The 107,314-nt window shown below is 39.8% G+C and overlaps 9 protein-coding genes across 12 annotated transcripts; 6 read left to right on the plus strand and 3 right to left on the minus strand.

The window, feature by feature from the left end:
- The first annotated feature begins 1,508 nt into the window (after nucleotides 1-1,508).
- fbln5 (fibulin 5) lies at nucleotides 1,509-13,015 on the plus strand. Its single transcript, XM_026939522.3, has 11 exons — nucleotides 1,509-1,866; nucleotides 2,152-2,206; nucleotides 2,653-2,701; nucleotides 2,950-3,249; nucleotides 8,124-8,246; nucleotides 8,631-8,747; nucleotides 9,446-9,562; nucleotides 9,845-9,967; nucleotides 10,984-11,110; nucleotides 11,205-11,400; nucleotides 12,238-13,015. The coding sequence occupies exons 2-11, from the start codon at nucleotides 2,153-2,155 to the stop codon at nucleotides 12,397-12,399; spliced, it is 1,368 nt and encodes a 455-aa protein (XP_026795323.1). The 5' UTR covers nucleotides 1,509-1,866; nucleotide 2,152; the 3' UTR covers nucleotides 12,400-13,015.
- A 630-nt stretch (nucleotides 13,016-13,645) lies between these two features.
- On the plus strand, nucleotides 13,646-29,510 carry LOC113541887 (tandem C2 domains nuclear protein). The gene is made up of 11 exons (XM_026939070.3): nucleotides 13,646-14,014; nucleotides 15,054-15,248; nucleotides 16,540-16,698; nucleotides 17,865-17,938; nucleotides 20,569-20,644; nucleotides 21,023-21,129; nucleotides 22,569-22,685; nucleotides 23,077-23,268; nucleotides 24,401-24,515; nucleotides 25,013-25,212; nucleotides 26,210-29,510. Exons 1-11 carry the CDS (start codon nucleotides 13,945-13,947, stop codon nucleotides 26,318-26,320), a joined length of 1,416 nt encoding a protein of 471 aa, XP_026794871.3. The 5' UTR covers nucleotides 13,646-13,944; the 3' UTR covers nucleotides 26,321-29,510.
- Nucleotides 29,511-33,463: 3,953 nt separating this feature from the next.
- On the plus strand, nucleotides 33,464-41,804 carry plek2 (pleckstrin 2). The gene is made up of 9 exons (XM_026939220.3): nucleotides 33,464-33,536; nucleotides 34,350-34,514; nucleotides 35,423-35,613; nucleotides 36,414-36,505; nucleotides 37,274-37,461; nucleotides 37,599-37,700; nucleotides 37,920-38,003; nucleotides 39,055-39,133; nucleotides 39,398-41,804. Exons 1-9 carry the CDS (start codon nucleotides 33,486-33,488, stop codon nucleotides 39,523-39,525), a joined length of 1,080 nt encoding a protein of 359 aa, XP_026795021.1. The 5' UTR covers nucleotides 33,464-33,485; the 3' UTR covers nucleotides 39,526-41,804.
- A 641-nt stretch (nucleotides 41,805-42,445) lies between these two features.
- On the minus strand, nucleotides 42,446-47,479 carry si:ch211-10a23.2 (Galectin-related protein A-like). Of its 2 annotated transcripts, none has more exons than XM_053232988.1 (4): nucleotides 47,399-47,479; nucleotides 44,952-45,040; nucleotides 44,251-44,440; nucleotides 42,446-43,450 (listed from the first exon to the last, which is right to left on the minus strand). In XM_053232988.1, the coding sequence occupies exons 1-4, from the start codon at nucleotides 47,450-47,452 to the stop codon at nucleotides 43,307-43,309; spliced, it is 477 nt and encodes a 158-aa protein (XP_053088963.1). In that variant the 5' UTR covers nucleotides 47,453-47,479; the 3' UTR covers nucleotides 42,446-43,306. The 2 variants fall into 2 exon arrangements, with proteins under 2 accessions (XP_053088963.1, XP_026794978.1); XM_026939177.3 differs by lacking the exon at nucleotides 47,399-47,479 and adding an exon at nucleotides 46,256-46,417.
- A 1,053-nt stretch (nucleotides 47,480-48,532) lies between these two features.
- zfyve26 (zinc finger, FYVE domain containing 26) lies at nucleotides 48,533-71,965 on the plus strand. 3 transcript variants are annotated; one of them, XM_053232379.1, is made up of 42 exons: nucleotides 48,536-48,616; nucleotides 49,331-49,415; nucleotides 49,532-49,789; nucleotides 49,953-50,028; nucleotides 50,117-50,200; nucleotides 50,686-51,142; nucleotides 51,504-51,628; nucleotides 52,068-52,232; nucleotides 52,950-53,032; nucleotides 53,437-53,570; nucleotides 54,118-54,285; nucleotides 54,634-55,146; nucleotides 55,713-55,880; nucleotides 56,329-56,480; nucleotides 56,634-56,877; nucleotides 56,977-57,240; nucleotides 58,058-58,177; nucleotides 58,364-58,534; nucleotides 58,891-59,127; nucleotides 59,243-59,348; nucleotides 59,832-60,685; nucleotides 61,582-61,778; nucleotides 62,040-62,144; nucleotides 62,288-62,410; nucleotides 62,537-62,704; nucleotides 63,022-63,271; nucleotides 63,443-63,535; nucleotides 63,808-63,989; nucleotides 64,156-64,289; nucleotides 64,439-64,467; nucleotides 64,698-64,834; nucleotides 65,183-65,403; nucleotides 65,521-65,668; nucleotides 65,820-66,029; nucleotides 66,523-66,738; nucleotides 67,263-67,460; nucleotides 67,754-67,971; nucleotides 68,111-68,273; nucleotides 68,523-68,582; nucleotides 68,740-68,922; nucleotides 69,246-69,296; nucleotides 69,424-71,965. In XM_053232379.1, exons 3-42 carry the CDS (start codon nucleotides 49,599-49,601, stop codon nucleotides 69,628-69,630), a joined length of 7,605 nt encoding a protein of 2,534 aa, XP_053088354.1. In that variant the 5' UTR covers nucleotides 48,536-48,616; nucleotides 49,331-49,415; nucleotides 49,532-49,598; the 3' UTR covers nucleotides 69,631-71,965. The 3 variants fall into 3 exon arrangements, with proteins under 3 accessions (XP_053088355.1, XP_053088354.1, XP_053088356.1); XM_053232381.1 differs by having other exon boundaries at nucleotides 64,701-64,834; XM_053232380.1 differs by lacking the exon at nucleotides 49,331-49,415 and having other exon boundaries at nucleotides 48,533-48,616.
- A 598-nt stretch (nucleotides 71,966-72,563) lies between these two features.
- On the minus strand, nucleotides 72,564-79,596 carry rdh12 (retinol dehydrogenase 12). Its single transcript, XM_026939096.3, has 7 exons — nucleotides 79,160-79,596; nucleotides 76,781-76,899; nucleotides 75,840-75,995; nucleotides 75,220-75,324; nucleotides 74,814-75,023; nucleotides 74,237-74,426; nucleotides 72,564-73,856 (listed from the first exon to the last, which is right to left on the minus strand). Exons 1-7 carry the CDS (start codon nucleotides 79,243-79,245, stop codon nucleotides 73,754-73,756), a joined length of 969 nt encoding a protein of 322 aa, XP_026794897.1. The 5' UTR covers nucleotides 79,246-79,596; the 3' UTR covers nucleotides 72,564-73,753.
- Nucleotides 79,597-80,214: 618 nt separating this feature from the next.
- Nucleotides 80,215-87,136, plus strand: vti1b (vesicle transport through interaction with t-SNAREs 1B). The gene is made up of 6 exons (XM_026939145.3): nucleotides 80,215-80,475; nucleotides 81,370-81,428; nucleotides 82,756-82,950; nucleotides 84,124-84,297; nucleotides 86,310-86,371; nucleotides 86,627-87,136. The coding sequence occupies exons 1-6, from the start codon at nucleotides 80,379-80,381 to the stop codon at nucleotides 86,718-86,720; spliced, it is 681 nt and encodes a 226-aa protein (XP_026794946.1). The 5' UTR covers nucleotides 80,215-80,378; the 3' UTR covers nucleotides 86,721-87,136.
- A 1,329-nt stretch (nucleotides 87,137-88,465) lies between these two features.
- arg2 (arginase 2) lies at nucleotides 88,466-98,695 on the minus strand. The gene is made up of 8 exons (XM_026939383.3): nucleotides 98,285-98,695; nucleotides 98,116-98,188; nucleotides 93,920-94,094; nucleotides 92,528-92,687; nucleotides 92,103-92,197; nucleotides 90,737-90,841; nucleotides 89,802-89,938; nucleotides 88,466-89,113 (listed from the first exon to the last, which is right to left on the minus strand). Exons 1-8 carry the CDS (start codon nucleotides 98,399-98,401, stop codon nucleotides 88,959-88,961), a joined length of 1,017 nt encoding a protein of 338 aa, XP_026795184.1. The 5' UTR covers nucleotides 98,402-98,695; the 3' UTR covers nucleotides 88,466-88,958.
- Nucleotides 98,696-102,017: 3,322 nt separating this feature from the next.
- On the plus strand, nucleotides 102,018-104,248 carry kcnf1b (potassium voltage-gated channel, subfamily F, member 1b). Its single transcript, XM_026939382.3, has one exon. The coding sequence runs from the start codon at nucleotides 102,186-102,188 to the stop codon at nucleotides 103,584-103,586; it is 1,401 nt and encodes a 466-aa protein (XP_026795183.1). The 5' UTR covers nucleotides 102,018-102,185; the 3' UTR covers nucleotides 103,587-104,248.
- The last annotated feature ends 3,066 nt before the right edge of the window (nucleotides 104,249-107,314 follow it).

The following is a 107,314-nucleotide window of genomic DNA, read 5'->3' on the forward strand; positions in this document are numbered from 1 at the left end:
TAATAATAATAATAAACTTTATTTATAGAGGACCTTTCATACATCTAAAATGGAGCTTAAAGAGCTTTAAGTCAAACATTCAAGTAAAAAATAAAATAGTAAAATAGGCACATAATTAACAATTCAATATTATTAACCTATCATATTAAACTAAATATTAAACAATTAAATAAATAATAGCAGTGACAGAAAGAATAAAATTAATTGTATTATAGAATATAAAAATAAAACAGCTCAGATGTTGACAGATTTTTCCTAACATTCTGATTAAATTACATTCCAGGAGTAACGGCAAAAAGCGTCTCATAACTCGAGTGGGATCTCAGCGTTCACCTCAAAGATCCGATTCAAAGAGTCGGCTCCTTCTAAACGACCCATCACTAGTTGAAAGGTTACAACTTTAACCCTTGCCTGTTTGCTCTACATGATGAAGTTCCAGGCTGTGGAGTTTCTGAGATCAGTATGAAAATAAAATGTTCATTCTTCGTGTGATATTTAAAGCCTGTCTTAAGTGTCTGGAACAGGCGAGAGCACATCTGGTTCTAGGTACGAGCTGTAACTGGAGAACCCAGACTGCAGCCTCGTCTCACTTCTGCTAAAGTGCAGAAATTAATGCCACTTCAGTGTGACATCCTAGTCTTCAATAACAGCAGACCATTCTCTTTCAAAGAAAGAAAAGAGAAAAAAAAAGAGAGGCTGGTGAGGGAACGACTGTTTATAGCTGCTATAACGTAAGTGAGAACAGGAGCTAACTTGTCTAATGGACGTTCCACAACAATAAATATAACTACAAATGGATAAACGTATAATGCGTTGTTCTTTAATAAATAATATAATTGTAATTGTTGGCAAACTGCTCTGGTAGAAGAGGAGTAAAACACGTACTGTTATTTTTTATTCTATAAATATCCATATTTCTGAGATGTACACCCAGCTTCAGTGTCTCACTGGCTGCTTTTTTTTTTCTTTTTTCTGTGTTGGCCGGCGCTTTTGTTCCAAGGAGGAGGGGCAGTCTGCGTGTGATGGAAGCCAGCTGGGAGGGAAATCTGGGCCAAAACTATTGAACACCATTACAAGATGTGCATGTACACCATGCATGTGTATATACAGTATTTATATCTACATATACAAATAATGAGGTTTCCTAAATTCTTCTTAAATGTAGTGGTTCTAGTTTTCTAAAGAGGTCCCTGGAATCTTTGCTGTTGTAAGATTAAATGGGTTAAATATAGAGGATTTAAGGATTTAAGGCTTCTCCCAGAGGGACAAACCAGAGAAGCTTGTAGGGGCTCTGCTCTTTGCTCCTCAGTGTTTTAGCCATCAGACACCCGTCTCAGTTTTCTAGCTTTTTGGTGCTGCGAGTCTGTGCGAGTGGGCGTGGTTTAGAAGGAGGCGTAGGCCTGCAAATTTAGTGTCTATTGGTCAGCTGGAAAAAAAGACAAAACTCCAAGAAAAAACGCACAATAAACTGATAAGCTTGTGTCATTCCTAAAAGTAATATTTTAAACACTGGTATTCTTTTTTGTAATGTAGAAAGATCTCTGTAGCTGTGTTTATTTGTCACTAGTAAGAGCGCAATTCCGCAGGATCCTCCTCTTTACTAGTGCCCGCGGTGCGCGTAACCCAAACCAGGTGCTGCAAGTTGGCGCATTTTGCGCATTCAGGCCCGACAGCACTAAACCAGAGCGGGGTGTGTGTGTGTGTGTGTGAGAGAGAGAGAGAAAGAGAGAAAGAGAGGGAGAGAGGTCCTCACTTTTTCCCTGCTGGGAGCGCAGTCCTGTCTGTCTGTGGCGAGTGGGGACCAACCGCACCGACACTCACACACACATTCGGAGGACGTGGCTGGAGCTCCGACAAAACCGAGAGGTTAGTTTTGCTGCTTTTGGAGCCTTTTTCAAAACGGCAAATGTTTTATTTTGATTCCATGAATGTGTATCAGTTCCATTTAAATTTGTAAACGAGTTATTTAGGGCTTTACACTATAAATGACACTTTAGTATGACTACTATTACTTTTGTGCGCATTTGTATTTCTGAGTTTTTACTCCTCCTGCCTGCGAGGGAGTCTTTCTATAAGTCTGTACATTTCACTATTTACCTGATAGCCTCCTCACTGTAAGAGATTATGTCTATGTTATGTGTTTTTTTACAGAATGCTAGCAGCTTTGGTATTTTTGCTGTGCTGCTTCCAGTCTGGGAAGAGTCAGGTAAACCTTCTCCATTTCCTCTGTTTGCTTTTCGTGAAAACAATACTATAATCACACAGTCAAATCTTAGGAGTTTCTTTACTGCTTTGTGGATTGTTTCTGGACTAAAATTCAGAATACTTGGAGTTTTCTCTCTGTGCCAAAATTCCAAACTGCTTCAACTTTGTCTCGCTTGGCTGAATTTGGCACAGCGACCTTTCCTCAAACAGTCCTATGCATTACTGCTCATCGTTTATATCACAAATAAGCCATAAAGTATACTTCATTTATACAGGTCCAGTTCTGTCACAGCAGACTGTATGCTGAGAAAACAACTTGCTCAATCCAATATTTTCTCACTAATGGGCTAAAAAATTAAAAGAAACACCCACGACACATTTTGCAATTTCAGCTCTGTAAAAATATTTGCATGATTGTGGTTGACTCATGTTGTTTGCTGTCCACAGAGGTGCACCGAGGGGTTCACATTCGATATTCGCTCCAGGCAATGCATCGGTTAGTAGGTCAAAGATTATAACTCAGTGTTTCCCAATCTGTTTCCTGGAGTCCCCCTGAGCTGCATGTTTTAAAGGCTATGTGTCATACTGTTTTCCTGTTCTAGCATACTCCAGCATTTCAGGCTCGTAAGGTGTGCTGAATCAGGGAAGACACTATAAAAGTGCAGAATAAGGGGAGAACCAGGACAAGCTTGTGCTTATTTAATGTGATTCAACCAATTGAGTAGTGTGTTGTGACGTCTGCAGATGTGGACGAGTGCCGCACGATGCCTGGTGCATGCCGCGGTGACATGCGGTGTGTAAATCAGAACGGAGGTTACCTCTGCATCCCCCAGAGCCTTTATTCACAGCCGTATGCCAGAGCCGAGTCTCCGTCCTACACCGAGCCGCTGTACCCTGACACATCAGTGGGGTTTCCTGAGCAGTTTTCTCCTCCTATCAGCCCCGGTGCTGGGTCCGCTCCTGGTCCGAGTTATCCCATAGTGGGCCGTTCCTCTGCCCCCTGCATCCTCGGCTACACGCTCGGAGAGGATGGCAGCTGTATTGGTAAGTAGGCCTTTCTTTTGCCCTTCGAAACAGTTTAAGGCAGTTATCAGATGTCTAAGTTCAGGATTCACGCAACAAAGTCTCCTGTGTTGAATTAAGTGTGTTGGATGAATTTATATAGTGCATAGAAACTTTATTTAATCCACTGTATTCTTGCACAGGGAGTTTTTCCTTAACCACTTATCTACCACAGTATTGAATTAGCTCATACTGTGTTCTGTTATCTAGTATAGAATCATTATACAGAGGAGATTCAGCTCATACATTGCTCACTCGCCTGCTGTAGTGATGAAAGAAAAGGCTTTGGGCTAGTGCAATGGTCTAAGCATTTTTTATTTGTCTGGTTAATAAACAGAGCTCTTCTTGAAGCGAGTACCTGTTAATCTTCATCCTTCTGTTTTTTTAAATACTGCACATTTTGCTGTGTAGGTTCATAACGAGGACTTTGTCAGGACTCTGTGTCACTCTAAGTGTTTAGTAGTAATAATATTTGTTAACTTGGTAGCACTTTCCATTAAGGTCTATTAACTAACATTATTTACATCGTTGATTTGAGTAGCGATAATCAAATAAATCACTTTTATATTGATTGATTTGTTTAATCACCAATCATGCGTAAAATTCCATCAATTAACTATCAGAGATGTATTAATCGGTGTTGTGGACTTGAGTCACATGATTCACATTTGCTGAATTGCAACTCACCTTTTTTTTCATCTGTTTATGTGAGCATCTATTTGTGGTAGTTGTCACTATAGAAACGTTAGCATATCAGAACGAGTGCACTACTGTCAGAGCTGCTGTTATAGAAAATAATTCAACACCTTCTGACCAATCAGAATCCAGAATTCACCAGCGCTGTGGTATAAATAGTGGTAAATAGAGAACCATAATGTAGTGTTAGTGTTAACACTTTTAATGTGGGATTCTGAAGTAATAACAGACTGAGCCATCTTTGAAGCTTGATCAAACTCTACGAGTGACTTTTGAACCTGCTCAGAGACACGCTTTTAATGCTTCGTCTGTACCTGTGTGCATTGATGAGGTGGTGTCTGATCCTCCTCACTCCGCATTTTGATAAAGCGGTGCTGCAGTAATTGTAAGTTACTGCAGATGTGGGAATGCGGCTTAGACGTCTCTCGGGGTTGGATGAGGCCATGCTGCGGTGTTTATTTAGTTCTCGCAGTGTTTTAGTGGCTCGTGTGTTTCTTGGGGTCGCAGACAGAGCAGATGCGATGAAACGCTGAGCTGTAATTAACTCATATCTGTGGGTCTGTCCTGAGGCAAAGTCTTCAACTTAAAGACTTTAGCAGAGACTGAATTCCACAGAACTCTCTGGAAGTCTGATCTATATCTGTAACTAAAAGCTGTATATCAGTTGGCAGTTTAAAATGAAGACCTGTCGTGATGTGAAAGGAGAGATTTACAGAGTAGCTACATGTTCCTTTTTGACTAATAATTTTTTTCTTTCACTCTGTGGGAGAATTAAAATGTTACTTCATGCTTTATGGCTTGGTATTGAAATAGACCTCCTTGCTAATCTCACAGCTCAATACACACAATTAGGGAATTAAAAGGAAAGGTTTTATCTCACAAACATTTAAGGTGTATTTTTACATCGTCTACAGATTACTTGGCATAGTCATGCCAGTCTCAAATGTGTTCTCAATTTGTCTGCTTTAGTCCTTTAGGGTCACTTTTAGCCACAGAGAAAAAAAAAACCCTCTGCATTCCCCTGAAATCACTGTAATCAGTGGAAAAAGCCACCAGATATTCAGAGTTGTTTGAGTTTTGACACAGATAATCACCTCTTTGGGGCATTAAGAAAATCTCAACCATGATAGGAGGATATTTAGTCCTTGTTTATGTAAGCCTCGAAAGATCCCACACTCAGACCTGTGGTATTTCAGCATCTGGTTGCGCCTGCCAGTGATGAGGTCACAAGATGTTGAATGAGAGTTCCCATTGGCAGAAGTCGTGCTGTTATGGCAGAGATGGAGTAAAAGATGCTGTTACGGGCCAAAAATGTACCCAGGCTGCAGGCTTGACCTCACTCATCTAACAATCATAGCCTTGTATGTACTGTAGGTGTGCATAAATGGAAAAACAGCCATTATGCTGCTAGTAACGCTCATTTGTGGTAGGCAGAAACACAAGAACACATCAGTTACAGCCTTCGTAAACGTTTAATACAACGTTTAATACAACACAGATATCTAGAAGTGACCAAATATTAAAGCAACCTTACTTGACAATGAGCAAAATCTGGTTAATGACTGACACTAATGATTTCGCTAACTAGCACATAGACATTAAATATTGTAAAATTACAATGATAGTGAAAACAAGGCAAAACTATCGGAAATGTCAACATTTCTCTCAGATACATTGTTAATTTATACAATGAAAAGTCTCCATACCACTGAAATTCCACTGTAATTGCACCTAGCATCAACCGCTAACCACATGGTCCATGGGTTTAGCCAGATTGTGAAACATTAACATTGTGTACACTGACACAGCAAATCTACTTCCAGTGTAGTGAATACGACAAAAGTGAGTTGTTTATGCTGAATTTTCTCAACCACAAACCTCAATTGAATGTAGCAAGAGTCTGTCTTTGCCACATTTTGCCTCACATCTGTTGGTAATGAGGTGCGAGTGGAGCTCAGTAGGTAATTTCACGTTTCATTACCTCCTTTCATGTCCAAGTGTCGTGAATATGAATGTAGAGTTTCTTTATGGTGCAGATGTCATTCATTCATGGTATGAATTCCTTATATACTGATTCCTTCTTTTCCATTTCATCCATTATCCACTGGGTTCTTCCCTAATCCACTATCCATTAGAGGATTCTTCTCCTGTTATCCACTTGTTTATCTCATTATCTACTGGATTCTTTCTTCAGTCTATTTCTATTAGCTCATTTGGCTGATGCTTTTATCTAAAGCCACTTACAATTGGGAAAGGATACAACTAAGGGTCAACCATGGCAACTTGGTGGTGGTGGGATCTGAGCTGAGAACCTGTTGCTCTGTAGCTTAAAAAGCTGTGGCTCAGTGATTAAGGCTTTCTTTTAAATCCACTCTTTTCTAGTCCACTAGTTTCCCCCCATAATCCAGTCACCACTACTTTTATCCACTGGTTTTCTTCCTTTCCGTCAGATTCTCCCCTTTTCTACTGACCTTCCCCTTTATATATAATTATATATATCTGTATATGTAGGCTTCTTTCTATAGTCACTGGACTCTCCCCCTATTAACAAACACCACCACCAACACACTGGTTCTACTTTTATCCACTCATTTCACTCCATATCTCATATTTAGATTGGCTTGGCTGGCACTAAGAGTTATTCTCAGATTCTGGATCTGTTCTAAGAAAACATGTTATGTTTACCTCATTAATGGATAAATTAGACCCATCTATATAATATGTGTCTACTCTTATCCAAACATGGCACAATGACTCTTGCTGTCTTCTAAACTATGTCCTATTAAAATTGTACAATCTAGCTTGAGTATTACTATCTCTAAACATTTCGTATGTGTTGCTTGATTGAATAGACCCTTATGATTGAGAAACCAGTGAAGATTGCCTTGTTGTTTAACAAATTCTGTACATTTTTCCTTTAACCGCTAATCTTTTTTTAAAAATTTTATTATAATCTAAGCAAAATAAGTTATGTCTGGAGAGAGATATGATTGTTTTAGTCTTTGGCATGAAACGTCTGTGTGTTTACTTGTATTGCCATAAATAGTAATGCGCTGTCCCATAGTTCAAAGCCAACAACTATATATTCCACAATCACCTCTTTTAGATCTAGACAAGGTCCTAATCTGCGTAAAGAAATTTGGCTCCCGTTCACTTATCTGTCCCCCCAGGTCTGCCTCCTTTTGACTTCCCACTTTGGCAGAATGACTTTGTCCAAATAAGGACATAAGAAATGGACGTCTTCTTCAACACAAGTCCCCCCCTCCCCATGGCACACATGCAGCCCACATGCTGAGCCCAGCATCTTCTAAACCTGACTTGCTCTTAAGTGCTAGCAGGTGCTGGAACGCAGTCTGACGTCCTGGCACCAGAACCAGGCCTCTCTACCCCGTCCGTTATCAACCACCACCAGTGCCTGAATAAACAGCAGAAACAATCTGGCATTAACACTCACCCATCTTTAGATTTCTTTTTTAAATAAGTGACTTCACTGTCTGGGAACCAAATATGTAGTTTCAGGTTATTTCAGGGGTTTGTGATGCCCACATAAGGAAATATGTCAGAGCGCATAGACTCCCTTTCCAATTTGTGGAGCTTATGAAAACCTGCTGCGTTACTTTAAGATATATTAATCCATGGGAACTTGATATAGACACAGTGAAGGATGTGGCCTGAGTGTTGCTACATTGATGTACATACCCTTTCCTTTCACAGAAACCTCCTTTAACTGTAAAATAGATTTCACATAGTGTGAATTTGGATTTTGAACATCATGCAAATGTTCCAAAATTAGTCTAACAAGTTAATTGCATACAAAAATATTTTGGTTATTTGTTGATGCCATAGCACTTTTTAATCCTGAACTTTCCACTGACAGAACACATTAGGTCCAAGTAGACATTATTAGAGTTATTGATTTCTACCACTGTAACAAAAACAACCCTGGCTATGCTTCACAGAAACCTGCAGGTCCTTGGACCTCACTTTGACAACCACAGTGTTAAGCTATGCCTGTGTTCCCATATACTTTCTTTTCTAGCCATTACAATAGCAATGTCAAGTTACCAAATTTCCTTGTGCCTGGATGAGAACAGATCCCATGCTGTTAAATGTTTATAATTAACCTTGTCCCTGTTCTTCTCTTTTTGTTTCTTTTCCAGATATTGATGAGTGTGAGGCACGGTCCCATCAATGTAATCCCACACAGGTGTGTATAAACACAGCAGGGGGTTACTCCTGCTCCTGCACCGAGGGTTACTGGCTGGTGGCTGGACAGTGCCAGGGTGAGTACCTGAGCCTGGACACTTAACTTCACCAGATCATTGTGGAGGTATTTCTGTTTCTGCAGCAGTTTCTAAGAAGGACGTGTGCACTTCTGAAAAAACCCAAATGGACCTTGCTCTGTGGATTAGTGCCCAGATTTCTGTTTGTTTGAAGTCTCATTCTTCATCTGGTGAACATTTACACCATGCAGTCGCATAGCTAAACAAATAAAGATTTCCTAACAAACTAAACAAAGAAAATAGCATTTCCTAGAAAAAAGTTCAAGATTTCATAACAAATCTTAAATGTTTTAGATTTGATTAACTCTGCCTTTATGATATATGACATCACATCTGCATTTCATGTGTCTGTATTCTCTGCTCTTCCTCTTATTAAAAACTCAGATATTGACGAATGCCGCTACGGTTACTGCCAGCAGCTCTGTGCTAACCTGCCAGGCTCTTATTCCTGCTCTTGCAACCCGGGATTCAACCTGAATACTGACAGTAGAACCTGTGAAGGTACATGCATTCTCTCTCTCTCTCTCTCTCTCTCACACACACATATACAGAGTCTTTTATTACTATTTTTGTGGGATATTTCCATTGCCTTGTGTACTTCTGTAGCTAAATAATGCTATGCCTAACCTAAACCCCTAACCTAAACCTAAACCCTAACCTAAACGCCAAGAACCATAAACTCAACTAACCCTAACCTCAACCTCAGAAACCTTAACTTTTACCTCAGAAACCTTAACGTTTACCTCAATAACTAATGTTTACCTCAGTAACCTTAATTTTTATCTCAGTAACCATAACATTTACCTCAGTAAGTTTAACTTTTACCTCAGTAACCTTAACTTTTACCTTAGTAACCTTAACATTTACATAAGCAGCCCTAATCTTTGCCTCAGTAACACTAACTTTTTCCTTAGTAATCTAAACCCTTATCTCAGTAACCCTAACCTTTACCTGATTAACCTTAACCTTTACCTCAGGAACCTTAACTTTACCTCAGTAAGCTTAACTTTTACCTCCGAAACTTTAACTTTTATCTCAGTAACTCACCTCAGTAACTATAATCTTTCCATCAGTAACCCTAGGCCTGACCTTAACTTAAATGCCCGAAATGTTCATATGAACATCTGGCCGTGAACTTGATTATGTTGATCTTAAATAATATCAGGATTAGAACTAAAATGAACATTCTGTGTCTGCAGATGTAGACGAGTGTGGGACTAACCCCTGCACTCACGGATGTCTGAACTCATATGGCTCATTCATGTGCAGCTGTGACGAAGGCTTCGAGCTCGCCTCCGACGGAACTACCTGCATCGGTGAACAGAGGAGGAAGCGGTGAAAAGCAGGGCAAAGGAAGCGAAAGGAAAAGAGGAGAAGAGATAAAAAACAAGAGGATGAGAGATAAATGAAGAGATGAGGAGAGATAAATAATGAGAGAGAGATGAAAAGATTCGAAGGGGAAGAACAGGAGCAGGAGAGATGGCTTAGACTTTTAGAGAGAGTTAGAGAAGGAAAGCAATTAAGTGGATAAAATTATAAAATGTGTGTGAGTGTCTGTGTGTGAGTGTGTTTCTCATGTTTTCTCCTCTGTTTGTCAGATGTGGATGAATGCAGTTTCTCAGACTTTCTGTGTCAGCACACGTGTATAAACACTCCGGGCTCATTCGCGTGCACGTGTCCGCCCGGTTACTACGTCTTTGAGGATGGCCGGAGCTGTGAAGGTTAGGCACACGTTTACCACATGCAATAAAAACGACAGTTTGCTCACATTTTCGCAGTTTTTAGACCTGTATGATGAAGTTTGTCCTAACATTGAAATTTTCTGAATCAGTTATAAAAGTTCTTTGACCAATTGGAAATATTTATTTATGAAGTCGACAAAATTGGTAGATGTAGATCAAAAATTGCTAAATTAATATGCTAGTATAATATAGCACTTTATTTGGACCAAATTCTATCTAAATATATGTCCCTATTGGGCAAGGATTGCATTCACCCTGTTGAACTTTTCCACATTGTGTAGACTTACATCCTGGAACTGGAATGGACTTAACTGGGATTTTATGTCATGAATGTACACAAAATAGCCCATAATATTGCTGTAGGGGAGCAAAATCAATAAAGTCTACAAAATGTTTTTACATTAAAAAAAAGTAAATTGCATATAAATATTTACCCCCTTATTTAAATGGAGTTGACCTTTTATAAAAGTGTCATGTGATCTCAGTATAAATACGGCAACCAAGAGTTTGTTAGAGAACATAACTATATAACCCTCATGAAGACCATGGAGCTATCAAAACAAATCCAGAACGAAGCTCTGGAAAAATATCGATCAGTGTTTGGTTCTAAAAATATTCCAAACTTTGAGCGACATTAAATCTATTTTAATTATTAAAAACATGGAAGTAATATGCCACAACCACCACTGTCCACCAAAACTCTGTGACCGGTTAAAGATGGGATTAGACAAGGAAGCAACCAAGAGGCCAAGGGTAACACTCAACGTGATGCTACCGCCACCATGCTTCACTTTGCAGATGGTGTCCTCAGGGTGATTAGTTTAGTGGAATGGGAGGTGAATACTTATCTGTTAACAAATAATTTTGATATTTGTTGTTTATATTCTGTTATATTTAGTTTATGACGATGATGATGTTGATGATGATGATTATGAATTATGATGCGTGTTGACCTCGCTGACCCCTAACTAACTGTTGTGTGTTTGATTTCGAAGACCTCAATGAATGTGAGTCTGGTAACAACACGTGTACAACAGCACAAGTGTGTTTCAATTTCCAGGGAGGGTACACATGCCTGAACCCCCTCATATGTGAACCACCATACATAGAGCTCAGTGACAAGTGAGTCACACAGTGTTTAAATCCACTTCATAATCATTACATTGTTCCTGTTAAATTAAAATAAAATCACCCCATGTCTGTCTGTCTCTCTCAGTCAGTGTATGTGTTCGGCAGAGAACCCCGCCTGTCGAGACAGGCCCTTCACTATTCTGTACCGCCACATGGACCTGTCCTCTGGACGCAGTGTCCCTGCTGATATTTTTCAGATGCAGGCCACCACGCGCTACCCCGGGGCTTTCTACATCTTCCAGATCAAATCTGGCAACGAGGGCCGTGAGTTCTACATGCGGGTGAGTGGAACTTGAGGTTAAGTGACAACTCACCAAATCTACAGGGAAATGAAGTAATAAATGTGGAGGAGGTACACACAAAGCAGAAGTCTTTCATCGGCTGAGAAAGCACGAGGAAAGAGCAAAGTCTTGGCTATCTCTGAATACCAATATTCTTTCTATACGATGAATATTAAATGCTGATTATCTCTGTAAATGTTGACCCTGATTTTCAAATAACATGCACATAAATCAGAACATATATCATGTATCACAGAAATTTTGATATGAAACCTTTGTGCATACAGCGGGTGTACACAACTAGCTAATTAATTTAACTTGCTAAATAACCAAACCTTAGTAGATAATATACCAAATGTAAAGAACCAAAAATCTGTTTTTACTTGGTAGGCAAATGGAGACAGCTCAAGATGTTGTCTCATCAACAGACAACATCATACTATGAAAAAAAAAAAACCAGGAAAGAAGAAGGATCTCATGGAGTTTGAGTTTTTCTTGGAAATGTGCTTGAGTAATCTTACAAAATAGTACTTGAGTACAGTAATAAAGTACAGTTACTCAGGTATTTTACACTCCTGCATATAGTATAATTACATACATGTATCTGGTGCAGAAGACCTGCTGAAGTCCGTAGTGCTGCTGTTATGAATACACCTCTTGTAGCAGTGTTGTGTTTCCAGTAGAGGGCGCTCAAAGCTTATTACAGTAGCAGCTCAGCTTTTCTTCCTCATTTGTCAAACCTGGTTTGTCTCTGGCAATGGTGTAGATGACATTTTCAGAAGCTCCAGGCATGAGTGATGATTGCTTTGTATTTAACTCTCTCTTTCTTTCCCACAGCAAACCAGCAACGTCAGCGCTACTCTGGTCCTGGCTCGCCCGATCAGAGGACCAAGGACAGTCGTCCTGGACCTGGAAATGGTCACAGTCAACAATGTCATCAACTTCCGAGGCAGTTCCATCATCCGCCTCACAATATTCGTCTCTGAACACCCTTTCTGAGACTGTAAACATGACCTCTGACCTTTCACCATTCCATCATGGACTTCCTGTGACCACATTACCCATCAGGCAGCTGTGTTTGTTCATGTCGGTTAATGTTTTGCCGTTTTTGACTGTTTTACGATTATGACCACCCTTTTAGATAATTTTTTATTCTGTAATGGGACTGACATGTCATGCCAGAGAGGTGTTTTATAAATTCTGCATCTTGGTAAAGGAAGTTAATAAAAAAAGCTGCCTCTGTATTGATCACTTTCACTCTCATGGATCCAGTCAGAAGGATATTTATGGCTTTTTCCTTGTTCATGTGGTTCTTTATGTCTTTCTTTCTCTTTGGGGATCATTTCCAGAAATAACACAAACTGCTCAAACTGTTTCCTCATTCTTAAGCAAGTTTTTGGGTTTTGTTTTTCTTTTCTGCGACAGCAGCAGTCTCTAAACCTTAAACAAACTGTGAAAGCAAACTTACATGAAACATCCATAAAGTTTGTGTTTATTTCAGCTCTCTGTCATGTCATGTGTCCCCTGGATTACCTGTTGTCTTTCAGTTTTTTATTTGTCGGTGTAAAAAGAGAGCCTGGTCAGGTGAATAAAGATAAACATGATGACCTGAAAACATGTGGGATTTAATGTGATTTAATCAGACTGTAACTAATCCAGAGTCCTAAACTGAAATCAGACCCTGAACTGTAACTGATGAATAATAGCGTACTTACGCACACATCATTTACAATGCCAAGTTCACTCTCCTGAGAAGAGGAGTTCGGTTCCTTTCTTATTAATGCTTTTAGAGAGGTTTCCCTTCCACTGCCTCCTCTAGCTCACTCATTGAGTGTCTGGATTTCTTTAAAGCTGTTTTTAGACCAATTTTGTTAAAAAAAAAAAAAAAAAAAAAAAAAAAAAAAAAAAGCTATAGAAATAATTTGAAACAGATTTTTAAAGATCAAACTGCTGTAAATTTCTAGACATAATATATAAATATATATAATTTTGATTTAATTTAAAAAAAATATAAAATTCGTGTAATCAAGCTCACATCATTTTTACAATTTTAAAGATTGACTTTTTGTGCTACTTTATATATATATATATAGATAGATAGATAGATAGATAAATAAAAAAGTTCACAAAGCTTCTGTCTGTGCGTGTGTGTGAGAGAGAGAGATGATGATGATGATGATGATGATGATATAGATGATATAGAGGGCCATTAGGACCCGGAGGACTCCCGGCAGCGCGCATTTCCCGTTCCACCTGTTGAAAGTGCGCGTCCAACGTGCGCGCGCTCCACAGCACGACGCGATCAGCAGCGCGCGCGGTGAAACAATGCGCGTTCCCCGCTCCTTTAAACCTCATGAACTCTCAGTTTTTACACAAATATGGCAAAAAGCGACGCTAGAGGAGATACTAATTCAGAAAAAGTTAGCTAACTAACCCTTTCTCAGTCGCGACGCTTGGTGTGAGGAAGGTGTGAGGAGTTCCAGCGACGCTGCAGAGGTTTTCAGGTTTGAAAAACATCCTGTGGATTATAATAAAGTCTTCATTATGGCCATGGAATGTATCAAAAACTGCTGCAAGATTTTTCTGCTGAAGGAGAAAGAACCAGAGCCTCAAAGTAAGTTAGAAAACTTAGCTCTCTTATTCCATTCTAATAATAATAATAATAATAATAATAATAATAATAATCATGTGTTTTGCATATAACAAGTTATCCTAAATCACATCAATAAAAGAATCTATTAGGTATACTATAATGCATTAATTATAAATCTAAGTATGTTTAAAGAAGATTCATCTAATTAATGTCATAATTATTAATAGCCCAGGTTAAACATATTTTTAGTCTGATTTTGAACACACTTTTCTTCAACAAAGATGTTGGCAAATCACATAAGAGGCTGTGTACAAAGGCAGAAACAAAGCAGGGCCTGAAACCAAACCCTGTGGGACCCCATACTGCATTTTTTAGCTTCTGAAGAATCTCTTCTGGAACAAACAACTGGTAGTGGGCTTTCAAGTAGAGATCTAAACCAGCCATGTACTCGTTTGTCCATGACAGCTGGCTTTTTTAAGCATATCTGTTAAAATATCCGGGTCAGTAGTGTTAAATTATGAGCAAAAAAACCTGAAACATATCCAGAATTTCACGCGGACGATGAGGGATTAGCCACTTAGTTATATTGTACATGATATTGTAGTTTTACTTTTTATCATGTGCTCTTGGGTTGTGTTGCCTGTGTGTTTGTGTTTTGTATATTTTGTGACTTATAATGTTACAAGCCCCACTGCAAGCATTTCATTGTGCATATGTCTTGACATAATGCGCAAGTGATATATAAACCTCGACTTGACATGATTTGTGTAGTCTAATGCTAACATATAACATGCAATGTTTTTATTACTACTTAAAAAAGAACATTTGGTCGACAACTTTCTCCAACATTATAGATAGGAAAGTTGTGTTGAAGATTAGACTGTAATTTCAGAGGTTCCTAATTGAATTGTACAAGGCTGCTTATTACAGGAAGACCTAAATTGAAGGTTTATGTGGTAATTCAGTACCGTTTGAGTTTAATTAACCCTGCAGTGATGCATCCAACACTGTAGATACAGTGTTCTTTCAGTGGTGTAAGTGATGTGTGTGTCCTGTGCAGTCATTACAGTTCGACCCTTTGCATCGGTGCCAGAAGCCAAAGTTCAGAAAAGTGCGTTGGGTGTCTCAGAGGATTATCTTCTCTCCAAATTGCCTCCTGATGGCAAAGAAATACCCTTTGTACTCCCTTCGTTCAGATCCTCCTACATACAGCCACAAGGGATGCAGTACTCCAGCTACCAGGCCGGACTACACGGTGAGTTCAGCAGACCTTCCTTAGCAGTCATCTAAATTAAAAACTCTTGAAACTTGTTTAAATTCTCTAAGTGGAATTAATATGAGTGAAGAAGTGTAAAAATCTTCATCTTACGTCCTTTTACGAAAGAGCTAGAGCTGACAGAAAGATAGAAAGACTTAGTGTTTAACATGTGACAGGTGAGTGTTCTTGTGTCATAAACTACAAGAGCCAATCAGGTTCAAGTATGCAAATGCAGGACATCACCAGGCAATGGAAAGGAGGTCTGGGATTACAATTTGCATATTCAGGAATCTAGACTTATTGATGAAGGTAAAGGGGTAAAAGACTTTCTGTTGTCTCTTTTCTGTCGTTTCAGTGGTTAAGCTGTAATGTTAGGTTTTCCAGCATCTTCAGGACAGACGAGTTTATGCTTTGCCATTTCTCAGTATCATGACAAGACACATTTTTTTGTCTTATTGACTTAAGAGGGAGAAAAAACTGAGCCTGGCGAGGGAACGACTGTTTATAGCTGCGTTAACATAAGTGAGAACAGGAACTAATTTGCTTCATTGACATTCCACTATAAACTATAAACAGATAAAAAGTATGATGTGTCATAATTGGCAAATTGCTGTGGTATAAGGGGAATAAAACACTTCGGGATGTGCTGTTATATAAACTTGAGGGTGGTAACAGTAACTCAGCTTCATCACAATGCCCCGTCGATGTTTAATTGCCCCGTCAATGATTAAATGAAACAACACCTCCCCAAATGTTTCATTCCTTACTTATCAAACAGAAGGAGAAGGTGATGTAACAAGTAGTCATAAGCGTCCAGAGTCCAGAAACTGAGAACAGATGATCAAACACAGCTGCCTTATGGGTAATACAATAACAGGAAGTTCATGGCTGTGTTCCAGCGTTTGTCGCTTTTGTCTTCATCCTTTAACTCAGGGAATCACCAGAACATTCTTATGAACTGTTCCAGTATTTTCCAGTATTTTATTGGCATGGCCGATATTTGTTAGATAAAGCCGTGGAAGCTTGAGGGAACAATTCAACATCACTGTAGACCTCAGGAAGGGAACTTTCCCAGAAGGCACTGTGTTTTATTTTTAAAAACACTGAAAAACAGGAGCAGTAAAATATTTCATACATCAAAAATTTCATGTGGTAATATTCATATTAGGTTTTACCTTAACCCAACCTTTGGTATTTGTTTAGATGAAAAAGAAAAATCCTCAGCTAAATGCAACTTGTGCAAAATTGTGCAGTTTCATTATTCATACGTGTGACTATACTGGAACAGGTTCAGCAAGAGCCACATATGCAGAGAGGAAGGCAGAGCTATCTTCTGCGGGTCAATTCACATATGACCCCACTTACCCCTTTAACCCGGGTCATGTGATCAGCGACATATCCCCGAGAACCATGAGACGACCCCTGCTGAGAGGCGGACACACATTGGGTGGGTCATCTGCAGTGTTGTTTATGTTTATAAAACTCATCATCTTACATATAGAAATTTTTTATAATGTTATCATAAACATATATACACTTATCATTTTATAACGTTATCATACACATATATTTTTTTGCAAAATTCTCATTTTATGTGTATGGATATAATAACTAATAATATAATAACTAATATTATAAGCTCACATGCATAAAGCATGACTGAGTTCAAAACAAAATGGAAACCTTGTTAGGACTGAAGATTTTTTGTGCTTTTTGGCATCATGCACCTATTTTACAGCAGTTTGACCCTCTTTTTTAAAATAATTGTTGTATAATTTAATATTTTATGAGCAATTATTTATTTATTTTATATAATTTTTGTTTTACTTTTAATGTTTTTTTTTCTGAGCTGAAATTAATTAATTATTCTTATTTTGTATTGATCATTTGTTTATTTTATGGTTCATTTGTAATTATTTTTAGAATTAATTATTCATTAATTCTTCTTTGAATTTCTGTCGAATTTCTGAAATTATACTGTAATTTTTTTTGTACTGCACTTTGAACTGCGTGGTTCGTGTAGCATATCCAGCTGGACACACATGAACATAGTGAGTCATTCTGATTAATTCTTCAGAGAACAGGTTTTGGGCAGGATCATTTTATGATGCCAGTAAAGTAAATAAGCATCGACTCCACTGAGAAATTATTTATTATTCCCATATGGAGTATTTTATCTTTCATCACTTTATTGCTGTCCGTAAAGAATCTTTTTTCCTGTGTTGGAGATGGTGTAAATATTAGGTTTCCGCATGGCATGTTTCTGAACACCACACTCTGCAAATATTTACCCTTCTTTATTTCCTTCAGTCTATATGGACATTCCTTGACATGTACACTGGCAGGGCTTCGCTCTGAACCTCAAACCTTAAACCTGTTGTTGTACTCCTGTGTATGTGTTGCACTGATTCTGTAGCGATTTGGTCGTGTTTAAACAGAATCTCAAACGACAGTGTGTGAAAAGTAGGGGAGGGATCCTGTGTAACTGTAACAGCATGCTGAAACTATCACAGCATGATATAAACATTTATCTCTAATTAATTATAGTTAATTATTGTTTCATGATCTAATACACAGCTGTACGATGAAACTTTAGCTTCGTTTCTCTCTCAGCCTTCGACCAGGGCGTACAGCAGAGACTCAGCACCTCCATGTTGGATCTGTCGGGTCCTCACGGCCACATTCAGGTGCGTTCACCATGACACACACGCCTGTACACCTCCACCTGTTTAAATCAGCTTACACAAGCTTTAATGAGGAAATGTATTGATGCATAAAGGCTTTAGAAAGGTCACAGTCATGTTTATGACATAAAATCCTGCATGAGTGCTTAGTTTTAGGAACAACATTCATTCTTCCAAAGGCTTTATTGGTAATTTTATAATTATTTATTATTCAAATGCAATTTTTATTTTATTTGGAGGCTAGCTTTATAGTGATTTCATAAAACAGTAATAAGCACTGAATGACATTTATACAATAATGTACAAGATATAGAAATATATGGCATAATATATTTTGTAAACATAATTCTTTAAACTACATAGCCTTTTATTGACATAAGAGAATATAGTGACTTCATAAGGCACTCATAAGCACTGAATAACAATTACAATTTATAATTTATCATTTAAAGAACATGAATGGCTATGAATGTCTTATTCCAGCATTCCCAATATGGTCCCAAAATGTTGTTCTCATAAATCTCTGGTAAAGTGTTAGCTTTGACTCAACTTATAATTATGTTATAACACATTATTACATAGTAATATCAAGCTCTTCAGCCATATAAGCCGCTTCTCAAACTAAAGTATCACTACATTTAGGACTTGTAACACAGTTGTTAAATGGTGTTCACTGATCATAAAAACTCTTTTTCAAATAGTTATTAAACATTTATGAGTGTGTTATGAAGTTCCTATTCTCTTGTCTCAGTACAAAGCTATTTATAAAACCTCTCATATCACCTTGCAGTTATAGAAGTAAGCTTTTCATGTGTACTTGTGCTTTTTTTGCTTAAATATAATTCAGTTGGTATACACTAACTATCGGAGTGTAATACAGCTATATGTAGCTGTCATAATGCACACGGAGAGTCGGCCATTTTCTGTTCCTCTCTCTGTTTGGCTCTGGTTCGATTTGTTCTTGGACAGACCGAGATTCCACAAATAGAACATGTTTACTCATGATATTAAAAAGTGTATTTAAATCTGCAAGTTTAGCTGGGAGCGTTATGAACGCAGAGTAAATCACACTGACGTCACGTGACTATCACAAAGCCAGGTGCACTGGGCGAGGTCTCGCTTCTCGCCTGAGATATTTAAATAATATTGAGTCAGCTTTTCAACAAGTCATTAGCAAGAGCGGATATTTGATATTTGATATATGATATCTGGGATTGCATTAAAGTCTATATGCAGCATCTACGTAGATGGAAGGTGGAATGTGGTTGGGATTCCAGTATGAGCTCTACAGCAAACTCCAGTCCTTTCATGATGAAAGGAAAACACTTTTAGAGGATCGTGTTCTCATCTAGTAGTTTTGGGGTTTGAAGTTTACTTCCTTAGATTAACGGTATCTTGGAGCTATGAGGCTGGTGTAGCGAAGAAGTAATAGAAACACAGAGTTTGGTGTCACTCCACACCACCATCAGACTCAAGGAGGAGGCGTGGCCTGAAATTTGAAGGCGGAGTTATACCGCTATATTAGAAATGATTTGGATAATAATGTAACTTGAGTATAGCATAGTTTGATTTGTTCCTGAGGGAAACACTTGTCGTTTGAGGCGAGTGTGTGATGATATAATCATGCAGTTTGAACAATGTTGAACTCTTTTTGGACACGTGGAATAGTTTGCAGTTTAACTTGCTGCTTCATGACTGGTGTTTTTTATTCCAATCTTGTACACAACCACTCATGTACTCCAGCTCTCGTGTTTAGCTGTCTGTCCATGTGTATCTGGAAGGTCACTATAGATCACTGTATACTAGTACAGCTGTATTTTGATGTAGATATATGGACCAGAGAGACATCACAGTGCATTAAACCTTGTTTATCTCAAAACCAATTCAAAAATCTAACCAAGTAAGTGTCAATAATTGTGCAGATTTGTGATGTCACTCTTGGCTACTGACTTACTTTCATATAGAATGCTTTATTTAAAAAATAATTTTTGAAAGGATCTATTAATTTTTGGATTTATCTATTATTTAATTTTATGGATTGTATTATTTTAGACGTGCCTATAGAAGTGTGAAGAAGTGTTAAATGTAGATGTTCCAGCCACATTGCCCAAGATTGTTTCATTTGGGTGAAAACTAATGACTCGGTTCATCTATCACTAAATCTCTTAAAGCATGGTGAAATGATGAACACTGAGAACAAAAAAAAATCTTTAATGACTTCCAACAGGCAAAACAGGGCCATATTTCTTTGACAGTAATTTTGTGTAATTCACATGTAAGTAATGATCTTATATAACTGCAGCTTAGCCGGCAAACATTATCTTACATGTCAAGTAGTACCTAGTCAGGACACCTTAACTTCTAATGATGATTCATCAATCTTCATCAGCTCTTCAGCTTCGTCATATCTGAGTAAGGAGATACAAAACCCTGTCACTGGTGTACCTCTTTGGTACCTTTTGGACCGTAGAACTGATTTAAAATACAGAATTGGAAGTTAAGGACCAAGTGAGGTTACTGCTTTTAGATGTTTCGCTGATTCTGAAATTTTTACAGCATTAGTCCTGCTATAAACATGTGTAGGATGAGATCTGTAGGTCAGTCGTGTGTGTGTGTGTGTGTGTGTGTTACAGCGCTATGACTCAGTGACCAGTGTCCCGAGCAGCACATCCTCCATTCGGGATTCCTTTGGGAGCAGCCGTAGCATAGGTAACTATTCATGAAGGAAAAACTCGAACTGCAAATAAGCATTATATCATTATATCTAAAGAGCAAAGTGTGTTAACCTGAAGCCACTTTAAACCCTGAGTGACTCTCTGTTAAAATTCCCTGTGTGTGTGTGTGTGTGTGTGTGTGAAGTGAAGCTTTTTATCATTCAGAATATTGAAGTTTTTCCATTAGATCTAATTATTGTTATTAATTCAAATAATTTTTTACTGTATGCTTTCGTTTTTTTTACTGAATTTTTAAAACTATTTTTTGTAAACTTTTTATATTTTATATATCAGGAAACATGGATGATTTTATGATCGTGCTATTTTTCACCATCTGACAGTCAGAAATATAGACTTGGATGTTATTTTTTAGAATCCAGCACAGTGTCCAGTGATGACCGAGAGCGGGATTTGGGGAAGGTGTGTGTGCGCGTGAGCTACCAGGAAGCAGTGGAGCAGGTGTGGATCACGCTGGTGCAGGTAGGATTACAGCCGAGCGCCGAAGAGCCACCGCGTCTCTCTCACACACACACACACACACACACACACACTGAGTCTTTGTGTCCGCTCTCGTCCTCCTCAATACACCCTCTGTCCCACACACACCATCACACACAATCGCCACTTTCAGCTTTTCCTTTCTTTGACCTTTCTCTCTTTCTCCTGTTTCCATAACTTACCTTTCTCTCTCTCTCTCTCTCTCTCTCTCTCTCTCTGTCATTTCTCCTTCTCTCTTCACCACATTTTTCTTGATGATTTTGTTTCTCACCCATTTTTTTCCTACGTTTGTAACATTATCTTGCTTTTACACTTTATTTCTCTTATTGCTGCCTTTGCTCCTTTTCTCTCTCTCTCTCTTTTAATGACTATTTCTTTTCTTGTCACTTTTATTTTCTCTCTCTGGAGCTCTCTCTTATATTCTGCTATTTTCTCTTTTCTTCTTTACTTTATCATTTTTCTCACTTTTATTCCTTATTTTAGTTTATTTTATTTCTTTTTTTTTTACTTTGTTTTGCTTCTCCTTGTTCTGCCTCTGTCTTTTTCATGACTTTTCTTTCTCTTCCTACATAAACATCTTTTTATTTTCTCTCTACTTTCCTTTTTTTTTTTTAAATGCTCATGCTCTCCCCCCACCCAACCGCCCCCTCTCTCTTTCACATTTTTCTGTCTTTTACTGGCACCATTTTTCCATTTTCTTTTTAATCTCCCATGGTTCTTTTTCATTTTCATCTTTTCTTTTTCCTTTTCACACATACATTCTTCATATTGCTTTTTTCTTTGTGCTTCCTCATTTCTGTCTTTTGACAGATTTTTTCTCTGTCACATATCTGTCTTTTTCGTGACCCCTTTTCCTTTGCTCTCTCTCATTTTTCCTCACCTCTATAACACTTTTCTTGCTCTACATGTCTATAGTTCCATATTTTTCACTCTTCAGTAACATTTTTAAAAAATTTTATCACTCATTTGTCTGTTTCTTTGATTTCTTTTCTCTCATTATTTTCTCTGACTTATAATTTCATGTTGTTTCTCATTTTGTTTCTTTCTCTCCCTTTTTATCCTCTTTCCTTTCACCAGTCCTTTCCAAAATACTGAAGCAAAACTAGTAATGATGATTTATGAATTAATTATTTATTTTAAAAAAACCTTTAAGGAACAAACCTGGATAAGAGTGTTTAAAAAGTGTTTGTCTTGTAGATGACTGATAAAACTCAGGTTAGTGATTTGAGTAGCTGTATTAATAATTTTTATTAGTAATTATTCATATCTGAATCTGTGTCATATCAGTTAGATCTTTGAAGAGCTTTTTTCAGGCTCACTGTGATACCGGACCCTAATCATGAATGCAATCTTTCTCTCTCTCTCTCTCTCTCTCTCTCTCTCTCTCTCTCTCTCTGTGTGTGTGTGTGTGTGTGTGTCAGTGTAAGGATCTGTGTGTATTCTCGGACGGTGGTGAGCAACAGAGGGTTGGCTTTAAAGGGGTCATCACCATGGCAAAGCCTGTGCAGTTTAAGACTTCAGTAAAAGAAGCGACATCAGTGAGAAAAAAGTCCTTCTGTTACACTCTACACACACACACACATACACACACACACACACACACACACACCCTGCCCCTATAACACACAGCAAACACCCCTAGAAACACTCCACTCCACTTTCCTGTAGTCAGTATGTAAGGAATAGTTACTGTTACTGTTACCACCCAGAAGTTGATTATTTTCCAGTAACACATGTCCTGGAGTGTTTTATTTCTCTTGTATCACAGGAATAAATTTGAAAGTGTCTCTTAGCCAGTGCTACATTTGTGTTTGCAAACAAAGCACCTGACTGGACAAGATCAAGTACTGATAAAATGATGGATTTGTCTAATATCAACACAAGCACACACTCCATACCATGTGCGTATTCTCTCTGTCTCTGTTTCAGGACGTGGTGTTTATGGAGACGTTCGTATTCACTCTAAACCTGGAGCAGCTGCACGGTTGTGCACTGGTGCTGCGACTGCAGACACACACCCCTCGCAAGCGCACGCAGGGCCAGTGTGTGTTATCTCTCCGGACGCTCGCATCGCAGGAGACTGAGCACTGGCTGGACCTGAGTCCACCATGCAAGACACACGTGAGTCCAAGCTAATCACGCCATTCTCATCCCTCACGTATTCTCATCTACTAACAGTGGCGTATGTTACACACGTTCCTCACACGTTCAGAAGAACTTTAGAGCTCCTAAACGTCCTCCACTTCAGTATGATTCTTTTTATCCACTTTAATGCCTTTTCAAAGAAATGTCTTTCTTCCACACTGAGACAAAACTCATTGTTTATATCATTTAAAATTCACAACAATTCTTCATGACCATACCTGATGTATGCAGAAAGTTTAGACATTTTCTCTGTTAACATGCTTACACAAAATGATTAGGAAACTTTTCATTAAACCTGAGCTTGGCTGTTAAATAAGCTAGCTACATTACAAGAAGGGCTTGTCGTTGGAGTCTCTTAGGTAAGCATAAATACCACGCAATGTAAAAGCACTATAAGAGAAGGTATTAATTATAGATACCTCTACACTGGGGTATGGATGGATATCATTGGGATTCTAATCTCCACTAGTATTGTGCCTTAAAAATGACTCAAATTGTTTTTTTAATTTGAAGAAAATAGCAGGAATGATCACCTTCATGGAAGAAGAAGAAAAGGCAAAAAAGTTGGAATTAGCACTGAGGAAAGTGTTAATGATGACACACTTTCAGCTTGTAGATTTAGAGATTACGTTTCTCTTCTATATTCAACAATAGCCACTTTCCATATTTTTATTTTTATTAATTTTTTTTATTTATTTATTAATTAGTTTGTTTATTTAAGTCTAAGGTCCGCTTTGTACCCATGGAGATGTGGTGCAGTTCTGATGTCATGACAGTTCTTTAAGAGGACACTGGATGGATGTTAGTTGTGATCGGTTCACACATATTTCATTTTAATAACAGTTTATAACATCTACGTGTGCTATTTAAATACATAAGTAAAAATTACTACGTTGATAAAAACTTGAGCCCCAGTTTGAGAACTTTTCTACAAGACTTGCAAATCAGTTTTAACAAAACCATTTGCTGCATCAGTAAAATTATTCAGGAACGACTATGAGCATAAATAATGAGAGCAGGAAAGCAGAGCGTTCATTATATTGCCAGTGTAGAGCTTGTGAGCGTTTTGTTGTTTAAACTGTGTGTAACACTGACTCTGTTTGTGTAGGTTTGTCACGCTGAGCTCCAGTTATCCACCTGCTTCCAGCCGGTCAACAGCCGAATCCAACTCCAGATCCTCACCGCTCAGAACCTACCATCATCATCCTCACTCCTCACACAGAGTGAGTCACATCTCTAAACAGGTCTATGATAGGGTTTGTTTAGATCTCCTCAAAGCCTTTCTCCACAGCGCTGCTGAATTGTCAAGAAGGTGATGATTCATTTCTATAACAGCAGCTTGTTTCACGGACTGTCCACAACATTTAATCTACCTGTAAATAAAAGTTAGAACGTGTCACTCTTGAATTATGAGTAAACTGTAATGATGGGCAAATTGCTGTGGTATAAGAGGAATAAAATAATTGTGGCATGCTGTTATTGGAAAATAATCATCTTCAGGGTAGTAACAGTAACTCTGCTTCATCCCACTGCTTCAGTTTAAAACTCCTTTAGCCAGCTTGTTATATAGAGAACACCATGTTTGTGCTTAGCCCCGCCTCCTCATTTGATTGACATGATCACTTTACAGAGTGTGATTATATTTTATTTTCTACAGCTTTGCATGATTAAGTGAACTTAGTGCATGCTGTTTATATATCATTTAACATCACCTCTTCAGGTTTCTTTGTGAAAGTCGAGATGTACAGCGACGGACGCTTTATAATGAAGAGGAAGACGAAGCTGGTGAAGCCGTCCGGAGGGCAGGTGCAGTGGGCGGAGTCAGTGCTCCTGCCAATCACCAGTCAGGACTTCAGCATCCAGCTGTCAGTCAGACTCTACAGCCGTGGATCTATACGCAGGAAGTACCTGCTCGGACAGGTGGGTGTGTGGACCAGTACACACATAACAAATGTGTGAATTTTACTCAGTCTTGGAGCAGGAAGGATTGTGATTGGTCACAATGGAGCGAGGAGGCGGGATTCTTTTTTCCCTAGTGAATAAAACACATTGGATTGTGGCGTTATAGTAAAGTAATGAGCGATATTGTGTGAGTGTGATGAAGCAGAGTGCCCCCAAAGTTGATTATTTTCCTATAGCAGCACATCCCGGAGTGATTTATTCCACAGCAAATTGGCATTTTATTTTATTAATTAAAGTATAACAGATCATACTGTTTATCTATTTATATTATTATATATATCTGTGAAACAAGTTAGTTCCTGATCTCACTGACGTTATAGAAGCTATAAACAGTCGTTCCCTTACCAGCCTCTCTTTTTAACCTCTCTTGAAGTTACAGGACAAAAACACACAGCTTGTCAAGTTACTGAGAAATTACAAAGTGTAAACTCCAGTTTTAAAGTTACAGAGCACTGACACTGGAGACTCCTTCCATGAATGTTAAATAAACATCTCCTTAAAGAAAACTTCACCTTAATGATTAGCCTTTTTTTTTTTTTTTTGCTAAATAACAGAACATGTTTGTAATACCAAGATAGCTAAGTTATGATGGAGACTGATTGATTTATAAATCTGAGTCACTCTCATTTTTACCATCATAGCTCTGTTTATATTTAAATATCTGGAGTCTTAGTTGCATCACACACACACAGACACACACACACACATTAGCATTCAGGTTATCATATATCAATGCACAGTTCAGGTCAGTCTGAATGAAGTTGAACATTTACAGGCTTGTCATTGAGACGTGAGCCCGCGTTAAACACCTGTACGTGAGCACCATGTAGCAACATCACAGCATAGCGTGAAAGTGTGCGTTCCTTCTGTTCATACATGTGTGTAAAAACCAAGTGTAAAATTTTATTGCATAAAAAAATCAAACACGCTGATGTGTGTACTTTCGTGTGTGCAGGTCGTCCTGGGTTTCGACAGCTCCTCACCGGAGGCTGTGGAGCAGTGGACCGACTCCATCACACACCCAGAGAAAGTGGTTACGGCATGGCACAGACTGAGCCACTCCTGAGAAAGAGAGAGACCAGACGGAAAGACAAACAGGTGGACTGGGTGTGCACCAGACACCGGACACGGGACTGGAGCAGTGAAAACACACACACACACACACACACACACACACACACATATTTATACACTGGGTCTCGTTTATCAAACTGGGTGTGTACAAATTTATGCACAGGAGCATTTACACAGGAAATCTGGCTTTAATGAAAATCCACTTATTTGGGAAAAATGTTTGTCTCCTACATTTGTTCCTAAAATTCCATATAAGGATTCTCACTGATGTAAACCACGAATGACTGGTTACAAACCGTATCTCTGGCGATGAGTTACTGCGATTTTATTATGGATTATTGAGTTTAAATCGCTTATTTATTTCAATTACACGCTAATTTAACGAACATTTTGTGAAACTAAGTCATTTCATATTAATCCAAGTAACCTAAAACAAATCCATAAATTAAGGCAAATATGATGAGACATTAAATTGTGATAAAAGTAATGGCACCCTATAAAAGGAGGAAGTGTTAGAGTTAATGAGTGTCTTTGCTAGCTGACGTGCTGCAGTGGCTGAGCTGCATTACTGGAAGATTTAACCGTTTATTCACCAATTTGTCATTTTCAGCTCTCTTTGCATTTTATTGAGTTTGGTGGGCGTGACTAAATGTAAATGTGCCACGAACATGCTTGGTAATTTACGGCTGATTGACATTTATTAACATACACATGTGAGTACGAAGACAATTAGTGAAACTTTTGTAAATCTGGAGGCTGAAAATATTTACACAGAATTTTACTGAAAGATTGATAACCTGCTGCTCTTTATATATACAGTACATGCTGTATGTATGTCATGTCTTTATCTGAGTTTTCAAATATACTTATGTTAACGACATGTACATTGTTCTCTGTCTAGAAGTATTTAAACAACGGCTGTATAGATTTACAGAGTAAAGTATTATCATGAATATTTACATGATGCTGTCAGACGTCTCTGTACGGTGTTTATTATTAACATTAGTGAATGAGTTTCTCTCTCTCTTTTCCCTCATGCCTCTGTTCATTTTAGTTAAAGAGGAAAGTGTGGCCTGAGTGCCTATGAGTCCTAATAAAGTGGGTGTGGCCTCAGTGTATGTCAAGTTTATAATTGGCTGCTCTGCTTTTGATGATCCAGAGACACCTGTCACTTGTCTGACTGTTCTTATGAAGGAGGTGTAGCTTTTGTTCTTTCATTTACATGTCAGTCTCAATGGATATGTGTGGCTTTTGTGTCTGGCAGTCCTAATGGTGGAAGCGTGGCCTCTATGTCTGGGAGACCTAATGGAGGAGGCGTGGCTTCTGTGCTTGTCAGTTACACTTAAAGAGATGTGGTTCATCTGCTTTCAGTCCTGGTGAAGGAGGCGTGTCTTCTGCATCTGTCAGCCTTAGTGAAAAGGCTTCCCGCTTCTCTAATTAATACTTTTTAAAATTCCAAACAGCTGGTTATTTTTTTGCAGAAAACTGAATCACACACTAATTTGTGATGTTGAAACATATCTCAAACTTTATTGTGTTGGCTGTTTACTTCCTTTGTACATCACATTGTCTCAGTGGGAGCGAGAGATCTAGCACAGTCCTAGATTAAAATCGTACATATCTCTTTCCTGCTGTTAATGATGCTGTCGATTACGGATTAGATTTTAACGGGTTAATGATGTGGGACTGCAGCTTTCTTAGAGACAGAACTGTAATTTAACGTTACCTAAGCTTCACAGAAAGCGTCCTCAAAATCCAAAGCCCTTGTTTCTGGGTCACAGGCGGCTGACACACAACTTTTATTTTTTGAAGGTAAATAGATCGAGTTTCGAGAAAATTCAATCCTTCAATCTGTCCTGCTGTACAGAGAAAGAGAGAGAGAAAGTGTGTGAGAAAGAAGGACAAAGAAATACTTGTTTGTTAGCATGAAGTGTTCATCTTTCCTGTAATGTCTGTAACAAAAATGTGTGTTTGTTCCTGAAACTAACTTTAAATGACCATTTCATTGTGCACATGTACACACTAACATCGCGTTTACGTAGAGCAGTAGATAGTCGTTATGTCTTTAATGGTATATAACTGACATTTTAGTGTATGTTTAGATTTTATAGCTTCTCAATATATAAAAGATTGATTTCTTTCTTTTTTTGCAACCTGACATCACATCTACTAAAGCTGGGTCAGAAATAAATGTGAAATTATACATATTATTTTAATATGTATATTTTTTTAGAAATTGTTGTATTGATGTGTGTAATCAGTGGGAAGTGATAGATCTTCTGTAACATATAGAGCAAAAATAGTATACTATGTTATATCTGTTGTTATAATGCTATACAATGTTATAATTAGTTGTCTGTTGTCATCTGCTCATTTTAAAATGCTTTACTACTAAAGTAAAATCTGCTCAGTTGTGGTTCTATGGATATATCATTACACTGATGGCTAGGATAGAGGGGTGCCAATACTTTGCACAGATCGCAGTGATCCTTGGGCTGTTATCCAGCAAAGATTTAATACTAAAGTTCCATTTGTAGTTTTATACGTTTAACTATTATTTTTCACTTGAGTATTATTTTTCAATACTCTTTACAAACTGTGTGTGTGTGTGTGTGTGTATATATACACACATATCAGTAGTGTGTGTAGGTGTGTTTTGCATGCTGAAGTGGATTGCTAGTGTGTGTCTGCATCCGGGAAGCTTTTTTTTTTTTTTTTTAAATTGACATCATCATTTACGCAAAGGCTGTTTAAACAGAGTTAATGGTTACTGCTAAAGACACACCTCTCTCTCTCTCTCTCTCTCTCTCTCACACACACACACACACACACACACACACATTCTTAGTTTGGGATTCCAAATACAACATTATCTACAGATAATCATTGTGTGTAAAAATACTTTCAGTGGAAAGGTGTGAAAATATTTAAGGATCATTAATCAGCTACATTTTGGAGGTTCCTGATTTGCTAAAGGTTTTGTGTGTGTGTGTGTGTGTGTGTGTGTGTAAAAATGTGCAAATTTGAGAACAAACACAAAGAAAGTACGGATTTGCTAACAGGATTTATGGAGAATTGTGTCTTTCACATGTACAATAACATGTCTAGTTTGTTTATTTGCTTTACTGAGTGTACATTTTGTGATGTTTCTACCTAGAAGTCATAAAAAAACCCAAAAAACAGGGTGGAGTCAATGCAAATTGATTAACTGAGTCTTTTACAGCCTGAAAGTTACTTCAGGAACAGTGTGTGTGTGTGTGTGTGTGTGTGTGTGTGTGTGAACTGAAGATTTAAAGTTCTCAAATTTGTGTCTAGAAACTCTGGGAGCTTTTTCAGAATGTCTACACAAGACTTTGCTTTTGCTTGTCCTATAACACGCGCGTGCACACACACACACACACACACACAGCCTAACACAGCTGTGACCAATGAGGATAAAAGTGTGTGTGTGTGTGTGTTTGTGTGTGTCCAAAATTACTTCTAATTAAAAGAGGATCAGTGTCGTGTCCTGGTTCACCACCTTATATGCAGGATCTGAATTCCACACCCAGGACAACACACACACACACACACACACACACACACACACACACACACAGAATAGCAGTGGGAATCAGTCCACCTTATAAACGGCCTGTGGTTTTAACCCACGAGTATTTACTACGTGTGTTATATATTTATCTTTAAAGCCGCTACAAGCGCATGAAGCCAGTGTGAATTTTATAACTGGTTTTTGTCGCCCTCCAGCGGCGCTTATAAACAACTACAGCGCTTTTTTTTCCATCCTTAAGTCGTAACCTCATACTGTTTGCATGAAAATGTATTTAAAAATCATTAGTATTTATTAAACTAATAAAATAAAAATAATATAATAATAAAATATAATATAGTATAAGTATATTATTAGGTACAATAAATATATAACAAATAAAAAAATAAAGTTAATAACAAATAAGTTAATAGGTTGACAAGGAAAATTGACCAGAAGTAAGAAGCAAAACAAAAGAGATTTTAAAAACCTAAAATTATTTAATTAAGTATTTCTTTTTGATGAGTTTTTGAGTAATTTGAGTATTGTCGACACTGAGATGAGTGCATGTGTTTTATGTTTATGATTTAATACCGCTATATGACGCTGAATACAGTGTGAATTTTATAGCAGTTCTTTGTCTCCCTCTAGCGGTGCTTATTACAACTACAGCGCGGTCACTGTGTTTATATCGCCGCTAGAGGGCGACATTACACCATTATTTTTTAAGGACAGCGTAGACCATAGAGCTGATTTTCTTTCCCACTCTAATGTTGTAATGTTTTAAGAAAAAGAGTCATGTTATTAATATGAAAAGAAGAATAATTTTATTTTGTAGTGAAAACTTAGAAACGAGCATTAAAGGTCTGTGGTTTGTGGTAGAGACTTATTTAATATACATTTCAAATAAACTATACCTTAGTGAAGTGAAATAAATTCAAATACCAATATTTTCCTTTGTAAAAAAAAAAAATAATAAAATTACAATTTCTATTTAAAGCAAGAATTTATCAAGCATGAAACTTCACCTTAGGTAAAACATCAGTTAGGCCTGTTTATGGACTGCATCGCTGTTTCCCATCACTGTATTTTTTATATTTATAGAATATTTAGAATGTAGAACATTTTTCCTAATGTTTGTTTAAATAGACTAATTAGTAACCATAGTGTTTTTTGGTTTTGCAACATCTCCCTGAACAGTCATTTACAACTGTAAGGTAAAAAGGCTCGACTGAAGTGACTCAGGTTGCGACACCGCCATTAGGCCGTCTGTGACTCAGTGTTTTTTATTATGACTCACAAAAACATAGTGACTTGTCTGTCTGTCTGTCTGTCTGTCTGAGAAAGTGCTTCATTTTCTCTTCAGTCTGGTCACCTGAGCACTGATGACTCTTTGGTTAAGGTTTTGAGTTACTAACCAGAATGTAATGAGTTTAAATCCCAGTGTTTTTCTCACTAAATCAATAAATATCCATTAAAAGTATCTTAAATGTATTTGTTTGGTTGAATGTGGTGTCTAAAGTACTTGTGACAAATAACAAAGTGATACTCAGGATTAAATAAAGGTCTTCATTGTGATTTATACCTCATCCTCAGATTACGCATTTTGTTCCTAATTTGCATTGTTTTGGCTTTCTGTGCTGTTTTTTTTTTTTTTTTTTTTAACGTTTTACACAATTGTACTGTTTTTTAAATGCAGTGTAAAACCCTTTATGTGTCACATAAACAACTGTTTCAATCAAAGTAGCGCTAGCTGGGGATTACTCTTTGCTAACTAGCAAAGCCAGTTAAGTTTAATTAAATAGCCAGTTGGCATCAACTATAGAAGCTGGCTAAGTAGCAATGTGTATAGGCGGTAGCTAGCTAGTTTTTATTTTCATTTTCATTTTTATGACATGACAAAGTTGATCACAGTTTAACTTAAGGAATTTAAATTAAACTATGAATAGGAGTGAGTTACGATGGTGTGTTTCTTTTTTCCCAACCAGAAAATATTTTCAATGCTTATTTATATTTTTTACCCAAAATAGAACTGTGTGAAGCATGAGAGAGACACATGAAACGTGAGAGAGACACCCGAAATGTGAGAGAGACACGTGAAGCCTGAGAGAAATACATGAAGTGCGAGAGACATGTGGAGCTTGAGAGAGACACGTGAAGTGCGAGAGAGAGAGACATGTGGAGCTTGAGAGAGACACGTGAAGTGCGAGAGAGAGAGAGACATGTGGAGCTTGAGAGAGACACGTGAAGCATGAAAGAGACACGTGAAGCGTGAGAGAGACATGTGAAGCATGAGAGAGACACATGAAGCGTGAGAGAGACATGTGACGCCTGAGAGAGACATGTGGAGCTTGAGAAAGACACACATGAAACATGAGAGAGACACGTGAAGCGTGAGAGAGACACATGAAGCTTGAGAGAGACATGTGACGCCTGAGAGAAATACATGAAGTGCGAGAGACATGTGAAGCGTGAGAGAGACATGTGACTCCTGAGAGAGACACATGAAGTGCGAGAGAGAGAGACATGTGGAGCTTGAGAGAGACACATGAAGCATGAGAGAGACACGTGAAGCGTGAGAGAGACACATGAAGCGTGAGAGAGACATGTGACGCCTGAGAGAGACATGTGGAGCTTGAGAAAGACACACACGAAACATGAGAGAGACGCCTGAGAGAAATACATGAAGTGCGAGAGACATGTGAAGCGTGAGAGAGACATGTGAAGCATGAGAGAGACACATGAAGCGTGAGAGAGACATGTGACGCCTGAGAGAAATACATGAAGTGCGAGAGACATGTGAAGCGTGAGAGAGAGACATGTGGAGCTTGAGAGAGACACGTGAAGTGTGAGAGAGACACATGAAGCGTGAGCGACATTACTAGCTGAACACGTCTGAAGGAGATGCTAGCAGTCCTATTCTTTTTACATGAGCAAAACAACTCTCATAATGTTTCTCAACTTTTTTCAACAATTTATTATTTGGACTCGTTACACTGTTTATAAACAAAATAGCTTTCAATGGACAGCTGTTAAAGAAAAATCACCTAAATGTCACGTGGGAAATATGTGATCCTGTGAAAAACACATGAAGGTGCATTTCAACATAATGCCCTGAAATTGTGAATGTGAATGGGACAAAAGAATTATTGATGGGGGGAAAAATTAAACCACATGTCCTACATGTGTAAAAAATGCTATGTGAAAATAAAACCCATGCACTACCTGTGAAGCGTCTGAATCCCGTGTGTGTAAATTTCACACCTGAATCAGCTGATTATTCACTTGTGAGGTTCAGGTGAAATATGTGTATCTGTAAGACTGCTTTTACAGCAATTACGAGTCATTTAACAAGTCACAAAAAGAAATGAGTTTTTTTTATGAAGCTAAAAGAAAAGAAAAGAAGAGTAAAGAGTATGCTGATTTTGATTTTGACCTGCTCCACCCTGCAGATCCTTCACTCCTTTAGGAATGCACTTCCGACGCTCCTGCCCTTCTGTTTGCACTTCTCCATACCTGGAAGTTGTTTCTGTGCCCTGAGGTGTGCAGGGTGTGGTGGAGTGATGACGCAGTACGCTCCTGGCTATAAAAACTCAACAGTTTGTCAGAACAGCAGAAATCAGCAGCCATGGACACGCAGAACACCTCTGTTCTTAAAGAAGGCTTTTTGGTTAAGAGGGTAAGTCATGCTTTTTGTATAGGAATGATGTGGAACAGGCATTTCACAGGAGAGCTTGATCCTTTTCTTCTCCCTGTAGTGAGTATTTTAGTGTGTTTACTGCATTCTGAGCTTAAGCAGGATTAAAATGTAAAGGAATAAAAGAATAAAACACTGTGTGTGGTGCTGGTATAGGAAAACAATTCGTGACAGGGTGGTGTGATGAAGCAGAATTACTGCCATTGTCAAGTTTATTCCTCTTATACTACAGCAGTTTGCCTTCAGTAACAATTGTTCTACTTGTTAAATAATGACACAAGGTAGTTTTATCTGTTGTTATTGTCTGTTAACAAGTTATTTCCTCTTCTCACTTACATTATAGCAGCTATAAACACTCACCAGCCTCTCTTTTTTCCTCTCTGTTGAACGCAATAAGACCAAAAAACTGCATCCTGTCATGTTACCGAGAAACTGCAAAGAAGCGAAAACTCCTCTGTCCTGAAGATATCAGAAAAGTTACAGCTCTACCTCTGTCTGTTACAAAGCGCTGACACTGGAGACTCCTTCCATAAATATGTTAAATGAATGTCTCCTTATGAAACAAAAACCCTTCACCGTATTAACGATTATACATGATTACACTCTGTTAAGTCCCTGTGAATGAGCCGTTACAATAGAAATGATTACAGCACATTAATATATACCTGTGATTTGTAGCTGCACTACTGCTGTTGCAGTCAATGAATCGACACCTTCTGACCAATCAGAATCCAGAATTCACCAGCGCTGTGATATTAAATCATTTAACATCCCTCTCTTCATCTTTCTCATCAGGGTCACGTGGTTCACAACTGGAAGGTTCGGTGGTTCGTCCTGAAAGCCGAGCAGCTGCTTTACTACAGGTATGAGGGGGGAAAACGGGACTCGTGCCACCGAGGGAGCATCCCGTTACACGGCTGTGAGATCACCTGTCCTTACCTGGAATATGAAAACAGACCGGTAAGACAAAGCAACATAACCTATAGGCTGCTGTAAATGATTGTGTAACCAGGGTATTTTACTGTTAAATACATTTAACACTCAATCCTTGAGATAAAACATGGCACTCAGATTTTTTTTTACACCCAGTGAATGGCACTATTTGGAAAACTCCAAGATTCTTAACTCATTTTTCAACACATGCATACAGGAGATGAATGAAATACATGAAGGTTTAAGAATTATAATGCATAATCTGTAATTTAGTTTTTATTATATAATCTAGGCTTTATATTGGCTGTGTCTCTGTGATTTGTTCCATCTACAGTAGTTCACAGCTGCAGGCTGGTAACGTTCCTCTTAGCCAATAAATAGTTGTAGTAGATGTGCTGTGTAATTCAGTATTCTGCTCGGGCTTGTCAGGAACACAGTGTGTCTTTTGTGTTTATTCCTCGGGCACCACAGTAACCAGTGTTTTTTCGTATCCGAGCTTGTCGTGGCTTGTGTTCAGTAGTTATGCGCTCTGACCCCAACTTCCTAACAAGCTGATATGTGAAGAAAAGAATTTCACTGTGCTGTAATGTATATGTGACAAATAAAGGCTTCTTCTAAAGAGTCAGTCCGTGGACAGGGACACACATGGAGACATCACAAAACATTCATTTAAACATATATAAAAAAAGAAGATGTTACAAAATTTTATACTACAGTCCTGTGCTGCTAAATTCTCTAATCTGATTGGTCAGATGGTGTTGATTTAAATACCTCACAAACTTGTTTCAGTCTAAAAATAAACAATGTTTTTAAAAACGTGTCGGTTTTTAACAAAAGAAATAGTATAATAGTTGATACGGTGAAGATGTTTATTGATGTTTATGTAAGGAGTCTCCAGTGTCAGTGCTTCCGTAACAGATATGTTTGTCTCCTAGCTGGTCCTGAGACTGAAGACCAACACTACGGAGGAGTACTTCCTGGAAGCGTGTTCTCGGGAGGAGCGAGACGAGTGGGCCGCAGAGATCGGTGCAGCTGTGAGGAGACTCGGCCCAGGCGATGCTAAAGATCCTTCTCCAGCTGTGCGTAAAGCTTCACGATCGCTGCAACTCCACAGCGTAAACCTCAGGTGAGGCGGGTTTCAATCTGGTCCAGTCAGCGTTTGTCCATCATCTGTGTGATATAATACACAACTACACAATATTTTCAGCTCGCACATTAATCATTAATTTATATTATTATTATTATTATTATTATTATTATTATTATATAATGGGTTAAATTCTGGATTCTGATTGGTCAGAAGGTTTTCTATGATGTCATCTCTGACAGTAGTGCAGCTGCAAATCACATGCAATTATTCAAATACTTTATCGTTTCTATAGTAACAGCTCATTCATTTATAGAAGGAGTCTCCAGTGTCAGTGCTTTGTAACAGTCAGGGAGAAAGTGTTAACTTTCTGACAACTTCATGACAGACGAGTTTACACTTCGCTGTTTCTCAGTAACATGACAAGCTGCATGCTGTTTATAGCTGCTGTAACGTAAGTGAGAACAGGAACTAACTTGTTTCGGGAACTAAATGTAACTTTAAATGGACAAAAATTATGACGTCCTTCTTTAATAAATAAGATCTTATAATTATTGTAGTATAAGAGGACTAAAACACTTGGGGATGTGATATTATAGGAAAAATGATCAACTTCAGGGTGGGAACAATAACTTTGCTGATTATTTTCCTACAAAAGCACATCCCCAAGTGTTTTCATTCTTAATTAACACATTTATAGCGATTTTCAGAAACCTAATTATCAGTCATGTTAACCATTAGGGGTGTCTTTCTTTATTTTATTATTTCATATTTATGTTTGTAATTTAAGTTTTCGATCCTGAAGTGTGTGTGTGTGTGTGTGTGTGTGTGTGTATCAGTCAGGTGGTGGACTCCATGTATGACGTTCACAGCGGCATTAAGATGAACAGCCATGTGGAGCAGGGCAGCACCTACATCAACTGCTTCTCAGGTCTGTATCCTTACAACATATCGTATACACACACACACACACACGCACACACACGCACACACGCACACACACACGAATATGAAGTTGTGTGCAAAAGTTTGCATCGTGTTACTTTCAAATAATGAAACCATGAAGACATTTAATACATTCCGTTTTATAGACATAAAGTAACATATAGTTAAAACTGCATGTTATTAATAGTCATTAATACTATTGGATATTAATAATGAACAAATTGAAATGATTGATAGAAACTTCAGAATGTGACATAATTATGGACTTTCTTCAGGTTTGCTGCTCTTTGTTTTATTTTTAGTTGCTTTTTTTCCTCTCACTCTGTGCCATGTCATCTTTGCTCATCTCTTTGGATCCATTTCTTACATTTCTGATTAATGGTTTACTTAAACATTGATCTTTTTCTCTCCAGATTTGTGAAAGATCAATATTTCCTGGTTAAGGGCGTGCGAGTTTCCTGGCTCCTGCTGATTCTTAAAATAGTTTTGCTTGAGATTTTAAGGTTGTTTCAGATGTAGTTTCTTATTTTCTAATTAAAAAAAAAAAAGCCAAGGGGGATGCAAACTTTTGCACTCAACTATATATCAGCACACTCCTAATAGAAATGATATATTTTATATTTTCTCTCTTTTGTCTCTTGTAATTCTGTTTGAAGTGTAAGGTGTAATATAATAAAGGTATTATACTGTATTTGTGAAATACTAATGGTTTTATGGTGTGTGTGTGTGTGTGTGTGTGTGTGTGTGTGTGTAGGCTCGGCAGTGGTGGACTGGTTGGTGTTCACTCAGCTGGCTCTGACTCGGGTGGAGGCCGTGACTCTGGCGTCGGCTCTGCTCGACGAAGGCTGTGTGAGAGCTGTTGGAGTTAAGAGCGTAGCCGCCGTGAGGAACGCCGCTCTCGGAGAACAGTTCCTCGACGATTCTACGGCGCTCTACAGCTTCGTACGTTTTTCTGCTCCTGTCATAATGTTACTGATCATTGTTTTATCAGGAATGAGCAGGTGTGAGGAGCCAGTGCTGTTTTTTATTAACTATAAATATGTGTGTGTGTGTGTGTGTGTGTGTGTGTGTGGCATCAGGCTGATAGCTTTAAGAAGCGGGGGAGTGTAAAGTCGGAGAAGTCCATATCTGCAGTGGAGCTGAGTGGAAGAGTGCAGAAGAGAGGTTACCTGGTCAAACAGGTGAGTAAAACAGACACAGAAATATAGTCATTAAATTAGTCTTGAGGTTCTAAATCAGACCTTCGTCATCATCATCATCATCATCATCATCATCATCAAATCTTCTAGGTTAGAACTCCATCGGAAGTATGACTTAGATCCTGTATAACACGGATGGAGAGAACATCATGTGTGTCTGTCTCTCACTTATGAATGTGTGTGTGTGTGTGTGTGTCTCAGGGACACAATGTTAAGAACTGGAAGGTGCGACTCTTCGTGCTGAGGTCGGAGCCAGGTTTCTTGCACTACTACGACCCGAGCAAGGTGAGAGCGATGACGTCAAATACATTTCTGCATTCAGAGGCAAAACCGTTCATCAATCCTATCTGATTGGATATTTAAGCTACAGCTACAGTGATTGATAACAGTAATATCAAAATAGAGAAATTTTTCTTTAAATTGTCATATCTTAAATCGCTGCTGTCAGTTCAAATCAGTAGAAATAGAAATGCTAACTTTAATAAGGTTTTTAACAAAATAACGAAAGCAAAACAGTCGGTTATTAAGTTCACATACACAGACCTTTAAGAGTACAAACGTCCTTAATTTCATAAAGGTGATGATAGTAATTAGATCGATAGATGTTATTGGTTAACATTTAACAATTTTTTTCTTCCAAAGATAGTGAAAAACAAGGCCAGGAGGCCAGGTTTATATTAACATGTTGGTTCTATAGCAACAGCTCCTTCACAGGGCCTCGTACAGCAGACGTTCCACATAAACAGAATAAAAACATGTAATTATTGATGTGATGATGTTTTCTGTAAAAATAACATTTATGGAAGGAGTCTCCAGTGTCAGCACTTTGTAACAGTCAGAGGTAAAGCTGTAACTTTAAGTTTTCCGACATCTTCAGGACAGAGGAGTTTACACTTTTTGCAGTTTCTTGTTGTGTTTTTTTTTCTTAATAATTTCAAGAGAGAGAAAAAAAGAGATGCTGATGAAAGAACGAATGTTTATAGATGCTATAACGTAAGTGGTAACTTGTTTTGTCGACGTTCCACGACATTAAATGTAACTATACACAGATAAAAAGTGAGACGTTCTTAAAAAATAAATAAAATACATGGTTTTTATTTATAAAATACAAATTGCTGTTGTATAAGAGGAATAAAACACTTCAGAATAACTTCAAACTAAATATTTAGAAATGAAAATGACATGATAGAATAATTAAATCCATTTTGGAAGATATTTTATATGGGTTTTTTTCCCTAACTCTGGCAAAATAACAGTTTGAGTTTTGTTGCTATGCTGCTGTTGCTCTTGGTTGTGTACTGACTTGTCTACTTCCTGTGATGACCTCGTTCCTCAGGATGACATCACTCCAGCCGGCGGGTTCTCTTTACGCGGCTGTCTGGTCTCTTCTCTGGATGACAATGGCGTACCCTCAGGTGTGTGTGCGTGTGTGTGTGTGTGTGTGTGTGTGTGGGTGGGTTAACATAATTACAGGTAGATTATCAGTCAACAATATTACATAGATATATATTAAAGGATGGCCAGATATAATATCATTACAGCACAACAGTAATGTTTTGCAGTGCTGTAATTTTTTTCTGCGTGTTCAGACAGGTTAGACGTGTAATAGAGTGTTTGTTCCAGGTAGCTGAGAGTTTACTGCTGTGTTTAAACGCCGCTGTGTGTTTCGTCATGTGCAGGCGTGAAAGGTAAAGTCCAGGGGAACCTGTTTAAGATCATCACTCAGACGGACAGACATTACTTCATCCAGGCTCCCACACACCAGGAGAAGATGGAATGGATCAGCGCCATCAAGCAGCAAACATAAAGGCGTGATTAGCCTCAAAAACAGCTGACGTCATGGTGCGGTTAAGCATTTCACACCTAGATTATGTCCTGCATGATCATGGTGGTGTTTGTAGCATTGAGTATTACAAACTCCAATATTCAGCATGAATTCAAAACCATTAGCTTCCAGAGGTAAAAGAGGTGGATGAAAATGCTAAACATTATTTAAAAAAGACAAAATTTATTTAATGTTTAAAATGGACTTTATCTACAAAACCCAATAAGCTCTGCACCAGTTTAAACAGCTCCATGCTGATGGGCTTGGCTCGTTTATCTGCAGCTCTAAACAGCATCTTTTTCACTCAAAGAATTGAGAACCCAAAGAATCAAGCAACTCTAAGAAGCCACATTTCAGGTTCTCAGCATTTGGATTCTGGACCTTCATGTACCTGGTGAGCAGGAATTGCTCTGAAGACCACGATGAAGCTCATCCTGCTGGCAGGACATTAAATTCATAACGTTCACGTCCCTTTTACAGTCAAACGTTTTAGTGACTGGATGTGAAATTCACTACAGACTGCCATCAGCTGTTTCTTTAACTTATTCTCACTCTAAGCACTTTTTTGTCTTCTGCAAATCTCCTTGAATGTTTGCTGTATGTACAGCAATAATAATACGTGCTTTATACCAAGCAAAACCTTGTTAAATTAAATATTTTTATCAGCTTTTATACAGAACATTTATAACCAGGCATGTGCTGATATTATTGTGTCATATCACACTGTACTATATTGTAATGATACTGTATTAAATTTAAATACAAAAAATAAAGCACTAAACTTACAAATTAGTGCACACTATAAATACATGAACAAATACTAATACAAATACTGAAATTCATCTCTGTCGATAGTCTTTTAAAGCATGTACATTAATAATATCTGTTGAAAAGTATGGTGTGTATAAATACAGTGCAGTATGTAGATATGAAACCTGTTATCAGCACATGCCCATGTATATTTTTATCTTATTGAATCATGTAAAATAAAGTGTATTTATTGTCTAATAGAGATACAGTGAGTAGCCTGGTCCTTTTCAGTGATGTGTTTCCTGAAGAGTAGCGAGGGATGAAAGTGTTAATGTTCATCATGAAAGTGATGGGGTGAAAAACTAAAGATAAAATGAGAGGAAAAAAAATCAAGAAAGAAAGAAATCAAAAATGCATTTTATAATAAAAGAAACAATTGAGATTTATATAAAAATAATTTAAAAAAATAAAGAGAAAAATAAAAACTGTTAAGAGAAAAGAAAAAAAAATAAACATAATGTTTCCTGAGTGAATTCTGTGCTCTTAAGGAGTTGAAAATAATATTTCTAAAAACTCCCAAAAACATACAAGTGTTTAGATTCATGGTTTGAAATGAAAAAAAAAATAAATAAATAAAATAAAATAAAACAAGAAGTTAAGGGAAAGAAACAATGAAAAAAAGAAAGCATTTGGGGAAACAAATATAGAAAGAAAAAAAAAATGAAATACACTTTGTTCCACATCACAACGTGCTTTCATGGAAGAAGTAAAGAAAGAAAGAAAGAAAGAAAGACAGGACAAAAAAGAGATCGAGGAGTGTGCGTGTGTGTGTATTTCCATAACACACCACTTGTTGAAATCATCCAGAAAAAGCATTTTAAATAAAATTTGTAGATCACTGCAGAAAATAACATTAAAAGCAAATGTGATAGAAGAAAAAGAAAGTAAGGTTGAGTTTAAAGCGAAGCTGCTGATTGGTCGGCTCAGTGTGACATCACCAGTGGCAGCTGGAATTCATATTTACATACAGTCCGTTAGTGTATTTTAATAAAAACAACTCAAGCTTCAATCTTTATTACTTTGAAAGGAATGAAGTTTATAAAATTAATATTTCCAAAACAAGCTCCTTGTTAAATTTGTTTTAAAAAGCAGTTTTCAGATAAAAATTGCAGAAGCAGAAGTGTAGAAGAATAACAGTAACACACTAACACTCTTCTTCGAAGAAGTGTGATAAAAATAATTTTTTAAAATATTAATTGTATTAATAATGAAGCACATCAGTGACGTAACTTCATACATATTTGTCATATCACTTCTCTGAAGACCGTTCCTCTAGTGACAGTGATACAGCTCATGAGCAGTAACACAACAACATCTCAGCCATGTGCAAAAAGACTTTTATTGTTTTCATACTGAATCTAATTCAAAGGCATCTTGACAGACATGATTTTTTAAATTTTTTTTTGCTTCTTGATCAGACATGTCGATTTCTTGGGCTGTTCATTCGTCATATTAATGCAAACACACAGAAATGATCAGGCGAACTCTAATGCAGCATATATGAACTTCTGAGTGTGTGTTAAAAGTGTGTATTGTAGGCCAGTGTGTGAGACACACACACACTACCCTGTTCTATAGCACCATGTAAGGTATTGCATCAGAAATCTCTCAGAGAGCTTTCTGAAGTCATTCAGGTTGTATTTTTACTGCCTCTATAAGACAGCGTAGCCACACACACTCACACACTTGTCAAGGCACTTCTGTTGGAATACGAAAGAGCCAAAGGTCAAGGTCAAGGCTGTAGCAGGTAGTAGTACATGTCACAGATTTTTCTTTGCCTCCTTTGAAGTAGCAGTTTGTAAATATGTTAAAAAAAGATGTATTATTTAATTAAAAGCGTGCTCATTTAGCCGAATGTAGTCAGGGTTAATGATAATGAATCACAAATATTCAGCTCCTGGTTCGCATCACTGAAACAACGTCCACATGGATATTTCTGAAAACAACACATTCTCTGCGCTTGGGCCTCCGTCTGTACAAGAGCAGCATTTTAGCTCAGGGTTAAAACTTTCAGGAAATGCTGTAGAGGGTTAATAGTGATATCATGATGTGAACTTGCACGTAATGGTTGCTGTTTTGCTGTTTTGTGTTGGGTATGTGCCAAGACTCTTTACTAGCCTTACTTTATTCTCACTCTATTGCATCACTGTTTGTTTTCTAACACGTCAGTCCTTTGTTTTTAGCCTATATATTGCACAATATACAGTACGCATGACATTATGTAAGGAATAGTACAGTACGCTGTGTGCAGTTAGAGGAAAATACGTAACAACACGATGGTGTAATGCGGCCCGGCACGACGCTCGTTACACCACAGCAATATCCCAATGATTACTGTTTTATTTATTAACAAATGATGTGTCATTCTTTTTATTACACATTATAGTTGTGGAACATCTGTGAAACAAGTTAGTTCCAGTTTTCACTTACGCTATATCTGCTATAAACAACTGTTCCCTTGCTGATACTGGAGACTCCTTCCATAAATGTTAAATAAATGTCTCCTTACAGAAATTTTCACCACATCAATGATTACGATTACACATATTCGAGAATTCGATAGTGCTGTGGTAGAAAACGCATTACTGCCACCTACTGGCCTGGCATGCTCACGTAAGCCCTTTACATTCCGGTGTGGATTGGAGAGAGATACCTGAAAAAATTGTGGCCTTTTTTTTTAAACAGAGGAGAAAAATGTGCTTCCAGAAATATCCATACGTGTGTGCATGAGGTCTGAGTGTTACACAGGAATATAAATCACATTTGACTGTAGCTTTGGAATATTTTTCATTCGTCATTAAAATCCGTGTGTATTTTTCCTGGCTCAGTGGTCAGTGAGTCACAGGTCACTAAAGGAGGGACATTTACTTAAAAGAACTTGGTGCATCAATGGTTTGCAATTATTGTATGAGTGTCTGTGTGGGTGTTTTTTTGGATGGCAACTCTTGTGTTTTCATGCGACTTTGGTGAGCTGCAGGTCTCCACCCACGCGTAGGGAAGTGAGGGACGCCAGCGGGGTCACTCTGTGTGTGAATCCACACAACGGCTGACCATCCACCAGGATCCGGAACTGCTGGTGCTCACACACGATCTCCATCTGAGAGAGAGAGAGAGAGAGAGAGAGAGAGAGAGATCAATCTTACACCAAAGCACTGTTGTATTCTGGATCCTGATTGGTCAGAAGGTGTTGATTAGTTTTCTGTAACAGCAGCTCTGACAGTAGTGCAGCTGCACTCGTTCTAATACGTTATTGTTTCTTTAGTAACAGCTCATTCACAGGGACTTGTACTATGCTCCACAAAAGAAAAAAATGTGTGTAATCGTTGATATTTGTTGAGGAGACGGTTGTTTAACATTTATGGAAGGAGTCTCCAGTGTCAGAGGTAAAACTGTAACTTTAAGTTTTTCAACAGACGCGTTGCAGTTTTTAGATAACATGACAAAATGTGATTTTTGGTTCTAATTCTTATTTGGTTCTTATTATTGGTATTTATTATAACTTCAAGAGAGAAAAAAGAGCTGGTGGTGAGGGAACGATTGTTTATAGCTTCTATAACAATAGTGAGAACAGGAACTAATTTGTGTTGTGGAGGTTCTAAACACTAAATGTAACTATAAATGGATTTAAAAAAGAAAAATCATACAAAAGTCATACAAAAGAAAAATTATAATGGTTGGTATAAGAGTAATAAAACATGTCAGGGCATGCTGTAATAGGAAAATAAACCAGTTCAGGATGGTAAGAGTAACTCAGCTTCATGATGCCACCTCATCGTTGATTATTTTCATATAATAACTCCCCTCCGAGTGTTTTTATTTCTTTACTTATCACCATTGCCCGTATCGTTAGTATTAACCCAGACACTAAGTTCAGTATCACCTGAGACAAAACCTTACTTTAAAAGACTCTCCAGCAGCAAAAGGGAAGAAAGAGATTATGTTTTCCGATGTTCCCCACTTCCCATTGACTCGGGAATTGCGGATCACGGCCTTTTCCGTGAACTTGACCGTCAGCTGCAACCCCACGTCACCCTCCTGCTCCTCGTCACCTTCTCCTCGTGGTGGGCAGGACAACGTCACCATCATACTGCACAGAGTCAAGCAGTGTGTCAGAAAAATACACCCTATTCACTGATTACTTCCCACTGTGATGGGAATTTTGCTATTTTGTATACATGTCTATGGCAAAAGTATTCATTTCCCAGCAGAAACTTTAAAATAATCTAGAATAAATGAACTGTCACCAATTCTAGGCATCACTCTTTAGTGAAAAATGAGCAGTGCATTCATTTCCCAAATAAGGCCAAAGCAGCGGAGTATCTCTTTTAACATCTGGCAGAACAAAATCTTCATGGGATCTGGTTTTTTTTCCTTCCCACGCTGGCACTAGCACCGTGAATGGGAATTACAGAAAGAGCGACACACATGCACTCTTGTCCAGATGGTCCATGTGGACAAACAGCACTGATTGTGTGTGAAGTCGTTATTTCCCACAGCTGGTATTTGTCCTGTGATGTGCTGTGGATCTTTATTTAAAGGATGACACAGGTGTGTATGTGTGTGTGTGAGTGTGTGTGTGTGTGTGTGAGACATTGTACTTTTTTGGCTGTTTGTGAATGATGCCCATCACTACGATTCTCATAGCAGGACGCAGACCTCCTTTAATCTGTCCAATGTAATCCTCCTCCTGCACACAGAAACACGGATGACAAAGAAACCCAGACATTTTACACCAGCAATCAACTGATATTCAATAACCGAGACAACTAGAAAAAAACTAGAAACAACTAAGAAGTAAAGCGATTAGAAGACCAACAGTGGAAAATAAAATTTTGTATATACACAGAACAGGTGAAAAAGTTTGTGACCTTCGCTCTCAGGGTTGCCAGATTCAGTTTGACAGTTTCATTCTTAGTCATGTATAAACTATAAAGCTGCCAAGATGTTTAGACTTCAAGAATCCAACCAAGTAACAAAAGATGATGATTTTTACACTCAACCAGCAGATAAAGCGTGTCTCATGCCCATAACTGAATAAGCAAAATAACAGAACCAGAAACCAACAGCCAAAAATAAAAGCCTAGACAAGAAATGAGCAGATAATGAAAAGCAAAATAACTAAAAAAACAACAATAAAGAAATCTTCGAATAAAAAAGAAACCACTGATCATTAAGCAGCTGGCTGTGTTGAATATTGCATGTTCTTCCTGTGTTCACATGGTTTTTGTCTGGGTTTGGGGTAAACGAGTGAATGTGTGTGTGTGTGTGTGTGTGTGTGTGTGTGTGTGTGTATGTGGTGTCCTGAGATGGACTGGCATCCGATCCAGGGTGTATTCCTCATTCCTCATGCACAGTGTTCCCGGGATAAAGTGCTTACCATAAACCAATAACAGATCATTTATAGCACAAAACAATCCAAGGAATAACTGATAGCTGCTAATAATTAATATTCATAATCAGGAATAAACACTTAACAAATCAACAGTAAAGATAAAATTTAGTAGCAAAAGACAGTGAACAATAATGAATAATATTCTAATAACCAACAATGGAAAACCAGCAATAAAAAGCAATATCTAATAACCTGCTGTGAATAATGGATAAAGAATCAGGAATAAACAAACAAACAAACAAACAGCAACCACAACGCTAATAATCAGTAATGTACAGTACATCAATAAACCAAACACTGGATCAATGATTTTTAAACACTGAATAAAAGATTGTAAAAAAGAAATGTATTTCTGAGTGACCCAGTGAAAGTGCAGTAATGCAGCGGTGCTATTCTGTGTGTGTGTGTGTGTGTGTGTGTGTGTGTGTTAATAAAGCAATTTGTTCACGCGCACTGAAACGTGTGGAATTGACCACAGCACAGAGATAATGATGAATTAAACAGACTTACACTCCGCAGTGTTGTTGTGTCCGCCATATTCCCTTTCTGTCCAAACCTCTCGGTTATTACAGTAATTTTTATTATTATTATTATTATTATTATGAGCGTTTAAACCCCGCCTAGGCCGCCTCGCGCCTCGGATACCGTCTCACCGGCCCACCCGCGTTCCCATGGAAACCGTCTCCCTGGAAACGCGACGACCGGCTACCGTAGTGACGACACGCTGCAGATTCCAAAATGGCTGCATGTCGCTATGCGCGTTTCATGTTTCAAGCGTAAACAATGCAGGATGTGTGTGTGTGTGTGTGTGTGTGTGTGTGTGTGTGTGTTTATAAGTCCAGTAGGCTGCTCCAGTTGCTCGGAATGTGTTAGAATAATTAATGACAGTCTTATCATAATAAAAAAAAGTATTATTATTATTATTAGTGGTAGTAGTAGTAATAGTAGCAGTAGTAGTATGACTACTACTGCTATTGTTGCTGTTATTATTATTATTATTAGTAGTAGTAGTAGTAGTAATAATATTAATATTACTTCTACTACTACTACTACTATTGTTACTGTTATTGTTATTATTATTATTATTATTATTACTGTTAGTAGCAGTAGTAATAGTATTAATATTACTTCTACTACTACTATTGTTACTGTTATTGTTATTATTATTATTATTATTATTACTGTTAGTAGCAGTAGTAATAGTATTAATATTACTTCTACTACTACTACTACTATTGTTACTGTTATTGTTATTATTATTATTATTATTATTACTGTTAGTAGCAGTAGTAATAGTATTAATATTACTTCTACTACTACTACTACTATTGTTACTGTTATTGTTATTATTATTATTATTATTATTACTGTTAGTAGCAGTAGTAATAGTATTAATATTACTACTACTGCTGCTATTGTTGTTGCTATTACTATTATTATTATTATTATTATTATTATTGTTATTATTGCTGTTGTTTTATTTTTCCCTTCATCTTCAGTAAGCACTATATCCTGGTCAGGGTTATGGTGGACCCTGAAGCAGGAGAATTCACCCACACCAGGCACCATGCGCACACACACACACACACACACACACACACACACTGCATTCCCTCTTAGGGGCAATTTATCCTAGCCAATCCGCCTACTCACGTTTTTGGACAGTGGGAGGAAACCGGAGAACCCTGAGGAACATGTACAGAACATCCACACACACAGTAACTCCAGGTTCAAACCCAGCAGCTGTGAGGCAACAACACAACCCGCTGCACCACACTGCCTCCTGTACTTCTTTATTTCTTTTTAAAATAAAGGGTTAATAATTAATTAATTATAAAGATTAGATGTTTCATTTTTAGGATTTAAAATATTTTATTATTCCTAATATTCATGTTAGTAACATTAATGATAGCAACAGTGTCAAAACCTCTAACTATGACATGCTAATAGACATTTAGTAACTGGACTTTATCTACTCAGTTTGCTACTTCTGCAGGGTTCAGGGTGAGAGCATGATTTAAAGATTTTGCAGGCACAGATAACAAACAGGAAATCTGGGACACGTAGAGAGACTTGTTGTTTTTACATAAACAGAGCAGGTGAAAAAGTTTGTGACCTTTGTTCTCAGGGTTGCCAGATTGGACGGAGTGTTTTCAATCATCTACAAACTTCAAAATAAATGTATTATGTAAAAAAAAAAAAAAAAAGCTTTATTGATATAACTGTATATTATATACAATTATATCAATATATAGTATATTGTATATTACATAATATTACATGTATTTATATAAAAACTATTATTATTATTATTATTAATAAAGGTGATTAAATCAAATAACAAAATAATACATTGGATTAATAGCATCACAAATTATAACCATCATATCTTTTGTCTATGTAATTATTTTCAAACACACATTACATTTTATATACAATCTACAAAATGAAAAAACTTTACAACAAAAGATATTAGAATTAGAATAATAGGTGAAGCAAATATATTTGCATATAAAATAATAAAGTGGGATAATAAATAAGCACATTTATTTAATTATTTTCATGCCATTATTAAGTTTAATATGTAATTGACGAAACGTTATGTGTGTAATGAAAAATACAATAACATTTTTAGGTTTGTATGTTTTCTGTCAAAATGTAAAAATGTAGTGCAGCTTTCATTAAAAATAAAATAAAATAAAACTACAACTTCTGATAAAGGAGTCACATCTGGCAACTCAGAAGGCACTTCCTAAATCAGCTGATAAGGTCACGTGACACAACTGTCATGGCGGCGGAGTTAACAGGGCGGTGTAGGTAGTTAGGCTGTGTGTGCGCCGACATATGCCCACTTCAGGACAAAAACAAACCGTAAGTGCTGTTTTTTACAGGATTATGTGATTATGTATAAAACTCTGAAACGATAAACATCCTCCAGGGCCATTACTTCTCACCTGGAGCTATTCAAATTCTGATTAAATTCTGATTTGTTAGCAGTTTTATAAGTAAAACATTGGATGTTGCATTATAGACAGTTGTATAATGTTGTACTATGACGATACAAGACAGTAAGATTACAGTAAAGGACAAAAGTGTAATATTTATATTTATTAGTGTTAATTCAGGCAGGTTTATTTCGAGACGTTTCTGTTTCTGTTACTTTGTAGGCTAAATGTGAGGTGTGAGTGCTCACCTGTCATGCTTTATCACAGAAACATACTCCTTTATACCCCAAAGCATTTCATCACTGAATCTGTTTAAAGTTGCTCTCTCTAGGGTTGTTCCTTTATTTGTCTTCTTATTTACTTACTTTCTCTGGCTAATTAATAGTCATTAATCTCAGATCTTACCATGACATCTATTCAGGTAAATCTATATTTGTTTAAAAATGTTTAAAAATAGTCTAGAGTACTGTGTAGTTTAAAGGTGTGATCTGTAATTTTTCAAAATGTTACTAGATCTGTACTAATCATATAATTTTAAAGATTGCTCTGAGAAACTCTGATTTACATTATTACTATTCAATGTGTATGGCTAGTTTTCTTCACTGTTTGGTTCTGTGTTTCATTTTTTTTTCTGGCCCAGAAATGAGCTCAGAACAGTGCTGCTCTGTTCCACCTGCTTTAAGTCCAAAGACTTACTAAGCTTTTGTAGTTTCAACAGAAGCAAGGTCGGTTGGGGGACACTGGAAAGGGTTTAGAAACAACATTTTTAATATCATTGGATGAGAAGTGCCTTGTGAAGCGTATTGACCTCCGTTATACACATGTTTTGTGTCTACTGTAGATGAGCAGCTGTCATCATCTGGACAAACACGCTAAACACTGACACACACCTGGGAAAGAGTGCCATCATGCATCCGTTCGGCCGTGAAGACGAGAGCTCCGTGCAGGACCTGTTTGTCTTTTTCACTCAGTGTTTACAGCATGGCGAGTGGGAACTGGCCGCCGCTTGTGTCCGACAGCTCAGTCAGGCTGCCGGAAACGTGCCGCAGCGTCCTGACGACATCATCTCCGCACTTATCGCACAACCGTATCAACTTGCGTGAGTAGTGTCTCCTCACATTCTCACAGCTGTAATAAAACCCTGGTCTCTGTTAACTTGCAATTTCACATGCATTAGCATTCAGGCATTCTAGCTTAGGCAGCATGTGGAGGTGGTTTGTGGGCGTGGCTTTGGACTTCACCTTCACCGTGTGGTTTTGTAGGTGGGAGACAGTGGGAAGTCCTCACAGACTCGCTTGGTTCTGGCTGCAGGTGCTGGAGAAACACTCAAAAGACAAGGTGACATACACTTTAAAATAAAAAAAACATTTCAGATGAGTTTCTGGACATCGGATAATCCGTATCGTGTCTCCCTCCTGTCCTGCAGGTGTCTCTCTCAGTCCGGAGAGAACTGGCCTTCCTGCTGATTTTAGAGGAGCTCGGAGAGGAAGTGCCTCATTCTGTACTAAAGGTGAACCTCCCACTTCCCATAACACTCATCATAACTGTAACAGACAGCCGTTCATTACAAATACATGTTATAAAATCCCCTAAATTCGACAGTTGGACTCTACAGCACTTGTTTTACTTTGATAGATATGTTAAAAGAAAAAGTCAGATTTAAACTGTTGCCCCTTAGACCACCCAGCTTACTTTGCTTGTTTAGTTTTGCACTCCTTCAGTGAGACTGACAGGTACAGAGGCCACACCTCCATTACTAGGAGTTACTCACAAAGGACACGCCTCCCTCAGTCAGATTGACACGCACAGAGGCCACGCCTCCGTCTCCAGAACTGATAGGCACAGAAATCATGACTCTTTTGTTGAGCATGACAGGCTTATAAGCCACACCTCCTTCATTTAGCATGACAGACATAGAAACCACACCTCGTTCACTGAAATCTAGGATTAATTCCACTGTAGCTTTTAACATTTTTTAGTTTCTCTCTCCCTTAGGAGCTGCATCAGGCCTTCCTGGAGTCCGAGCGTGTCGAGCGGAAGGACTCGCCCTCCGTTCCTCCTCTGAGTGACGCTGCTCTCGCCTCCATCCGCTCCCTCCTCTCTGAGCGCAGCCCGCGTCTGACCCACGCCCTGCTCCGCTTCCTGAAACACACAAACGCATCCACCGTCTTTCTCCAGCATCTCCTGGACCTCATGGAGCAGAAGGAGGGCAAGAGGAGTGAGGGATGGGCCGAGGAGGTGTGCGGTGCTCTGGCTCTTGCTCCGTGTGCAGTGGCGGAGCTGGAGCAGCTGTGGGCGGGACTATGGAGGGCAAGGGAGGGGCCTCTAAGTGAGGAGAGGGTGTTGGGATGCCTGCTCCGACCTCAGAGTCACACACTTCTGATGGGCTACTGTGCCACAACTCTGCGGCTTAGCAGGGACAGGCTGCTCCAAGACGCAACACACACACAGGGTGAGAGGGACAGGGGCTAACACACATTATCTCCACATACACACACACGTGCGTGCAGTGCTGGCTCGATTAGGCACGACACAACTGATGTTTCCCTCTTCAGTTTTTTAGTTCTTTAATTTGTCTAGCTTTTGGGGAAGTGAGAGTCTATGGTCATTTTGTTATATTATCTCCACATACACACACACACACACACACACACACACACACTCACTCCTGAGGTCACGTGTGGCCATTACACATGATCGTCATCTTTGTGCTAGCATCTCAAAACGTGCACGTGACAACGCAATGTGCTGATGTAATATCTAATACTAAATGTGTGTATGTGTGTGTGTGTGTGTGTGTGTGTGTGTCTCAGTGGACTTACCTGAAGCAGAGAGGCTCATGCTTGGCCTGTGTTGTAATGGTGACCGGCATGCAGCTTGGAAAGCCATCTACTTTGAGTGTTTGAGCAGTGGAAAGCACTTTCTGGAGCAAGTTCTGGTAAGAGTCCTTACCGCTCGTCCACTCGTCCACTCTCCCTCGTCCACTCTCCCTCGTCCACTCTTCCTCATCCACTCTTCCTCATCCACTCTCCCTTGTCCACTCGCCGACTCTCCCTCTTCCACTTGTCCACTTTCCCTTGTACACTCTTCCTCTTCTACTCTTCCTTGTCCACTCTCCTTTGTCCCTCGTCTACTCGCCCCTTCTCTCTTCTCTCTCGTCCACTCTCCCTTTTGAGTGTTTTACTAAACACACTCCAAACAGCCACTGCACAATATGCAGTATTAAAAATTATTCTCGGCTTCGTGAGGTGCCTAACATTCTGTAAATTGGGAAGTTTTATAAATAAAAATGACATTATGTGTTAATTTTTTACCCCAAGTTTACAGTTTTTGTTATTAAGACACCCGTCTGTCTTCTTTCCTGATTTTGCTGGTAGGTCACAGGGCTTGACCTCATAAAGAAGGAGGAGTTTTCTAAACTGGAAGCGTTGCTTGGGGCGGAGTTTCAGCCGCTGTCCCGCCTACTTCTTTTGCTGGGATGGAAACACTGCCAGAGCCTTGACTCCGCCCAGGGGCTCCTCAGGATTCTGCACCAACAACAGGTCAGGAAATAAACACCTTAAAATGGTGGAAAACCTGAATGCAGATGCTTCCAGAAAGGTGTACAACATGATACTATAAAGCAGTTAACCTCTTCTGATGCTCTGTGTCATGTATTCAAATGCTGAGCCAGACCTGTGTGAGACTTTTGTCCGCACTATAAAGAACAATTTTTCTGATTTTAACCTTCTGCCTTTGGAATTGTGAGAGGAATTCAGTGAGGGCGTGTAAAGCAGGAAGCAGATAACATGCTTTATCTTTTTTAAGGTGTTGTGGTGAAATACTACAATCAATATTTTTAGAAATTTCTGTACTCACAATTGTAGCCTGTGTAAATTTAAGGTGGACTGCCAAAATGTACTTTTATCTACATTTATATGTTTAGCAGATGCTTTTATTCAAAGTGACTTACACTTGAGCTGAGTAGTTGAGGGCTTGCTCAAGGACCCAAGAGTGACAGCTTGGTGTTGCTGGGATTTAAACTCATAGCTTTGATCAGTAGTCTAGAGCTCTAACCACTGAGCCACCACTGCAAGTGTTCCACCTTAAATGTTTTACCTTGGTTTAAATGAAATCTGTCTATCTGAAAAGAAAAAAAACCTGACCATGTATCTAGTATAGTGTTTTTGTCACTTTGCCCACTGTGTGTACTCATATGTGTGTGTGTGTGTGTGTGTGTGTGTGTGTGTGTGTGTGTGTGTGTGTGTGTGTGTGTGTAGGCCAAAGACACTGTCCTCAGCGAGTTTGCAAACGTCCTCTCCTCTCAGTTAAGGGTGTTGGAGTGGTGTGCCAAAAACAACCTGTGAATACCACAAACACACACACACACACACACAAACAAACATGCACCTTAAACTCTTAGCATTTTGACTGATTGATCTGAAACTGAATTTCAGGCTTGGAGATACACCATTGAAGTTCAACACAAACATATATGTACATATACATACATAAACATATAATACATTTCTAAACAGCATTAATTCATCAAATTCATTCACTTAACCACAACGTGCGTGTGGGCGACTCGTAGGAAAATTAATCAAGCACAGAATGTAGGGGAGATTCCCAGTCAAAATAACATTCAAATTCAGATTTCCGCATTTAGGAATTTTTTTTTTTTTTTACATCCTTTAAAAATACAAATTCTCACTCTATAAAAATGTCTAAAAGAGTATTTGAGCAAAGATTTACATTTTTGAACAGCGAGATCTCCCATGAGGCCTTGCTGTCTCAACTGCACAATCTGGATCATCACTCTGCTCTCTATGTGCTGCACTCACTCATTCCTCTGGCCAAGTATGAAGAGCACAGAGTGCTGGAGCTGCTGCAGGCCGCAGGTAACACACACACACACACACACACACACACACACACACACCTGTACACACTGTCACACACACTGTCACACACATACACACATGCACGCATACATGCCCACTACTGGTATGACAGAGAAAGCTGCAGTATGCAAATACAAATTTGTAATCATTGTAATTGCTGTGGTATAACAAGAATAAAACACTCAGTGTCATGCTGTTATAGGAAAATAAGCAACTTCGAGGTTGAAAAACCCCCAAATAAACACAGCTTGTCTTGTAAACTCCTCTGTCCCGAGGATGCTGGAAAACTTAAAGTTACAGCTTTACCTCTAACTGTTACAAAGCGCTGACACTGGAGACTCCTTCCATAAATGCTAAATAAGCATGTCCTAGCAAAATATCGATGCGTAAACATGTTTTCAATACGTTTACTGTTGAAATCATGTCTCACTACTGTACTGTTGTTATAGAAAATTCATTGACACCTTTTTTCCAATCAGAATCCAGAATTCAAACAGCACACAGGAACACCTGACTCCGCTTTATACTTTTTACTGTTTTTAAGGAGACTCTTTGGCTGGAGACACTCAGAGCAGCTGCGTCCAGCGCAACATCACCATGTTCAGGGGCTTCTGTGCCATGAAATACGCCGTCTATGCTGTGTGTGTGAACACACGTGTCAACTTCTCGGCCTTCGGTTCGGCGCAGGTACCACAGAAGGAACAGGCTGAAGGTGTGTACTTAAATAGTGATAAGTGAAGAATATGCAAATTTAATAGAAAGATGTTTTGGGTAGTGAAGATATGAGAGATGTACAATGAAACACTACTGAACTTAGCATAGAATGTACTAAAAATGAATTTACCGTATTTTCTAAGTATAAGGCACACTTTGTGTATGAATTTTATAGCCAACTTATAATTTTTGCAAATATAATATGCCCATTTTGTAGCATATTCACGGTAGGCATGTTACTCTAGCAGTTACAGTAGTGTTACGCTGTACATCCTCTAGACACACTAGCAGAAATCTGCATTACCATGGCGACACTTATACATGAGATGATACCTTCTCCCACCAGGTCCCTCGTCCCTGTTTCAGCATTACCTCTCGGAGTGTCAGCTCTACTTGGAAGCAGTTCCTACAATGTTTCGCCTGGAGCTCCTGGAGAACATCTTTTCACTACTTTTCTTGTCCTACTCTGACTTTGCCGAGCCGAATCATTCCAACACGGAGATGAAACGGAGCAGCAGCGTTGAAGAGAAGCTCAAAGAAGAGAACAGTGAAAGAGAAGCGCGAGAAGAGAAGGACGAGTGTTCTGCGAGTGTTAAGTCTGCTCAGATGACGTCGGGCTGCCGTGGCTTCCTGCTGGACACTGGCGTGATGGAGGGAGTCCTGCGGCTCCTCAGAGAGGGACTGGAGGGAATGTGTGCACTTGGGAGGGCACTGGAGGCCGAGGCGGAGCTGGCCGAGAGTCTGGGCTGCTCAGTTACGGTGGAGACGTTCAGCGCTCGGTTACAGAGGCTCTCCAAACACACGGCCGAAGCGCAGTGGAGGCTGCAGATCGTCACCACCAATCAGGGAAACGTAAGCGGTGAGTCATGTAAAATTATTTAGATTTTGGATATTGCAGATAATACATGCATTATGGTCTTCTCCTATTTATTTTAGAGGTTTTAATATTGTTATTGTATTTATACAGTACGAGGGTTGTCCAGACCACAATCACATGATGCTCAATTTGATACATGAACAACAATCTGATGCATAAAACATCAATTTAAATCAAAGACCAAATATAATACTGTTTAGTGCTGTTTCAGTGTAATAAAATGTAATTCCCTGGGACATAAAAACAAAAAGGCCACTGATACTGAGGCCATGCCTCTTTCACTAAGACTGAAAAGCACGTAGGCCACGCCTCCTTTGATAAGACTGAAAAGCGTGTAGGCCACACCTCCTTCAGTATGACTGAGATGCACAAGGACCACACCTCCTTTACTACAACTGACAAGTTGACAAGAGTTATGTTATGCCCTATATAATGCAGTGATATGCCCAAATATAGTGAATAGAAAACCATTTAGGATTTGGCCTCACTTACATTATGGGTAAGAAATTTCAATTGGTGTTAAATGCGTGTGTGGTGCGTGTGTGTAGGTGGTCCGGCTCTGCCCTCCTCAGGCACGAACTCGGCTCTTTCTCAGAGGCGTAGCAGCAGCAGCGGTGTTTCCGGTGTCAGGAAGAAGAAGCGTTCCCATCGCCATCGCCCTGAGCGACGCATGACCTCCGAACGACAGAGCGGAGAGATCAGCACCAGCACTTCAGGTTGGAGTCACAGACACATGATTCAGAAGCTTAACTCCTAAACAACAGCGTGTCGTAATCCTACCTCTTTACTGTAACCCAGTGTGGTTCAAGTTTGAAATGATAGGTTGTTTTTATATGTTTAATTTTTTACATGACTAGTTTAGTTTACGTTTTTTAACTGTGGATTTCCTCTTTTCAGTTAGTGTCTAGTTATTTAAAAAATGTGTAAAACATTTTAAATGAGTAAAACATGTTTAAGGCATCATTTAATGGACTGCAGGTAAAAAGAAAGCACTTTAATTGTGGGACTGTGCAGTAATTGGTTGTATAGGATATTTAAGGATGCTACTTTTTTTTTCCTATGTAATTTTTTTGGAAAACTTTTTTCCAGATTTCTATTATAATTCATATAACAGCAGTTAAAAATACTGAATTTATCTCAGAGTGTGTTTTCTGTGTTTTCCAGATGGCAGTGGTGGCACCGTGCCAGTGTGTGTGGAGAGTGAAGTGTGTGTGTGTGGAGGACCTCACAGCTGGCTCGTTCCCTCCATGCTCTCCCCACCTGAGTCTCTCCTGATCTCCTGCATACGCAGAGGAAACTACGTGGAGGCTCATCAGGTTACCTATACACTATTCTCTACACAGCAACACTATGTAGAAGGAAGTAAATGTATGTATAGGAAGTAAAGTATGTATATGTATAGGAAGTAAACTTTTTTTTTTGCAATACCTAGATCGTGTGTGTGTGTGTGTTTGTGTGTGTTTTTGTAGGTGATGCTGATGTTCGGGTTGGAGAATGCACCATGCTGTGGGGAGCTTCTCTTCATGGAGCGGTACCATGAGGTTCTGTCTGAACTTGCTCAGGTTGAGCAGAAGATCGAGAGCCAGTCCCTTTCTTCATTATCGTCCTCCACAGAGAGTCTGGGGTCAGTCGGGGTGACGGGACCGGGACGGAGCCGCCTGGGCAGCAGCAGCAGATCCACTCTGCAGAGCATCGGCAATGCAGCTGCAGCAGGTGTACATGCGCCGTAATAATAGGGCTCAGAATCAGAATCGGACATTTGGTGTATGATTTGACCCTTCATGCCTCTAACACGCTAGCTCTCTCCTTCAGGCATGGCGTTCTACTCCATCTCAGACGTGGCTGATCGCCTCCTGAGCGCTCCCTCTCGCCCTCTGGCCTGTCTGGAGGAGAACTTCTGGCTCTCTCACCCTCTCTCTGATCCCTCAGACCCCCTGCGCCCCCTGCTGGAGGAGCTGAGTCCGGCTGGCATGGCCGCTTTTGACCTGGCCTGCTGCCAGTGCCAGTTGTGGAAGAGTTCACGGCAGCTTCTGGAGACGGCTGAGCGGAGACTGCACACCTTGCTGGAGAGTCGAGGTGAGTGTGTGTGTGTGTGTGTTTGAGTATGAGGTACAGGAAGAAAGCCGAGATATCTTTGGGTTACCGAGGAAGGAAAAAGTGTTAGCTCCGAAAAGTGGGAGGCCACAGAGGCCACGCCTCCTTTACTGAAACTGAAAAGCTCATTACTAAGAGGCACAGAGGCCACACTTCCTTTAGTGAGAGGCACAGAGGCCACACCTCCTTTAGTGAGAGGCACAGAGGCCACACCTCCTTTAGTGAGAGGCACAGGGGCCACACCTCCTTTACTAAGACTTCGAGGCACAAAGGCCACACCTCCTTTAGTGAGAGGCACAGGGGCCACACCTCCTTTACTAAGACTTCGAGGCACAAAGGCCACACCTCCTTTAGTGAGAGGCACAGGGGCCACACCTCCTTTACTAAGACTTCGAGGCACAAAGGCCACACCTCCTTTAGTCAGAGGCACAGGGGCCACACCTCCTTTACTAAGACTTCGAGGCACAAAGGCCACACCTCCTTTACTGAGAGGCACAGGGGCCACACCTCCTTTACTAAGACTTCGAGGCACAAAGGCCACACCTCCTTTAGTCAGAGGCACAGGGGCCACACCTCCTTTACTAAGACTTCGAGGCACAAAGGCCACACCTCCTTTAGTCAGAGGCACAGGGGCCACACCTCCTTTACTAAGACTTTGAGGCACAAAGGCCACACCTCCTTTAGTCAGAGGCACAGGGGCCACACCTCCTTTACTAAGACTTTGAGGCACAAAGGCCACACCTCCTTCATGCCTCTTTCAAGCCGTAGACTTGTATATTATCTCTGTTTTCACCTGCAGGCATCACATTGGACCTAGACATTCGTCATTCTGAAGGCATTCGGGGTTTTCCTTCTGTACTGCAGCAGATCAGTAAAATACTCAACAGAACAACTACCAGCAAAGGGCCACCCAAATCAGGTACACATGCATTCATACAGTGTTACTCCTTTTGTGTTGTTAAATCATACATCTGTGAACAACAATGGATTCAGGCTTGAGATCTGAGAACCTGAGAAATGTGCTCATAAATGGGATGATAACACAGAGAGGTGTACTAATGCAGTTATACTGTATATCAATTTCTCTCTCTTTCTCTGTAAAAAGACTCTAACAGAGACGAGGGTGGAGTCATGCCTCCGTTGGGATGCAGTGCTCAAGAAGTCCTCCTCTGTAGTCACTCATCTCTCACGGAGGAGGCTATCGCCACCCGGCTAACGCTCATCCAGCGCCTCGAGGTCACGCTGCAGACCCTGACCTCCGCTGTTGACATGGCCGGTAAGAGCTCAACATTTATTTAATAAATTAATGATGTTTTTTTTTTTTTTTGTACCTTCTGCTAAGAATGCAGTTAGCAGTGTTGCAGTAAACATTGCTATATAATGACTTTTTCATAATGATATAATTAGAGACAAATATTTTCCCGGCCGGAGAGATAGATTAAGATCAGAATTTAACCATTTAATCTCAGATCAGGGACCAATACAGCACTGCACTGCAGCACCACTAACGGGACAAACACTAAATTAGACTAAAACAAAACTAAACCTCTGTCAATCTAGAGAGATTATTTAGGTAAGAATGATGTGCAATTTATTGTCTGCTAGTATTCACTCTGTGATTGTCTGCTGTAGGTGAGAGTCAGTCAGCCAGCTCTGTCCTGGCGTCTCTGCTGGAGCAGACAGGCCTGAAGCAGTCCGAGCTCGACTCGCACCCTGTCCGCTCTGCTATGAAACAGCTGCTGCGCTCACTGGACCAGCTGTGCCCTTTCGAGCTGGACAGTGTCACCTGTAGGCCAGATTACATGCGCAGCTTCCTGGATTATATCAACATGCTGGCGTCAGTGCTGGTGCGCAGCCTGGGCTCTGAAGGTGAGTTCGTTTGGTAAAATCATAGGATTTTTCATTAAAAACCGAGTGAGGAAACTCCTTCATAAGATGACAACATCATATTCACCTGCCGCATGTGCACTGCGTGTGTGTTCAGATCAGAGTTCGGCAGTGAAATTGGGGAATCCTCTGCTTGTGCTGCTGCAGTCGCCTCATCAGCTCCTCTCACACCTGCTCTTCGACAGACAGGTCACACCCGACAGGTACAACATAGACATCTGATTTCTTTTATTTACTTTGCAGCAGGCTGCAAAACAGAAAAAGGTATTATTTATTTAAAAAATGAATTATTAAAAAAAATTAAAAAGGAAATGAATAACATTTAGTAAGTATTAATGACAATGAATAAACAAAACTAAACAGATGTGATAATCATTTAGCTAATAAACACACTAAAATGTAAAAAAAAATTAAACAACACTAAAAAATAAAATTATTCAGAATAAAATTACCTTGCATAGATAAATAATTTTCTGTTTTCTATTTTCTAATATTAATTTTTTCTGTTTTCTTTTGGTTTTTATATTCATTTTAAATTTTCAAATTTGTTAATTTATTTTATTCTCTTAAAGAAAAAGTTCTTTAAAATTGGTAAAGATCATTATGAGTCTTACTTCCATGGAGTGTGTATGTGTGTATGTGTGTATGTGTGTGTGTGTGTGTGTGTGTGTGTGTGTGTGTTTTAGGTTACTGTCTCTGCTGCGTCAGGAGGGTCTGCATGTAAACGTCCAGCAGGTCATAGTGCAGCGCTGCTGTGAACCGCTCCCTCTCTGGTTCCCTCCCTCCCTGAAGGGTGCAGGAGCCGATGGAGGAGCTTTCTGCCCATCTAGCATTGCCTCTCTCCTTCATCAGCACGCTCAGGAGCGAACTCTCACCTTTGACCTTTCTGAACCGCCCACGGTCTCTGAACCCAGCTCGGAATCTGAGGCATCGGTCGAAACCAGCGTCTCTCCAAATCTCTCCACCTCTCCTCCTTCTCCGTCTTCGTCTTTATCCTCATCTTCATCTTCATCAGCGTCATCCTCTGCATCTTCTTTCCTCCTCACACCCTCTGCTCTGTCGTTCCTGAAATCTCGCTCTGCGCTTGTCGCTGTCCTGGCGTTGCTCGGCGTGAGTCGGGTGGAGATCGCCCGTGTGGCCTCCTCTGCGTGGCCTGGACTGCCTTCGTATTTTCGAAGCACTGCACGTAAAGAAGCTCCGCTGGACTTGGAGCAGATCTCCAAAGAGGCCGAAGCTTTGCTCACGGCCTTCCCTATCCTCAAGACCTTCCTAGTGGACATGGCGGCGCCCGTACTGGGATTGTCTCCGGAAGCCGAGGATGGCGTTGGAGCAGCTCTGAGCAGGAAGTCAGGCACAGTGGCCGTGCTCTTCTCCGGGTCTCAGGATGGAACGGGTCAGGTGACGGTGGCTGAAGCTTTCCAGCAGGCTCTGAGCGCCAGAGACCTGAACCGAGCTCTGAGGCTGCTGGAGCTCTACGCACAAAACTGCAGCCAGAAGGGGGCGCTACAGGACAGACTGCTCGCCTGCACCACCCTGGAGGGTATGAGCTTATATCTATTCATTCACACTGAACATTCAGGACAGTGTTGGAATTAATGAATTCGAAATGGCATTTCAAGTGGAGTTGAACATATTACATAACTAATAAAATAAGGAAAATAAGGCTTTTACCCATTATGTGCCTTATAGAGCTCCATATGAGATTCAATCACAGAAAAAGAACGACTTTCAAAAGTTTCTATTGCAGTTATTCACATGTAAGTGGTTAACAGTCATGCACTTTGTATTTAATTAGACAGTTATTGTAAATAAATGACACACAATTATTCAGTGCCCTTTACATCTATCACACAACATGAGTCATTTAGGTAAACAGTTAAGGAAACACTTTTTAGACAGACTTACGTTAGGTGACTAAAAGCAAAACGTGTTCATAAAAATTCAGATTTTTTGTACTCGAACATATTGGACGTGCTGTGGAGAAAACGCTGTGTGAACCCGACAGGTGTAGTTATCACCTCGCTATGCAAAAGCCTCCTGAAGTGCTATGGATTCACACTGTAGTGGAAAGTAAAGCCACAGGATCTCACTTGATTGTTAAAGAGTGCTATACAAATAAAACTGAATTGAATTTTTAAAAAATTTGTGTTGAACTAAAGATAAAATTTACAAATTTCGAGGGTTTTTTTTAACCAACTGATGATGTATCCAGATGCAAATTCAGAGGGAAACATTCAGGGCAGATGTCCTGTGGAGGCTGATGTGAGGTAGTTAGTGGTGTTCTGTTATTTCTGATATTTGTAATACATTTGGGTTAAATTTGAGATATGAGAGTTAATTATACAGTGCATAAGACATAAGAGTGATGTATAACACATGGCTATAATTCTGTATAAGTGTTAATGTGTGTTTTCAAATCTCTTTTCTCGTGCGCAGGAGAGTGTGGTACAGAGCAGCTGTTCCGGGTGAAGGACTGGGAGCTGCGAGCCCGTGTGGTGCTGCAGGGTTTGGAGCGATGGCCTCTTCACAGCTGCCTGGAGATGCTGCAGTTCTGCCTCAGTGACTCGAGCCCAGATCACATGCTCACTCCGCAGCTGCGGCAGAAAAAACATGAACTCGACATGTACAGAAGGGTGTGTGTGTGTGTGTGTGTGTCTGTCTGTGTGGCTAATACTATGCTCACGGGACCTATATGTGGCATATATTTACTCACTGTATTTACATATAGTCACTCACCAGATTCTTAGTAAAATGTGTGTGTGTGTGTGTGTTTTGGGAGTGGGCTTTGTACAGAACACTGAAGAGGGACTTGCATCTGTGTGGATTGTTGCATTCGACATGAGAGATGCGCCCCTAAATTCCTGAACTGGTGTGTGTGTGTATGTATTGTGTAGATGCTGAGCCTACAGCCTCCAGTGGAATGGCAGACGTGGCAGGAGTTGAAGGAGGAGTCGAGCAGAAACCCCGAGTCCATGTTCTCCTTTTTGCTGCAGACACGGGTCAGTCTGACAATACTTCATAAATTAGGTTAAATAAATTGTGATCATTTGCAGACATTTAACCTCTGTGCTCAAGTGAGATGGCCTGTGCTCATTATGCTGATTAATTTGGTGTGTGTGTGTGTGTGTGTGTGTGTTACCAGGAGTTTGATTTGTGTGCTCAGTGGGTGCAGCTGTATCCCGTATCAGAGCAATCTAAACTGCAGCTCCAGACTGAACACCTGCTCCATCTGCTGGAGAACGGCCGAACCGAGGACGCCTTCCAGGTACGAGAGTGTGCGCAAACGCTGCATAAATGTTCTGACAGAAACATCTGAGGCAGAACATTACTTATAGGCTGAATTATTCTTAAAAACCTGTAATGTACTTACTCCCTCTTTCCCTGGCACTAGCTCCTTGAGAGCCTCTCTGATTCGCTGGAGGTTAGCGAACGTGCGCTAGATCAGAGGCCCGGATTGGCCGCCTGCCACTTCCTGTCCGATTACCTCACGCTGCACTTTCAGAGCCGGATGACGCCAGCACGGAGACGCCACATACACGCCCTGCACCTGGGCTCTAAGGTGTGTGTGCATGTTTACACATGATGTTTGGTACTAACCAGGAGTGTGTGTGTCTTTCTGTTTGAGAAAATATAATGTCATGAGACTTGATATGAGACTTCAGTGTTGTTTCAATATGATAGAGTTGGATTCAGTGTTTTGCAAACAATTTCAGCTTTAACAAAAATAGTGTTAGCTTTGAGGACTGGGAGGCCACGCCTCCTTTACTGGGACAAGCACAGAGGCCACACCTCCTAGCAAGAAAGTCCAGTTAGTTTTAGCACGCTAGTTGAATAAAGCGGAATTTATTATTGTATTTCGTAACTTGGCTTCCCCAGGTGTTGCTGACTCTTCCGGAAGCTTCTCGGCAGGACTACTTCCAGCTGCTGGCAGATCCTCTGCTCATGCTGGAGCAGCTGTTGATGAACCTGAAGGTGGACTGGGTGTCAGTTGCTGTCTCGACCCTTCGGAACCTTTTACCGGCTCAGGAAGCAGGAATCACCAACCTGGACATCGACACACTGCTGGCTGAGTACGCAAAGAAAGCCCTGGAGTTCCCCTACGCCCCCCGAGAGTGGACACGCAGTGGTGAGGGCAAAAACTTTCCAGACATGATGTACAATACTCTGATAAACCATAAATATGTTCCATTGTCCCAAATGATGCAGTTATCGAGACATAGAGACTGTTCTGTCATTACTGTGAAAGAAAACATGGTCTCAATTAATTTATTAATTTATTTCCTGTTTGTGTTTTTAGACTCGGTGATCAGCTTGCAGGACGCGCTGCTGCAGTGTCCCGTTCAGGAAAGTGCACTGTCTTCTCCCAGCCGCACGCCGCCTCCTTCGGCAGGTCTGCTCTTTCTGCATCTGCATTTATTTATGAGCTACTAAATAAGAAGTCATGGCATGTAACTCCAGTTACAAAGCCTCTTAAGTGTTACTCATTTCACAAAATGACCATTGTGGTGATCAGGTATTAACTATTATCACCAAGGGGAGTGGTCTGTTGCCAAGGTGATCCAAGAACCGGCCCACCATAAGACAGATTAAACCCAAAATGAAATTTAATCCTGAAATGTGTCGTCATTGAAACCTAAGCTTTGCTATTGGTCCTCTGTGTAGGCGGCACTCCCATGCATACTCCATCTAGCTCCGCCCATGACCAAGACAGAGGTTCGGGTGGGAAGAAGCCCCGCCCCTCATCCATGTTTACCCCTCCAGAGAAAACGCCGGAGCGTAAAGACTGGATTCCTGACCACCAAAGGCACATCTGCATGGTCTGTCAGAGAGAGAGATTCACCATGGTGAGGCCTAGAGAGAAGAGTTTTTTATTTTAATGTATTTTTATTTCACCAGATTATGTGTGCCACAAAAATGTGTCTCAGGAGTGACAGGTTGAAGTCACATGTTACGCTTTAATACGGTTAACTATAGCTATTAAACTTGCTATTGTCTTTGTCTCTCTGTCAGTTTAACCGGCGGCATCACTGCAGGCGTTGTGGCCGCTTGGTGTGTCACGCCTGCTCCAGCAGGAAGATGGTGGTGGAGGGGTGTGAGGAGCCTGTGAGAGTGTGTGACCAGTGCTACAGCTTCTTCCACACAGCGTAAGCACACACCACACAAACACACACACACCTCTATACGTATACACAAGTTAGCCCTAAAAGTGGCTGTACAATGGGAAAGGTGCATGGTGCTACGTGATATTCTGCACATGCTTTCTCACACACTTTCTCACACTGTCTTTTTGCAGTTCGGATGAAGAGCTGGAGCAGGCAGAAGGTATCACATTCAGTCCAAAATGTTTCACCATACTGACTGTTTCTAACATGTTCATCTCCCTCTTTTTCATTGAGGAAAATGTCATTTTGACTACAAGAGTAAATTATTGTTATTTTGTTTTTCTCATAAAAAAGAGAAAAATTGTCTTAGTTCTGATCAACAAAATGAGCACTGGCTATTTTAAATGCTGCCCTGTAAGTTGGTAATCGGTGAACATGCTTGGTCTCCAGTAGCAGGCAGTCCGGTGTCGGCTGAGGGAACGCTAGACGGCGTCCTCAGTCTCCCTGAGGTTCCTCAGAGGCAGTACAGACTCAGTCCCAATGCAGAGGAGAACCAGCAGCTACTCAGCGAATTCTACTACGAACAGGTCCATGTTTACCTCCATCTGTCTGTGTCTGTCTGTCTGTCTGTCTGACTGTCTGCCGAGTGGTTCCTTCCTTTTACTCTGCACCTGTATCTCATAATTATACTCCATGTTCTGTATAGCTGCTGTCATAATGCACTTTCTACTAATCTGCCTGTCTGACTGAAGTACGTTCTCTCTGTCTATCTGTCTGTATGTCTATTTACCTGACTTTCTCTTTGTCTTTCTCTTTGTCTCTCTTTCTTTTTTTATCTGTCTGTCAGTGCTAAGGAAGCTTTTTGTTGTATAAAATCTGATCCCAAAGTCACGCTGCTCTGTGTGTATGTGTGTGTCTCTCTCTCTCTCTGTCAGGCACCCAGCGCGTCCCTGTGTGTGTCCATCCTCACCCTTCACAGTGACCACGCTGCCTGCGGTCACCAGCTGATTGGTCACTGCCGCTCGATCTCATGCAAACTGACCAATCCTGAGGTGGATGCTCGTCTCCTGACCGACGTCATGCAGCAGCTCATGTTCAGCGCTAAGCTGATGTTTGTTAGAGCTGGACGCAGCCAGGATCTGGCTCTGTGTGACAGGTCAGAGAACACACACAGTCACACAGTCACACGCACACTCATACATCCCACAGTTCTCACGGATACATTGATGTGTTGCTATGTTCCCTGCTTCATCACTATGTTTGATCACGACAGCTACATCAGTAAGGTGGACGTGCTGAAGATCCTGGTCAGTGCTAACTATAAGTACATCCCGTCTCTGGACGACATTTTGGAAACGACGGCAGTGATGCGTCTGAGGAACCAGCTGCTCGAGGCTGAGTATTATCAGCTGGCTGTGGAGGTGAGAAGGTTTACTTCACTTCTAAAGGCTTTTAAGATTCCAAATTTTTGGAGTTTACATATAACTAGATCACATGTGTCAAACTCTGGTCCTCAATGGCTACACCCCTACAGGGTTTAAGTTTTTGTTCTCACCTCTGTCCCTATCTCAGGTGTCCACTAAAAGCGGTCTGGACCCGAGCGGCGTGTGGCACGCGTGGGGCATGGCGCTCCTGAAAGCCGGATTTCTGAGCGCAGCCCGGGAGAAGTTCGCCCGCTGCCTGAAAGCTCCAGTGGACAGAAACCAGCTGAACCTGGGGTCACGACTGCTGCAGGAGATCGTCCAGCACCTGGAGTCTACCATCCGACTCACGCCGAGCACGGTGAGGACAGACACAGCTCAGCTCAGACATCCGAGTCTGCCTTAGAGCTCGAGATATTCACATGCCTGGTGACATGGTGCATTTTAAACATTCAGTCATCATATACGGATTTGTTCTCTAATGTTATAGAACGTGATTAACGGGTTAAACGGAACGCAGAGTAGAAAAAAAATTCATCCCTTCCTGATTTCCCTTATTGTTACGTTATTTTTTGTCACACAAATGCAATACTGGAGAAAGTAAATGCATAATATTTTTTATTAATTTGTTTTTTATTTTTAATGAGAAAAAGTAATTGCCCCCTTAAAAGTTAACTGGTTGTATCACCTTCAGTGATAACTTCTTTCCTTAAAATTCTGATTAAATAAATTAGGTTTATCCAGGTTGTGTTTGTCTGATTAACATCTGTAACCATTCAGTGTGAAGAAATATACTATATTCTAATATTGCAGTGTATGCTGTTTGTTTGTGTGTGTGTTTATTTTTGGTACAGGCGGTAGATGACGATATCCTGGCGTCCCTGACTGAGCTGGAGGAGGCTCTGCGCGATACGGCACCGGTGGACCGGACGGAGAGCCGGGTGCAGCGCTGTGGACACCATCAGGAGTGTGTGTACTATCTGATGAGCTACGGCACACACCTGAGCCTCATCTCCTTCTACTTGCGTCACGATTGCCTGAAGGACGCGCTCACATATCTGCTCAGCAAGGTTAAACCCACAATACACAGCATCTAAAATACTGTCTTGTTCACTGTGTAAATGTAAGTCCTGTGCCATCCTGAGACAGTATTGGGGTTTGTGTATTATTTTGAATTTGTTCTTAAATAACCCTGAATGTTAACACCAGCAGGTCAGAATACTGGGGTCACTGTGTGAATTAAAAGGTTATGGAGAGATGTTTCAGTCTTTTTATGGTTGCGTCCCAAATCAAATCATTCCTTACTAAAAGTACGCTATCTCAGGTGCATACTTTTTGTATGTTAAATGTTGTTAAATGCTTAGCCAGCTAACTAACACCCTTTGCTAAATAGTACTTACTTGTTGTACTGCACTATTTTGACATTCCACACCTACATGGTGCCCTAGTTTGCTATTTAGAACTTGTTTATTATGTTTCTCTGCAGATTATTGAGCGTAACAGTAGTTAATAAGAACACATTAACAACCATTAGCATTTTCTTGGATGACTTTTGAATGGAGACCGAGTGTCTGGTTGTCTCAATGTTCTGCAGGAGTGTTCAGAAGAGGTGTTTCTGGAGGGCGTACTCCAGCCGTGTTTGGAACGAGGCCGATTGGGCGTCCTGCAGGGGCTTCTGGAGACTCAGGACGCTACGCTGGAGAGCTGGGGGCGATACCTGATACCAGCGTGCCAGATGCTCCAGCGCAAGGGTCATTACCACACCCTGTACCAACTACAGCAGTTCATGATGGTACTGAACACACATTTAGATTGAAGTGGAACTTTCCTTGTTGAAAGTCGAACGAGTAAAGAGTTTTAGTCGAATGCAGCTTACGTTCCAAATTGATTGTAATGCCAGTAATGTAAAAGACAAAAAAACAAATATATATATATATATATATATATATATATATATATATATATATATATATATATATATATATATATATATATATATAATTTTACATTTCTAATGAAAATAGTATTAATAAATATATCATTTTGTAAATGTGTGTGTGTGTGTGTGTGTGTGCGTGTGTTCAGGACCATGTGCGAGCGGCTATGACGTGTATCCGCTTCTTCACACACGGCGCTCACTCTTACGTGCAGCTGGGCGAGCAGCAGCGCTGGCTGGTCCGCGCCAAAGAGCACCTGAGGGCCTTCCTACAAGAACAACAGAACCGCCGCAAAACCTTCTCTTCTTCATCATCATCATCATCTTCCACCTTCAGGAAAAGAATGAGCTCCAATGACGTCTCCAGGTCAGACACCTCATGTGGATTAGGGAATCGGCAAAATCGGGAATTCCTTGATAATGATTATTTATCTTCAGCGTCTTTAATTTATTCACGTTTGGTTACACAACAACTAACAGGGACTGTTGTGTTCTATTTCCGTTAGACACATGAACACTATCATGCTGCAGCTGGAAGTGACACGTTTCCTGCATCGATGTGAAAGCTCCTCCTCCTCTAGAGCCGCCACAAGCCCCACCCCTACAGGCAACAGTGCCCCGCCCACTCTTTTTGGAGGAAGTTCCATGAAGGTGGAAGTGGCCTGCAGGGTGAGCTGCCCGCAATAATTATTTCTTATTCAGAAAAATTCTGTTTGTATGGAACAAGCGGAAGGTTGATTTGGTTATAGTTTTCGTATTAAAACAATAATTTCGATATTGTTTTCATAAAATGCACTAATATGTGTTGCTGGTCTGTTGTTGGTGTGCTTGTGTGCACGGGATCGATGTTTTGTTTGCTGACAAGTTCATGCACTGCTTCTCTGTGTGTGTGTCTGTGTGTGTCCCCTCTCTCTATAGGTGATGCTGGGGGGCAAAAACATTGAGGAGGGGTTCGGCATCGCTTATCGGGTCATACAAGTAAGACGATATGATTCACATCATTCACATCTACTGTATAATATGATATAAAGCCGAGTCCAAAAGCTTCGGTCCAATACCGAGACTTGTATTTGATCAAACACTCTTGCTGTCTCTCTGTCCCTCTCTTTCTCTCTCCCACTCTGTGTGTTTTCAGGATTTTCAGTTAGACGCGCTGGCCGTGTACATGCGTGTTGGTCAGCGGTTGGTGTGCCTGCGTGAGTACCAGGCCGCTCGCCAGCTGCTGAAGTGTGTGAGCGAGTCGGGCACCGCCACCAAACACGACTGTGACACCATTGTGCTCAGCTGTGTCTCTGCCTCAGACAAAAACCCTGCGGATGTGAGTAGAAATCCGTAATCATTTCATATAAAGTCCTAAGGAATATTATGGATGTAGGGCAGATAATTATAGATCAGTGCTGTACCACCTACACTGATGGTTCTGGAAAGGATCTTGGAAATAGATAAGAATATGTCCTCAAACTAGGGGTGTTTTATGATAAACAGCATAAACCTATTTTCTCTGATTTGTACCTTTCGAAAAATAGGTCACACACATTAATTTATTTTTATCAGTAAAGCAGAAGATCAACAATGTACAGTCATTCCGATATATTGTCATGGACTTAAATGAAAGCTTCTGTTTGATCTGTTCTCTTTCAGGCCAAAGAGTTGGAGTCTCTGATTTTGGAGTCCAAATCCACAGAGAATAAAGTAATCTTTCTTCCATTTCTTTGGTTTTCTCCATTTTTAAAATGTTAGTACTGTTTTAATAATGCCATCTAATACAAATACTCTTTTCTATGTGTGTGTGTGTGTGTGTGTGTGTGTGTGTGTGTAGATAAAAGCGTACCTGATTTGCAGTAAGCTGAGAGCGGCGTATCTCCTGGCGGTGAAGCTGGACCCTGTGAAGGCGTGTTTGCTCGTACAGGACGTTCTCCAGGCCGCTGAGGTCTCGAGCGACTCCGTCATGCAAGAGATCTGCCGTCAGTGGCTCTCTGAACACCAGGAGCCGGCGTCACGGAAACGCCACGGCAACAACAGGTAGCATCGGTGGCTTAATTTCTGATGGACTGTAGCTTCAAAAGACCGACTGGGGCTCAAAGCTCTGCTCTGTTTGGGCAGTTGTGGGTTTGTGAGATGCTGGAAATGAATCACTGACATGCCCCATGGTGTCACATGATCAGGTCATGTGACTTTAGGGTCGCAACCATAACTAACCCCTAGTTGTTTGCCGTAAGGACATGTCTACACAAGAGCAAAGTACTACTTACTACAGGGTAATATAACTTACAAAAGCCAGTACAGAACAATTGTGGCATCAAATTACGTATTAAAAACCACTCACAATTTTACTGCACCTTTCTCAAACAGATAGACATGCTCTTAAATGAACAGTCCGGCCAAAAATAAAATACACACAATTTCCCCTACTACAAATTCACTCAATCAGGCCAAGAGTGGAGCTTTGAGGCTAATATAGCTAACAATTAAGAGAAGCTAATAGCTACCAGTTTACCTTCTTCAAACTGCACACGTAAATCATCGTACATCTGCTTCAGAGAAAACCGTACATAAGGTTTCCTGAAAAAAGTCAGTATTATAGAATTAGCATATAAATGTGAACTGTATTATTACATAATTGTTTTTGTTTTACACACCTTAGGCCACAGATCGTAACAGAGTCTGATGTGGCTACGACTCTTTTTAGCACTGCAATGTGTTTTTGTCCACGTTTATACAGTCTGAAAATCCACATAAGCACTGAACAACTCTATAACGCCTGTAAGCTTCCATTACTCGTTAGCGACAATAGTCTCGTAGCTCACTAAAGAAGCTAAAGTCAGCTAATGGTAGCTAATGTCTTGGTTGATCGTATACAGTTGGCGTAAGGGAAACGCTGTGTATTCCTTTAATGGCTGAGTTTGGGCTCAATAAATAGTGTTCAGTTACTAAACAAAAATCTTTTTGGCAGCATCCAGTATTAGCCTCATCGTAATTTCCTACCTCAGATAAATAGGGTGCTTCCTTATCGTTCCTTACCGATTCTGCTTTGTTTCTTTGCTGTGTCTCGAGCTTATATGAATTAAACCACGCAAATTTTTCATCTTATACTGTATTTGTTTGATTAGTAGGTTCTGTATTCAGTCTACACAAAGTGTGTCTTAGCTTTCATGTATTATCACATTGTCTGTCTAAAACCACACCTTAATTACAATGAAGTGCACTATTTAGGGAGTTTGGCAGTTTTATAAATCGTGTAGAGAGTGTTATTGGTAGGGTATGGAGGAAGGTGCTAGATTCAGACACTGGGATAGATTTCGTTAGTCGGCTAGCAAACATGGGCAAAGGATTTCTGAGTGCGGTTTAAAGAAATATTCTGGTTAGCAAGCAGACGCGCTAATCGTACAAGATTGCAGAAAGATCTTTTAAATCATATTCGATGCAGCTAGCCAGCTAGCATGAGCTAACCGAGGGGATTTTAATAGTACCTTAAGTCATCTACTAGTCGGTTGGATAACATGAGCTAACCTGACAGGATTTCTGACAGACTTTTTAAGTCATATTCTGTCCAGCTAACATGTAGCTAGTCTGACAAGATTTCTGAGAGAATTATTAAGCCTGAGTTATTAAGACTGGGTTTCTGGTAGCATTTTAAGTCATATTCTAGCTAGCAAGCTAACCTGCACTAATCTGACAGGATTTCTCACAGGATTTCTAAATTGTATTCATACAGCTCAACATTATGTCAGGATTTTAAATTATATTCTATATAGTAAGTAAGTCCTTTTCTAGCTAGCAAGCTAACATGAGCTCGTCTGACAGGAGTTTAAGTCATATTCTAGCTAACAGGCTAACTTGTGATAATCTGACAGGATTTCCGAAAGGGATTTAAGTCTTATTCAGTCCAGGTAGTTAATGTGAGCTAACCGCACAGGCAAAGGATTTTAAGTCATATTCCATTTGGCTAGCAAAACTGAACCTGACAGGCATCCCAAGAAGATTTTTATATATTAAAACTTCAGGGACACGCCCAAAGACACGCGCACTGGCCTGGGGTTTACACAGACACGTCACAGTTTGATCAGTATTTTAATCTTTCAAGAAATGAGTATGATTTCCCTTGAGAAACATTTTACAATGCTGCTGTTTAACCAATATAGAAAACCTGAATGTCATGAATTTACTGCGGTCAAACTGCGGGATGTATGCTTCCTCAGAACGAGAGCATTAGTAATAAAAAATAAAACGAAACGATAAGGGAATATTCTGCGAACAGCACAGATGTTTAAAGCACTTGTGAAATGTTATAATGCTAAAAGAATATTTTAACATATCATTTGTTGTATGAGCAATACAGAGTGTAAAGCTCTCTAAAATGATTAGCATTGTCTTTGGATGAGAGTTTGTCAAGTTTATTTGGGGTGTGTGTTGTTCTGTGTTGACTGTGTGTGTGATTTGACATTCTTACGTCTGACCCATTCTGTAATTGAGAACGTCTTCTAGGACAAGTTTCCAGACTAAATTAGATTTCATTGCTTTCTTTTCACCTGCTTGCCTTTTAATCACTTTAATCACTCGGTTCACTGGATAATTCAATACTTAAAGGGAAATAGTGTGCTTTTGCTCTATGGACACACTGATGTCAGATAATAACAGATAATGTTTACACTGTCCTTTGCACAGAATAAATACAGCTGATGCATGTAAATACAGTCATATAGTAAATGGAATTAAATCCTGCCAAATGATGAAGCAATAACTTTTTTTCTCAAGTCAGTTTGATTTTGGGGAATGCACAAGTGACACAGTGTCATTATTGAGCAGAAATCTCATCAATGCTATCAGTATTTATCCATTTTATGATTACAATAATAACATATCCTGTCAAATACCAGCTGAAATGTGATTGGCTATTGTCTGTTTGTCTGCTTGTCAGTTTTTTTTCCCCCCAATTATAACACTGATCAAAAAACCCACTTCTGGGTCCAAAATGTAACTTTATTTATCAGATAGCTCTGGTAAAACAGTTATTTGAATTTTATAGCACCCCCTGTTGACCACCATGCCTCAAAATAAATTTCGAACCAATCAAAGCAGTTACAGTTGTTTAAGTTTAGTTCCATTGTGAACAGGTTTGTAGCAATCATATCATTTATTATTATTATTATTTAATTTTTCAATGTTTTTTCCAACCTTAGTTAGATAGTTACACTTTTCTTAGATTTGACAACAAATTTGCAAGGATTAGGTCAAAGTTACCAGATGTAGGATTTGCCTACTATGCAAAGTAGCTCAAAATCTTTGCAGATGGGCCAGTGACTCAAAATAAAATATATATATTTGATTGTTCGAATTGGGCTCATGTCTATCCAGTCAAGAAGAAGAAGAAGAAGAAGAACGAGGAGGACCAGAAGAATCCTGACAAAACAACAGGGTTTTAGAACAAAGTGCTTGGACCCCTAAATGAGAAAATCCTAAGGAAAAGTTTCCAGCACTAAGTGACTGGATACCTAAAAAGTGCAACTTCCCATCTTCCTAAGCAATTTTCTTTTTCCAAATTAGCTAGGTCTCTCCATATGGCACAACAGCAAGTGATTTTGTTACATTAATGTGCTTTTGAGAACATCCAGTCCCCACAATTACAGCAATACCAGAATGTCTGTGTATTTCTGCAAGACTTTCAGTCAACTGCAAACATATAAAATCTTTCATGCCTTAAATCTTTATCAAAATATTTAAATGTGATCAGACCACAACTGGTCATCATGTGACCCTTCATATAAGAAAAGTAGGAAAACGTGGCCAATCATAATAGTGTTTCCGTACATTATATATATATATATTTAAATATTTAAATTCTCTTGTCATGAATGTAACAGTAGTAAAAAACAAATTTACTTCTGTATAAAAACAGTACGATTCCAGGTAGCTGCAGTGGGGAGGAGGTGAAATGTGCGTGAATTAAAACAACGTTCAAATTTCTAACAAAGAAATGAAACTCAAAATTTTTGCTTGCCCTACAGCGATGTACGACTGAAACGACATTGGGATCCCAGGTCCCGTTTCTTAAATAAGCTTAAAGTGGTATTAAGTGCGTTTGGCAAATTGGTAGAACAGAATGGATGTCTCGTCTGAGTGACGGGTCTGCGATGGAGAGAAGAGTGATCTCAGTCCCATTCGATACCGAGGAGGTCGCAGCTGACGTCCCACAGCCTCCGAGCGGTTTCATCACAGCGGCCCTGAGGAGCGACGGAGGCTGGAGCGCAGTCACTGAGAAAGGGAATGAACTTATTATCCCATTTTTCTCAAACAAGACTCATTCGATTGCTTAGAGTTTATGAATTATTGGTACCCTTTAGAAAGAGAAAGAGACAAAAGTGGCCGTATAAAATAAGAACCCTTTTTTTCATCCAATCAATAAGGGAAACGAATCACAAAGAATATTTTAAAATATGAGGTTGGGGCTGCACACACACGGACAATCCATTTTGCATTTATCATCATTAGAAAGAAAAAAAAAAGACACCTAATAGGTATAAAAATACTTACATAGTTTAACAGACTGTTTAAAAACTGTGGGGTGCCAATAATTTTGAAAGCAGGTTATGCAGTGTAGGGTACATGATGTGCGTTTCTGAAATACACCCCACCTGAAGTGTTTTCCCGCGATGGAGTGCAGCTCCTCAGCCACTGCGCAGTAAATGGAGGTCTGCGCTCCCTCCTGCGGCGTTTTCAGGAATACAGAGAACAACGCGAACAGCAGAGACATCACCGTGGAGTGACGCACCAAATCGGACATCACCGTCCCCGGGTGCACCGAGTTCACCGTCACGTTCAGCCCTGGGGAGGATCGAGTCAGCATTAGGCTGTTGTACAGCGCTGTTGTAGTCTGCATTCGGATTGGTCAGCTCTGACGGTAGTGCAGCTGCAAGTCACACGTTTATATTAACGCACTACTTCTAATACGTTATCGTTTCTATGCTAACCGCTCACTCACAGGGACGTCACATAAACGGATTTAAAAACGTGTGTAATCGTTGATATGCTGAAGTTTAAGGAGCTGTAAGGAGACGTGTCATTTATGGAAGGAGTCTCCAGTTTCAGCGCTGTGTAACATTCAGAGAGAAATTTTATAAATATTGTACACTCATGCCTTGAAGAGTGAGTTGCCTAATGCTAAGTAAATGGTTATACTGTGTATATTATGGTGCAAAGTCTCTCGTGTACCTGTTAGCTTGCGCGCTAGCTCCCTGGTGAAGAGCACGTTAGCCAGTTTGCTCTGGCAGTAGGCCAGGCCGCTGTTGTAGCTCCCCTGACTGTGCAGGTCGTGGAATCGGATCCAGCCGAAATAATGTGCCAGGGACGAAACGACGACGATGCGGGACGGCGCGCTGCGCTTCAAAACACCGATCAGCAGGTACGTCAACAGGAAGTGACCTAAGATCAGTACACACTGATTAGCGTCTATCCTTTTAGTAAGATTTTAGCTTGGATTTTACATGCAGTAAAGGTTACTGTTATACAGTGTGATGCTGCAGTAATTAACCTTTATACGAGTATAACTCTATATTATTACTGGGTTGTATCATCTTTTTGTTTAATACATTTCTCATCAGCTAGAAGTTTCCCTCACCGAGGTGATTGACGCCCAGGTGCATCTCGAAGCCGTCTGCAGTCTTCATGTAAGGACACATCATCACCCCGGCGTTGTTGATCAAGATGTGCAGGTGACTCACCTCTGTGTGAAGAGAGGAAATGATGAGAAGTTTGAGGGCAATTTTTCCATATACCACAGTATACACTTTAAAGAAAACACTAACTGCAATATAAAACCAGAACAATGCAAGGGGTTCACTTATGTGGAAAAGGTACTGATTTGCTCACTAATTAATGCACTAATTAGCTAGTTTGCAAACTAGCTGGCAGAATAAAGAAAGCTACACAAAACCCAAACTATGGGTACGAGTGCACAATTTGCCTTTCAGTGCTTCAGTTATAAACAAGAAATCAAATTATTAAATAAGAAATCAAACTAGATTGCAGTGCATTCTGGGAAATTCTGTAAAACAGCGAGGGAATACACTGATCTACAAGTGTGTATTACATGGCATTATATCAGCTTTGATATTCAGTCTGGTTTTTCTCCACACTCATGACATGTATTTCAGAAGTCTGATCAGGGTTTAGGTGTGTGTGTGTGTGTGTGTGTGTGTGTGTGTGTGTGTGTGTGTGTGTGTGAGCGCACGTATGCACCTCGGAGGAATCTCTGTGCAAATGCTCGTATTGAGTAGGTATCCGCCAGGTCGAGTTCTCGCACCTCCACCTGTGCACCACCCACACGTGAGCGGATCTCCGCCGCCGCCTCCTCACCTTTCTTCACATCCCGACAGGCCAGAATCACCCGCGCACCTGCACGTCCAGAAAATAAATACTAACGTACAAACACTCTGAGGATTTTTAAAGAAACAGTTGGGTGGAAAAAAAGTAATTTCCTGTGTTCCTGAAGCTGCCAGGGTAAAGTATCTAAACAGTAACAGAAGCCTCTCTCACCCAAAATCTTTGTTATTTATACATCTCCAAATCTGCATAAGCTCATCTCATATTTGATCAGTAAAGTTCTTTAATCTTAAAACTTGTTTTAGCGAAACAGTTTAAAAGCAGCAGCGACCTTCACGTCATTTACACACTAATATTCAAAACTAGGGGGTGAAAACATGGTATGTATGAATGTATAAATAAAGTATAATAAAATAAAATTGGAAAGGAACTATATTATAATATTGTAATACAATTATAATATAATAATAGTACATGTAGTTAATTAATCATATATAATAACATTTATAATGATGTATAATTATAGGATTAGGCATAAGTGTAAAAGTACTGGGGGAAAAATGGAATTAGATATGGACTATTTATTTCTATTACTCGTTAGCTACTTCGGTCATTTAGCTCTGTTGCAGACATTTTCTGAATTTGATAAATTTTATAACTTTTCTATTAAAGCTGCAGTATGTAACTTTTGTTCAGAGAGTATTAAAGTCTAACATTGTGTCTTCAATCCACAGTGACATAAAAATCCACAAAAATCTGATGTTTTAGAGTAAAGTTTCTTTCTCCGTTTCTACGTGAACGTTGTGAATTGGCTGTCAGTTATAGATTAGATAGTGTTTCATCTGCATGTCCGTCACCCCGTGCAGCCAGGTCCAGCGCCGTCTCTTTTCCGATTCCTGTGTTCGCTCCTGTAATCAGCGCTGTCTTCCCGTCCAGACGTGCTGTGGACACACACACTCCACCTGCTGCATATTTCCTTCACACACACACACACACACACACAATGAGGTTTGGAACAAAATGTCAGATGATGAGTCTTGTGTATAATCCATATATACAGATAAAGTCCTGAGACGTAAGATGTATGAAACGTCACTATACCCTGAAACACCTCCCGATTCTACGCATCATTAAAAAAAAAAGTCATTAAGGAGATTAAAGAAAAGAAAAAAAAAATACACCCTGAACGAGTTCCATGTTAATGTTTATAATTAACCTTCAACGGTGTCCAGGATTTATTATGTACTTCATATTGAATTAACTTTTCTTCTTTAAACGTTTTCATCATGTTTTCTTCACTTTATTATTTACATTTTCACTCATATCAGACTCTGACTGTCTTGTACTGTATGTGCAATATCTCCCACCATGTCACTTCATGACTGCATACAGTGTTTACAATATTCACAGCTTATTATTATTATTATTATTATTTTTATTTGCTTAGAGTGCATTAATATTTAGAGTACTGTATGTGCAATATCACTCACTATGTGACTTTATGACTGCATACAGTGTTTACAATGTTTAGTTTATTATTATTATTATTATTATCTTTACTTGCTTAGAGCACATTAATGATCTTGCAGGGTCTTTCGTCTGTATTCAGTGTTTACAGTTTGCTACTTTTTGTACTACATAAGAGTTCATTTTTGCACTGTGTCTGGGGAGAAGTGTGTAACTGCAGCACAAGAATTTCACTGCATATAGATGCTCAAGCACTCTTTATCCACCTGACAAGAAACCTGAAACTATTCTGTGCTGGATTTCTCTTTACTGTGATGTTGAACTTTGCTGAAGAATGATGCGTGAGAAAGGAAGCTCTTGCTCTTTTCATATTTCAGAACAGACTGTGTAACCTGACAGATCTCGCTTAGCTAGTAATGTCCTCCTGTGACGGCAGAGCGACACACGAGCGCTCACTTGCCACAGGAATAACACAAATACAGCACCAACCAACAAACTGACACTGAACGACTAAACATATCAGAAATATTTCTATTTAAAGATATTTAATGTGTTTCAGGGTGATGATTTCCTTTAAAGGTCAAATTTTGATCCAGGAACCATCTTCTGCAACAGGAACAACACAATGTTTTACAATGAAATTTCAAATTTTGTTAATCTTTGAGTACAATGTAATCAATTTTGTATGACTCATAAAATCAGTATAAGTAGGGTTTCTATATCAGGGACTCTTTGCATTCGAGAGTTTTTAGTTTATGCAAAGAAATGCTTAAAAATAATGAAATTAAATGTTTGTACATTAAAAAACTCCTATAAAGAGCAGTAAACAGTAATAAATGAAACAAAGTCAATATTTAATGTGACGATCCTTCACTTTAAATAAAATAAAGCAGTATCTGAGGTGCAGTGTGTGCAGTTTTATAAGGAAATGAGCTGGAAGTGTTACTGAGCATCTTGCAGAAGCAGCCACAGTTCTTCTGGAGACTTTGACTGTCGACTCGCTTCTTATTTCTGCAGCGAAACCCAGCAGCCTTCATTATGTTTTTATCTGAAAAGTGTCTCTTATGGAATCGGCTGCTTTCTTTACTGACATACAAACATTTTTCTGTAACATTTCATTTTGTGCTGGAAAACTAATGTTTGGGATCTAAAATGGTTTTTGTACTGAATCAATAATGTAGAAGTCAGAAAATAAACATCTATAACAAAGTTTGTACTAAAAAAAATAGGGTGCCAAGACTTTTGCACAGTACTGTGTGTATATATATATATATATATATATTACAATTGTATGTTTTTCTGATTATTACACGGTTGCTTCTTGATCGTACGACCGCACGGATCCTCAACAGCCAATCAGATTGCGTTCTGCATAATTACGCTGTGCATGCATAATTAGCCCCGCCCCCGGAGAGCTCTTATTGGTCGGTTTCCTAAGCGGATCATCTTTATATTCAGCGGGGGCGGTTACTATGGTGATAATACAAGAAAATGACACTGGAAATGTATGAAAATATGATCAGTGATGTGGGTTTTTAAGCGCTATAGTGTTGTGTGTGTGATAAACATTTAAACAAGGCTCTTAATCGGAGTATTTCTGCTTCAGAGACCTGGAGTTGCTATTATCTGAATGCTATTATCTTTTATTATTTTTTCCACCAACACATTGTGATGTATTTAAATACGTTTCCCTGTGCGCGAGCCCGTGATTTACTGACATATCCGTTAAATATTTGCAGCAATATTTCAGATCATAAGAGTGCACCTACCTGATGTGAGGCGACATCAGTCTCAGGATTAACGCCACGACCCCGGAGCCCACCACCACAACCATCATCATCATCATCATCATCATGATAGCGGAAATAAAAAAAGAGAAATACAGCGCCCGTGCTGTTCAAACGGTTACAACTTGCAGGTATGAATCTGTGGTAATGCGCGCTGTTTCACCTCCCACTCGCTGAGCGCCGAGAGCATCATGGGAGTTGTAGTTTTCCCTCCCGGTGATCGCGTAGTCAAAAACGTCGTCTGGGCTAATCAGATAGCGCGGTCTCATCCGGGTATTCGGAGCTCCAACTAGCAAATAAACGAAACAGCTAGCTAAAGACGTGGGTTGTATAATGAAGTTGCAGGTTAAAGCGAATAATATAACTAAGCTACGCGCTAGCTTGCTAGTTAGCGAAGAAATGATTAACTGAACGTTCACTAGCTATTGTAGCGCGGGGGATTGTGGGAAGCGTAGTTTTTTTTTTTTAAACCGTTATTGCACTACAATCAATATTAAACGTTCACTACAACGTAAAAGTGACTCGAGGCAGTTGATTAAAAAAGGACATCACAGATTATGTGTATTACTCAGTGTCTAATCTATGAGCCTATAGCAATCCGTACATCATATATAAACCAGAAATACTTTAAAAGTGAGTTAACGAGGAAATGCGGATCACGTGACCTGCACCGTCCCTCGATTATTATTCAGACATTTCAGAAACCATTCTGAGCAGCTACAAAGCTTAACGCATTTATTTAAAAAACATGTAGACATGTAAATCTATACGTGTAAATATTTTAGCAGATTACAGAACAATGTCGACCTTTTGTCGTCAATAACAAAAAACTACACAACCCACAATGCATTGCTGTGCGAAAGACGGCTAAGAGTTGCCTGATTATTTCTGTATAAATATGGTGTACCTTTCTGTATTTTGAAATGTTAAATTACATAATTTATACATATAAATAGTATATGTTGCTAAAATGTTAATACTTAAAAAAACCATATAATTTACGTTGAAACCGTGTTTATATCATGATTTTCACACAGGCAGTGCAGAGGACACCTACGCGAGTGTAGGAAGAACACTTCCTCCAGGATGTTGTGATTGTGCTGCTGCTGAGAAGCGGAGATTTGTGGTTCATTCTTGTGTTTAACAGCTTTAACTGCTCGTTTTAGACACACTGCAGGGTTTAAGGCTGTAAATCGTGAGAATGTCGTCGGAGGAGTTTGAGAAGCTTCATGAGATGTACAGATCTCTGTATGATGAGCTGAAGCTGATCTCTGATCGAGTGACTCGCTCCCAAGGCGGTAAATAGTAAATCTTTCTAAAATAGAAACATCTGTTTAACACATTTTTAATGTTTAATAAAGGAAAATCAAGTCAATCCTGTTTCTGTTTATAAACACTTAGCTAGCTTGGTGTTTTAGTCTAAATACTAGCTAGTCTGATGTTGTTTTGTAGGTATGTGCCGATAATTGGTTATGTAATATACCGCGATATTTATTACACCGATATCATACCGGTTATCTGTTTATAGATTATCCATTTAATGTTGTGAAACAAATTCTTTTCTTCGGTAAGAGCCGCATGAACAATATGAGCAATCATTCCCTCACAAGCCTCTCTCTTGTTAATAAAACAGAAAAAAAGGAGCTTGTCATGTGAACAAGAAATTGCAAAAAGCGTAAACTCCTCTGTCCTGAAGATATTGAAAAACTTAAAAAAAAAAAAAAAACAAGTTACAGCTTCACCTCTGACTCTTGCCAAGTTCTGACACTGGAGACTCCTTCCATAAAGGTTAAATAAACGTCTCCTTCCTTCACCACATCAGCGATTACACACGGTTTTTAACCCGTTTATGTGGAGCATCTGCCTGTGAATACTATAGAACTATAGAAACGATAACGTATTAGAATGAGCGCATAGAAAATATTATCGAAAATTAATCAACCCTTCCTGACCAATCAGAATCAGCAGCAGTGTGATGTAATAAACTGTAATAGCCTGTTTGTTTTTTTTTTTTGGTCGGGGATTTGATCATGACATCAAGCTTGTTTAGTGTCAGTATCACGTCAGGCTCGGTCTGTCCTGTCTGGATGAAGAGCGTTATTGTCTGCGCTCGCTGTCCTGTTACCTCACACTGAATTATTCATACAGACACAGTAAACTTTTTGAACTGTTTAATTTTTATTTGCTCTCAGAGGAGAAGAAGAAGCTGGTTCGAGGGTTTGATGAGCGCCATGGAGAGGCGCAGGAGTTGGTAAGTAACGGTTACAGATGTGTCGTTTTACTGGCTGGCAATAACATGATAATAATTCAGTATCCTCAGGGTTAGATTCGGTCACATGATGTAGGAATGACTCAGAGGATTGTGCTAAAAGCCACAGAGAAAATAAACACAATCTTCACGAATAGTGTCTTTAACATGGGACTTTTCTCAGAAGCGTACACATTTCCGTTGCATACGGCGTGCTGTTATAGGCAAATAATCAGACAGCAGTATTCCCGATGTATTTTATTCCTCTTATACCATAGAAATGTGACGCATCATACTTTTTTTTATCCATTTATTGTTCCATTTAATGTTGTAGAACATCTACAAAATCAGTTAGTTCCTGTTCTCGCTTACGTTATAGCAGCTGTAATCAGTCGTTCCCTCACCAGGATCTCTTTTTCTGTCTCCAAACTCCTCTGTCCTGAAGATGTCGGAAAACTTCAAGTTACAGCTTCACCTTTGATTGTTACAAAGCGCTGACACTGGAGACTCCTTCCACTTCCATAAATGTTAAATAACCATCGTCTTACAGAAAACTTAACAGCGTATCAGAGATTAGGTTTATGTGGAGTGTCAAGTCCCTGTGAATGAGCTGTTACTATGGAAACGAGACCTTAGTAGGAAGAGCGCATTAATATGAACCTGTAATTTAGTGGAACTAAATTTTAATTATTTTTTTTTTTTTGTGGAGGAAGAAATGACTGATGTTGAACCTAGACTTTTTTTTTTTTTTTAAATTGTTAGTCATTTGTTTACTTTTCTTTAATTTGTAACCTTTGGTATAAATGTTTAAATTTGCCTGTAAAGATCCACGGGACCAAATCATAGCCATGTCTTATTCATGACAAGCAACAAATCCACTGAAATCTTTTGTGTAATTGTATGGAGCAAGATGGAGCAAGATGACATTCCCCCTGTTCTCCCTTTCTCACATCTTTTTCTTTTAGTTCTATATACTGTGCGTGTGAATACGTAATGGTTCGTTTGTCTAAACAGTGAAAAACCAGATGTGATACTTTCTGAATTTTGTATCACATCAGTACCTAGTATTTTAAAAATCGTAATTCAAACATCAATAAATATGATCAAACTTTGCAGTTCATCTTGATCAAGTCATCAGACACTTTTAAAAGCGACACCTGTATTAAATCTGTTGCCATGCCTCTCTGCACTCACTAGGGGGCAGCAGAGCATCATTAAAAGCTGTGTAATGTCATTTTAAGACCACAGTCTTAGATTTGATTTGGTAGTCAGATTTGTCTTCTTTCTTGTGTCCTCTCACACCCGTCTCTGGTCCTGGTCTCTGTCCCAGCTGAAGGAGATGGAGCAGGAGCTTCTCAGCGCCCCGTCCTCCTTCAGGAACTCCATGTCCTCCAAAGTGCGGCTGTACCACAGAGACCTGGGGAAGCTGCAGCGCCAGGTGCACGCCTCGGACACCGGGTTCGGCTTCTCCTCGCGGACGGGAGACAGCGGGCATGGCATCTACAGCGCTCAGAACGAACGCAGCGTGAGTACGAGGACAGGATGTCGTAGAGTGGTCGTAGAGTGGTCGTAGATATCTTCATCCTCACAGTCGCTGATTATAATATTGCTTCATATGTTAAAGTTTGTTGCTGAAGCTTTGAGACACTTCATCACAGGAATAGACTTTAAAATGAGCTGAAATGGAGCAATGATGCTTTCACGAGGTGCCAAAACTTTTAATTAATTAATCAGTGGCGTGTCGGATAGGGGTGGGCGATATGATGAAAATATCACATCATGATTCTTAAAGACATTTCTACGATGCATAATAAGCAACATGATATTTAAGTTTGTTAACTAATGGCTAGCAAAACATTTAAAAAAAAAAAAAAAAAACCTGTTTGTTGATCATTTTACTGAATGTCTACAAAAATCAATGGCATTTCTAAATCAAATCAAAATTAAGTATACATAAAAAATTGTAATTTAACACTGAATTAATACAGACATAGATTTTAATATCATCACAATATCCATAAGATTATCCAAAAGATTATTGCGTTACTGATTTATTACAAAACTGATATTATATCGCCCAGCCCTAGCGTATTTTAAATATCTGATGAAAAGTCAGTATTAATAAAGCTAAAAAATTCAGTTGGTGGTTTAAACACTGGGTGTCGCTCTCATATTAAACTAAGAGCGGATGAGTTGATGGGATCTTCTCATACTGACACTGATACTGAAGCCTTGAGAATCAGTCCATACCGACGCCCATCCGGTATTGTTTTCTTAATTTTTTTTTTTTTTTTTCAAAAACTGAAGCACAGTTAAAATCTTTCAAAAACCACATTCATTGTAAATATAATAAAACGTAAAGTATAAATATAATTAAATCAATCCTAACAATCCTAACCAAAACGAGTCAGTTCTCTTTGTGTGTAAACAATCCCAGTTCCAAATCCAATTCCAGTCTTGGTCTTTTGTCACAGGATCCGATCTCCGATGTGTTTTCTCCGATATCCGTTCCACCATTTGATGTAGGTTTCGGTTCGATGTTGATACTGTTTGGTGCCATCTCTGTTATGGTGACGCAAGAGGAAACGAAAAACACAGGAGATTGTACTGAGTGCTGACTGAGACAGAAATGTGTCTTTATTCTGTCAGGGGTCATCATAATGTGTGTGTGTGTGTGTGTGTGCGCGTGTGTTTTCAGACCGAGCAGCAGGCTCAGCGAGCGTTACTGATCCAGGGCTCTGAGTCTCTGAACAACGCCACCGAGAGCATCGCACGCAGCCAGCGCATCGCCGCGGAGAGCGAACAGATCGGCACCGACATCATCGAGGAGCTGGGACAGCAGAGAGAGCAGCTGGACCGCACCCGAGACAGGGTGAGACACTCAGCACCGCACGAGGGGAGGGACGGGCACAAATACAGGATGAATGATACAGGGATATATAAGCGGGATTAATAATATTTACAAATAGATTATTAATATTAGTAGCAGTTTTATAAAGATTATTAATAGCAGTAGTAACTAGATAACAGGTTGATGTTTGTAGCTGTCAGTACTGATGATGGTTTTTATATATATCTGAATAATGGGTGATGGATATATATGGTAATTATATATACTAAATATAAATATTGCCACATACGTAAATATTATTATTTATTATTTTTTTTTATTACTAGTTGTATTTATCAATAAATTATTATTAGTAGTAATACAGTAGTTATAATATAGTAGTAATGTATTTGTATTAATATTATTAATGATGGTATTCTTTATAATGTATGGATGGATCATCGTATGTACAGATAATGGTTATTTATTTATTTATTTATTTATTAAATATACTGCATATAGTATTTATAATGCTATTATTATTATTTACATTATGTTATATAGATATATGATAGTTAGTAGTATTTGATCGATATTAACTCAACATTATTAGTAGTATTTGTAGATAAATGCCTGAATATTATTTTTATTATATTAATTATTTTTATTATTATTATTGATCAATTAACATATATATGAATAACATGTAGATACACTATATTACCAAAAGTATTCGGTCACCTGCCTTGACTCACATATGAACTTAAGTGCCATCCCATTCCTAACCCATAGGGTTCAATATGATGTCGGTCCACCTTTTGCAGCTATTAAAGCTTCAACTCTTCTGGGAAGGCTGTCCACAAGGTTGAGGAGTGTGTTTATAGGAATTTTTGACCATTCTTCCAAAAGCACATTGGTGAGGTCACACACTGATGTTGGTCAGAAGGCCTGGCTCTCAGTCTCCGCTCTAATTCATCCCAAAGGTGTTCTATCGGGTTCAGGTCAGGACTCTGTGCAGGCCAGTCAAGTTCATCCACACCAGACTCTGTCATCCATGTCTTTATGGACCTTGCTTTGTGCCATGGTTCACAGTCACGTTGGAAGAGGAAGGGGCCCGCTCCAAACTGTTCCCACAAGGTTGGGAGCATTGAATTGTCCAAAATGTTTTGGTATCCTGAAGCATTCAAAGTTCCTTTCACTGGAACTAAGGGGCCAAGCCCAACTCCTGAAAAACAACCCCACACCATAATTCCTCCTCCACCAAATTTCACACTCGGCACAATGCAGTCCGAAATGTACCGTTCTCCTGGCAACCGCCAAACCCAGACTCGTCCATCAGATTGCCAGATGGAAAAGCGTGATTCATCACTCCAGAGAACGCGTCTCCACTGCTCTAGAGTCCAGCGGCGGCGTGCTTTACACCACTGCATCCGACGCTTTGCATTGCACTTGGTGATGTGTGGCTTGGATGCAGCTGCTTGGCCATGGAAACCCATTCCATGAAGCTCTCTGCGTACTGTACTTGGGCTAATCTGAAGGTCACGTGAAGTTTGGAGCTCTGTAGTAATTGACTGTGAAGAAAGTCGACGACCTCTTTGCACTATGCGCTTCAGCATCCGCTGACCCCTCTCCGCCAGTTTACGTGGCCTACCACTTCGTGGCTGAGTTGCTGTTGTTCCCAAACTCTTCCATTTTGTTATGATAAAGCTGACAGTTGACTGTGGAATATTTAGGAGCGAGGAAATTTCACGACTGGATTTGTTGCACAGGTGGCATCCTATGACAGTTCCACGCTGGAATTCACTGAGCTCCTGAGAGCGGCCCATTCTTTCACAAATGTTTGTAAAAACAGTCTGCATGCCTAAGTGCTTGATATTATACACCTGTGGCCAGGCCAAGTGATTGGGACACCTGATTCTGATCATTTGGATGGGTGACCGAATACTTTTGGTAATATAGTGTATGTATTGTCATTAAAGGTACTGTCCATATTATGTTAAATATTATTATTATTATTATTATTATTATTATTATTATTATTATTGCTCCTTCAGCTGGTTCACACCGGAGAGAATCTCAGCCGCAGCAGGAAGATCTTACGCACCATGTCTCGCAGGTGAGCTCCATCGCTGTCACACGCCCACACACACTCACACACACACACACACACACATATAACCACTTACGGTTCAGCTGCTGCTTTTATCCACAGGGAATTACAGTGAGACACAAAGCAATGTAATGAGGCTGAGATTAAAAAAAAAAACTCAGGTTAATAACACACACACACACACACACACAAAACCGCTGAGCTACCACGTGGCCTTGTACCTGTGCACGTTATTCATGTGAGATTCTGGTCTTCTGACAGATTGATGACCAACAAGCTGTTGCTGGGGATCATCATCGTCATGGAGGTGGCCATTCTGGGAGCTGTGGTCTACCTCAAGTTCTTCCGGCACTGAGACGGAGTGCTCCGAATGCTCCTTGTCTTTCTTTTCTCTATCCTCTCTTTCTCTCTGTGAAGACGCAGTGAGACGGAGAAACTGGCCTTTTTACGCTGACGTGTTCTGGCTCCTTCTGTGTCCCGTCACGTTGGTTTGTGGAGGCTCAGAGGAACTTGCACAGCTTTTTAAGACTTTATTTTCTTCTATTTGGATGCAAATCTGTGAAAATCAGCGTCCGTGAGGAACGTTCATGCGCTCGTTTGGGTACGACGACGGATGAAAAGTGGCGTAAATTGACTCTTTGCGACTTACTAGATAACACTGCAATAGAACTGACCTTTGACCTCTTAAACCTGAAATATTTAATAGAAACACTTTGTATTTGCCTTTCAGGGTAGTATTGGATACAGTATTAAAGTGTCCTTGGAAGGGTGTGTCTTTGTTCAGCTGACTAATGTACCCGTCTAATCGTCTGTGTGTGTGTGTGTGTTTGTGTGTGTGTTTTGATCATTCAGAAAGTGTCAACACTATCAGTATAGTGTACTTGGCACAAATGTTGTTGTGCACTTGCTCATCTATATCGGTCCACTGTGACCTACTGACCTCTCTGGCTTACATACACACATACATACACACCCACACAGACACACACAGACACAGACACACCCACACAGACACACACACACACACTCAAATCCTGAGCCTGGCCACGCAGGCTTTCTTATCAACAGAACATTCTGGCTTATTGATGCAACATGTTATGCAAGCAAAACAACTATGATTGAAAGGTTCTTGGCAACATCAGCAGTTGCCGATGGCAACAGACCTGGCATACTGGTTTGTTTACAGACAGCTGGTGCCACACCCACTTTCCCCAACTGTAAGTGGGTGTTGGGCGCTATATCGGCCAGGACACTGACTGTTTGCCAAGCGTGTGTGTGATAATTGTGCAGTGTATTTGCTTTACATGTTAAGATGATAGTAACATAATTACTAATAATAACATGCGATGTTTCAAGAACGCACGCTTGGTATTTTTTGGCTAACCTCAAGGATTATGTGCTGATTTGTATGGGCACCACGCCTGAAAAACATTCTTGTACGTATAGGATGGCGTGTTCTCACAGGTTACAGAGGCAAGATGGCAGCGTGAGCTTGCCTCAGGTCATCTCACGTGCATGCTTTTACACTTTACCTACACTTTAGAAATCATGATAATTTACCTCTTTTGACCTCCTTTTTCAGCTAAATCAGCCAGTCAGATCAGTAAATAAAATTTTCCTGCCAGAAAAGCAAATTCACCAAAGGGGAAAGGACACAGGGTGTCAAAGACACACCCTTGCTTCTGATAGCGCTTACCTTTGCCTCATACCAGGCGAACTTTTTACCTGTGAATTCACAAACATCGATCTCGTGAGCCGACAGAAAAAAGGAAGGCGGGACTGTAGTGTGATTGGTCGATAACATCGGAAGAGACACTTATGCGTCATTGTTTTTTTTACTGTTGCTTGGGGCACATCTGGAAAAAAACATGAGCCATCTTGTCCACGGGTTTTTGTGGTAAAACAGCGTTGGCACATCTGGCACGTTTCATCCACTATGCTTTTTTTTCCTCATCTTAAATAATTGTTCATTGCAGGCAGAGCCTCACTGCACAGGAGCTCTCACAGTGAAGAGAAAACTGACTACCGTAGCCTAGTTCAAGTCTAGCTATCTAATTACACACGAGAATGACATTTACACACCCAAATATGACAAACTAGGAAATTAAATTTTATTTTATTTTGATATGACGAAAGGAAAAACACTCATAAAAACAAACATCCAACTGTTAAAAGTTGTCAATGTTTAAAAGAGAGACAGTAACACACTTCGGGTCATATGGAAGAAATGCGGAAAAAATTCATAAAGACCCCATTTTTTTTTAAAGATAGCCAACAGATTAACTTTTGCATAAAATCAACAGTCCATTGAAACAAAGTATTAGTATATAGTACCAACACGCCTTCAGTCAGTCATGTTGCTATATGCTATAGGTATGTGTGCGTTTTATTTGCGAGGGGGGGGGGGGCACTCTCCCTCTCTTCTCTCTTGTCACTCCAAACAATTGTAGTTCTCTCTCTCTTTGAAAGGTTTAAACTCTCACACTTTCTGTCTTGTGCAGTGTTTTTTTTTTTTGTTCATACATGTCTGTGGTTAAACATTGGAATGCCAAGCAGGTTTGCATTTCACTCCCGTGTCCGTGTCCTCGTGGCTCTACAGTCCGAGTTGTTTGGTGTCCTGCAGCTCACGGGTCTGACCCAGAGACGAAGCGATGACGTCCACAGCGAGACCGGCGGTGGCCTCCGCCGCATCAGAGCTCGAGCCCAGGGTCGGATTCACCTCCACCAGGTCCATCGCAGACAGCAAACCTACAAAGGAAAAAAAAAATCCATGACTTAAAACAGATTTTTTTAAATATTGCTTTCATATATGTATACATGTATGTATACATTTTCTTTTCATAATATTTAACAGAGAAATGTTAGATATGATAAACATTTCTAAATTATGTTCAAAATAGAATTGCAGTTAAAAATTTTACAGTTTTCTAATTTGTGTAAAATAATTATATTAGAATGATTTATAATGTATAATTTCAGCATGTAAGAAATATATAAAATATATAATACAGTGCATATATGTGTGCAATATATATATATATATATGTAATAAAATCTCAATTACATTGCTGTTAAAATATTAAAAATATAAATGTTAATTTGAACCATTTATATATATTATATAATATATTTATAGTATATATTTCTGTAGTGTATATATTATAGTATAGTATGCAAGTTAGTTTGTTTATTTACACAGGAGTGTTTATTATTATTTTTTGGCTGTCACTGTTTTTATTTATTAGATATATTACTCAGAATTATACCTCAGTATATATTTTAAACATTTCTTATATATTTAATTTGTTCATGTTTAATATTCACAACATTTTTCACACATCATTTATTTTTTTATTCTTAAACATAATCTTCAGGATTCAGCGTTTATGCCTTTATACAGGAGGGTAAGTGTGTGTGTGTGTGTGTGTGTTGTTACCTGTGTTATGGATCTCCTCTGTGATGTAGATTCCCTCTCTGTAGGTAAGTCCTCCGTTCACTGGAGTTCCTGTAGACGGAGCGAGAGTGGGATCGAACGCATCGATGTCGAAGCTCAGGTGGATGGGGCGCTGCTTCCTGTCAGAGGGAATTACAGGTAATTTAGCTTCACAAATTAAAAAGCAATAAATAATAATTAGCTAACAGCTTTTCTCTGTAAGATTAGCAAAGTAGATAAAACAATAGCCTACAGCTTAGCCAGAGTCTCCAAACCAACAAGTAATAATAAAGTAGAAACAAATGGCTTTTGCTATTAAAAAACAATTTCATATCACACATACTTAATGTTGAATTGTTCATGTTTAAATGCTAACAATTAGCTAATAAGTAGCTAGCCACCTTAGTGAGTCTTAAACTACAGTATGAGTTTTAAAAGTGCACATTTTTATGTTACCTTTGTAACAGCAAAGGTACAGCTAATTCTGACCAGAACAAAACAAAATGGTTGAATACTAACAGTTAGCTAACAGCTAGCTAACAAGACAAATAGCTTAACTACCTAGGACACTGTGTTACTGAGTTTAAAAGCTAACAGCTAGATAACTAGCCACAAGACTGGTAGCTTAGCTAGCTAACTAGGACACTGTCATACTGAGGTTAAATGCTAACATTTAGATACCTAGCCACAAGATAGGTAGATTAGCTTGCTAGCTACGACACAGTCACATTGAGTTAACTATAGCTAGTGTTAAAGTGCATCATTTTATTTTAATTCTGTTTTTGTAACGTTAGCTAACTAGTCCACTAGCTAGACAATAGCACTAAAGACATCACAAAGCACCACATGCCATGATGGACAGAATGACTAGCATCTTATACTCCAGGAAATACAGTGTGTGTGTGTGTGTGTGTGTGTGTGTGTGTAAATATGTGCACCTTGCCAGCAGATGATCCAGTGTCACTTCCATAACCCTCTGCATCCCCATCCTGTCAATATCCCGCATGGTGAAGCACTGGATGCCCAGGTTTCTCAGAATAACACTGAGAGAAAAGGTGGAAAACAGAAATGTGTCATGACAGGTATAAATTAAAAAAAAAAAAAAGATCTTTGCAGTTTCTGGGCCAGGTCTGCCTCAGGACCCGCTATTAAAGAGTTACTAAAGTCATTTAATAACTGTACTCAGTGTGAAGGCGGACATTCCGTTCTCATCACGTGTAACTATACTGAACTGTATCTGGAAACCAGTCTGTACAGGTAGGATGAGATTATGTGTTCTCATCTATTCTTAGAAAGTATACCAGAAAGAAAGGATGCGAGCTAAACACGATTGGTTTTTTCTCCCCACTAATCTCTGTCATCACACCTTGTTACCCAGACACGACTTCTTACCACTTTACCATTTTAGATTTGAGCATTAAGCCAGACTCAGACCTCGTCTATTTAATGGCACATTTAAAGCAATACTCCATATTTCAACCTAACCTCTCTCACGGATTTAGCTGTACTGAGAAAGGAACTGAAAACCTGTTTACTGCAAACTCATGTATAATGGAAGCCTAAGGGCAGTTGTTGAATTCCATCATTGCCTTGACCGCATCGCTGCTTCTCAGTAGAGTCAGGGTTGTAGTTCTCAAGACCATTTTCAACCCAATTTTATTGGAATTTGATCAGGTGCCAGTTCCCACTCACTTACTTGCTCTCCCCATCACATGACCATGACAGGTACCAACCACGGAGGCTAGCCTGTGCTTCCTCCAAGACACGTGAAGCCACCACACCTGCTCAGGCAATGTCACAGGGCAGCTGAACATTCAGAGGAAAGTGCTAACTGCCCTCTTCCGAATACATGAGCTTACAGGTGGCCAGGATTGGTTAGTGTTATTTTGACAACATTGGAATTCGAGACTTTTTTGACTATGAGCCTTGAATAAATCATCAAAAAACAAAACAAAAAAAAAAGAGTGATGTGCCTGTTTTGTGATAGACTTTAGTCTTGGTTTTGTCTGAAATGGTGTTGACTTCTCAATTCTCTGAGTGAGAGGGAGATGTGGTTTGTTTCCAGTGAAATTAGAACTAAAACATGCGTAATCACGTCGGTCTGATATTTTGAATATACATCTGTTTTTATCAGCTGTCTTTGTTGCTGAATTGATACCCAAATTCGCATTGTTTATGGGAGCTCGTTGCTGTGTGGTACGTTTCTGGCGTCACAGTGATTTGTGGTGTCTCGTCATTAATATTACTTAATATTACTTTTATGCTGGATCACAGTGAATTTACCACAGAGTACATGCTACTTACTGCTCGCCCGGGTCAACATCTCTCAGGCCGATGTAAACCAAATCTCTAGCTGAGAGAAACGGTTTCATCCAGGAGAAACCAGGAACCACTGGCATCTACGTGCAAAAACATGAAAGACGAGATTAAGAGTGATGTTGTATCTTAGTGGACAGACTCTTTCAGTCATGTTTGCGTTATGTTCTGTAACTTTTGCATTCTTCATAATGTTTATCTTACAATGTTGTTGTTTTCTAGGAGACTTTCAGACAGAGAGCTTCCGAATGGAAATGTATAGTGTTTTATGACCCAAACCTTTGATAAACCATTGATTAACCTGCTCAGCACTACAGGCTGTGTTTAAGCTCCAGGAAATTTGCAAAGCTCAACAAAGTTCTGGGAGGTATTTTTAAGCTCGACGCTTTGAGGGAGTACATCGGGTGCCTCACCTTGTCCTGCAGCTCTTTGAGCATGAATGCCACTGGCTGCCCGTGGAGGTTTCCAGATGGTGAGGTCATGGGGGTGTTGATGTCTGCGTGGGCGTCGACCCAAATCAGACAAAGATCCGGACGCTGCTGGGCGTGGCCTGCAACAGAGCCGATGGCCAAGCTGCAAAGCGTGAGACAGGTACATTAGCACTATTGTTATACTTGAAAGGCCATGGATGGGGATTAAAGCATACATAGGTCAAATAGTAAAAGACTAGGAAGACAATAGAAGATGTTGTGCACACTGCAGGGAATCCTTTTAACATAGCTGTACTACTGATGCTGTCACGCAAAGCCACTTTCAGGTAGAATGTCATGGGAACCTTTTACATTACAGGTGCCTCAATTCATTTCTCTGTCAGAATACACTACAATCAATTTATCTGAGCATGGAGAAGTTAAAGTTATTTAACATTATTTAACTTAAAAAAGTGGCTCTTTTGCATTAGGATTTCAACTCGCAACCTTCTGGTCACAAGCAAAGAAACTTAAACACTGAGCTACCACTTCTGTAACTTCACAGCTGACAGCTTAATCCTGTTCTTTACTGACAAAGATGTAGAAATGCTACGGGCGTGGATAAGTGCTGAGAAGATTACTGAGGAACTTTAATTTGTTTTGCACTGTCACAAGTTGACATCTGTTATTACCAAACCCAAATGTACTGTTAAAAGTCATAGCTATCCAAAGATCTTATGTTCATCCATCCCCTCTTTCAAATGTTTATTACAACACACACTTCCCCCTCCTCTTCCTTCTAACTTGTCTCACTATGAGCTGTCTGTATTCTGTAATGTTCATCCTGGTGAAATTATGGAACTTCCTCCGACGTGCACCAATGTGTGACTCAAGACATCTTTGTTTTTTTCAAGTGTATGAGATTGCACTTTGGGGCATTTTGCGACTCGTGTATTGGTGTAAAATTTGGGCCAATCTAAGGAATTCCAAGAGATACGCACCCTTAAAAAGTGACTTTCAAGCCTTCCTATAGGCCCACTAAGTCGAACTCAACAAGATTCTTCCTTTATTGTTTCATGCTGTAACAAGCTGCAGTGTTGCAATGCATTTAATAACAGAAAGCCTACTGAATGTTTCCTTTAAAGTGCCTTTTTGGGTAAAGCACAGGTCCATAAGGTTCATAGAGAACTTCCATGTTATGCTTGCTCTAACACACCAACTTTGTCTCATTTGTGAATTAGCTGATGAGGTGAATCAGGTGTGTTAGAGCAGGAGAAAAACTCTGGTGTGCAGGACCAGGGTTAGGAACCCGTGGTGTAAACCAGCCTAGATTTAAATTAGATTTGCTATGGTTATTATTTACTATGAGGTGAGGTTGAGGACAGTTAAGGGTACCTGTGATCTCCTCCTAGCATGACAGCCGTATGCCCCGCCCCCACCGCTCTGCTCATGGCATCCGACAAAATCTGATTGGCTTGTCCCACCGTACGTGGGAAGGGAATATTCATGAATCGGTCGTCCTCCTCCAGGTGCTCGAAACTTAGGTCTCCGAAATCATGCACAGCATTTTCTGGAGAAAAAGAAAACGTCAAAACTACTTGATTAAAAAAAAAGAGAGAGAGAGAGAAAAATGCATGAAACATTGGAACATTCAGTACAGTGATCAGCGTAACGCATAGTTTGTAGTAAGCGTCTGTTTTAAGCAGCTTATCACTCGCTTTGAGTCCTTGAGCTATTTTAAAAATAAATACCATGCCCTGTTCACCACCTCTGACCAAGCACATGTTCCGCTCCCACCCCTCCTCATTGGCATCCAGAGAACTGTTATTTGAGCTTGTTTTTTGGGGCACTGCCTGCCTTTGCTTTTTCCACCCACCCCATTTTCCCATAATGCACCACTCAGGTTCCGCTAGGACTTCATTTAGAAGCAAGGCTACTACCGGCCAAGTCCTAACGAGTGGAACAGGAACGAGGTAAACAACAAAGTGATGGATCGGGGGTTGGGGGTGTGGCGGTGCTGGTGTGAGGGGTGTGAACGGGGCGTGTTGGCTGCTGCATTTAATGAAACCCAGTGATTTGAATTCTAGCAGGGTTACATGGGTTTGAGTGCCAGTTTTATATTACTTGTCTGATCTGAACTGACACACCCCCCTCACAACACCATGTTCCTTTTACAACTGGACAGGAATAGACTCGAATGCCAGAGCCGTGGTTAAGGCATCAAAATGAGCGATGAGCATACTCAGGTCTTGCTTTTTGAAAATTTGGATGGATTGGACATGTATGGAGCTCCTCGGACTTAACTAAAGTCAACATCAGACAGGAAATCACTATCATGTCTAATGACTAACCAGACTAATCATGACTTCTGGTAAGACTAATGAGGTCATTCTGACAGCATTGGTTGATTCCGTAAGACCGAAACTGCCTTCGAACACGTTGGTGTGTTCACCATAATTACGGCAATTCCTCTCTTGTGTTTCAAAATTCTCTGACACCTCCCAGTTGTGACTGACTGATGTTCTGTGTGCAGTTGATACTATTTGCAATTACAGTGTAATTTTAGCTGTACAGCATCTTTAACTTTCATCACCTAAGAGAAAATGTTAATGTCCCATTTCTCACGTAAACTTTACGTTTAAATTGTCAGTAGGAAAGACTTTCGTTATGTCAACACTTTAAAAAAAATGGTATCTTACTGAGTGAAGATATTTTCAATAAATGAAAAGTTATCTAATATTTCTCATTAAGAGATTATTATACAATATAACAAATATAAGACCATTAGGCCTATTTCTAGGCATATTTACTAAATCAAGTCTAAAATTTTAGACTTATAAAACAAAAATATAGTAAAAAGTAAAAATATCTTAATAGGCTTAATAAAGAGACATAGCAGCTGATTTTGCTTATATTCAAGATATTTTCCTTGCTAAGATATCATTTTTGCAGGGAAAGTAGTTTTGTGTTATGAAGCATATAAAATTACACGTTTGGACTCTTGGAGGTTTTGGCTACTTGTGTGTCCTTGCCACATGGGTTGTAAACAGATCTAATACACGCTAGTACACACCACTAATATATACTTTTTCAAGTGTATTCATGGGCATGCTAAGCCTTAATGTGACAAGATTCCTCTTTTTTGCTTCATGTTGTACAAAGTCTCAGTGTTGTGTAATAATAAAAGCTTCATTTAAGTCACTCTGTTCCCTTTAAACAAGGTCCAAAGCAGATCATGCCACCATGGAAAAAAGCAGCTCACGCTTAAGATAGCCTGTGCTATTGGATTACAGGCACGACGCAATGTTTATCCCTTTCCCAGCTGACTAGACGCTTGCTGAGACACAGACTATGGTGACTTGCACATTCCATGGGTGAACCTGGCAACTGCCAAAGTACCACCGAGCCAGAAGTGAAGGCGTGTTTTACCACAAACATGTTTCCACTTTGTATTCAAAACCATCATTTAAGATCTGATGTAAATTGCATCACAGACGTGTAGTTTTCTTGATTTAAGTTTAAACAGTATGGTAATTACTCGGCCAAAATTAAGGCTAATTCAAGGGCTGAAACGCAAATGGTTCCCTAATCGAAATGACTTACAGTATGCAGGATGCTATATAGTGTGAAAACAACATTTAAAATTGCCCCAAGCCATAAACCCTGTCTGTAAATGGAAAACATGAAAGGATGGGCATGTCATTCATGGAATACCTCCTGTCTATAGACAGCACGTCTTTACATCAACCGGTTATGCACATGCTCTCGCACGCAACACGGCTTAAGGTAGCTTCTCAGCTCTGATTACACAAAATAAGAAACATGTGTACTGAGTTATCCAGGAACATCCTAATAATGTTAAGTTGTTTTAATCATTTGTCCTCCAGAAGCTGTGGCCACTAATACTCACGTTGCAAAAGCCGATGGAGTATGACAAGAATGAGGTAAACAAAGTAAGAAAGAGTAGTGTGTATGTGTGTGTGTGTGTGTGTGTGTGTGTTAGTGGGTGGATCATTGGGGGGTTCAGGTGCTGGTTTTGTGTTACTTGTCCAAACTAATGCCCCTGATTTTCCAATTGCATCCAGACAGGAATAGACTTGAACACCAGTGCTGTGTTTAAGCTATTAAAATGAGCTTGTTGCAAATCAATGGAAATGTCAGATGGAGTCTGGCTCAGTGTATGTAAATGAACAGTGGACAGGATTGTTTAAGGTTTTCACTGCAGTCACCCAAAGTGTTCTCAACAGGGTAAAATGTGTGTTATTCCTTCATAAGTACATCCTTTCAAGCTTAATTTCGAGGATCTAGAGCAATGGCTCTCGAAGTTGGGGGAGTTTTTATTGTATTGTCAAAAGGGGTTGAGAATTTAATTTTCTTTAAATAAGATTACAGTAAAGACGACGACTAACAATCCACTGCTGCTGTTACACTCCGTGTAGTAAACTACACCTGAGCTTGTAGCAGGGGCAGTACCATCACGGCTCCACCTTCTGTACTTTTAGTCTGTAACTTTTACCTAAATATTTGTATGTAGTGTAACTTAAATCTTTACTCAAAAAAGTCATTTTGGACCAATTATGTATCATAAATCATTGTTAAAAGTAATAGTTTATATAGTCATACAAAGATTATAATGTAGTCATAAAATATTTCCACTGTGATTATAACAGAGTCTGCAACTGTTTGTTGTTTTGTTTTTTTAAACACTGAAAGGGTTCTGGCTGCAATCAATCAATCAATCAATCAATCAATAAAAAATAATAATATAATAAAATAAAAAACTTTTGCGAAGCCTTGTCCTACAGAATGTAATGTAGGCTAATGGTTTGATCTTAGGCAATTTTAGGATCTGTAGGATGTAGGTTACTTTTACATCTTTCGTGTCCTAAAGAACTAAAATGTACCTTCACATTACACGTATTTACGTGAACACATGTGACGTCACGACCATAACACACCTCTTCCTGAACAATCCAAACCAAAGCAGAGCAGACAGGACGAAAGCACCCGATCTGGCAACCGCGCTATGACGCATACAGATGCTTCCACTGCGATGCGCAGACGCACACACACACACACACACACACACACACCGCCTGCTGAGCTGAGACACGTTCGGAAAGTGAGATATGGCCGTCCCACATGAATACATGCGCTGAAGGACTTTTCAAATACAATGTGTCATCATCATCATTACTATTCTTTCTTCTTAGTATTATTCCTGCATATCCGCGTTTACCAGCTTGTACAAGAAGATAAAACTTGGTCCTAAACAGGTGCAACAAGTGCTGGTGTTTGTATCCGGACACCAGGTTTGGTTTTACTTAGCAGTCTATTTAGGTTCTAAAAAATTATATTTAATTAAATTAAAAGAAAATAAAATCCCCCCCACACACACACACATACACACACACACACACACCATTGTCAAGTGACAATGACGCATCCCGGGTATACGTGACGCAACGGCGCGCACACGTGCCATCTAACACGCCATCAAGTTTTACACGAAATGTGAACTCTTTGGTTTCTTTCTTCTATTTTTAAACCTCCTTAAAACCTGGAAATATTACACTTCTTCTCGGACTCACCCAAGCTGGCCAGTCTCTCCACCAGGCCGGCGTCTCTGATGGCTTTGGGTCCGAGCTCCACTCCTCTCCTTTTCTGAAGGACACAAATTCCACACATTCATCACACCTCTGTCGCATCACTCAGGGCTTCACGTTGCTCGGGTTTATGTCTACACGCGTCCTTCCTTACCTGTCCTTTAGAGAACGGAGCTCCGACGATAGCCACGGAGAGATGAGCGCGGCTCTGCGGGCAGCACGAGCTCAGCGCCGACCGGAACAAGCGCGAGAGCGGTCCTCTCACTGCCATACCGGGGAGGGAGATGAACACACGACTACAATTCACAAGCACAACTCCGAGGTCTAACCTCTAATCTCTAATCCCCCTCAGTCTCTCGAGCTGATGCTGAAGCTGTGAAACTAAGTAACGCCTCCTTTTCTCTTCAGGATGGATCATCTAGGCTTCATTCATATTCATGAGGAGCGCGCTTTGTGGTGTAAATTCACCAACACACACACACACACACACACACACACACGCACACACGCACACACACAAAGCAACAAGCCGTGCCTTTTCCACCAGAACCGGAGTTAAATATTTCATCTTATTCCCCGCCGCGTTTTTTATAGCTTCCCGATGAGGCAGAAAGACGCGCCTCCGTTTCGGCCAATCAGAAGCCCCGAACGCGTAGGTTTGTTCAAAAGTGGGCGTGGTTTGGCACCAGCGTGGTGTGGCTGAACTCGAGATCCGCATAGCGGCGTCGGAAATTTCCGCTCCAGCGCAGCTTGCGGCTTTCTGGCTCGCCCTCTTCTACAGGCTCGTCGCCTTTTCCAGTGGTGCCAGATTCTGGACTGTTTCGGGGTCTTTCTGTGGCGTGTGTGAGAAAATGTGTGCAGTGAAAACATTATGGTATAAAATGATTCTGATATAAGGACAGAACCTTGTTGTTATTACTGTGTATTATTATGTGTGACGAGCCTATATATAGGTCCACTTCTGAAACTTCAGTGTCCTTATATGAGGATATCACCCAGTGTTGCCAGATTACACTGTTTTGGGTCTTCGACTGGCTTGTGTAGAGAAAATACTAGCTAATTTTTTTCCACACATTTCTCAACACAACAACAACAACAACATCAAAAACTAATAATAGATTTCACTCTCAAAAAAAACAAACAAACAAAAAAAACAATTCTAAACAGTAACCTGTCCTTTTACCCTGAAGAGTACCTTTATTATATATCTGGATATAGTGTACCTTTAAAGTGGTACATTAAGATACATAAAGGACTGGAATTAGTTTTTAAAGCTTTAAAGCTACACTTCCTGCACTTTCATGTTAAATATACCAACCCAGTGACCAAAAATAAATCTGGAATAAAAATGCAGTGTGGTCAAGGCTTGGGGTTGGAGTCATTTGTCTAAAGTGTTTGGTATATATTTGGCATGTCCTAACACACTCTCAGAAATAAAGGCAGTCTTGTCACTGAGGTGACACCATTTAATTAAAACACCTTTTAATATTTATGGGAATATAGTATATGTTTAAAATAATACAGAATAAGACCAGTGATGTACCTGTTAAAGCTAAAGTACATCACATGCTGCTGAAAGGTATTTTAAAGTTAAGTAGAAATGATGTTCCTCTTGATGGAACCACCAGGAACATTTATTCCTGTGATATTGTGTGTTTATTGTGACCACACTATTCTTGTCCACAGGAGGGAAACTGGTTTGTGTCAATTCAATTTTTATTTTATTTGTAGAGATGGTGACAAAGGAGCTTTACAGAAATCAGGATGTTAGGAAATGAAGATAATATTTACATTTCAGCTCCACCACCCAGAGCACCTTACGTTTGCTCTGTTTTGGGCTGTGGGAAAGACACAAAGAATGTCAGTGAGAGGTCATGACACCAGAGGTCAGAGGTTGTGAAAAGTGTGAGACACATGGCACTGATTGATTAGGGTTTGGTTACTTGTAAGGAACAAATAATAATAATAATAATAATAATAATAATAATAATAATAATAATAATAAATTCATTCCAGCAGGAGAGTGTGATGTAGACAAGGACAGTGTGGTCCAACAGTTCCGACAAAATGGGTAAGGATTCACAACACATGATGCAATGATGCCCTCTGCATGCATCATCACGCTTCAACATAGCTTCACTGTTGGCAGGGTTGCCAGATATTTGCTTTTTCATCCCTTTGTGTGGGTGCAGAGTTGTGCAGAAAATAATGCGCTTGGCTGAGCTGTCTTAACTGAGGTTTGATTTTTAAAACAGTAATTTACCAGCTGGGTTCCTTTCAGTGTCATCTCAGGAAGTTTTTTTTCTCTCCATGATCGCGTTTGTCTTGTTCATGATGGCTCTAAAGCCACTGGTGGAGATCTGGCGCCCTCGTGTGGAGGATGTGAACAGGTACAAGTCGCTCACAAATTCTGAGCTTCATGTAAATATTTCTCAGGCTACTTTTCACTCAGGTTATTGACGGTAATATAATATGTAAATAAGAAAATACTGTTGGACCCCACTGTACATCCTGTGAACATTGAGTCTGAGTAGGATTTTTATTTTTTTAAAACTTTTCATTCTTAATTTCTGTCTGTTTGCTTTTCGGTGAGAAATTCAGACAGAGTTCATGAGGATCAGCTGAGAAGCGCGCGCCACTGTGAGTAAACGGAAGTCACGTGCACTCTGGATGCAAAATTCTCTGGCATTATAAAAAGCAATCCTAAATGTGAAAAAACAAAACAAAACTACTGACATGCGCAGTTGCATAATACAAAAAAACCCAAAAAAGCCCAGAAGTGGAAGGTAGGAGTATGTAAGAAAAATGTACATTCTCAGAAATAAAGCATACGTGTAATAATATGTGAAATAAAATGTATGTGGTACCTTTCATTAGCTTTTAGAGTACAGCTCACCACAGAGACATACAGACAACAGTACAGAGTACAGAGCACTTATTATACCTGTGTGAAAATGGATTCAATCAATATAATTTAATTTTACAAATGGAGGGGGAAAAACAGCAACGATGAAATAATTTTCACTATGCGTGTGTGTGAAAGTGTAATAAAAAATGCGTTTATTTTCATACAGAAGTTAAAGACAATAGATCAATATTAATTAGTATTCTAATAAAATGTATATTAAAGTATGATGTTTATTTAGCAGATCTGATTGCACTTGTACTTTTTTCATGTATATTAGTGCTCGAATAGCCTATAATAATAATAATAATAATAATAATAATAATAATAATAATGAAGGGGTTTTGTAATTACAGGGTTTTACCACTAGATGGAGACGCAAACCAACCCTGAGATGATGAGCTGGAGGAGTGCTCAGTGAACTCAGCATTAAGCTCTGATACGCAGATGTGTGTGAGTTTGGATGTTATTTAGTACAAGTTTAGAGGATGTTGTAGCCTGTAAAGGTTTTTAATCAAAAGTGTAAACCTCTACAGAACACTAAAGACACATATACAGAGTTTTTGATAATTCATAACTTGTTGCATGTAAGTGACTGAGATTTATTTATTATTTTTGAAGTCTGTGCTGTAAAAGTGCACGCCCTAAATAATCTAAAGTTCAATAATATTATCAATCATCACTTCTTATTGTTATTAAGAAATGCAATGCACTTCATATTATTATTATTATTATTATTATTATCCGAGCATTTTATGACTCATCTGCAGCCTCAACATAAACATTGCTTAAGTGAGCAGTCATCTAAATTTACAAATATAGATTTAAAGTTAAAGAATATTTTTTATAATGCTTCATAATTATGACAGAAGGAGATCTGAGACGCTTTAGCTCAAGAAGGTGGGGGGGCGGACCTCATACACACACACACACACACACACACACACACGCGCGCACACACACACGCGCACACACACGCTCGCCTTCCCAGAGTCCTGGCGGCGCGCGCTTGAGTGGAGCGCACGGAGCGCAGTGCCGAACTGCGCGCGGAGAGAGAAGGCGCTTCTGCACCTCCTGACGCGACGCTTCTGTATGAACCGGAGCGCAAAACTATCCGCGTTTGTCTTTAACATGTTTTAAAACACGGACGATGTGGACGTTACCGAAGCCCGGGTACCGCGACGGCGCGGAGAAGCAGATCGCCGTGAACGTGGGCGGCGTGAGGCTCGCGCTGCGCGGCGACATGCTGGACCGCTACCCGGAGAGTCGCCTCGCGGAACTCGCGCGCTGCACGACGCGCGGTTTCGACGCCATCTCCTCACTGTGCGACGACTACGAGCCGGCGAAGGGGGAGTTTTACTTCGACCGGGACCCGGACTCGTTCAAGTGCATCGTGGAGGTGTATTATTTCGGCGAGGTGCACATGAAGAAGGGGATTTGCCCGATGTGTTTCATGAAGGAAATGGAGTTCTGGAGGATCGACTCGAGCTGCTTGGATGAGTGCTGCAAGAGCAACGTGCGCGAGAAGGAGGAAGAGCTGGCTGAAATAGCTGATAAGGTCAAGGCCATCCTGGACGACCTGGACATAGACGGAGGGCCTTTGGCGACCCGGTCCGAACGCATCCGGAGGTTTCTCTGGAGGCTCATGGAGAAACCGGAGTCGTCCTGGGTGGCGCGCGCCATCGCAGTGGCGTCGTTCCTGTTCGTGCTCGCGTCTTCGCTGGTGATGTGCCTGGCGACGCTTCCAGAGCTGCAGGTGCAAGACGCAGATGGCCACGTCGCCGAACACCCGACTCTGGACGCCATTGAGACGGCATGCGTGTGCTGGTTCACGCTGGAATACGGGCTACGTTTTGCCTCAGCTCCTGAAAAGACACGTTTCGTCCTGTCCTTCCTCAACATGGTGGACTTGGCTGCGATTGCACCTTTTTACATCGTACTGGCTCTGACACATCTCGGTGCCACCGCTGCGATGGATCTCACCGACGTCCAACGGGCCGTGCAGGCTTTACGCGTGATGCGCGTAGCACGCATACTTAAGTTAGCCCGTCATTCATCTGGACTTCAGACTCTGACATACGCGTTAAGGCGGAGCTTCGCCGAGCTCGGGCTCTTGCTAACCTACATGGGTGTTGGAATTTTTGTCTTCTCGGCACTTGGATACACTATGGAGCACAGCCACCCGGAGACGATGTTCCGCAGCATCCCACACTCCTTCTGGTGGGCCATCATCACCATGACGACGGTGGGCTATGGCGACGTGTACCCGAAGACAGCGCTGGGGAGGTGCAACGCAGCACTCAGCTTCCTGTGCGGCGTAGTAGCCATAGCGCTGCCTGTCCACCCCATCATCAACAACTTTGTCGTCTACTACAACAAGCAGAAGGTGCTCGAGACAGCAGCCAGACACGAGCTCGAGCTCATGGAGCTGCACGGGACGCTCGGGCAGGGAATGGACAAACGCGAGACGCTCAGGGTCTCGAGAAGCGACTCGCACATTGCGATGCTAACGGGCGAGCGCAGGATGGTGAAGAAGAGGAGTGTATCTTAAAAAAACTGCAGGAGAAAAAACCCAACAGTAGCAAGAATCAGTACTATAAGTGACTCCGTGACTGAATTCTCTCATAAACCGTTCAACACAATTTATGAAACAAAAACAAGCCTGTGTCTCTGAAGTGACTTCTGCCTCCAATTGCCTCCAAGATGTGTGTCGTAAAACTGCAAATGATACTATATATTGTAAGAAAAAAAGAGCAAAGTGGCTTATGCATTTTAATGAAAAAAGAACCATAGCAAGCAAAGTTGACATCCCTGTCTGAAATGTGCATGAGTTTTATATGACGTCAAAAAAAAAAAAACTAAAAAAACATAATATCTGAATGATACCGTGCATGTTGTAACAAAAAGCCACTGCATATTTTACGAAAATAAAACACTGTCCAAAATAGTCCGAATGTTTAGGCTCACTTACTCACTCACTCACTGACTGACTAAAGGACAACTAGCATGCTAGCAGGACGTATGCAGTAAAGATCAAGTCATAAAAAACTGCTTATTCAGTCACTCTGACTGCCCCCTGGTGGCTGAAACCTGCATGTGCGACAGTTTCAAAAGACATCACTCAGTGTAGCGTAAAAATCAACATTTCATTTGCTTTGGCAGCAACAAGTGTGAAAAAAAAACAATATGCATGTAACATTTTAGCAATATCTCATTCTCACAATCTGTGAATAACTTAACAATGTAAGATATATGCAGCCAAGAACAACAGTTTTCTCTGTCATTAGCTAGCTAACTAGCTGGCTGGCTAGCCAATGCTGTTTGAGAAGTCTGTGATCATGACCAGATATTTCTCTATTATTTTCTCCAAATAATTAGGAAATCATTGATGGTATTTGTACAGATGGATCACATAAAAAAAAAAAAAAAAATCAAAGTTAGCTAGCTAACTAGGGGATAAATGTTTACAGCTAGCAGGCTAATACTAATACTAACATTATTTTCTGCTAATCTGCTTAATCACAGTTACACAAACGAATCACAGGCAATTTTTGATTTTCTACATTTTTAGCTAACTAGCTGGCTAGCTGTCGGTGTTGTGTGTTGGATATTGTTATTCCACAAAATGAATCTGAAAATAACTCAATTTATTCGAAAGTCTGACGTTTCCATTTCTGATAGCGTTCTGGATAAACTTAGCTAGCTTAGCTTGATACGTTTATAGCTTGTGAGAGCTGAACTATTTTTCCAGAACATGCACAAGACTCAGTGATGCTCATTTATCTTGATACCTTTTTTCAGGTTATGGCAGCAAATTATGAGCGTCAGATTAGGTTTGAATACAAGATTGGGAAAATGTTTCAGCTAGATGAAATGCACATTTTTAAAATTTATATGATAAACTGCTTTCTGTACACTGAAAAGCAGGTTTAACCCAATATAATGAAATCATTGTGTTAGTGTGTGGTACAAACTTCAAGTTATTTTCATCGTAACACCAAGAATCTGACAGGAATGTAAAAAAATAATGTCCTGGTACCTGCTCCACTCTTCTTATCCTCTTAGAAAGTTTCTCCTTTCAACCGTTTCTGATAGGAGAACACCTGTACAGAACCCCTGAGAGAGAGCTGAAGAAGTCTTCTAGGGTTTAAATGGTTAAAGAGTGTATTCAGCAGAGCTGGGCAGAGGCAGCTACAGGCATTTCTTCTGAACTGTCACTCACAGAATTAGCTTTCTGCTCAGACTGTGAAATCCCGTCCTGGATGGAGTCCATGTGCAAAAACAACAACATCAAAAAAAAAGAAAGAAAAAAAAAAAAACACCCACTGAACCGAATGTGAACGCAGTCTGTCCTTAAAACGCGCATAATCATCCTCCCGCCTGTTCCCATGTCGCTTCAGATCGAGCATTTCTATCCATCAAGAAACGTTATATGAAATTATATGACCACTGTTGCACACAGCGGTCAGAATAAATTCATTAATTAGTGGAATAATCTTTTTAGTGAGCACCATGTGGCTGGTTAAATTTTATGCCCTACTTCCCTGGTCCAAGCCAAATGGCGCATCTGTGAAGGGTTCGTTCCGTTGTTGAGATAACGTGCGTTAAAATCCTGGTGATGCTACAGCTGAGCATAACCGCCCCGCGGTCTGGGTGGCACAGACAGCCTTAATGCCTTCTCCCTTTACTGATTAGCGCTAGCCAATAGCCAATTACTAGCCAATCACAGCCATCTGTCCGTGGTAGAGCTCAGGTAGAGCTGGCATTCTCAACACAGCTCTAGAATTCTCCCTGTACTTCTAAAGTTCTTGTTATATTTCTATAATTCTCATTGTGGCGCTTCAAATCTCATTACACGTCTAGAATTCTCACTGTTCCTCTAGAATTCTCAGTGTGGTTTTACAATTTACAGGAAGTTTGTTAGAGTTCCACAATTCTAACTGCGCTTCCAAAATTTTAATTTCACGTGTAGAATTCCCACCGCACTTCCAGAATTCCCACCGCACTTCCAGAATTCCAATTGCATTTCCAGAATTCTAATTGCATTTCTAGACATTTCACTGCAGTTCCAGTGAATGAAATCTCATCTCACTTCCAGAATTCCCATTACACGTCGCAGAATTTTTTTCCAGAGTTGTAATTTCACTTCCAGATTCCCAAAAAGATTTCCAGAATTGTCATTTCATTTCTAGAACTGCACCTCCATTCTTCTCATTACACTTCCAGATTTCTCACTGCAATTTTTTCCGGAATTCTAACTGCGACTCCAAAATTCTAATTGCACTTCTGGCACTTCTGGAATTGTCACTGCACTTCAAGATTTCTAACTGCGCTTTCAGAATTTTTCTAGACTTGCCATTGCAGGTGTAGAATTTTAGGATTCCCACTGCAATGCCAGAGTTCCCAGTGCACTTCTAGAATTCCTGCTACAGCTCCATAATTCCCATATGGATTCTAGAAATCTCATTGCACTTCTAGAATATTAATTGCACTTCTGAATTTTTCAGTGCAGTTCTAATTTTTCTCATTGATTGTTTCAGAAAGTCACTGGGAAGTCATCAGGGTTACTTCTGATGATTAACTCGGATTTAGTTTTAATGGAGTTTACGAGCCAGCTCTCCTGTGCAAATTGTGACAATGTGGATTAAAAAAAACCCAAATGGGGAAAAACCCAAAACAAAAAACATTTAAATATCACAGTTTATTGTGTGTGTTTGTGATGATCTTGTGCTCAGCCTGGCATTAGATCTGTGTATTAGTAAATTATTTCATTGCATTTCAGTGTATTACAATAGATTAATTTATGTATGTGCAACGTCCAAACCTCCAACCCACGGAGTGAAAGATTCATCATCCAGCACCGGAAAACCACACATTTGGCATCACTGGGCACTGGCGTAGCCAATCAGCTTTCTCGATTCACCACTGCCATGGGAACACAGGCGACACATGCCCGAGCGAGTGCTAATAGATTTCCATTTTGGAAAGCGCACTCAGATGTCAAAGTGATGAAGGAGCCGAGGCTTGGATGCGGATTAGTGTTCAAAATATTAGTGCAAATTATTTTCCGAGCTTTCTTTACTAGATGGCCAGCTCAACTTCTCTCTCGTCACGTCAGCAGATCCTGCAGAGCTCTTCTCCACAGCATCAAAAGAAAAGTACTCTGACTAACATCTCATACAAGCTGTAGTTATTTTCAGACTTGAATCCTGCTCTACTTTCCCCTGCATGCGTGGTTTATAACCTCCTGAAATTCTCCGTACGTCTCCATACGACACT

This window comes from Pangasianodon hypophthalmus, chromosome 3, assembly GCF_027358585.1.
Source record: "Pangasianodon hypophthalmus isolate fPanHyp1 chromosome 3, fPanHyp1.pri, whole genome shotgun sequence".
Classification (NCBI taxonomy): Eukaryota; Metazoa; Chordata; class Actinopteri; order Siluriformes; family Pangasiidae; genus Pangasianodon; species Pangasianodon hypophthalmus.

What these genes read in the sequence shown, in the direction of transcription:
- fbln5 (XM_026939522.3), top strand. Translation starts at nt 2,153, where the DNA reads ATGCTAGCAGCTTTGGTATTTTTGCTGTGCTGCTTCCAGTCTGGGAAG. An exon ending in TCCAGTCTGGGAAGAGTCAG is followed by an intron (nt 2,207 to 2,652) that starts GTAAACCTTCTC and finishes TGCTGTCCACAG; the next exon opens with AGGTGCACCGAGGGGTTCAC. An exon ending in GGATGGCCGGAGCTGTGAAG is followed by an intron (nt 9,968 to 10,983) that starts GTTAGGCACACG and finishes TTGATTTCGAAG; the next exon opens with ACCTCAATGAATGTGAGTCT.
- LOC113541887 (XM_026939070.3), top strand. Translation starts at nt 13,945, where the DNA reads ATGGCCATGGAATGTATCAAAAACTGCTGCAAGATTTTTCTGCTGAAG. An exon ending in GAAAGAACCAGAGCCTCAAA is followed by an intron (nt 14,015 to 15,053) that starts GTAAGTTAGAAA and finishes TGTCCTGTGCAG; the next exon opens with TCATTACAGTTCGACCCTTT. An exon ending in TGGGAGCAGCCGTAGCATAG is followed by an intron (nt 20,645 to 21,022) that starts GTAACTATTCAT and finishes GTTATTTTTTAG; the next exon opens with AATCCAGCACAGTGTCCAGT.
- plek2 (XM_026939220.3), top strand. Translation starts at nt 33,486, where the DNA reads ATGGACACGCAGAACACCTCTGTTCTTAAAGAAGGCTTTTTGGTTAAG. An exon ending in ACTACTACGACCCGAGCAAG is followed by an intron (nt 38,004 to 39,054) that starts GTGAGAGCGATG and finishes CTCGTTCCTCAG; the next exon opens with GATGACATCACTCCAGCCGG. An exon ending in TGACAATGGCGTACCCTCAG is followed by an intron (nt 39,134 to 39,397) that starts GTGTGTGTGCGT and finishes CGTCATGTGCAG; the next exon opens with GCGTGAAAGGTAAAGTCCAG.
- si:ch211-10a23.2 (XM_053232988.1), bottom strand. Translation starts at nt 47,452, where the DNA reads ATGTTCTGTACATGTTCCTCAGGGTTCTCCGGTTTCCTCCCACTGTCC. An exon ending in TCCTCCCACTGTCCAAAAAC is followed by an intron (nt 45,041 to 47,398) that starts GTGAGTAGGCGG and finishes TTCTGTGTGCAG; the next exon opens with GAGGAGGATTACATTGGACA. An exon ending in CTGCTGGAGAGTCTTTTAAA is followed by an intron (nt 43,451 to 44,250) that starts GTAAGGTTTTGT and finishes TCTCTCTCTCAG; the next exon opens with ATGGAGATCGTGTGTGAGCA.
- zfyve26 (XM_053232380.1), top strand. Translation starts at nt 49,599, where the DNA reads ATGCATCCGTTCGGCCGTGAAGACGAGAGCTCCGTGCAGGACCTGTTT. An exon ending in CGCCTGCACCACCCTGGAGG is followed by an intron (nt 60,686 to 61,581) that starts GTATGAGCTTAT and finishes TCTCGTGCGCAG; the next exon opens with GAGAGTGTGGTACAGAGCAG. An exon ending in GATCTGGCTCTGTGTGACAG is followed by an intron (nt 65,404 to 65,520) that starts GTCAGAGAACAC and finishes TGATCACGACAG; the next exon opens with CTACATCAGTAAGGTGGACG.
- rdh12 (XM_026939096.3), bottom strand. Translation starts at nt 79,245, where the DNA reads ATGATGATGATGATGATGATGATGGTTGTGGTGGTGGGCTCCGGGGTC. An exon ending in GCTAGCGCGCAAGCTAACAG is followed by an intron (nt 74,427 to 74,813) that starts GTACACGAGAGA and finishes GATCCTCCCCAG; the next exon opens with GGCTGAACGTGACGGTGAAC. An exon ending in ATCGCGGGAAAACACTTCAG is followed by an intron (nt 73,857 to 74,236) that starts GTGGGGTGTATT and finishes TCCCTTTCTCAG; the next exon opens with TGACTGCGCTCCAGCCTCCG.
- vti1b (XM_026939145.3), top strand. Translation starts at nt 80,379, where the DNA reads ATGTCGTCGGAGGAGTTTGAGAAGCTTCATGAGATGTACAGATCTCTG. An exon ending in ATGGAGAGGCGCAGGAGTTG is followed by an intron (nt 81,429 to 82,755) that starts GTAAGTAACGGT and finishes TCTCTGTCCCAG; the next exon opens with CTGAAGGAGATGGAGCAGGA. An exon ending in GCGCTCAGAACGAACGCAGC is followed by an intron (nt 82,951 to 84,123) that starts GTGAGTACGAGG and finishes GTGTGTTTTCAG; the next exon opens with ACCGAGCAGCAGGCTCAGCG.
- arg2 (XM_026939383.3), bottom strand. Translation starts at nt 98,401, where the DNA reads ATGGCAGTGAGAGGACCGCTCTCGCGCTTGTTCCGGTCGGCGCTGAGC. An exon ending in GATGTTGACCCGGGCGAGCA is followed by an intron (nt 90,842 to 92,102) that starts GTAAGTAGCATG and finishes CTTTTCTCTCAG; the next exon opens with TGTTATTCTGAGAAACCTGG. An exon ending in CTGGATCATCTGCTGGCAAG is followed by an intron (nt 89,939 to 90,736) that starts GTGCACATATTT and finishes TCCCTCTGACAG; the next exon opens with GAAGCAGCGCCCCATCCACC.
- kcnf1b (XM_026939382.3), top strand. Translation starts at nt 102,186, where the DNA reads ATGTGGACGTTACCGAAGCCCGGGTACCGCGACGGCGCGGAGAAGCAG.